Source organism: Notolepis coatsorum (genome assembly GCF_963971535.1).
Source record: "Notolepis coatsorum genome assembly, chromosome: 11".
Lineage (NCBI taxonomy): Eukaryota > Metazoa > Chordata > Actinopteri > Aulopiformes > Paralepididae > Notolepis > Notolepis coatsorum.
Window position 1 is genome coordinate 84,137,484 of NC_140175.1, and position 122,276 is coordinate 84,259,759.

The 122,276-nt window shown below is 42.9% G+C and overlaps 1 protein-coding gene across 1 annotated transcript; it reads right to left on the bottom strand.

Annotated features, from left to right (window-relative positions):
• Positions 1-882: 882 nt before the first annotated feature.
• LOC311236669 (dual specificity testis-specific protein kinase 2-like) lies at positions 883-118,340 on the bottom strand. The gene is made up of 11 exons (XM_084324381.1): positions 117,981-118,340; positions 117,034-117,139; positions 56,161-56,249; positions 55,184-55,288; positions 42,005-42,126; positions 32,414-32,462; positions 31,740-31,889; positions 10,535-10,711; positions 9,794-9,877; positions 6,980-7,066; positions 883-2,924 (listed from the first exon to the last, which is right to left on the bottom strand). Exons 2-11 carry the CDS (start codon positions 117,062-117,064, stop codon positions 2,823-2,825), a joined length of 996 nt encoding a protein of 331 aa, XP_084180507.1. The 5' UTR covers positions 117,065-117,139; positions 117,981-118,340; the 3' UTR covers positions 883-2,822.
• Between the last annotated feature and the right edge of the window lie 3,936 nt (positions 118,341-122,276).

The window sequence follows — 122,276 nt, forward strand, 5'->3', positions numbered from 1 at the left end:
GCCCGAGCGCCCCTAGTGGCGAGCCGCCACTGCTCCCACGCATTACTCCTCGCCACTGAGAGTTCGAGCTGCTGCGGTGAAAAGATGCGACAGGCTGCCTCCTCGTGTACCGGAGGGGACACGTGATGCAAGGCTTCTGTCCTCACTACAACCGACCAGTGGGAGGCATAGTCTAGCAACGTTCAAGACAGGGGAGGGAAGAATTGAAAATACGAAATTGGGATGGGAGAAAAATAGAAAATGAGGAGAAAAAGTGGATCGGAAAAAAATACATTTAAAATATCCTTTGCAATGCATGTAGTCATATCCCACCTCTTAATTAAATAACTGAGAGTGAATGTGCTATAATTTAAAGGTGCTATATGTAACATTTAAAAGAAATTATGATAATAATAATAATAATAATAATAATAATAATAATAATAATAATAATAATAATAATAATAATAATAATAATAATAATAATAATAATAATAATAATAATAATAATAATAATAATAATAATAATAATAATAATAATAATAATAATAATAATAATATACCCAGAGCTTTTAGAAAGGTGCAGAATAAAAGTACTGCTTTTCCCCCCAAAAAAGTATTGATTAATGAATTTATCATTTAAATAATGTTGGCGGTTACAAAATGAATGTATCCCCTCTCTACTTCCCATTTCCGTCATGTGGATAAATTGCACCTGCACTTGATTGGAATAACATGTTGGAGCTCATGTGCGACATCTAGTGCCTGAATGTTATCTATTGCACCTTTAATTCATGCATGGTGACCTGACCTCATCTCTGACTGTCTTACATGTTTCACTGAAGAAACAACAACAACAACAACAACAACAACAACAACAACAACAACAACGACAACAACAACCAGTTTTATCCTGTATATGCATTTTATTAAACACTGCTTTAAATCTTTCCATACAAATCTATAGAAATGTATTATCAAGTAAAGAAGAAGAAAAAATCTAGTTTACCAATAGCTCCCGATCCCCAATAGACTCACAAAAATAAACATATTTCCTGTATGGATCTGAGATGGTAAACAACAAGCATATCCTCGCTTTCAAAATACAGCGAGGGGAAAAAAACGGTTACTGTACACAAGCATGACAAGTCACGAAAACGATATAGTAAACCAACATACGTCTTTATGAGGTTAGCGTTCACCACAGAGTTAAGTATTATCATATATTTACATCCTGAGAGAGAAGGGAATAGACGAGAGAGAGAAAGAAGAGAGAGGGGGGAGAAAGATAATGCTGTGAAATCAGATATTTACAGTACACCCTGAGAGGGAAGAGAGAGCGAGAGAGAGAGAGAGAGAGAGAGAGAGAGAGAGAGAGAGAGAGAGAGAGAGAGAGAGAGGAGAGAGAGAGAGAGAGAGAGAGAGAGAGACATTGTGAAATCAGATATTTACAGTACACCCTGAAAGGGAAGGGAATAGAGGAGAGAGACTGTGAGATAAGATATTTCACATCCTAAGAGGGAGGGAGACAGACAAGGAGAGAGAAAAAAGAGGGATGATTTGTAAAGGATTTAGAGAGAGAGAGAGAGAGAGAGAGAGAGAGAGAGAGAGAGAGAGAGAGAGAGAGAGAGAGAGAGAGAGAGAGAGAGAGAGAGAGAGAGAGAGAGAGAGAGAGAGAGAGAGAGAAGGCCAGGGTGTTTATAGTGTTTAGTTTGGTCCTTACCCACAAAGTGGCCAACGTCCTCCATTAGATTTCAAAGGTATAATAGTCAGCCCTGTTGCAATGTACACATGGTAGTCTGCATTACCAGACACATGGTAAAAGGCCTCCACAATATTGTCCTAACTGACCATGATGAGGTGTTTTTGTCTTCTTTGTGTGATTATGAATCCTGATTTTAAACTGCTTGTTAGCATACGTATGTGTACTTTTTAGTATGTACTATTTAGGGGGTAGGGTGACTCATATGAGTGAATATGAGTTTGTGTGTGAATATGAGCTTTCAGACACATCAGTCCAGATTTTGGTCACCCTGATCTGATCAATGCTGCCTTGACTTAGAAACACAAAACATCACAACGTCAGATTCCATGTTTTGTTTCTGTTTTGACAGCGATGAAGAGATTACATCACTCTCAGTGTGACTGTGAAGGTCAAGAAGACTGACTGAGCAGTTCTGTCGCTTCTGAAGTGAGTAGAACTGGAGAAGTGGAGTACAGTGGGGTCGGATTGAGTCCAATTTCTCAGTTTTCTTCTTCTTTAAAAAATAAATTTAAACAGCTTTTGCTACAAAGCAGTTCTCATATCTAGTATATAAAGAATTTATTGTTGGAAAATAAATGATCTCTATCATAAGTAACTGAATTTACAGTTTCAATTCATATCTCGGAGTGAGTGAAGGTAAAAGAGAATTGACCTCAACCGTAGCGAAAAAACACCCGCAATGAAAATGTTAATGAACACACAAATGGAGGGAGCTTATAAAAAAGAAAAACAGGAAATCTATTCTTACAATTCTTATTCAGTATTTACAATTCTACACATCCCCTTTTCAGCATCAAGCGGAATCGAAAATCAGTCGTTGTTTGCTGATGCATTTCCCCAAAACACAAAAGGACACACAGTGGTTTAAGATCTCGCAGTGAGTCCCATTATATGATATTCCCTGATGAAGCGCAGGTGGAAACTGTAGAGGGTACCCCCCCCAAAAGAAAAGCTCGGCGGTGTGCGATGTCGTCTCCTGCTGCCTGCGTGTGAGAAGCGTTCCACATTGTTCCCCATGGTGAAGGAGACGAAGGTGAGGGCCGAAGGGTTAAGTAGGTAGAACCTACTCCCGCCCCCCTCACCCCGTGGTCAGGTCGCCATCGGGGGGGTCCAGAGTCTCAGCAATGTCCTCCAACTCATCCAGGAGTTCTGAGAACGAGGGTCTCCTGAATGCGTCCATCTGAAAAAACAAGATACGCGTTTAAAGCTGCCGACAAAACTACATCCGCAGACAAGATTGGGTAAAGCTGACGTCTTTTTGGGCGGGGGCCCCCTTTTTATGCTTTTTGGAGGGTTTTGGTGATCAAATATTGAACTATAATAATCAGTGCGGGAGCTCACTTATCCTTGAAAGACACTTTTATCACTGATTTAAAAGGTCCATACATCTGACCATTGCGCTTTGAAAAGGTCTCGAATGATGAATCTTCCTGAAATCAAATTTAATGGCAATCGGGCCACTAAAGTAGGTACTTGCAAAGATGTACCGTGAACACACACACACACACACACACACACACACACACACACACACACACACACACACACACACACACACACACACACACACACACACACACACACACACACACACACACACACACACACACACACACACACACACACACACACACACACACACACACACACACACACACACACACACACACACACACACACACACACACACACACACACACACACACACACACACACACACACACACACACACACACACACACACACACACACACACACACACACACACACACACACACACACACACACACACACACAGGTGGAAAAAGACTGCATATTACATTAAGGAGCATAACTGAGGGATGTTAACCCGCCCTTGAACCTCTCTCAGAACAAGGCTGTGTGTTCGTTCTCTGTTGCTTTCGCCACTGTTTTCTGCTGAGTAGAACAACGCATAATATTGAACTCTCCCTGAACTGCTTCAGAGCGCTGTGCCTTCGCTGGAGATTATATGTGCTGCGCTGCTGATGTTGGAACAGCTCCTGAATACTAAGTGTTCCACGTCCGCCGCTTTCTCTTCACATTACATGTAATAGGAACTCTGGTGGTTCATTTTTCACTCTAACTAGATGTCTGCTGGCATCTGCTCTCTCATAAATGCATAATGCAGCCTCTCTCTCTCTCTCCCCCCTCTCTCTCTCTCTCTCTCTCTCTCTCTCCCTCTCCCTCCCTCTCTCTCTCTCTCTCTCTCTCTCTCTCTCTCTCTCTATTTTCCTCTCTTTCCTTGTCCTCTCTCTCACTCCTGTCCTCATTTACTCTCTCTCTCCTGCGCCCTCCCTTCATCCCACACTCTCAAACCAGGACTTTGCCCAGATTGTTTTAGAACAAAGGTTTCTGAAATTATTTAGATCACGTGTCACAGGGGGACGGCCGGGTAGCGTATAGAGGTCTGAGCGTCTCCCAGGGAAACTCCTATCTGTCCGGTGAAAAGAAGCGGCTGGCGACTCCACATGTATTGGAGGAGGAATGTGGCTGTCATGTCCCTCCAGTCCTCCAGGCTTCCCACCCTCTAATACCCTTGGTTCTCCCACTCTATCCCGACCTAGCTACTCTCCCTCTCTTCCTCTCTCTCTCTCTGATTACAGGATGGGGTGCAGGTGTGTGTCAGCCGGAGGAGCAGCTGAGTGACATCTACCAGCTGATTACCAACCCTACTTAGACCTGGCCCAGATGTCATGAGGCTGCCAGATCATAGTTCCTTATTTCCATTCCTGCCTGGCTCCACTCCCTGTTCCCCATCTTGGATTCCCGTGAATGACCTCTGCCTGCCTGACCATTCTCTCCGTGAACATCCCTGGGCCCTCATTTATCAATAATGCGTAGAAAGTGTTCTATTTTCGTTCCTAAGCACGGAATTTAGAATGTCTCTATGCACAGAAAAATCTGGATTTATCAAACGTGCGTACACAGGTCCTACGCACACCTGCAAGTACTCCGTGTTGATAAATGCCACTTGTTCTACGCTCCGCGCTCATGCACAATTTTAAGTATTAGCATACAGAACCGCCCGTAATTAACCATATACGGTAATGAAACACCCCCATGATATGAAATGTGGAACAATTTACTAAGCAGAGCGAACGCGTGTTATGGGAGAAATACGCAACAGGCTGACAGACGTGTACACAGTGATGTCAGATATGATATCTATTAACTTCCTAAAGACCATTGCTGCCTAGCAGGGCAAAACACGAATAAAGACCGTTAACCACTGTTTGGCGTTGGTGCCATTAATAACCATGCTGGAATATGAATGCCTTTTTTCGTTTCGTTCTTTTAAAGTTCGATTAATACCCAGGGATTAAAGTTCTCGTCAATTGTATTCCAAATCGCGACGGATTTTCCGTCAATTTGCTACCTGCATGGTTTAATATGATTTGTAGAGGCATACAATCTATTTTGATGTTGGTATTAGGTAGCCTATTCCAAATGCTATTCATAGCGTTTGACAATAATTACACTAATATCGCTATTTTACAATTAACTATAATGAATTACGGGTCATACGGAACACGTCAGTGTTGAAACTAATGCATGAAAGTCCGTCTCATGGTGCGTGCAGTCTTCATATTCTACCGCTTGGTGACATTGTGACAACCCCATCCCTCTCCTACAGGTTGACTCAGGGATATGTAAGGGATAATGTATAGCTACGAGGTCAAAATAATTGACCGACACGGAGTTTAAAATACCGAGGCGCAGCGCCGAGGTGTTTTAAACGTCAGTGAAGGTCAATTATTTTGCGACAATGATCGAGTATAGCTATACATTATCCCGCTTATTACATGGCTAACTTACTAACAATATACCTAATTCATCGACAAGACTAGATCAAATGAAGACGCAGTTGTTCTGTGGCTCTGTCAGCCCAAATAAAGTGATTATTATTATCGGCAGCCGGCAGGTCTGTGGTCTCTGGTCTGATTGCATGACTGGGTGCAGCTGTGCATATGCTGAGCAGCACTGATACAGTGTTGTAGTGGGCTTGATTGCGAACAGCTGCGCACAGCGGTCATTATTGTCCCACAGCGGTCATTATTGTGTGATAACGGACCTCTGACGCGGGCTATTGACCAATCACAAGCAAGCATTTCGGCGAATGTGAAAACGCCATGTAATAAACCTGGATATCTCCATTAACCTGTCTGTCATCCACAGACTGGCAATCAGACGCACCTGTGCAGGTGTGTCAGGAGGAGGAGACACACCTGTGTAAAAGGCCTGACTTCTCCATTTGTCTGTCTGTCTCTCCTCCAAGCTGGTCCTGACATTTTGTTTGTTTGAATTTGGTTTGGTTGTTTCTCATATTATCATTTACACGCACCACACACTGACTCACTCATGCACCCACTACATTACTGATATTACTGATCCATTCATTCTTTAATTTCTTTTGTTTGTACATATTTAAATAGCATAATTAAATTACTTTTCTTTACAAACTTCAAGTACTTGTGTGGTCTCCCTTGTTTTGTCTGTAACTTGAGTTTGGTTCATGACAACATATACGCACGGTCTGAGCTGTGCGTAGATACACAATCTCAAGCACACGTCCATTTTGATAAGTCCTACACTTTGCTTAGAAATGATCGTATGCACGGTTTACGCACATATCTGTGGGTACGCACTATTGATAAATGAGGGCCCTGGACTGTATGAGGACCCTCTCCTGGCTACGACCCCTACACCCGTCTGACTACCCCGTATTGATCACTCCCCGGACAGTCTGAGTATCTGCTCCTGGCTACGACCTCCCCGCTCGTCGGAGTACCCTGTCCCCGCTCACTCCCTGGACTGTCTAGCGACTGGCTCCTGTTACTCTTCTTTTCTCATTAAATACACCCGACATGTGGGTTATACTCTGATTCCACATCGTCTCTGCTTGTTTGTGTCTGCACCTGTGTTCTGGCTTAGTGAAACCGTTACAGTGGCAGTCTACACCCTCCCCAAACTGACAGTAGGGTACTCTACACCCTCCCCAGACCGAGGGTGGGAGGATGGGAGAAAAAGGGTAGAGAGACAAAAGATGCAAATAAATAGATTAAAAAACAATTATAATAATAAAGATCATGTGTCACTAAAAACAATACTCTCCATTGAAACCAAACTAATACAATTCCTTCAAACGGGGTAATAGCTCTTTTGAGATCTGGCCATACACACACGCACACATGCACACACACACACCCTGCTTACCAGGCAGCACTTGGCGGTGAGTTCGATGATGCGTCGTGGACAACCCTGAACCATCTCACTGAAGGCCTCCACATCCAGACCATAGTCCTGTCAGACACACACACACACAGACTATTAGTCTAAAAAAAAGAGTCATTTCCTACACACGGGATCAGGCCTGCACTCAACGAATCCTACAACGACTACAGCTGACTAGAATCAGAGGAGGAGGACGGGTCACAGCCTGGCGGTCTCACCCTCAACCCCTCTGAGGGAGACAACACGGCTCTTCTCAAGGCGTTTCGTCTCCCCGGTAGTAACGGGGGAAACCATTGAATGTTTCTGTGAAACTCGATCAGTCGTGGTCCGTTCTAGAATGTCACAATGTTTTTAGTTGTCTATAAATCAAACGGTTGCAGTGTGTGAGAAGCTATCATAGTGTGTTAGTTAGAAGTTAGTACACAGTACATTTCGCAGAGTAAATTTTACTCAAACTGAGTACATTTTACTCAAACTGAGTACATTTTACTCAGACTGAGTTTGAGTAAAATGTACTCAGTTTGAGTAAAAATTTACTCAGTTTGAGTAAAATTTACTCTGCAAAATTTACTGTGTAGAAGTTAAAGTCTTCCTGAAGACACACTTGTTTTCAGAACAATCTTTCCATTGGGGCTGATTCAGCCTCCTGATTAATTTTTTTTATATAATTCTATGAACTCGGGGGAATCACTTCAGAATTGAATAAAATTCAGAGTTCAATTATGGAATTTGTAAAAGTGCAGGACTGTGTGATTCAGGGGGCTGGATCTCATGGCTGTTGTGTTGACTAAGCCTTATACAAAAATGGTCCACCTTTAGTGCACAAACCTACAGTATTTTACTACTGTACGCCTGCCTACATTGCCATAGCAACACGACACAGCAAGTAAGCATCATACTTAATGTGTAAATGTCAAGTTACTGTAGGCTCTAAAATCCTCCAGAACAATTTGGCGACCCGTTATAAAGTTCCCAGCTCAGTTTTGGGGTCATGACCTCCAGTAGTCTGTGTCTTTGTTCAGACAGTAAACTCTACTGTAGTTCACATGTTTTTTCACCATTACAATGACAATGTCAGAGATTAATCAAGTTCACAGCTTCAGTGAACAGCCAAAATTAAAGTTCTGCCAGGCTTCCATTGTCCCTGGTAATTGTCCCAATTACCTTGACAACCCTATAGCTGTGCGTGTGTGTGTGTGTGTGTGTGTGTGTGTGTGTGTGTGTGTGTGTGTGTGTGTGTGTGTGTGTGTGTGTGTGTGTGTGTGTGTGTGTGTGTGTGTGTGTGTGCGTGCGTGCGTGCGTGTATGTGTGGGTGCGTGCGTGTATGTGTGGGTTGAGTACATACTGTTATTTTAGAATGTGTATACATATTTTAGAATGTATATCTTTGGACTGTAATCTTATTCTTTATTTATTTTAGATTTTTGACTACCTGAATGTTCATTGTGAGTGATCTGTGGTGCTGAATTTCCCTCAGGATCAATAAAGTACTTCTATTCTATTCTATTCTATGTGGAATGTCTGAGCTAAAGTATTGGCAAAATTCTGCTCTATGTTTGTGATAATTGGCAGTCATCCACATTTGGAGGAGATGCTGCTTCCTGTGTTCATAGACTCAGACTAGATGCTGCTTCCTATATCCATAGATTCGGACTAGATACATGTGTTGATTTGAGATTCCAAAAGGTTTGTGCATCTATTATTGTTTGTGTGCAAGGATCTTTGTCTAAATATGAACACAAATAAAGATATTAAAATGTGTGTATTGAGATTCCAAAAGGTTTGTGCATCTATTATTGTTTGTGTGCCAGGATCTTTGTCTAAATGTGAACACAAATAAAGATATTAAAATGTGTGTTTTGAGAGCGTGTCTGTCTACGCATGCGGGAATGTCGAGAGGCTGGGGTAGAATGAACCATGTCATTCCCCGTGGTCTTCATAGGAATTACCCCTTACGGCCACCGTCCCATCCACTCAGCCTGCTAATCATCAAATTATGCATAATCACGTCAGGCCGTAAATGTCACCTGAAACCGAAGACCGAAAACGAGATGGCCTCTGACCTTCCAGGGCTGTTACATAATACTGTCATTTCCTCGTTCGCTCACCGTCTTTGAGCAGAGTGACATTTGGTAGCAGAGATGATTCACTGATTAAATCAATGTGTCTTTGGAAGAGTGTGCAGCCACAGATCTAATAAGACCCTTCTGTCTGACATTTGCTCAAATCGCTAGATTAGAATATTAATAGAACAGGAGCTAAGCTGTGGTTTAAAAAGGGCATTCCTTTGAAAATGGTGGTTGATTGATTGGCTGATTGATCTGGTTCTCATTCTGCAAGGATAACTAATTTCAGAGAATGTTGTTATTGTTGTTACTGGTAGTGGTGGTGGTGGTGGTGATGTTTTATGACTTTTAAAGGTTATAGATGTTATGCTATAGATGTTTGCAGGTCCAAACTGAATGTTGTTGTTTACATTTTGCGTGCATGTATCCCCTCCCTACTTCCCATTTCCCTATGTGGAATGCACCCAATTGGATAAACAATGTGATGGTGCTCTAGTACAACATCTAGTGGCTGGATTTAAGTTCAGAAAAGTCAAGGACTATGCAATCTTGTGATGTAATACAATTGCATTGGCTGAGGTGGTTGAAATAAAATACTACTGTTCTCATGTTGAATGTCTGCGGAGAAGTCCTTTCCTATCCATTCTTTCTCCATGTAAGCAGGTTTGAACTATTGCCTTGTGACAGATGTTTCTATATGACTGGAGAGATTAATGCGTGCTCCCCGTACCTTTGTTCTGGGTAGGATCTCGGGATCGGCTGGGATCCGGCCCAGAATCTCACACAGCATGATCCCAAAGGAGAACACGTCCACCTGTAGGAAGAGGACGTTCATATGAGCATAATAAGACCCTTTACTGAAATAGGAATACCCTCAAACTGTCATGTGTTTAAAGAAACAAACATTTGTATTTTGGAACTATTGAGTGACAGATTGTCATGTACCATTCATATTGAAAATGGAATACGTGTGTGTGTGTGTGTGTGTGTGTGTGTGTGTGTGTGTGTGTGTGTGTGTGTGTGTGTGTGTGTGTGTGTGTGTGTGTGTGTGTCTTTGAGTGCAAAAAACATTATTAAAACCATCCTAATAGTGTGCAATCCCTTTTGTACAACCCCTGCCTCAATGGTTTTAAGATCTTCCTTTAATACAGACCCTCATCTGCACATTTGTTTATACTGTTTAATCTTCTCATATTTTATATTCAGATTTAATTTTATTGCCTATATTTTTTTGTCTTCTATTACCCTGCCCATACCCCCCATGCTGGTATTACACCTGCATTTCCCCAAGGAGATGAATAAAGGAATGTCTTATCTTATCCTATCTTAATCTGTCTCATCTTCACCAAGGACACGTCTCCCTCTCGTGGGTCAAGTAGATTTAATCTCAACCAATAAGGGATAACAGCGTTTCCACCTGGATCCACCTGGTCAGAGCTCACATACTGAAGACATGCAGGCGTACGGTTACCTTGCGGTCGTAGGGCTCTCCCCGCAGCATCTCGGGGGCCATCCAGAAGGCCGAGCCCACCAGAGACATCTTCCTCTCCGGGTCGTTGGGGGGGAGCTCCACCATGACCTCCCTGGCCAGGCCGAAGTCTGTCACCACAGCCTCCCGGCCCCGAGACGTCACTCTGATCAGACAGTTCTGAACACAACAACAGATTGAATCATCTGTTATTCAACAATACAGAGTGAATCCCAACACCACCACCAACAACAACAACAACAACAACAACAACAACAACAACAACAACAACATACAGAGTAAATCACAACAACAGATATACAGAGTGAATCACACCACAATAGGATGCAGTGGGTGCTTGGCCACCACTCTTGGGACCATGTTGGAAACAAGTCGACAGACTTTCACATGTTATCCTTGTACCCCTTGTTTTTATACTTTTGTATAAATTGTATGTACTAAATAAAAATCAAATCAAATCACCAACAACAACAACAACAACAACAACATACAGAGTGAATCACACCACCAACAACAACAACAACAACAACACAAAGAGTGAATCCCACCACCAACAACAACAACAAAAACAACAACAACAGAGTAAATCACAACAACAACTGATATACAGCGTAAATCACACCACCACCACCAACAACAACACAGAGTAAATCACAACAACAACGGGTATACAGAGTAAATAACAACAACAACAACAACAACAACAACAACAACAACAACAACAACAACAACAACAACAACAACAACAACAACAACAACAACAACAACAACAACAACAACCGATATACAGAGTAAATCACTGCTGGAACGACAGCATTGGAGCTCGGATTTAGAAGATTCATATATTTTACTTGACCCAAACAACCACCTCTAGGCAAAGTGTGCCTCTTTGTTTACATTTTTTGTTATGATCTGATGTGTGGGTTGGAGTTGAGTTTGTGATAGGGGAGAGGAGTTGTTATTGCTGGCCACACCTCAGACTCTGCCAAGAGAGGTCTGTAGAAATTCACAGTATAATAAGTTACTATATAGCTATAATATAACGTTTATATGTATATATGTTGTCTGTTTGTAAGTGTATGTGTACATAAGTGTATGTATGTATGTATGTATGTATGTATGTATGTATGTATGTATGTATGTATGTATGTATGTATGTATGTATGTATGTATGTATGTATGTATGTATGTATGTATGTGTATGTGTGTCAATCAGTTGTTACAGTACTGATTCTGATTAGTGTTATCACATGTAATACAATGAAACCGCCACAAGAGGGCATTGTGACACTTTTTTCCTCCTCCACTAACCAGTGTACGGGAAGCAACACTGTTCTACACTTGTCTGAACACATTGCATTTTGACACAACATTAAACACGTTCACCTATTTAAGTGCTGCTAGGGGGAAACACAACACAGTTATTTATTGCACAGAAGACATAACCCATAAAAAATAGATAATTTAAAGCAGAACTAACATTTGATATGACCGTAAAACACATTTAAGATTGGTTTACTGTTTTTGTGCCAAAAGCAAATGTCCTAAGTATGTCAGGCTATTGTAATGTTGAATTGTATATTGTTGTACATTGATTAGATCCTTATTGATTTCAGAGTGTGTATTCAGAGGGAGGGTTGGAGGGTAGATGTGCGAAGGGTTACATTTCTTTATCTTGTTATTTTGATTCATATGCTCGTATTTGGAAAAATAAGCAAATAATAAAAACAGTTTTATTAATAAAAACGAATTTATAGAACTAATGACTGTTCCTATTCTATTTTCAATCTTTCAAACTGTTCTTATGTAGGCCTACCCCAGTTGCTATTGCATGTACATATTTGTGTTTTATTACACGTATATGTACATATTTACCAACTATTTCGCCTGTGTTATACCAACACTATACTATCACTGACATCTAAGAAGGGAGATCCCCCCTTGAACGGCCCTTCTAAGGTGTCTGCCCTCCACATTGCCTGTGGTTCCTATTGCTAAGTTTTAGTGAGTTTTTCCTTACCTTCGCGTGGGGTGTGTCTGGGAGTGTTGCATTTATTTATTTGGCATTTTATTTTGGATTTCATGTTGTTTTGTTCTTGATTTATTGTGATGTTTCTTCTTGTATTGTTTAAAGAAGACGTGTCCGGCCCATGGGGACATAACGTTTTCAATCAATCAATCAATCAAAACGATGCAAAATGTTGACACTTGCGTATAAAGGGGAGGGACGCACGCATGGAAAGGTTGTAATTCTATTGGTGAAATACGGGTTCACTTCCTGTTCTCCTGGCTTTTTATTGGTCCATTTACTGTCCGTCAAATGCACTACACTTACTTTGAAATCGTGTGTGATGTCAGCAGTTAAATTCATGGCGCTTCATTTCCATTAACGTGTGTTGTCGGGCCTTAACTTACAAATACATTTGATTTCATTTGATTTTGATCCTAGAGTTCAGACTGAATTAGGAAAGAAGGCCTTTATGTTTTCTGTACCATCTGCATGGAATAGTCTGTCAAATTAACTTAAACTCCAGGATCTAGTCACTCTTAATGAACTTAAACTCCAGGATCTAGTCACTCTTTTTTTCTTTTTTTTTTTATTGGTCTTTTTCCCCCTCCATTTTCCTCCGATTTTCTCCCATCCCAATGTTAGTCGTATGCCAATTCCCAGTCCCTTCCTGGTCGCTGCGCACTTACCCCCCACAGTCCAGCCAATCACCGCTTCTTTTCACCTGGCAGCGCGGATTCTCATCGAGAGGGCGTAGCGTGTGGGAGGACCACACTATCCCCCTCAAGTCCTATCCGCGCTTAGCAGGCGCCCCGACCAAACTGTAGGAGTCGCTGTTTACAACGACCCGGACCCACCCCGCCAGCTTCGGACCCACCCCGCCAGCTTCTCCCACCCTCTAATACAGCCAATTGTATTAGTGCAGACGGCCAGCCAAGCTGGTGACAACCCCGGAGCTGTGAGCTGGATCCAGCTCACAGCTCCGGGGTTGGTGACGAACGCAATCTCCGCTCGGCCACCTAACCGCCTAGGATCTAGTCACTCTTAATGAATTTAAACTTCAGGATCTAGTCACTCTTAATGAACTTAAACTCCAGGATCTAGTCACTCTTAATGAACTTAAACTCCAGGATCTAGTCACTCTTAATGAATTTAAACTCCAGGATCTAGTCACTCTTAATGAATTTAAACTTCAGGATCTAGTCACTCTTAATGAACTTAAACTCCAGGATCTAGTCACTCTTAATGAACTTAAACTCCAGGATCTAGTCACTCTTAATGAATTTAAACTCCAGGATCTAGTCACTCTTAATGAATTTAAACTCCAGGATCGAAACACTCTTAATGAATTTAAACTCCAGGATCTAGTCACTCTTAACAAATTTAAAGGCATGGTGAAAGCTATAGAAACAGACTCTATTGATGTTTGTAATTGTTTTAATAGAAATAGGATCACATGGCTTCCCTGCACTTTTACTGTAAAGAACCTTTGAGCTGATCTGTTTGTAATGTGTGTGTGTGTGTGTGTGTGTGTGTGTGTGTGTGTGTGTGTGTGTGTGTGTGTGTGTGTGTGTGTGTGTGTGTGTGTGTGTGTGTGTGTGTGCGTGCGTGCGTGCGTGCGTGCGTGCGTGCGTGCGTGCGTGCGTGCGTGCGTGCGTGCGTGCGTGCGTGCGTGCGTGCGTGTGTGTGCTGTGTGAACCTGCTGTGTGAACCTGCTGTACTGCCGACATTCTTGTCATTCTTGGAAAAGAGATTTTAATCTTAATGGGTTTAACGTGGTTAAATAAAGGTTAATGAAAATAAAAAAAATAAAAGAATGTTATTCAGTCACAAAATAACCGCAAGGTTCTACCATCTGCCTCCTGATGCACATAATCCACTGTGAGTCTTTCTCTCACCAAGTACTGTCCGCGGTCAGTAAATTATTGAGATGAGACTGTGGGCCGAGAGGGGGGTGTTTGGAGGCGGGACATTTTGTTTTGCCAGGTTTTAAATGTTGTTGACTGAATGTAACAGTAGATTTGGCCTGAGGTTACGAGCGGACATCTCGGGTCCTTAACCACGCTGTGGAGTACCCCCCCCCCCGCCCCACCGCCTGCCATCAGGAAGCTTCTCGTATGTTAGTTAGGCATGCACGGACACTGGATATAGATTGATTGATTGCCTAACCCTCATGGGTTTATAAGACAGCAAAATAACTGTTCCATTATTACGTTACGTATTACGTTATTTAATTTCATTACAGATTACATAAATACAGATTACAGCTCCATAAACAAGGTATTCCGCCTTTTCTCCCAAGCTTGGCAAATACAATCTGCTACAAAAAAAGTTCCCTTCTTGAAGCACAAGTCATGTTTTTCATATTTATCCTGCTCAAGAAAATCGACGTAAATGGAGGACGTTTTACTAATAAGTACTTCTCTCATAGACAGGACAGTAAAACTAAAAATTAACCTCATTCTCAATTTTACCTACAGTAGCTCACACACCAAACAAAGAATCTGTGCATATAGGGATATTCTTTTTTTATCCACTTTTTCTCCAAATTTTCTATTTTTCTCCCATCCCAATTTCGTATTTCCAATTCTTCCCTCCCCTGTCTTGAACGTTGCTAGACTATGCCTCCCACTGGTCGGCTGTAGTGAGGATAGACACGAGGAGGCAGCCTGTTGCATCTTTTCACCGCAGCAGCTCAAACTCTCAGTGGCGAGGAGTAACGCGTGGGAGGCTCACGCTGCCCCCGATACTTCCTGTTTCTGCCGCACCGGCGTCACCCAACTGACCTGTAGGAGTCGCTGTCCACAACGTCCAATCCCCACCCACCGGCTTTCCCACCCTCTAACACTGCCAATTGTGTTAGTATGACGGCCGGCCAAGCCGGTAGCAACGCCGAGAGCTGGGCTCGATACCAGCATCTCCTGCGTTAGTGGCGAGCGCCTTGCCCACTGTGCCACTCAGCCGCCCTGCATATAGGGATCTTTTTCTTTTGTTTAAATTATACTTCACATAAGGCACTGTAACTATTCCGTAAGTAGATACCAGATATATTGGGTCCATACCAGGCTACTGTATATCGGTATAAGAATCCAATACCAGGAGCCATGGTATAACATATCAGGAAATCAAAGGAAAGCCATTCGATTGTATTATTATTATAGATTTGATCACGTATAGAAAGAGTGTCGTATTTCTCTAATAGAGAAAGGTAGATTTATATTTCATCAGTCCTACGCCTGATGATGCCGTAGACTACAACCAATACAGTAGCATCGTCCAGTGTATTACGATCAGTACTGTAGGACAATACAATTTGTATTACGATCAGTACTGTAGGACAATACAATAATGTGTATTACGATCAGTACTGTAGGACAATACAATATGTGTATTACGATCAGTACTGTAGGACAATACAATATGTGTATTAATATCAGTACTGTAGGACAATACAATATCAAGTCAAGTCAAGAGTTTTATTTGTCACGGCATACAAGTATACAGTGAAATGCGGAGGGTCTTGCCCGCAACGATTGTGCATAATACAATAATAATAATATAATAAGAATCCAATAGAATGACATTGTGCAATAATACAAGTAATCAAAGTAGGGCATATCGGTATATGTACATGAGTTTTTACAGAGCATGGTAAGACATGCTAGGTCCTGTGATAGTGCAATACACTGTTAGCTACGGATGAGGCTCTGGGTTTTTATGTACACTGCTATACAATGCTATATTAAACAATCTCAAGTTATACTATACTATTTTTAAAGTGACCTTTCCTTTTGTAAAGTGTGAGCGTGTGCAGCATGAGTGTGTGTGTGTGCTCATGTTAAAGTGGCTGCTAGTGTGTGAGCGTGTACAGTGTGTGTGTTGTGTGTGTGCTCATGTGTGCTTGTGTGTGGAGAGTTCAGTGTTCAAGGCTCTGATGGCCTGGGGGAAAGAAGCTGAGCCGAAGTCTCTCTGTCCTAGTTGCTGGTGTTCGCAGGCGTTTGCCTGACCGCAGCAGCTTGAACAGGCTGTTGTTGGGTTGGTGAGGGTCTTTCATTATTCTGCAGGCTCTGGATTTGCACCTCTTGTTATATAGGACCTGCAGGGGTGGTAGTGCAATACCCGTGGTACGCTCGGCTGAGCGTACCACTCTCTGTAGGGCCTTCTTGTCCTGTGCCGTGCTGTTTCCATACCAGGCAGTGATGTTTCCAGTCAAGATGCTCTCTACAGCTCCGGAGTAGAAGGACTGGAGTATCTTCCCCGATACTCTGAACTTCCTTAACTGTCTCAGGTGGTAGAGGCGCTGCTTCGCCTTTTTTACGACTGAGTCTATGTGTGTTGTCCATGTCAGATCCTCTGAGATGTGGACCCCCAGGTACTTGAAGCTGCTCACCCTGTCCACGGTAGCCCCGTTTATCCTCAGTGGTGTGTGTATCCCCTGCTATTTTCTCCTAAAATCCATGATCAGCTCCTTGGTTTTACCAATGTTCAGGAGCAGGCTGTTGTCCTGGCACCAGCATTCCAGTACCTCAACCTCCTCCCGGTAGGCCTTTTCGTCGTTGTCCGAGATCAGCCCCACCACCACTGTGTCGTCCGCAAACTTCACTATGGAGTTGGAACTGAACTTGGCCACACAGTTATGTGTGTATAGTGAATACAGCAGGGGGCTCAGAATACAGCCCTGGGGGGACCCGATGCTCAGGGTGATGGTGTTGGAGGTCTGACCCCCCACCCTGACCGCCTGGGGCCTTTCACTCAGAAAGTCCAGTATCCAGGCGCTCAGAGCGGAGCTCAGACCCAGCTCGATCAGCTTGTCCACCAGTCTGGTGGGGACTATGGTGTTGAACGCTGAGCTGTAGTCAATGAACAACAGTCTCATATAGGCCCCCTTCTGGCGGTCTAGGTGAGAGAGGGTGCTGTGCGGTACTTGGGAGACTGCATCATCAGTGGACCTGTTTGGCCTGTATGCAAATTGCATAGGGTCCATATCACTGGGGAGGGAGGCACAAATGTGATCCTTAACCAGCCTCTCAAAACATTTCATGGCCACAGAGGTGAGTGCCACCGGTCTGTAGTCATTGAGACCTGTTGGGGAGGATTTCTTTGGTACCGGGATAATAGTAGACACCTTGAAGCAGGCAGGTACCACGGATTCCGCCAGGGATAGTGTATTAAGATCAATACTGTAGGTGGACAATACATGTGTATTAAGATCAGTACTGTAGGACAATACAATATGTGTATTACGATCAGTACTGTAGGACAATACAATATGTGTATTACGATCAGTACTGTAGGACAATACAATATGTGTATTAAGATCAATACTGTAGGTGGACAATACAATATGTGTATTAAGATCAATACTGTAGGTGGACAATACGTGTATTAAGAACAGTACTTAGACAATACAATATGTGTATTAAGATCAGTACTGTAGGACAATACAATATGTCTACTGCATAAAAGAAGGACACGGACAGAGAGTGCTAGCTGTTTGATCAGGACCAAGCTGCAGGGATGCCGTTGCTATGATACTAAAACCTCTGACCACTTCCTCTGTTTGTTAAGTCACTGAATCAAACTGCATTCTAGTAAGTGGTTCTCTGTGTATGACTGATAAGTGTAGTACCTTGTTTACGATCAGTGACGTGTCATCATAATGTCATAGCCTTATTATTGTAAAATATTCATATAGTATGAAGTGATTCAAATAGTTTATTATCATTGAAAGAAGTAGTTTATGTGCAACAGATTTACTGTTCTCATGTGTATCCCACCACCTAGTGGCAGTAATGTGTAAAGTTCAGTGCTCCAACCACCACTTAATCTCAAATTAGGGTGAAGCAGTGGGTAAAACAGGTGGAGTTCTCTGAATTTGGCTCTAATGGTGCAGTACATGTGAGAAAGTGTTGTTGGCTGTACTGCGTAAATGGTAAATGGACTGCATTCAGTTTTTATCCAAAGCACTTTATGCCTCACATTCACCCATTCCCTCACACATTCTCACACCGACAGCAGAGGCAACCATGTAACCATGTAACCACCTACTCTATCTCCCTCTCAGCCTTCCTACTCTCTCAATAAAGAACCTCCTCTCCTGTGTCTCCTCTACTCTATCTCCCTCTCAGCCTTCATACTGTCTCAATAAAGAACCTCCTCTCCTGTGTCTCCTCTACTCTAGCTCCCTCTCAGCCTTCATACTGTCTCAATAAAGAACCGTATTGCCTGTGTCTCCCCTACTCCGTCTCCCTCTCAGCCTTCCTACTGTCTCAATAAAGAACCTTCTCTCCTGTGTCTCCCCTATTCTGTCTCCCTCTCAGCCTTCCTACTGTCTCAATAAAGAACCTTCTCTCATGTGTCTCCCCTACTCTGGCTCTCTCAGCCTTCCTACCGTCTCAATAAAGAACCTTATTGCCTGTATCCCCTACTCTGTCTCCCAATCAGCCTTCATACTGTCTCAATAAAGAACCTTCTCTCCTGTGTCTCCTCTACTATGTCTCCCTCTCAGCCTTCATACTGTCTCAATAAAGAACCTTCTCTCCTGTGTCTCCTCTACTCCGTCTCCCTCTCAGCCTTCATACTGTCTCAATAAAGAACCTCCTCTCCTGTGTCTCCTCTACTCCGTCTCCCTCTCAGCCTTCATACTGTCTCAATAAAGAACCTTCTCTCCTGTGTCTCCCCTACTCTGTGTCTCTCAGCCTTCCTACTGTCTCAATAAAGAACCTTCTCTCCTGTGTCTCCTCTACTCTATCTCCCTCTCAGCCTTCATACTGTCTCAATAAAGAACCTTCTCTCCTGTGTCTCCTCTACTCTGTCTCCCTCTCAGCCTTCCTACTGTCTCAATAAAGAACCTTCTCTCCTGTGTCTCCTCTACTCTGTCTCCCTCTCAGCCTTCCTACTGTCTCAATAAAGAACCTTCTCTCCTGTGTCTCCCCTACTCTGTCTCCCTCTCAGCCTTCCTACTGTCTCAATAAAGAACCTTCTCTCCTGTGTCTCCCCTACTCCGTCTCCCTCTCAGCCTTCCTACTGTCTCAATAAAGAACCTTATTGCCTGTATCCCCTACTCTGTCTCCCTCTCAGCCTTCATACTGTCTCAATAAAGAACCTTCTCTCCTGTGTCTCCTCTACTCCGTCTCCCTCTCAGCCTTCCTACTGTCTCAATAAAGAACCTCCTCTCCTGTGTCTCCTCTACTCCGTCTCCCTCTCAGCCTTCATACTGTCTCAATAAAGAACCTTCTCTCCTGTGTCTCCTCTACTCTGTCTCCCTCTCAGCTGTCCTACTGTCTCAATAAAGAACCTCCTCTCCTGTGTCTCCTCTACTCTGTCTCTCTCTCAGCCTTACTACTGTCTCAATAAAGAACCTTCTCTCCTGTGTCTCCTCTACTCTGTCTATCTTTCAGCTGTCCTACTGTCTCAATAAAGAACCGTATTGCCTGTGTCTCCCCTACTCTGTCTCCCTCTCAGCCTTCCTACTGTCTCAATAAAGAACCTTCTCTCCTGTGTCTCCCCTACTCTGTCTCCCTCTCAGCCTTCCTACTGTCTCAATAAAGAACCTTCTCTCCTGTGTCTCCTCTACTCTGTCTCCCTCTCAGCCTTCCTACCGTCTCAATAAAGAACCTCCTCTCCTGTGTCTCCTCTACTCTGTCTCTCTCTCAGCCTTACTACTGTCTCAATAAAGAACCTTCTCTCCTGTGTCTCCTCTACTCTGTCTATCTTTCAGATGTCCTACTGTCTCAATAAAGAACCGTATTGCCTGTGTCTCCCCTACTCTGTCTCCCTCTCAGCCTTCCTACTGTCTCAATAAAGAACCTTCTCTCCTGTGTCTCCCCTACTCTGTCTCCCTCTCAGCCTTCCTACTGTCTCAATAAAGAACCTTCTCTCCTGTGTCTCCTCTACTCTGTCTCCCTCTCAGCCTTCCTACCGTCTCAATAAAGAACCTTCTCTCCTGTGTCTCCTCTACTCCGTCTCCCTCTCAGCCTTCATACTGTCTCAATAAAGAACCTTCTCTCCTGTGTCTCCCCTACTCTGTGTCTCTCAGCCTTCCTACTGTCTCAATAAAGAACCTTCTCTCCTGTGTCTCCTCTACTCTATCTCCCTCTCAGCCTTCATACTGTCTCAATAAAGAACCTTCTCTCCTGTGTCTCCTCTACTCTGTCTCCCTCTCAGCCTTCCTACTGTCTCAATAAAGAACCTTCTCTCCTGTGTCTCCTCTACTCTGTCTCCCTCTCAGCCTTCATACTGTCTCAATAAAGAACCTTCTCTCCTGTGTCTCCTCTACTCTGTCTCCCTCTCAGCCTTCCTACTGTCTCAATAAAGAACCTTCTCTCCTGTGTCTCCTCTACTCTGTCTCCCTCTCAGCTGTCCTACTGTCTCAATAAAGAACCGTATCTCCTGTGTCTCCCCTACTCTGTCTCTCTCAGCCTTCCTACTGTCTCAATAAAGAACCTTCTCTCCTGTGTCTCCTCTACTCTGTCTCCCTCTCAGCCTTCCTACTGTCTCAATAAAGAACCTTCTCTCCTGTGTCTCCTCTACTCTGTCTCCCTCTCAGCCTTCCTACTGTCTCAATACAGAACCTTCTCTCCTGTGTCTCCTCTACTCTGTCTCCCTCTCAGCCTTCCTACTGTCTCAATAAAGAACCTTCTCTCCTGTGTCTCCTCTACTCTGTCTCCCTCTCAGCCTTCCTACTGTCTCAATAAAGAACCTTCTCTCCTGTGTCTCCCCTACTCTGTCTCCCTCTCAGCCTTCCTACTGTCTCAATAAAGAACCTCCTCTCCTGTGTCTCCCCTACTCTCTCCCTCTCAGCCTTCCTACTGTCTCAATAAAGAACCTTCTCTCCTGTGTCTCACCTACTCTGTCTCCCTCTCAGCCTTCCTACTGTCTCAATAAAGAACCGTATCTCCTGTGTCTCCCCTACTCTGTCTCCCTCTCAGCCTTCCTACTGTCTCAATAAAGAACCTTATTGCCTGTCTCCCTCTCAGCCTTCATACTGTCTCAATAAAGAACCTTCTCTCCTGTGTCTCCTCTACTCTGTCTCCCTCTCAGCCTTCCTACTGTCTCAATAAAGAACCTCCTCTCCTGTGTCTCCTCTACTCTGTCTCCCTCTCAGCTGTCCTACTGTCTCAATAAAGAACCTCCTCTCCTGTGTCTCCTCTACTCTGTCTCTCTCTCAGCCTTACTACTGTCTCAATAAAGAACCTCCTCTCCTGTGTCTCCTCTACTCCGTCTCCCTCTCAGCCTTCATACTGGCTCAATAAAGAACCTTCTCTCCTGTGTCTCCTCTACTCTGTCTCCCTCTCAGCTGTCCTACTGTCTCAATAAAGAACCTCCTCTCCTGTGTCTCCTCTACTCTGTCTCTCTCTCAGCCTTACTACTGTCTCAATAAAGAACCTTCTCTCCTGTGTCTCCTCTACTCTGTCTCCCTCTCAGCCTTCCTACTGTCTCAATAAAGAACCTTCTCTCCTGTGTCTCCTCTACTCTGTCTCCCCAGCCTTCCTACTGTCTCAATAAAGAACCTTCTCTCCTGTGTCTCCTCTACTCCGTCTCCCTCTCAGCCTTCCTACTGTCTCAATAAAGAACCGTATCTCCTGTGTCTCCTCTAATCTGTCTCCCTCTCAGCCTTCCTACTGTCTCAATAAAGAACCTTCTCTCCTGTGTCTCCTCTACTCTGTCTCCCTCTCAGCCTTCCTACTGTCTCAATAAAGAACCTTCTCTCCTGTGTCTCCCCTACTCTGTCTGCCTCTCAGCCTTCCTACTGTCTCAATAAAGAACCTTCTCTCCTGTGTCTCCTCTACTCTGTCTCCCTCTCAGCCTTCCTACTGTCTCAATAAAGAACCTTCTCTCCTGTGTCTCCTCTACTCTGTCTCCCTCTCAGCCTTCCTACTGTCTCAATAAAGAACCTTCTCTCACGTGTCTCCTCTACTCTGTCTCCCTCTCAGCCTTCCTACTGTCTCAATAAAGAACCTTCTCTCCTGTGTCTCCTCTACTCTGTCTGCCTCTCAGCCTTACTACTGTCTCAATAAAGAACCTTCTCTCCTGTGTCTCCTCTACTCTGTCTCCCTCTCAGCCTTCCTACTGTCTCAATAAAGAACCTTCTCTCCTGTGTCTCCTCTACTCTGTCTCCCTCTCAGCCTTCCTACTGTCTCAATAAAGAACCTTCTCTCCTGTGTCTCCTCTACTCTGTCTCCCTCTCAGCCTTCCTACTGTCTCAATAAAGAACCTTCTCTCCTGTGTCTCCTCTACTCCGTCTCCCTCTCAGCCTTCCTACTGTCTCAATAAAGAACCTTCTCTCCTGTGTCTCCTCTACTCTGTCTCCCTCTCAGCCTTCCTACTGTCTCAATAAAGAACCTTCTCTCCTGTGTCTCCTCTACTCTGTCTCCCTCTCAGCCTTCCTACTGTCTCAATAAAGAACCTTCTCTCACGTGTCTCCTCTACTCTGTCTCCCTCTCAGCCTTCCTACTGTCTCAATAAAGAACCTTCTCTCCTGTGTCTCCTCTACTCTGTCTGCCTCTCAGCCTTACTACTGTCTCAATAAAGAACCTTCTCTCCTGTGTCTCCTCTACTCCGTCTCCCTCTCAGCCTTCCTACTGTCTCAATAAAGAACCTTCTCTCCTGTGTCTCCTCTACTCTGTCTGCCTCTCAGCCTTCCTACTGTCTCAATGAGAATAAGGAACATGAACACTAGGGGAGTGTTCTGTTCGGCCCACTCTCCTTGAAAAAGAAAAAAAAACAGCTGGTTGTAGTTCTTCTACACAAGTCTGTAATAACTGAGTGATGGGAGGATCTGAGGAACCATCACCACTGCTGTCCTCCACCCCACCCCCATGGCGCACACACACATGCACGCACCGCACACACACACACACACACACACACACACACACACACACACACACACACACACACACACACACACACACACACACACACACACACACACACACACACACACACACACACACACACACAGACACACAGACACACACACACACACACACACACACACACACACACACACACACACACACACACACACGAGCGGGTCTTGACCCTCAGATTGTTAGCACTATAATGATGGACCTGTAATGAAAGAGAGAGAAGGAAAGGGTGGGGGGATGAGAGAGGGTGGTGGTAGGGGGGGGGGGGGGGGGGGGTTATTGTATTACAGTCCCATACATATATTTATTTGTGGCTACCCACCATAATATTGGGAAGGCCCACCACAAACAGATGTCCAATACTGACATAATAACACATCAAGGACAACGTTCTCATTGAGCAAAGGCATACTAGTGAGTTTTTCCTTACCTTCGCGTGGGGTATGTCTGGGAGTGTTGCATGCATGCATGCATTTATTATTTATTTTGAGTTTATTATAATTTTTTGGACCTTATGGTATTCTTGTTTTTTCTTGACTTACTGCGGTTTTTCTTCTGCACTTTGAGTTGCACTCCGTGTATGAAAGGTGCTATATAAATGAAGATTATTATTATTATTATTACTACTGTGTTTTACCCCCCCCTCCACACACACACACACACACACACACACACACACACACAGTCAGTGTATGAGTATCAGTGTGTATAATTATCAGTGTGTATGAATACTGTATCAGTGTGTATGAGTATCAGTGTGTACTGTACTGTACAGTAGGTGTGAGGGTGTGTCTCGAGGAGGGGCCGCTGAGAGTGGCTGGGTGCGTGTTTGCATGCAGGTGCAGACCTCGACTTTGTCTAGTGGGTATTTATGTGTAAATAGCTATTTACTATAAATACGAGGCATGGGCCTGTCTGTCACTAAGGCACACGCCCTAAACCAGATTATTATGACAACACCTCACAAACACATGACCATCTCCATGTTGTTCACAGGTGGTGCAGTTACAGTAAATTACATGGGGCAAAGCTGTGGTGCGTGAGAAGCTATCTTTAAAGGGGTGTTCCAATAAAAATCAACACAAGTCTAAAGGTTCCACCTACATGATGCAGTCAGTGAGCTGTATCATATCCCAACAGTGACCCTGACTATCAGACTATCAGACTCTGATATACAAAGAGTGTAAAAACCCTACACATAACCCTGAATGTTGTAACGACTAACCAGCATAATCAATCAATAAATCAATCGAGTGCCTCAGACGAAGAACCATATGACTCCATTTGACGTTTTCAGACGAACAGTGTTTTCAATCTTTATTATCTAAAGATGGTAAGTTAGAGTGTAGTGTTCATTCATAGTTAAAGAAAGTAGAGGCTGAGTACTTTCAGTGGTGTGGTCTTTCAAAACCATGGAGTGACTGCATGCATTCACAAAGTAAGAAAACCATATGAATAACCATTATGACTCTTCAGAATGCTGCCATTGATGATGCTGCCATAGCAACCTTGTCAACGAGGCAGATGTGAACTAAGAGCTGCTACACTGATATGTGAATCTGTCGTCAAGGCTTAACGTTTACATCTTCACATTTCCTCAATGGCAGGGATGTGATTTCATAGCACAATTAAAGGTGCTATAAATAACGTTTTTATGTTGAGTAATCATTTAAAAGCTTAAGAGCTTTTAGAAAGGTGTAGAATAAAAGTATGGCTTTACCCCCCAAAAGATTATTGATTAATGAATTTATCATTTAAAAAAAATTGGTGGGTCCCAAATTAATGTTGCTGTTTACATTTGCATGTATCCCCTCCCTACTTCCCATTTCCCCACATGGAATGTACCTGATTGGATAAATGCCATGCTGGTGCTCTAGTATAACAATCAAATTGCATTGGCTGAGGTGGTTGAAATAAAAACGATGGGCCATTTCCTGGTGTCTCTATCAAACAGCCCCGGTGGGAAGCTGCTGTTCTCATGTGGAACGTCTGTTGAGTCAGACTTCCCAAAAACCTTCTACCTTTGCAGTTCTTTCTCTGCGTAAGCAGGTTTTAACCGTCGCCTGATTCATTCAGTCAGGGTGGCAAGTTTGGAATTGTTTTCAAGCAAGTAGCCTATGCGTGAGAGTACAGTATCATGTTTTCATTAGCTTGTTTTCAACACACCCGCAACTAAAACATCTCTTAAATCAGGTCTTAGGTGGTTAAAAGTACAAAAGAAACAAAAGATATGTTGCAACTTTGTCCTTTAACCAAGAGTATCATGTTTTCATTAGCTAAAAACACCCGCAACTAAAACATCTCCTAAATCAGGTCTTAGGTGGTTAAAAGTACAAGAGAAACAAAAGATATGTTGCAAGATTTGCAAGGGAGAAACATTTTTGCAACTCTTTGGAGGCCTTTTAAATTTTTTATTGGTATTGAGAGTATTACTCCTGGGGGGTGAGGGGGTGGTGTTAATGAGAGTATTACTCCTGGGGGGCGAGGGGGTGATGTTAATGAGAGTATTACTCCTGGGGGGCGAGGGGGTGATGTTAATGAGAGTATTACTCCTGGGGGGTGAGGGGGTGGTGTTAATGAGAGTATTACTCCTGGGGGGTGAGGGGGTGATGTTAATGAGAGTATTACTCCTGGGGGGCGAGGGGGTGATGTTAATGAGAGTATTACTCCTGGGGGGTGAGGGGGTGATGTTAATGAGAGTATTACTCCTGGGGGGTGAGGGGGTGATGTTAATGAGAGTATTACTCCTGGGGGGCGAGGGGGTGATGTTAATGAGAGTATTACTCCTGGGGGGTGAGGGGGTGATGTTAATGAGAGTATTACTCCTGGGGGGTGAGGGGGTGGTGTTAATGAGAGTATCCAAAGAGTTACATTTGTACCCCCTTGATAGGTGGTTAAAAGAGGTGCCACGAGGTGATATGGCAACTAGCCGGTTTCAAAGTGATTCTACAACATTTTAGAAGGACCCACGTTTATGTCCTGTTGCAATGTTTGCTAATGCAATAGTTGACAGGAAATACATTTTGGGTCCAAACTGTTCCCTTAGCAACAGAATTCCAGTGAAACCGTCTATAAAGTCAGATTAAATGTAGACCCCCCTTTTTTTTTTTATAATGCCACACCTTGCATTACCTTATAAAACAGTATAAAACAGCTTACTTACACACAGTAGGGTGTTTTCAACGTGTCTTGTGTTGTGTACTGGTACGGCCCAGTACGCTTTGTACCCAGTGTGAGGCCAAAGGCAATTTACACCTTGTGAGAAAAAGTTCTATTCTATTCTATTCTATAACTGTAGCCAATGTGTCAATACCTGAATTATTTGGCTAAGTCTACGTTGCTTGGCAACCCATCTGTACAGAGTGGCCCCCGCCAACACCCCCCCGGGGCGCTCCTTTCAGTAAACAGAAATCAACCACTATTTGATTCTCCTTATTCTTTTAGAAACAAGGTGAAGCAGCAAAGCAGCTTAGCTGAAACAAAGCCACGAACACAATGTCTCTCCTATATGGTGAAGCTGCAGCCAGTAGTCAGAGGCATCCGTGGTATGCTTCTCAGGAATCTGCCTTCCTTTGACAGGCTTTAGCCAAACCCAAAAGGAGTGGTGTAGGCTATAAAGAGGTCATTATGTTGGAAAGAGGGTTTATTCTTTAGTGGAGTTGTTTGACTGAAACAAAATGTGGGCTAATGAAAAATTGTAAACCCCTGCGGCTTAGAGATTGTGTGCCGTGAAAGGTTCAGTTGTGTGGGTGCATGCTTGGGTGCATGTCTACAGTATGTGTGTGTGTGCATGTGCGTGTGTGTGTGTGTGTATATGTCTACGCGCGTGTGTGTGCATATTTGTGTATGTGTGTGTGCATACGTGAGTGCATGTCTCTGTGTGTGTGTGTGTGTGCGTGCGTGCGTGCGGAGGTGTAGCTTTTTTGCTTCTTTCCCTGAGTCTTAAAGTCTGGCTAAAGCAATAATAAATATGTTTATATGAGTTTGTCACACCACAGAAAAATGTGTTATTAACCATCCAGACACATTTGAATGATTAAAAAACATTAATAAACCATTATAAAACCCAGCTGAAGAACAGCTTATCTGGCTGCTAGGACCATTTCTCAGGAGTGTGGGGGCGTGGTCAGATCACGCTTGATTGGCGGCTCCCTTTCAGCTCAAGTGCCATTTTATTTTTCCAATATTGACTAATTGACTAACTAACTAACCAAATATGGGCGCTAATTGTTTTAGCATTTTCCATTCACGTACATGAAATGGTTAACATTAGCTTTGCTATGCTACACATCTGAGCTACAATCAATTCTGGTAGAACCATGCTAATGCACTGTCGTTTTTATATAGTGTTAGGGGAGGGGTTATGCTAATACACTGTAGTTTTATATAGTGTTAGGGGAGAGGTTATGCTAATACACTGTAGTTTTATATAGTGTTAGGGGAGAGGTTATGCTAATACACTGTAGTTGTATATAGTGTTAGGGGAGAGGTTATGCTAATGCATGTAGTTTTACATTGTGTTAGGGGAGGGGTTATGTTAATGATTGTAGTTGTATATTGTGTTAGGGGAGGGGTTATGTGAATGCGCTGTAATTGTTATGTAGTGTTATGGGAGGGGTTATGTTAATGATCTGTAGTTATTCTATAGTGTAAGGGGAGGGGTTATGTTAATGTTCTATATTTTATATAGTGTTGGGGGAGGGGTTATGTTAATGTGCTATAATTGTATAGTGTTAGGGGAGGGGTTATGCTAATTCACTGTAGTTGTATATAATGTTAGGGGAGTGGTTATGCTAATGACTGTAGTTGTTATATAGTGTTAGGGGAGGGATTGTGCTAAGGCTCTGCTTACTGTTTTAGCATAATTGCTAGTGCTGGTATGATGCTGGTTTAGCTGGTGGACCAACATGGACCAGCAGCAAAACATAACATATGCTGGTCTCTGCTGGTATAACCAGTATGCATTATGCTGGTCTCTGCTGGTATAACCAGTATGCATTATGCTGGTCTCTGCTGGTATAACCAGTATGCAGTATGCTGGTATCTGCTGGTATAACCAATATACAGTATGCTGGTCTCTGCTGGTATAACCAGTATGCATTATGCTGGTCTCTGCTGGTATAACCAGTATGCATTATGCTGGACGCACCAAACCCTGGCAGCACATCACCCCCACCCTCATCCACCTACACTGGCTCCCCATCTCTCCACCCCTACACTCAGTCACGGTCCCTGCGATCCACAGACACTGGTCAGCTCTCCATTCCCCGAACCAGACTGCAGACCTTTGGGGACAGAGCTGTCAGTGTGGCAGCTCCCACCCTCTGGAACTCCCTCCCCGCAGAACTCCGCAACGCCCCAACTCTGGACTCATTCAAAAAACTCCTCAAAACCCACCTCTTCAACTTGGCCTTTAACCCCTAATTTCTCACTTTGTATGTTGTCCACTATGTGGACAACTATGCTGGCCATGTTGGTATAACCAGTTTGCACTATGCTGGCCATGTATGTATAACCAGTATGCATTATGCTGGCCATGTTGGTATAACCAGTATGCATTATGCTGGCCATGTTGGTATAACCAGTTTGCATTATGCTGGCCATGTTGGTATAACCAGTTTGCATTATGCTGGCCATGTTGGTATAACCAGTATGCATTATGCTGGCCATGTTGGTATAACCAGTTTGCATTATGCTGGCCATGTTGGTATAACCAGTTTGCATTATGCTGGCCATGTTGGTATAACCAGTTTGCATTATGCTGGCCATGTTGGTATAATCAGTTTGCATTATGCTGGCCATGTTGGTATAACCAGTTTGCATTATGCTGGCCATGTTGGTATAACCAGTTTGCATTATGCTGGCCATGTTGGTATAACCAGTTTGCATTATGCTGGCCATGTTGGTATAACCAGTTTGCATTATGCTGGCCATGTTGGTATAACCAGTATGCATTATGCTGGCCATGTTGGTATAACCAGTATGCATTATGCTGGCCATGTTGTATAACCAGTATGCATTATGCTGGCCATGTTGGTATAACCAGTATGCATTATGCTGGCCATGTTGGTATAACCAGTATGCATTATGCTGGCCATGTTGGTATAACCAGTTTGCATTATGCTGGCCATGTTGGTATAACCAGTTCGCATTATGCTGGCCATGTTGGTATAACCAGTATGCATTATGCTGGCCATGTTGGTATAACCAGTTTGCATTATGCTGGCCATGTTGGTATAACCAGTTTGCATTATGCTGGCCATGTTGGTATAACCAGTTTGCATTATGCTGGCCATGTTGGTATAACCAGTATGCATTATGCTGGCCATGTTGGTATAACCAGTATGCATTATGCTGGCCATGTTGTATAACCAGTATGCATTATGCTGGCCATGTTGGTATAACCAGTTTGCATTATGCTGGCCATGTTGGTATAACCAGTTTGCATTATGCTGGCCATGTTGGTATAACCAGTTTGCATTATGCTGGCCATGTTGGTATAACCAGTATGCATTATGCTGGCCATGTTGGTATAACCAGTATGCATTATGCTGGCCATGTTGTATAACCAGTATGCATTATGCTGGCCATGTTGGTATAACCAGTATGCATTATGCTGGCCATGTTGGTATAACCAGTATGCATTATGCTGGCCATGTTGGTATAACCAGTTTGCATTATGCTGGCCATGTTGGTATAACCAGTTTGCATTATGCTGGCCATGTTGGTATAACCCGTATGCATTATGCTGGCCATGTTGGTATAACCAGTTTGCATTATGCTGGCCATGTTGGTATAACCAGTATGCATTATGCTGGTCTCTGCTGGTATAACCAGTTTGCATTATGCTAGTCTCTGCTGGTATAACCAGTTGCATTATGCTGGCCATGTTGGTATAACCAGTTTGCATTATGCTGGCCATGTTGGTATAACCAGTTTGCATTATGCTAGTCTCTGCTGGTATAACCAGTTGCATTATGCTGGCCATGTTGGTATAACCAGTTTGCATTATGCTGGCCATGTATGTATAACCAGTATGCATTATGCTGGCCATGTTGGTATAACCAGTATGCATTATGCTGGCCATGTTGGTATAACCAGTTTGCATTATGCTGGCCATGTTGGTATAACCAGTTTGCATTATGCTGGCCATGTTGGTATAACCAGTTTGCATTATGCTGGCCATGTTGGTATAACCAGTATGCATTATGCTGGCCATGTTGGTATAACCAGTTTGCATTATGCTGGCCATGTTGGTATAACCAGTTTGCATTATGCTGGCCATGTTGGTATAACCAGTTTGCATTATGCTGGCCATGTTGGTATAACCAGTTTGCATTATGCTGGCCATGCTGGTGACCAGCTGGTGTTTCTAGCAGGGAAGGACGACACAGCCACATTATTCAACACCCAATGCAGATTAAACGCTGCATGCGTCAGAAAATAGGTCCGGTGACCTTAAGTATGAGCTCTAAACTTACTACAGAAGTAGTTCATGACTGCTGTACACAAACAAACAAGTACTCACATACTCTCTTGCTAAATCCTTGTCACAGTGTTAAGGCACGGTACAGTACTCAGTACTACTTAAGACCAGTTAGGTTGAATGTGGATCATGTGCTGTTCATGATAGAGTGCTTTGTCCATTGAGAAATTAATGTGATTAGTTAAGTGACTCTATTGCTCTGCTGGTGTACAGTATGAGTTACATACTGTATTCACCTTGTGATTTTAGGCAACAAGGACACTGCCAGTTTGCAGATTTGATCTTCTTCTTGAAATAGCTTTGCATAATTTGTATCTGTAGCCTACCTTATTTTAGTCATTTTCAACAAGTTAATATAAGTCATTGAAGTCCCCTAAACATGTCTTTAAAATGTTTTGCTGAAATAGTTTTTTTGCATTTTAGCAGCCTCTATACCTCTCTGTTTTAGTCCTGTTGTCAATTGTTTCTGTGCCGGTAACGAGCGAGCCACTCGTGCACCATCTAACTTTAGGTAGAAAAGACCAGTGGTTTATCATTTTATCAAGATATCTTCACACACATGTTATTAACTAGGCGATTGTGGCTGAAATTCTGAATAAGGGTCACAGCTGAACTGGAGAAAAGGCACAATGCACATATTCAACATTGTCTCAGTGTTGGGACAACGACCTAATTCTGTAAAAACAAAACACAGGAAAAGACCATTTTCACAATAGGTCCCCTTTAAGAGAAGACATAGATGGTAGATAAGATAGCAACAATATCATGTGGTTATAGTCAGCTAGTCAGTCAATCGTGTCTGCTATAGGCCTACTGTACCTTAGAGTTGAGATCTCTGTGGTAGATGTTCTTGTAGTGTAGGTAGGTCATGCCTCTGCTGATGTCACAGGCCAGTCCCACCTTCTCCCTCCAGCACAAAGACACTTCCTGTCTGGCCAACAGCTCCTCCAGACAGCCTCCATTCACATACTGAACGCACGCACGCACGCACACACACACACACACACACACACACACACACACACACACACACACACACACACACACACACACACACACACACACACACACACACACACACACACACACACACACACACACACACACACACACACACACACACACACACACACACACACACACACACACACACACACACACACACACACACACACACACACACGCACAGGGAGTGTTTTACATTGGTTCCTGAATCTCATGAACATGGGTGGGTACAGGAGGCTTTCACAAGTGAAATGTTAAATGACTTTCAACTGAGAGGGCTCAGTAACAGAAACCACATGCATTTGTACCATAATCCATTTTCTGTATCACAATAATTCAACTGTGGCTGAAAGTTGGTCTTTGGCCCCCACTTCACGGCACAGAGCCATGTGTATTATCACGGCCCTTTTGTAAGTCCTACTGTAGCTATAAGTAGAATTGCCAGAGGGAAACAGATGACATGATCGCAAACACAGTGAAAATCTCACCTCTAATATTGGATATAGCTTATTTTCTCTCACACAGATTCCAAGGTATCTGGAAGACAGAAGTAAATATACAATGTTACAATGTTTAATGTAAATTAAACATACAGGACAGTCAGTCTGATGTACTTGTGAGCAATACCGGTGGCCCCCAAGGAACTGTGCTGCAGTGGCGGCTGCTGACCAAATTTTTTGGTGAAGCACAAATTATTATATTATATTATATTTATAAAACATCCCCCAAGAAAGTATATCAAGACTCACTGTTAAAAGGGAGATTGCCCACTAGCTTGAGATCGGCCACTATTACGTTACTACAGAAAAAGGGCAAAGACCCTCAATACTGTGGGAACTATAGGCCTATATCCCTGAGCAATTTGGAAGAAAAAGTATTGGCAAAAATACTAGCGAATAGAATAGAAGATGTACTACCAAGTTTGGTACACTCAGACCAAGTGGGTTTTGTGAAGGGGAGAAACTCGTAGACTCCTACACATAATGTGGAAAGTTAGGAAGGATTTAGAACCTACAGTGGCCTTCTCATTGGACGCCGAAAAGGCCTTTGATAAGGTAGAATTTGCATTCTTATTTCACACGCTAGAGCGCTTCGGATTCGGACCATCGTTTACTGGATGGGTAAAGCTGTTGTACACAAATCCGATGGCCTCTGTCTTGACCAACGGGATCGTATCCTCGCCCTTTAATCTAGGACGGGGGACGAGGCAAGGTTCTCCGCTTTCTCCCCAAATGTTCGCGCTCTTCCTCGAAACACTTGCTATCGCACTAAGGACTAATCAAGACATCAAAGGGGTAATAGCGGGGCAGGTGGAACATAAACTATTTTTATATGCGGATGATATCTTATTGGTATCCAGCAATCCCCAAACAGCAGCTGGGGTCATTGGAACTGTTATCGAGTCCTTCTCCGAAATATCTGGATACACAATCAACTGGAGCAAGTCAGAAGCAATGCCTCTCTCTAAGTGCTGTCCCCCTGCTATTAGGAGGGGATGGCAGTACAGGTGGATGCCGTCAGGGTTGATATACCTAGGAATAAAGCTGATCCCAGGTCTGAAAGAGATAGTGCAAGCCAATATTGCCCCTATAATCGAACACGTTAGTGCTCTGACCCAGAATTGGGCCAAGATGAATATGTCCCTCCTTGGGAAGATAAACTTAGTAAAAATGATATTGGCTCCCAAATTAAATTATATCCTATATATGCTGCCGCTGACTCTCCCGACTCAGTTACTCAAACAGTATGACAAAGTCATTAATGTATATTTGTGGGGGGGCAAAAGGCCGCTATTTGGACGGGCCAAAATGTATTCAGCAAAGGAAAATGGCGGCTTATCCCTGCCTAAGCTAGACTGGTATCACTATGCGTTCTCACTCTCCCAGCTCTCCAAATTGAATCACTCGACTGGGGAGGCACCTGCTTGGGTCAAGATGGAGGAGGAAATGGTATATCCCTCATCTCTGGAATCCTTCCTGACACAATCAGACAGACCTATACCTTTTAAGAACCCTCTAATGGCGTTTGCCAGGGAAACTTGGAATCAGTCGCACAGGCTGACTGGTGATAGCCCATATCTAACTACAAGAGCCTCTATATGGTATAATAAAAAATTAAAGATTGGTAAGAAATCAGTCATATGGGATGACTGGATTAAAAGGGGGATACATGTACTAGGTGATATAGCCGGGGAAGATGGGGTATTACCTTTTGAGGATATTAGAGAGGACTTTGGTATAGATAATAAAAACGTCTATAAATTCCTACAGATTAGACATTGTATATCGTCATCAATGGGAGGGCCAAAATGTGGCCCGATTACTGCAATTCAAGAAATATTTTATAAAGGATGGCGTAGGAAAGGCGGTGCGTCAAGATTATATGATGTTATAAGAGAACACAATGCACCCAAGTTGGCGGGTCTGAGGTTGAGCTGGGAGAACGATGTACATGAGGATATTACTGAGGAAATATGGGAGAAGCTGGTGTCCAAATGGGGTAAATTCTCTAGGGAGGCACAATCACAACTTATCTTTTACAAAGTTTTAAACAGAAGCTATTGGACGCCTAGTAAACTGGCCAGACTAAAATTAAGGGACAGTGACATCTGCTGGAGATGTGAGAAGGAGACAGGCACTTTACTACATATGTTATACGAATGTGAGAAAGTCCGGAAAATGTGGAATCAAATTGTGATATTCCTAAGTAAAGTTCTGAATGTAAAGGTAAATAACTCCCCAATGGCATGTGTGTTGGGTATAGTACCGAAAGGGATTAAACTGCCTAAATACCGGGGAATGTGGTATAGAATGGCCATGATATCAGGATGTAGAATTGCATTACGACATTGGAAATCACCCATTGATATTACTTTTAAAGAATGGATGGAACTAATGTTCCGGACAGCATCATATGAAAGGGTGACATATCGAGTCGCAGGGAGAGAGGATATCTTTGCTGAGGTATGGGACAGTTTTCTACACCTGACTGAACGGTCTGGGGACGAATGATTAAGGTGGGGTTACAGTGTTATCAAGGATGAATGTGAAAAAGGGGATCTGACCTGATGGTACCTATACTTTATATTGTATTATGTATGTATATGCATAGATTGTATGTCCGGATGGTGTATCTATGGAATGGCCACTTTCTCTATCACACTCTCACATGCGCATATTTAGCCGCATACGCATGTCTAGGACACACATACTCGTATGTGTACATAACAGAATTACACACACTCATATGCACAAGGCTGAGATATACATGCCAGAGGCACACATACATGCACATATTCACTTGTAGGAAACAGGCATACACACACGTACTTATACACATAGTTGAAGCATAAGCTCTCACTTACACATATAGGGGATATACACATACATAGGGGACACACACATACATAGCTGAGACGCACATGCATATACATACCTGAGATACACACTCACACAGGGGGCAGAGACACACATGGATACGAGACACACACAAGAGGTAGGATTACAGTCACATACCTGAGAGATGCACACACACACACGTATGAGACATACACACATACTTACGTGATACACGTACCCACATACACATATCTGAGACACACATTCATACATGCTCTCACGCACACCTACATATATCTGAGCCGCATCCTCTCACGTGCAATATGGAGAAAGATGGCATCCCGATAGAAGATGCAGCACATACCTGCTTGCAGGTAGATCGGTCTACATATAACGTATGTGCATCAGGGATATATATGCACAATGTATAGTAATGTTTTTTTTTTGGTAAGTGCTTTTTTAATTTCCATGTCAGTTATTAATGTGTTTGTATGAGTCTCTTACATGTTTTTTTTTTTTTTTTTTTTATTATTTTTTAAACAAACACATAAACAAACATGACAACACACAATAGGATATACAAATACACATATGCTCCAGCTCGTACCCCCCTCTCCCGGACCCCCCATTGGATAATCCAACCATTATAATTTGTTCCTAACCAGACACTACCATTATATGCTGGCTTTTATTCTCTCCACCACTTCTAACCACATTGCCATTTTGGATTCATTGAGACCCAAAATTCTAGCTGTTGATATTTCTTGATAAATCACATCGAGATATGTAAGAATCCAGACCTTACGGCACATTTTTTCCGGTTGAAACCATCGTGATGCTATCAGCTTTTTAGCCACTGTGATACCGGATAAAACCAATCTCTTTAGCTGTGGAGGTACTGCATGCTCAAAGACATCATTCAGCAGTAATACAGAGGGGTGTACAGGTATATCCAGATTTAAGAGATTTGACAATTGCTGGGTCACTTCTTTCCAAAATATCTTAACTGGTGGGCAGTCCCAGTACATGTGCATAAATGTCCCTTCATCCCCATTTGTACATAAGGAGCATTTGGAGTCTTGTTTAAGACCCATTTTGTTCAGTCTTATAGGAGTTAAGTATGTCCTGTGAATATAGTTAAGATTGATTTGTTGATGGTCCGGGTTCCTTGATGCAAGGCGTACATTTGCCCAGGCTTCTTGCCAGTCAAAGTCTATCTCCAGGTCTGGTATATCCCTCCTCCAGACTGAGTCTAGATGTAGGGTTTCATACGAGGCCGTTAGTAATTGATGATAAAAATCTGAAACAAAACCTCTCGATGTCTCTCTTTCATAGAAGAATTTGTGGTATCTGTGGTGTACAATTGGTATCCTTAATGGAACACCGTGAGCCTTCAAACATGCCAATAACTGTGCGTAAAAATAATATGAGGACTTGGTGAGATTAAATTTTTTGCATATCTCATCAAAACTACAAAAACCCTGTTTGTTGAAAACGTCTCCTAATGTGTGTATGCCTTGCTTTTCCCATCTAGGGAATCTTATAGGTTGTTTTCCAATCAAGAGTGCATTGTTATTGAATAAGGGAGTATGATTATGCCATGTATGTGGGATAGAGTCTTTTTTTTGTGTTTCACGCCATATCCGGATTGCATGAGTGATTATGGGGCCAAATTTCCGTTCGCATTGCTTAATTGATAATTTGGTGTACACTATGTCCTTCAGCCTATGTGGAGCTACTATATTTTCTTCTAAATTTCTCCAGGATACTGATGCTTGGGGATCAAACCATGTTGTCAGTGGTCTTAAAGTGTATGCCTTAAAATAGTGGTGGAAATCTGGAAATGCCATACCACCGTCTGCTTTGTTTCTCTGTGCGGTGGATCTTTTTATACGTGGTGGTTTGTTATTCCAAATAAATTTGTATGTGGAGGAGTGTAATTCTTTCCAGTAACCCTTTGGAGGGGGTAACGGTAGCATTGAGCTGAAGAAGTTGATTCTAGGTAGGACGTCCATCTTAATTATTGATATTCGTGCTTGTACTGAGTTTTTAAGTTTTGACCACCTGACAAGGTCGTATTTGATTTTGTTTTGGATTTTTATGTAATTGTGCTTCACCGTTTGGCTTATGGTAGGGAATATTTCAACTCCCAAACATCTAAAGTGTTTTACCATCGGTATCTCTTCTGGGAGGGTTATATTTCTTTTTGCAGGGGCGTTAAGTGGGAGGAAGGCCGACTTCGGCCAATTTATCCTAAATCCCGATAAATCTCCAAAGTCCTCAATCAACTTGAGAATATGAGGCAATGCGGTGTTGGGGTTTTGCATGAACAGTATTACGTCGTCCGCATATAAACTAATTTTGTGTTGTGTGCCCTTGATTACGATTGGTTCTATGGATTGGGATTGTCTTATATATTGTGCTAAAGGCTCTAATGATAGATCGAATAGTCCGGGACTAAGGGGGCAACCCTGTCTGGAAGACCGTGATACTGGAAAGATTTCGGAGGTGATTGTACCTGTTGTAATCATGGCCGATGGGTCTTTGTATAATACTTTAATCATATCAATGAATCCTTTTCCTCTTTTCCTAACCCCATCCTTTCTAACACTGCCCATAGATACGACCATTCCAACCTGTCAAAAGCTTTCATTGCATCCAGGGACAGCATCGCCTTAGGTGTGTTGTCTTCCTTGTTAGCATCTAGTACGTGTAGTAATCGTCTTATGTTATCAGTGATCAGGCGGCCTCTTATGAAGCCTGTTTGGTCCGGATGAATTAAAAACGTCATATGCTTTTGTAGTCTGATGGCTAATACCTTAGAGTACAGTTTGATATCGGTTCCGAGGAGGCTTAAAGGTCTGTAACTACCGCACTCGGTGGGTCTCTTACATGTTTTGTATGTTGTTACAAAAAAGAAAAAGACGAATCTTGGATGTTGCATATTATGCTGTGGAAAGATGTATTTTGAATATTGGAAAGATTTGTGAAAAAATATCAATAAAAAAAATTAAAAATAAAACATCCCCCAATGTGTGTGTCAGTAGTGGCTGGTGAGTTAAAAAATTGGGGAGGACGGGAGATCATAAAGAAGTACAGACACAGTGTGGTTATGAAGACAGCAGACAGACACTACAGTTAAAGACAACAGGCACTAGTAATAAATACCTTGGAGTAGGGCTGACCCCTATTAATCGATTAGTCGACTAATCGGTCGAAAGGGGCCGTAGTCGACTGGCCAACCTCTTAGTCGAATATAATAAAAAAAATTAAAATAAAATTAATAAATATATTTTTTTTAATAATTTTTTCAAAAGAAAAGAGGCATACGGGCGGTTAGGTGGCCGAGCGGAGATTGCGTTCGTCACCAGCCCCGGAGCTGTGAGCTGGATTCGCCTGTTCGAATCCAGCTCACAGCTCCGGGGTTGTCACCAGCTTGGCTGGCCGTCTGCACTAATACAATTGGCTGTATTAGAGGGTGGGAGAAGCTGGCGGGGTGGGTCCGGGTCGTTGTAAACAGCGACTCCTACAGTTCGGTCGGGGCGCCTGCTAAGCGCGGATAGGACTTGAGGGGGATAGTGTGGTCCTCCCACACGCTACGCCCTCTCGATGAGAATCCGCGCTGCCAGGTGAAAAGAAGCGGTGATTGGCTGGACGTGTGTCGGAGGAAGCACGTGGTAGCCTCCACTCTCCCAGATGATCTGACTGTGGGGGGTAAGTGCGCAGCGACCAGGAAGGGACTGGGAATTGGCATACGACTAACATTGGGATGGGAGAAAATCGGAGGAAAATGGAGGGGGGAAAAAGATCAATAAAAAAAAAAAAAAAAAAAGAGGCATAGAAACGTGGCTAACGCTAATGACACGCATACCAGAGGCTAACTGCCTACGAAAACAGGCACAGAAAGAGGATTTCACCCATCTAATGAACACACTAGACAAATATCAAGATGTATCCATCAGTGGACCAATTGCATGCTTTTGCAGAGGACAAGAAGCCTTCAGTCGACTCCTTCAGACATTAAGCACCGCCCACAGCCCAAATGGATTGATAAAAAATTAAAAATATTATACTTTTTTTTTTTTTTTTTTTTTTTTAAGTCGACCAATAGTCGAATAACGGCAAATTTTGGCCAATCCTAGTCGACCATCCAAATCCTTAGTCGGGGACAGCCCTACCTTGGAGTAACTCTTGACACACACCTCACTTACACACATCACAACAATAGCTTAGTCAAGAAGGAAAATTTCATTTTCCATAGTTATATAGTAATGAGAGCACTAACTATAATCATAGTGAGATACTGGTGAGAGCACTAACTTACACACAGTTCTCATATCCCTCCTAGTGACACACAGTCCTCATATCCCTCCTAGTTACACAGTCCTCATATACTTCATAGACACAAAAATACGACACTGTGATTGTGGCGTGTGTGAGGAAGGGACAGGAGGGAGAGTACAGGGACCTGGTGGGAGCCTTCAGTGACTGGAGCCAACGGAACGGCCTTCTCCTGAACGCAACGAAAACCAAGGAGATGATACTGGACTTTCGCAGGTCGAAACCACCTCTGCAACCGGTCAGCATACGAGGAAACGACATAGCGACGGTGCAGACGTACAAATATTTAGGCGTGCACCTGGACGATAAGCTGGCCTGGGCTGCAAATGCGGAAGCGCTCTACAAGAAAGGACAGAGCCGGCTGTTCTTCCTTAGGAGGCTCAGGTCTTTTAATGTGTATGGGGAAATGTTGTTCATGTTCTAGCAGGCAGTGGTGGCAAGTGTGCTCCTCTATGCCGCTGTCTGCTGGGGTGGTAATACCACGGCCAGGGATGCCAGGCGGCTGGATAAGCTGGTGAAAAAGGCTGGCTCAGTGGTGGGGAGGAGACTGGACCCACTGGGGACCGTGGTGGAGAGCCGCATGCAGAACAAGCTGCTGGCCATTACGGACAATACCAACCACCCTCTCCACCACACCCTGGTGGGGCAGAGCAGCAGTCGCAGCGGACGGCTAATCTCCCTGCACTCACGGACTGAGCGGCACAGGAGGTCCTTTGTCCCCACTGCCATCAGACTGTACAACAGCGCAATATAGTGCGGGGGACCTTGACCTGTTCCCCATACACCTGTTTTTACACCTGTTTTTACACCTGTTTTTATAGACTGGTTTTTAGACACCTGTTTTTATACACCTGTTTTTACACACTTGTTTTTATACACCTGCTTTTATCTCACCACGCTCTTATTGATATTGATAGATGTGATTTAATTGGATTTTATCATGTGCTTATTTTTTTTATTCATGATGCAGACATAAGTGAAACTGAATGTGAACTGTCAACATCTGTATGCTGTGTGAGCTGTGAGATACCCTGAATTTCCCCAAGGGGATTAATCTACAACCACAGTCTGAGCCTGTTACCATGGGAACTGCCCAGTACAACCACAGTCTGAGCCTGTTACCATGGAAGCTGTCCAGTACAACCAGTCTGAGCCTGTTACCATGGAAGCTGTCCAGTACAACCACAGTCTGAGCCTGTTACCATGGAAGCTGTCCAGTACAACCACAGGCTGACACTGTTAACTGGGAGGTGTCCAGTACAACCACAGTCTCAGCCTGTTGGCCACTGAGCAGCTCCACAGGAACAGTTGGAGGTGAAATGATTTTTGATATTTTCCATTCTTGCCTTGATATGAGATCATGTATATCAGACCTTTGTCTGCCATCTCTTCCATAGGTTTCCAGTGTATCTGAAAATGGACCATAGACACTGTGCACATGCTCAACTCATGAATGAAGACATGCTCCCCCATGCGCGTCTATATTTTTCACAGCCGAAGAGTGCGTCGCGTTTCTCTGATTGGCCATGACGCCCATGTGACCGCGGCAGCGCGAGAGAGCGGCAGTGCGGAAATAGGCTGCATCCTCCACGTCAAGAAAGACAGACAGGCATTCTCTGTGACAAACCCTAACCTTAACCAACTCGGAAATAATGCCTAACCTTAACCCTCCCTAACCTTAACTTAACCCTAACCTTAACCAACTCCGAAATAATGCCTAACCTTAACTTAACCCTAACCTTAACCAACTCCGAAAGAATGCCTAACCTTAACCCTCCCTAACCTTAAATTAACCCTAACCTTAACCAACTCCGAAATAATGCCTAACCTTAACTTAACCCTAACCTTAACCAACTCCGAAAGAATGCCTAAACTTAACCAGCGGAAGAATGCACGTTTATAGCGACTCAGCGAGAGATGATAAACGTAAAAAAGAAAAAAAGAAAAAATTGAAGTGATTCGAACTTGTGACCAACCGCACCGCAGGCTCCACAGCACGGCGGCGTACCAGTTGAGCTAAGCGTCGATGGAAAAACATCAGGGATTACGGCTACATAATGCCGCAAGCTCTGCCGCTCCGCTCTGTGGCTGCCACGCTGCCGCGGGGCGTGTCGCAACCAATCAGGGAAAACGCGGAAGCACTCGGCAGCACTCTTCGGCTCCAATGAAAGAATAGGCCTCCCATGCCTCCACACTGTTGACCTTTAACCCGTGCCTCCACACTGTTGACCTTTAACCCGTGCCTCCACACCTTTAGAGTGGCTTTGTCGTGCCACGATCTTGCAACAAGAAGATGAGGACGGCTCTCTTTGAGAGAATGTTTTACGGCACAATGAAGGACAATTGAACAGCGGATCTGGCCATGGTGGCACTGATACGTGCTGATGAATGGAGGGGTACCTGACGACGTTGGGGTGTGAGAGCTTCTGCAGGAGGCTGATCTCTCGTACGATGCTGTCCTGGTCCACGTCGTTCTTGTATATCTTCACCACCGTCACTTTACGGGACGTGCTGTGCATCACCTGGACAACAAGGGGACGACAGGTCAACTCAGACTTCTATTATAATACTTTACACAGCAAGTCAACTTAGACTTCTATTATAATACTTTACACAGCAAGTCAACTTAGACTTCTATAATAATACTTTACACAGCAGGTCAACTTAGACTTCTATAATAATACTTTACACAGCAGGTCAACTCAGACTTCTATTATAATACTTTACACAGCAGGTCAACTCAGACTTCTATTATAATACTTTACACAACAGGTCAACTCAGCCTTCTATTATAATACTTTACACAGCAGGTCAACTCAGCCTTCTATTATAATACTTTACACAGCAGGTCAACTCAGACTTCTATTATAATACTTTACACAGCAGGTCAACTCAGACTTCTATTATAATACTTTACACAGCAGGTCAACTCAGACTTCTATTATAATACTTTACACAGCAGGTCAACTCAGACTTCTATTATAATACTTTACACAGCAGGTCAACTCAGACTTCTATTATAATACTTTACACAGCAGGTCAACTCAGACTTCTATATTAATACTTTACACAGCAGGTCAACTCAGCCTTCTATTATAATACTTTACACAGCAGGTCAACTCAGACTTCTATTATAATACTTTACACAGCAGGTCAACTCAGACTTCTATTATAATACTTTACACAGCAAGTCAACTCAGACTTCTATAATAATACTTTACACAGCAGGTCAACTCAGACTTCTATAATAATACTTTACACAGCAGGTCAACTCAGACTTCTATTATAATAAGGGATGATTGTCCCCTAGTGCCTAGTCTACACTACCAGCCTACAGTAGCTACATTGTGCTTACTACTGTAGTAGCTTGTAGCTGACATTGACTATAAAACAGAGTCTCTTGGCCAGTGGAGTACAGAACAGTAAAGTACAGAACAGTAAAGTACAGAACAGTAAAGTACAGAACAGTAGAGTACAGAACAGTAAAGTACAGAACAGTAGAGTACAGAACAGTAGAGTACAGAACAGTAAAGTACAGAACAGTAGAGTACAGAACAGTAGAGTACAGAACAGTAGAGTAGAGAACAGTAGAGTAGAGAACAGTAGAGTACAGAACAGTAGAGTACTGTCTATCTGTATGTCGTGACTCGTGTGTGTCATATATGTTATGATGAATTGAAAATGGGGGACCCTGATGTAAACAAGACGAAAGTCTTTCTCTGGTCTGCATCCCCTTAACAATTGTATGTATTGAGCTGTACTGTAGTGTACCCATTCTGCAATCTGTTAATAAAGTTTTCAATCAATTCAATCAATCAGAGTACAGCACAGTAGAGTACAGAACAGTGGAATACAGAACAGTGGAGTACAGAACAGTAGAGTACAGAACAGTAGAGTACAGAACAGTAGAGTACAGAACAGTGGAGTACAGAACAGTAGAGTAGAGAACAGTGGAGTACAGAACAGTAGAGTAGAGAACAGTAGAGTACAGAACAGTGGAGTACAGAACAGTAGAGTAGAGAACAGTGGAGTAGAGAACAGTAGAGTAGAGAACAGTGGAGTACAGAACAGTAGAGTAGAGAACAGTAGAGTACAGAACAGTGGAGTACAGAACAGTAGAGTAGAGAACAGTGGAGTACAGAACAGTAGAGTAGAGAACAGTGGAGTACAGAACAGTAGAGTAGAGAACAGTAGAGTACAGAACAGTGGAGTACAGAACAGTGGAGTAGAGAACAGTAGAGTACAGAACAGTAGAATACAGAACAGTGGAGTAGAGAACAGTAGAGTACAGAACAGTAGAATACAGAACAGCCCCACCTACCCAACCTCCTCCAATGTACAGTTTCTACGTCAAATGTATATACACTCTTTTTCTGGACACTTTTTGTATCACAAACAGTACTGTATTTGCAAATCTGGTATGTCATAAATGTATAGATGTAGCAGTACTGTCTATCTGTATGTCGTGACTCGTGTGTGTCATATATGTTATGATGAATTGAAAATGGGGGACCCTGATGTAAACAAGACGAAAGTCTTTCTCTGGTCTGCATCCCCTTAACAATTGTATGTATTGAGCTGTACTGTAGTGTACCCATTCTGCAATCTGTTAATAAAGTTTTCAATCAATTCAATCAATCAGAGTACAGCACAGTAGAGTACAGAACAGTGGAATACAGAACAGTGGAATACAGAACAGTAGACCACAGCACAGTAGAGTACAGCACATAAATACTGGACTTGCATGTATTTTACTCTACAAAGTCACACGAGCAAAAATATGTGTAAAATATTTTGTTAGAGCGCCCGACACCTAGTTACATATAAACACAGCAAGACACTTCCAGGCAAGACAGAAGCATGCTGAGATCCTGACCACAGAAAAGGGGGAGAGAGAGTAATAACTTCCTCAACTGGTTAGAGACTTTACTACATCCTTCGTCTCTCAGGAACTAACCATTATGGTCATTAAGCTGTGAAGAAATGCGTATAAGCTACCCATTATATCCAGCTAAATTACCCCATTGGCAGGCATTCAACCCAACCCACGCACACCAACCCAACCAGGAGCCACATGTAACAAGTCAGAGATCAAATCAAAGTGAGCTATAATCTTCTGCATATTTGGTGCATACCGTAATCCGTATGGTAGAAGCATGGTAGATCTTCCTAATGTAGATACATTGATTATATATCAATCTTTTTTGTTAAATGTCCTCCAAACTATTGCTCCAAGTCTATATTCTTCAGATCGATTTGGTCCATACTCTGTATCGACCGAAATTGAAAGTCAGAATTGGTCAGATGTCGAAATCAGTGGAAATCAAATCCACTCGGTTACATTGGTGACAGCGGTGGGATCTCACTGCTCTGTGAATCTGTATCCAGGTTCATGTAGCAATGGGGGTGGATCTCAGTGCCTTAACCCTGGGAAAGTGTGCGTGTGTGGATGAAAGAACGTGCATACATTCAGCTACATGTGAAAGAGTGCTGAGGTGAGATGTTTTTTCTGTGTGTGTGTGTGTGTGTGTGTGTGTGTGTGTGTGTGTGTGTGTGTGTGTGTGTGTGTGTGTGTGTGTGTGTGTGTGTGTGTGTGTGTGTGTGTGTGTGTGTGTGTGTGTGTGTGTGTGTGTGTTTGTTTGCGTGCATGTGTGTGTGTGCGTGCGTGCGTGTGTATTCCACTATGTCCACGACCAGTTTAACCTAGAATTGCTAATCTTACAAACTAGGGTGTGTGGGTGAATAACTAATTGAAACGTAATAGCTATTATTATAGCTATTAATAGCTATGCACCATTATTTTAATTAACTTCACATACCTAATCTATAATAGTACTATAATAAGTAATATAATAACTATAATAGTTTTGTGCAAGACCAGTGAAAGTGAGGTGTCGTTCTTCGTTCTCCAATAGTCCAGAACCAATTTAGCCTACAATTGCTAATCTTACAAACTCCTGTGGGTGAATAATTAATTAAATCCTAATATGTAATTTAAATCTATAATAAGCCAATTACCCATAAATGACGCCTCCCAACCCACCTTTTAAACAGCCCTCCTTGTATTCATTGAGGCACCAGAGAATGAACAGAAGTGCATTTACAACAACATATTGAGCTGTTATGCACAAATTGAATAGATAAACAAAATGACCAATTAAGCTTCCAAAAGTGCACACATATCTTTTGAGTTGAAATCACAGAGTTAACTCTCAAAACCTGAACTATAGACGAATGGTTTAGTGACGTCTCTGCAGCTCTCGTTCTCCGCCGCAGTGAGCCGGCTCGGGATCCTTGGTGTTTAATGGCCCTCCTCGCAGACGTGCTCGGACTATTATTAAACTCTGCCGTCTTTCCACAGGAAAAAGCTCCAGGGTCATTCTGGATGAAAGCACTTGACTATAGGTGAAGGTATCCGCACGGACGTTAGCTGGGAGTCGCGTGAGTTCATCCAGACTTGTCCCTGGAGACTTCCAGAGCCAAAACATCTTTGTTTACAATCAGCAAAGGGCTCTATAGAGTCTTAATAACTTCCTGAGGAGGTTCAACTTGGTCTTTCAGGATCAAACCAAGCTCAACAGAACAATTATGTCCTTCTGGTAAATAGCATGTGTTTGGCTCTGGTCCTCTGGAACTCTGGGAACTTTGTGACTCGTACCGTCGCGGCCCGCGGCACACGGCTAATCACTGCCTTTTCAGGACGTTTTATCCGCCTATCTTCTATCCGCCGCCATCTGTGATTCGTATCTGATCGCCTTGCGGTTCCAGCACTGTGCAAACATGCGGGACAATAGCAGGAAATAAACATATGATTTATTGGCCTCGATACAGTTACAGTGACATGACCCTATTTGGCCCCAAAGGGGAAATTACCAGAAAGGAACTAACGCAGGAGTCAGGAGCGAACATGTTCAAAACACTCTGCTGAAAAACAGTAATTGATGTTGGCAACTCTATAGCACAAATTATTTCACCTGGACAGATGAAAGGGTTCTCTCTCTCTCTACATCCCTCTCTTTATCATTCCCTCCCTTTATCTCCCTCCAGCTCTCCATCCGTCTCTCCAATTCTCTCTCTCACGCTGTGTGTGTGCGTGTGCGTGTGTGTGTGTGTGTGTTCTGAGCCCATGCCAGTCCAGACAAGGGTAATTATAGTGTTATTACCTGTGCATGTGTTGTCTGCTCTAGTAGCTGGTTTAAAAGATTAAGCAAAGGCGTCATATTTAGCTCCATGCATACAATGGGAGGTGCAGCCTTCTGGTGAAAGTTGTTATATTGTTTGCAATGATTTTTTATTTTTTTTATTACAGGTTGTTCATTTGTGCTTATGTAATGTCCGGTCTGGCTTGGGAACCTGGATTTGGAAATGTTCATTTGAAAGTGTAAACCTTTACAAATGACTGTTTACCTGATTATGATTGTTATGTGTATTGTAATCCACTAGATTGCCCAAACAACTCAGTACTTTACTTTCACTTACTTTGGACTATTTGGCCTGCAAAAACAATAAAGAAAAGTAAAACTGACTAACATTCACTAACTGAAATTTGAATAGCGTTACTATTAGGGCTGGGTTAAAAAAAATAATAATAATAAATAAATAATTTTATTAAAAAATATATATATATTAAAAAAAAAAAGCCAGTTTAGGGGGCCCCCTGGTGGCTTCGGGGGCCCTATGCAACCGCATAGTCCGCATATGGCAAGAAACGGCCCTGCTAGTGGCTCTGCATGGTGATTCCTGCGGATTTCTGGGTGGTTAATTGGCATGAGACACACAAGGCTTGTAATTATTCCTGGATGCTTTAGGAAAGTGAAGACAGGCACACACCCACACACTCACACACACCACACACACACACACACACACACACACACACACACACACACACACACACACACACACACACACACACACACACACACACACACACACACACACACACACACACACACACACACACACACACACACACACACACACACACACACACACACACACACACACACACACACACTGTACGCTCCACATCCAAGACTTTCATACTTCAGAAGTCACAACAAGTTGTCATACCTGTTGTGGGCAGTGTTCTATAAACATTGAGATTAAAGGTTCAATAAACTTGTCAATCAACAGAGGAAATGTGTTCTCATCACATCAGTGCTTTTCATACTGTACATTCCCAGCTCAACCAACCTAGTAGACATGCAGGCTAGGTTACATACTCCTGCCATTACCCTCCCTCCACCAAGGTACTGGCATTACAACTAGAGTTGGTACCTGGGCACTGCACTGTGTGGCTGCCCGCTGCTCCTAAGTGGTTAGGAGGGGTCAAATAGTAGTAATATTAGTAATAATAATAGTAGTAGTAGTAGTAGTAGTAGTAGTAGTAGTAGTAGTAGTAGTAGTAGTAGTAGTAGTAGTAGTAGTAGTAGTAGTAGTAGTAGTAGTAGTAATAGTAGTAACCGTAGTAATAGTACTAGTGGTAATAGTAGTAGTAATAGTAGAAGTAGTAGTAGTAGTAATTTACTTACAAATTTGTACTCACTGTACTTAGATTGTACTTAGGCTGTACTTTAGATTGTATATTGTATTGTATATTCCTCTTTTACTTACTTTTTTTTTTACTGTATGAAACACACTCTCATGGGCTCATACAGAACCAAGCATTTCACCGTGAAGTACATGTATTTTATTGTGACAACTAATAAACAAACTTGAAACTTGAAATGCAAAAGGACGAATTTCCCCACGGGGACAATAAAGCAGTAATTTGACTTAAGTAGAACTTCAGCAGCCTTATAGATAGAATATAATATAAATACTTTATTCATCCTGAGGGAAATTTCGTTCACAGTAAACAGTAAACATTTAGGTAGACAAAAACAAAAGTCACGAATAAGAATAAAAATAAGCCTAAGAATAAAATACGGTCCGGGATATACATTTCCTATGTTACATTCTAATATAAAATATACAGAAATATACAGTAAGTGTAAATTTGTACCATGTCGGTTTAAAAGTAAAAGTAAAAGTCCTAAGTGTTAAGTTATCTAAGTGTATCTACGAGTAAGCTAGCAACCACTGCTGTGCCCATTGTCACCACCTTTCCTATCAGGTGTCAGGCTCCTCATTCACTTCCGTTCATTTTAAGGACCAAGTCTAATATCATTCTTCTGAAGGATAACAAATTATACAGCAGTATTATTCTGTGAAATACAGTACATGTTCTGCATCAATGTATTTGGAGCTAATGTTTGCCTTTTTAAAATGATCAGTAAAGGGACTATTTCTCACTTGAGGTGTAGTTTGACCAACTATCAACTTCTCACAGAATGTTTATAATCTTTCTTCCAGCTAGGCAGCAGGTAACCATGGTAACCACTCCCCAACATTATACGTAAAGATACACAGCACACTGAATCCTACAACAAGTTGACTGGATCATCTTTTATTACAGTAAGATAGTAAAGTTGTAAAGACAGATCAAATGCCAAAAACAAATAGGGTATAGGTTCACTAAGCACAGATGTTCTTTTTAAGCAATGCCCTGCTTCACACTCACACAGTTCGACAAATGCAGACCTGGGAGCCGCCCAGTACAACCACAGTCTGATCCACAAGGTCTATAAGAATCGCAAAGTGTCTCTCATTGGACAAAGACAATCCAGACTTTAAAAAAAGAAATGGGAAGCAATCATTAATACGTGTTCCTGAACATCCGGTAATGGTGAACGAGGAGTAGACGTGTATCTCCCTCCCTCCCTCCCTCCCTCATGTTCTTAAAATTGTACTCTTTTGAGACTCCAAAACTATCTCAACTTTTTGTATATATGTAGCGATACAATTAATAACATACTTGGCTTCACCAAAATGTCATCCAGAAACGCAAAACCCAAGAAAGACAACATGCCAAAAGACGACACAGCCGATAGTGAGTTTAGCATGGCCGCATTAACCAACTTGGCCACAAGGAGGCTATCTCTTCCGAGATTAAGATGGCCATCGCTACCCTGGATTCTAAACTTGACCAGATGCAAGCGGCTGTGACCGACAACAGGCGGCGTATTATTTCCCTGGAGACAAATGCGGACTCTGTCAGTGACAGGCTGATAACTTTGGAAGGTACATGCACCGAGCTAACCGGTAGCCATGCTAAGCTAAAAGCTAAAGCTAGGGATGCTCGATATTGGCTTTTTTACCGATACCGATATTCCGATATTGTCCAACTCTTAATTTCCGATACCGATATCAACCGATATCAACCGATACCGATATATGCAGGGTTTCCCCGTCCAAAAAACGGAATAATTTCAGGTAACTAATAATTTCACTGGATATATATATAACAAATATTGTTATTGTTTTTTTATTTTTTTTAAACCGATACCGATATTTTACTGCCGATATCGGCCGATAATATCGGTCGGCCGATAATATCGGACATCCCTAGCTAAAGCTGAGGACCTTGAAGCCCAGAATCGACGCAACAACATCCGCATCATAGGACTTCCCAAGTCGATCGAGGGCCCGCAACCAACAACCTTCTTTGCCGCCGTACTACCCCAGCTTATGGGTGAAGAAACCCTGCCTACCCCACCAGAACTGGACCGCGCCCATAGATTGCTCACTGCAAAGCCAAAGCAAGGCGAAAAACCTAGGCCCGTCATCATTTACATTTAGTCATTTAGCTGACGCTTTTATCCAAAGCGACTTACAAGTTCTGTACGACAAGTCATCAGGAAGGGCACAACTCTATCAGCTGAGTAACAATGTTCATCAAAGTGTTGAGTGCTACAGTGTAGGTTAGTTTATTAGGACAAGTGCTACAAGTGTAAGGTTAGTTAGGGTTAGATTTGAATTATTATTATTATTATTTTTTTTAGATAATGGTTGAAGAAGTGCGTCTTTAGTCGACTGGGCAAGGACTGAGAATAGGCAACTTCTCTTTGATGACCCTCCCGGAGCTCGGAGAGAAGTAGGTCTGAGGCGGCCAGAAGATGCAGAGCGTAGGGGTCTTGAGGGTGTGTAGTTAGAGACCATTGACCAGGTAGGCAGGAGTGGTTCCCTTTGCTGCACGGTATGCCAGGTCGAGGGCCTTGAAGCGGATTCGTGCAGCAAGGTGATGGGACAACTTTACAAGCGCAAGCTCAGGCCTAGCCTCCGATACCTGGCCAGGCTGATGATTACGCCGGAGAACGGGGACAAAGTGCGGTTGTTGACTGTGGATGAAGCTAACAAGTACTTCAAGGCTAAGCTCACTTAGTACAGACTGCTAGCTAACAAGTACCTCGTGGCTAAGCACGCCTAGTACAGGCAGCTATGGACATGATTGTGACATACATGTTGTGCAGCTAAAACTATAGATAGATGGACAGATTAGATTAAATAGTTTAGATTAAATTGATTAGACATAATAGACTGGACATATATATTTGATAAGAAAATATTAGAAACACAGCGGTCAGGTAGCGTAGCGGAGATTGCGCTCGTCACCAATGCAAGAGACTGCGGTCTAGACTCCCCGAGTCAGCATTGCCTAGGCTTGGGCTGATCGGTATACTAACTCGTTTGGCTGGGTTAGGGGGAGGGAAGCCGTGGGTGGGAAACTGGCGTTGTGGACAGCGATGCCTACAGGTCAGGTCTGGGCGCTTGCTCAGCGGAGGCAGGACTTGATGAAGGCAGCGTGACCTCCCACGTGTTACACTTCACCAATGAGAGCCCTCACTGCCAGGAGAGCCACTGGCTGTTGCCGCACATGTCGGAGGAAGCGTGCGGATACTTCAGGGTTAGAACATGCGCACAACAACTAGGTAGGGGAGGGGGGGGAATTGGCACAACGACTAAATTGGGACGGGGAGAAAACAGAGAAAAATCGGAGAAAGAGAGATAAAGAAAATAAATAAATAAATTTAATATTAGAAACATTGAGTAGATAGATTTTGATAGATTAGATAGATAATCCTATACCACCCAAATTGCCAAGTCTAATTTTGTTTCTACACATATTTTTGTTACACGTTGCTCTCTTTGCATTGTGAAACCTATGCTATTTGCACAGATTCTTTTTACTGTTTGAAGGTTTCACAATGTTATGCCCCCTGGCTACAATGGTTGATCTTTTTATATATTGCAGAGTGAATTGCGCAACCTTTTCTTTTTTTACTTTGTGAAGGTTTCACAATTTGTATATCCCCTGGCTACACTGGGTGATTTTTATACTGTAGAGTCAGGACCTTTTCGGGCAGAGCCCAAACTACTGCTGGACTTAACATGCCTTTTATGATAGGTGTTAAAAGCATGTCTCTTTATGCCATGACTGATTGAATGCTAAATTTAGCTTGTCTTCATTTACTGATCATTTAATTATTGTTCGCTGAGTGCACTTAAGTTTGCATTACACACTCTTTATATGGATCGCACCTCTGAGTGAAAGCCACTAGAAGCACTTTTACTTTTCTGTTCTATCGATGTGCCCTGATTTGATTTTTTTTCATACAGTTTAAGCTAGTATTGTAATTATATTGGAGACTGTTTTTTTTACCGGGAGTAGGGCAGGATTTCCCATTGGAAGGACTGTATCCAGAGAGATACGCAGGTTGTTGCTGTTCCCTTAGGGACCAGGTAGGGCTGGGCGATATGGCCTAAAAACAAAATCTCAGATTTTTTTTTATCCGATTTTAATCGATTTATTTCTCTAGAAACGCATAGGAAATCATTCAAATAACCTTTGTTTTTATTTGACAAAAAAAATTATCAAACCAAGATTAATTTCCCTATTGGGATTGAAGTGCAAACCTACCTTTCACCAATCTTCACTTAAAAAAATATATATAATAATATATATAATAATATATATATATATATATATATAAAAGGTTACTCTTGATCAAACAAAGATGAATGTCCCTATTGGGATTAATAGTGCAATAATTGATTTTTCACCAAACTTCACTTAAAACAAATAAAACGTGCCTCTTGATCATCAAACAAGAATGAATTGCCCTATTGGGATTAATAAAGTGCAAATCTAACTTTCACTTTCAATCGGTTTTAATTTTTCAAAATCGTCCGACCTAGATCATTCATTCGAGTTAATGGAAAAATCTATTAATCGCCCAGCCCTAGGACCAGGGTCTTGTTCCCGGGTGAGTATGTGTGTATGTGGGTGTGTGTGTTCGTGTGTGTATTTCTTTTTTTCTCTCTCCCTCTCTCTTTTTCCTTTCTCCCACTATCCCTTCTTTTCAGCTCAGGTACTGATCCAATTAGTGGATCATGTCAGTGAATGGTAGAAACATCCGTTTCGTCTCATGGAATGTTAAAGGTATGAACAGTCCCATCAAAGCCAACAAGGTAATTAAGCACCTACAGCAACTCAGGGGGGACCTTTGCTTTTTACAAGAGACACACCTCCGCACTTCAGATATTTCATCAAAAGGTCATGGATGGGGCACATTTTTCATTCCAGATTCTTTGCAAAGGCTAGGGGAGCTGCAATTGTTATACATAGGGATGTTCCCTTTGAACCATACACTATTTTAACCAGGCATGCAGTCGTGCACAAACGCGGTTAAACGCCGTTTAGGTATAGGTCACTGAGGCAGAAGTGCGCGCGGATGTGCACGCGCACACACAAAAATGCGTTCACAATTGTCACTGGACTCGTCGCGCCGGCCGGCACTTATCACCTAGACTTTGCATAATAATAGGATACCGATAGCATAACAACGGACTCCTCTCCTCCACTACCGCCTCTCCACCAGCGTCAATGAGTCCTCGGAGCAGCCGCCCAGCTCCGGCGGGGAGTCGCTGAAGGAAACTGTCCTTCTGTAAACTAACTCTAAGTTACATTGTTAATTTAGTTTGTATTTACTTTTCTAGTTTAAGTTAATTCAATTAAAGAAATTGTAACTACAATTACATTTAAAACATTTATGCATAATAATCATCTGTTCTGTGCGCAACCGAGGTAACATGTATGCGCGGAATTTCCCATATTACGACTGCACCACTGATTTTAACTGACCATAATGGCCGGTACGTTATAGTGTCGGGCAAACTACAGAATACTCCCGTGGTCCTGGCCTCAATATATGCACCAAACTGGGATGATACATTTGTATCCAATTTATTTTCCTCCATACCTAACCTCAACGATCACCACATAATTATCGGAGGCCAGGTCCAAAACGTAGAACTTGATAGACCGTCTAATAAACGTACTACCCACCACACATGTCCACCACACATACTCAAGGATAGATTTATTTTTACTTGATAAAAAACTATTACACAATAATCTCTTGTGACTATCATAGCATAGTCATTTCTGATCATGCCCCTACATCCGTGGAAATACATTTTTTCCCCCTTGTTATCTGAACCTGAATTTAAGGACTTTCTTACTACACAAATACAAAAATTCTTAATTAATAAATTAATAAAAAAGATAAACGACACACCTGGAATTAATAGTGATACACTCTGGGAGGCCTTAAAAGCGTATCTCCGTGGACAGATCATCTCATTTATCTCCCATTTTAGGAAATTGGAACAATCCAAATTAACAGGAATATCAGATGAGATCAAACAACTAGACAGTCAATACTCGTCTAAACCCACTCCTGCTCTATATAAAAAGTGTCTCCAGCTTCAATCCCAATATGATTTGCTGTCAACTATATGATTTGCTGTCTTCGTATATACTGCCAAGGGACTCTCGCCGGACCCAAACCAGGAGATGTGATCAATATTTCAGGCACGCCCCTCTCTTTACGTATTATCCAAGGGTCTTTCCTATGACCCTACCCACAGTACGAACATCTTTTAGACATCTGTAACAGGTTTTTTCTATCAATAATATAAATATTTGCGTGTCTGTATGTACAGCCCACCCTGGTATAGATATACAGACGTAACACTATCCTAAATCTACCCTGGTATTAACATTTATACATACTATATCTGCCCTGGCATAATATACAGAATATAACTCTGTCCTCAGTCTACAAATATAACTCTATCCTGGGTCTATCCTGGTATAAATAAACAGAACACATCTATCTCAGCCTATAAGGCTCGTCTATCCATAAATGTAGACTAAACAAAAATCCAGAATCTAGAAATATGCAAATATATTTTAATCTCATATATTACTCCCATATTACTCATTGTATTATACTCCCTGGTGAAGACTCTCTGGAGTCAAAAAGTGTTGAATATCCATGTTTGAATAAAGTATTTTTAATGTACACTCAGAGTGCCTTGAATTCCTTTCAGACTGCCAACCATTGCTATGGACTTCCATTAAGCCAAGTAAGCTGGACAGCCTCTGTATTTAATCGTATAGTGAATATTCTTTACATCAACAATACTATCATTATATTTGTATGATAACATAATATAACACTCCCTATTTATTCTTCACAGTCCGACACTGTTGGAGAGAGCAGCTCCACTGGATAATGTTAAGTGCCTTGCTCAGGGGCACTTCAGCAGTGGGTACTGAGGGAGACTGTTATTCATCCATTCACCACCACCACCACCATCACTATCTAGTAAGTATATTCTCACGAGTACCTTGTAAACCTTGGAGAAGAAGCCACTTCCAATCAGCTCAGCACTGAAGTCCTCCCAGAACTCCAGCTTCCGGACGGCCGTACGCAGCCTCTGCCAGCGTTCCTCCTGCGGGTCAGAACACATGGGATCCATTACAGCCTGCCGGTTCCCTGAGGAATCCATGCTCCAGCAACACTTAAAGGGGAATGCCACCCATTTTAAGAATTCACATGTGTTCTTGCAGTGCCCCAGGATGGTTCAGTCAGTATTTGTGAACACACACAACTCTCTCCTGAAGATAGAAATCAGAGACAGGAAATTATACTCTATTAAGAGTATATACTAATATACTAATATGGGTGGCATTCTCCTTTAAATGTAGTAGTACATCAGGAAGGCACAGCACTTGCATGAAAAATATGCCGTTTCGGACTTGCTGACCCTCTCCAGAAAGATGAATGAATCCGATGAAGGTCAGCCAGACTGAAATGTCATATGTTGTTTTTATTATAGAGTTTATTTTTAGAGTGTTGTGCCTCCCTCCCTCCTGATCTGCTGCAAATTGTAATCTGTTACCAGGGCAGGAAACGCATGTCTTTATCCACCAGACATTTTCTTCAGTCTAGCAGCCCAATTGAATTATCATTGTTTACCTACCAAACTGTCTTAATAGCACAGACAAACCCACCAGCCACCGTCTGAGCGTTTAGAAAAGTGCAGAATAAAAGTATTGCTTTTCTGAGTACAAACCTGTTTCCCCCCAAAAGTATCTTCCGCTGATTAGAGGAACAGTTTTCTTTAACAGTTTTCTCACAAATTGTTACAGATTACAGTTATCAATTTTGGTTATGAGTGACACTGTTCCATCTAGTCAAGGTTCAAGTCAGGTCAAGTGTATACAACCCAGCAAAAACTACCACTAAATCTTAACAGGACAAACCAAAGCCAACAGCAGGACACTTTAGAGAGAGATGAACCTTAACCTGGTATTGGGTTACCTGGCAGTAGGTGTCTGAAGCCTCCTCCCCCAGGGTGGGACTGCTGGGCTCAGGACTCACATCCTCCTCACACATCTTGGATAGGTCGTCTGGAGAGAGAGAGAGAGAGAGAGAGAGAGAGAGAGAGAGAGAGAGAGAGAGAGAGAGAGAGAGAGAGAGAGAGAGAGAGAGAGAGAGAGAGAGAGAGAGAGAGAGAGAGAGAGGCAGAGAGAGAGAGATACAGAGAGAGAAAGAGATACAGAGAGAGAAAGAGATACAGAGAGATAGAGAGAGATAGAGAGAGAGAGAGAGAGAGAGAGAGAGAGAGAGAGAGAGAGAGAGAGAGAGAGAGAGAGAGAGAGAGAGAGAGAGAGAGAGAGAGAGAGAGAGAGAGAGGGGGAGTCACACAAGGTTAGGGCTGAGTTTTACACTTGACCGTCAAGTCATTCAGAATGACAGTGTCTCTACTCAGCTGTTCATACCAGTTTCCTTTATGAGGGTATCTGTGCAATCTGGGAAATCAGGCGCTCGCAAGTGGGTGTCGTTCAGGAATAGAATTGTGTCATAAAGTGTTGATAGCAGTAGATCAGTGCAGACAGACACATGTCATGTGATTCAATAGAGAAAAGCAGTAGAGAAAAGAATAGGGGTAATGCTGAGATACACATGTAGAAAACAATAGAGATACTGTAGGAAGGTGGTCTTTGGTAGTGGGGTTATTATCAGTAGAATCCCCAAAACAAGAGTTTAGTTTAGTTTAGTTTAGTTTAGTTTAGTTTAGATATACAAAAAACAAAAACTAAAATGTTAAGAGATCAGTGCCAAAAGCAGAGGCAAGATACCCAAACAGGCCTATGCGAGGCCTCCACTTGCTTCAGAAAATACATTAAACAAAAACATTAGCTTAGCTTTCTATTAGCTCATATTGAAGACAATGAAAAAACAGTCTTAAACATCACAGAAAGAAATACTGACAAAAAAAATGTATTGCATTATTTTGATAGTCATTCCAATGAATTACACCTTTGTATTTGAAAGAGAATTTGCCATAGAAGGTGTGGTAAAATGGAGGGTGGAGATGGGATGACTGCCGTGTGTTCTGGCTGTGAACCTGTGAATTTATCTGGAAATAATTTAAGAGAGGACCAAGGCACTCTTCCATTTAGATTAATAATGCCTTTATTGATTTGGCATGAACTCATTGATACTCATAATCCGTCCCTGATGAAGGCACATGGCTGAAACGCATCAGTTATTTTTTCTAGGCTCAAGGGAACCCTGCCAGATTAATTCTGGATGGGGAAGGATCTCTCACACCTTCACTGTATTTATCTCTAAAATATAAAGTGTTGGAGGTTAACTAACACTTCAGGAGAGACGCTTCAGCAGAGATGCTTCAGCAGAGACGCTTCAGCAGAGCAGAGATGCTTCAGCAGAGACACTTCAGCAGAGACGCTTCAGCAGAGATGCTTCAGCAGAGACACTTCAGCAGAGATGCTTCAGCAGAGATGCTTCAGCATAGACGCTTCAGCAGAGATGCTTCAGCAGAGACGCTTCAGCAGAGACGCTTCAGCAGAGATGCTTCAGCAGAGACACTTCAGCAGAGATGCTTCAGCAGAGACACTTCAGCAGAGATGCTTCAGCAGAGACACTTCAGCAGAGACACTTCAGCAGAGATGCTTCAGCAGAGACACTTCAGCAGAGATGCTTCAGCAGAGATGCTTCAGCAGAGACACTTCAGCAGAGACACTTCAGCAGAGATGCTTCAGCAGAGACACTTCAGCAGAGATGCTTCAGCAGAGACACTTCCACAGAGATGGAAAACATTTTGAGATGAAAAGCCAGTGGATTTCTATCTAATGACGAGATGTCGTCTGCATTTGGAATCCTTCAAAGAAATTTACCCTTTTTTGATTTCACAGGCTTTCATGTCAGGTAACATTGATATATATCTGCATGTCTAATTTGTCTACATTGCAGGTGGAAGAGTAGAAACTTGTCAATAACAAAGTGGAAAATAAAGAGACAACGTGATATCTGAATTTCAGCGAAGCACCTTTCACATCCCCCGCTTCATCTCTCCTCCTCTCTCCTCCTCTCCTCCCCCCCTTCCTCTCTCCTCCTCTCCTCCTCTCCTCCCCCCTTCCTCTCTCCTCCTCAAGGGGATTACTAAAAGAACACTTGGCTTGACTTGACTTGACTTGTATTCTCATGATGAGCTCACTGGCCATGGTTGTCATTTAATGATAATCACCTGTTGTTTGCAGACCAAGATGTCTCCAATTAAATACTATGAGTATTAAATACACAGTTCTAGGTATTTGAGCTCTGATCATGGTATGAGACCTACAGTAAACATGCAAGCTCGTACAAGCCTGTACTTTATACTGTACAGAACAAGCTCACACTTTATATTGTACAGAACAAGCTCATACGTTATACTGTACACAGAATAAGCTCATACTTTATACTGTACAGAACAAGCTCACACTTAATACTGTACAGAACAAGCTCATACTTTATACTGTACAGAACAAGCACAAATTTGCTAACACAAATGTGTATTAACACCACAATTCTTTTTAATGTATAACACTCATGGACATCTGTTGTTGCCTATTGGGATTTGCCATGTTGTGATTTTTTTTAAACATATTTATTTTATGCTAAATGCAGTACCTTTGTTTTTCTGGACATTGTTTGTAATTTTGGTTATTTATTTTATATAATAAACATACATTTGTATAAAGCAAACATATCTGTCCACTCCCATGTTGATAAGAGTATTAAAACACTTGAGAAATAACCCTCTAAGGTACATTTTGAACAGATAATACATTTTGTGACAGCCCTCAAGTAGATGTGACATCACACAGTACTTTGCTCTGGAAAAAACAAATACCGTCAAATATCCTTATAACAGTCCCAAAATAAAAATGTAAAATAGTGATATCATATTTCGACCACATGGCCCAGCCCCAGTAGTCCATTCAGTAGAAAGCTACATACTGTACCACTTTCCAGTAACAACCTAGAGACCCATCCCCTCAACTACCACCACATAGCTGACTCAATGACTGACTGACCACCTCACACCATAAAGCACCACATCCACAACAGCCCTCCAAACAGATCACCCAGGCTGCCAGATTCATGAAGACATTCTTTGTGCAGACAAACAACACAAAACATTCTCACGTCTAAACAGCTCTCCCACCCCTTTGACGTCATGCGCTAACAGGAGAACATTTGCCAAGCGCCAAGCCAGAATTTCACGGTGGAGTGAGAAGGTAGAATCATAAGATGGATATCTTCACGGGAAGGTGTTATGACAAATCTACAGCATGGCGGGCTGAGGCAGGGAGCCAACAGAGAGGACAGAGAGAGAGAGAGGGGGGGGGGGGTGTTTGTATGGATGTGTGTGCGTAGTGGGTACGTACATCCATCCGTGTGTGTGTGTGTGTGTGTGTGCGTGTGTGTGTGAGTGAGAGAAAGAGGGACAGAGGCAGATAAACAGTGAGAGAGAGAATGTTTGTGTGGATCTGTGTGCGTGCGTAGTGCATACATACATCCATCCATGTGTTTTGTATACGTGCATGTATGCGTGTGTGTTTATGTGCGTGTGCGTGTGTGTGTGTGTGTGTGTGTGTGCGTGAACATCTGATGGTCAACTGAACAGCAGGTAAACACAGGCCTCTGTATCACATGCTAGCTATAGTCAACCTGACCCTGGACTAGACCTCACACAAACACATTCTCTATCACTGGGGGCCCCTACTGACAACACTGAAGTATTGTGCTGTATGCACGTGTGATGTGGTGTATATACCGCACGTGTGATGTGGTGTATATACTATGTGGTGTATATACCGCACATGTCATGTAGTGTATATACCGCACGTGTGATGTGGTGTATATACCGCACGTGTCATGTAGTGTATATACCGCACGTGTCATGTAGTGTATATACTGCACGTGTCATGTGGTGTATATACTGCACACATGTGATGTGGTGTATATACTGCACGTGTCATGTGGTGTATATACTGCACGTGTCATGTGGTGTATATACTGCACACGTGTGATGTGGTGTATATACTGCACGTGTCATGTGGTGTATATACTGTACACGTGTGATGTGGTGTATATACTATGTGGTGTATATACTGCACGTGTGATGTGGTGTATATACCGCACGTGTCATGTGGTGTATATACCGCATGTGTGATGTGGTGTATATACCGCACGTGTGATGTGGTGTATATACTATGTGGTGTATATACTGCACGTGTGATGTGGTGTATATACCGCACGTGTCATGTGGTGTATATACCGCATGTGTGATGTGGTGTATATACTGCACGTGTGATGTGGTGTATATACTATGTGGTGTATATACTGCACGTGTGATGTGGTGTATATACCGCACGTGTCATGTGGTGTATATACCGCATGTGTGATGTGGTGTATATACCGCACGTGTGATGTGGTGTATATACTATGTGGTGTATATACTGCACGTGTGATGTGGTGTATATACCGCACGTGTCATGTGGTGTATATACCGCATGTGTGATGTGGTGTATATACCGCACGTGTCATGTGGTGTATATACTGCACGTGTCATGTGGTGTATATACTGCACACGTGTGATGTGGTGTATATACTGCACGTGTCATGTGGTGTATATACTGTACACGTGTGATGTGGTGTATATACTATGTGGTGTATATACTGCACGTGTGATGTGGTGTATATACCGCACGTGTCATGTGGTGTATATACCGCACGTGTCATGTGGTGTATATACCGCATGTGTGATGTGGTGTATATACCGCACGTGTGATGTGGTGTATATACTATGTGGTGTATATACTGCACGTGTGATGTGGTGTATATACCGCACGTGTCATGTGGTGTATATACCGCATGTGTGATGTGGTGTATATACCGCACGTGTGATGTGGTGTATATACTATGTGGTGTATATACTGCACGTGTGATGTGGTGTATATACTGCACGTGTCATGTGGTGTATATACCGCATGTGTGATGTGGTGTATATACCGCACGTGTGATGTGGTGTATATACTATGTGGTGTATATACTGCACGTGTGATGTGGTGTATATACTGCACGTGTCATGTGGTGTATATACTGCACGTGTGATGTGGTGTATATACTATGTGGTGTATATACTGCACGTGTGATGTGGTGTATATACTATGTGGTGTATATACTGCACGTGTGATGTGGTGTATATACTATGTGGTGTATATACCGCACATGTGATGTGGTGTATATACTGCACGTGTCATGTGGTGTACTGTATATACTAGGGATGCACCGAATGGGAAATTCTTGGCCGAAACCGATACCGAAAATAGGAAACAGTTGGCCGAAAACCGAATGCCGAAAGGCCGAAAATGATTAATATAAATATATATATGTTTTTTTTTTTAAGCTACCTGATTATGGCAAAAGACATGATTATGGCTAAACTTAACTTAAATAATATTAATAATCACTATTATGGGCCCATAAAACATTTATTCAGCACTTTTGAATGCATACATTAATTCCAGACTGTTAAGACTAAAAGACTACAACGATTGATGACGACTTCCTGTCCTTGCATTTCCATTTCCGGTTTAACGATACATTTTCAACAACAGATTGCTGCTAATTAAACACTTCATTTAAACTGAGTAACGTTAACGTTATGTCGAGTTCATACGTGTAGTGTAGTATGAACTCGTCATAACGTTAACATTACTCAGTGTCCACTGTTGCTGCCACCGTTGCGTCGCAGATGGATGGTACACTGTTAGCTCCGTAGCTAATCCGCTCCTAGACTACTGATAGCAGTACCGTTAACGTCGGAGCTGATCAATACTCAGTTTTTTTCTAATTTAGTTTAGAACCGGGTTTCGGGGGGCATCCCTACTCCCAAGAGGAGTTAGTTATCACAGGCTGTAGAATGCAGGAAGAGCTGCCAAGCTGCTCACGTTACATGTTGCGCATGCTACCGGTATGTCTGTAGTCGTGTTTTGATGACGTCATCACAACAACACGTTATTTGACTTTCGGTCATATATTTTCGGTGCTAAAACCCTTTCGGCCAAAAGCCGAAAGAGCCGTTTTAACATCCCTAGTATATACCGCATGTGTCATGTGGTGTATATACTGCACACGTGTCATGTGGTGTATATACCGCACACGTGTGATGTGGTGTATGTACTGCACACGTGTAATGTGGTGTATATACCACACGTGTAATGTGGTGTATATACCACACGTGTAATGTGGTGTATATACCACACGTGTAATGTGGTGTATATACTGCACACGTGTAATGTGGTGTATATACCACACGTGTAATGTGGTGTATATACCACGCGTGTAATGTGGTGTATATACTGCACATGTGTAATGTGGTGTATATACCACACGTGTAATGTGGTGTATATACCACACGTGTAATGTGGTGTATATACTGCACACGTGTAATGTGGTGTATATACTGCACACGTGTAATGTGGTGTATATACCACTCGTGTAATGTGGTGTATATACTGCACACGTGTAATGTGGTGTATATACCACGCGTGTAATGTGGTGTATATACCACGTGTGTAATGTGGTGTATATACCACGTGTGATGTGGTGTATATACCACGCGTGTAATGTGGTGTAGTGGGTTACGTGGTGTGTATACTGTCATCATACCACCATACAGGTTCATAGTATTAAGGCTGATACTCCTAATGCTTAGAAAAGTATTATATTGGGGCGGCTGGGTGGCGCAGCGGACATTGCGCTCGTCACCAATGCAAGAGACACCGGGTTCAAATCCGGCTGTCGGCGTTGCCTCCGGCTTGGGCCGGCCGTCATACTGGCTCAATTGGCAGAGTTAGGGGGTGGAAGTCGATGGGTGGTAATCTGGACGTTGTGGACAGCGACTCCTACAGGTTGGTTGCGGACGCCTGCACAGCAGAGACAGGAAATAGCGGGGGTAGTGTGAGCCTCCCACACGTTACACCTCGCCAATGAGAGTCCGCGCTGGCAGGTGAAAAGATGTGACAGGCTGCCTCCTCGTGTACCGGAGGGGCCACGTGATGCAAGGCTTCTATCCTCCCTACGACCGACCTGTGGGGGGCATATGCGAGCAACATTCAAGACAGGGGAGGGGAGAATTGAAAACAGCTAAATTGGGATGGGAGAAAAATACAAAATAAGGAGAAAAAGCTCCGGAGCCTCCCCCTCCGCTGGTCATCGACGACCACCCGGCCTACATCGTCCGGCTTCCAATACCTGGTTGACTGGGAGGGCTACGGCCCAGAGGAGCGCAGCTGTGTCTCCCGCGGGATGATCCTGGATCATGACCTCATCCGGGATTTCCATCAGGCCAACCCTGGCAAGCCTGGAGGGTCGCCAGGGGGCGCCCGTAGAGGCGGGGGGGGTTCTGTTGTAATCACAGCAAGAGCCTTCCTCACTCCTCCTCATCCTCCCTCCACATTCTCCACACACCTTATTCACTCATCCTCATCCTCTACCACACTCTCGCACGCTGCCAGCTCTCCACTCAACACAGCTGTCACTCATCCCCTCACCAACACAGCTGTCACTCATCCCCTCATCAGCCAGAAGATACTTCAGCTGGCGGATCCTGTTCCCTCTTCGTGGGAGTGTTAAACTACCTTCCAAGTAAGAAGACTGAACCTAAGCCTTGCTACCTGTACTCATTGATATTCCCTGACCTAACCTTTGTTCTCCGTATGCCCAGGACCTCCGCTCCAGTGTCCCTCCTACCCGGACATCCCATGCTGATTCTGCACAAGGAGTGCTCCTGCTCTCACCCCCGACACAGCCCTGTGTCTACATTCTCCCGTACTGCACAAGGAGTGCACCTGTCCTAACCCCAAGAACATTCTCCCGTACTGCACAAGGAGTGCACCTGTACTAACCCCCAAGAACATTTCTATACCTCTCTGTCGCACATTCCATCAGTCAAACTGTCTGCTTGGGGAAAACTACATTAAAATACCCTAAAACGCTCCATTCTCTCTCCTCCTGTGTTTGCTATTGGGCTCCGCCAAATCCCCTTCTCACAAGATCCCTCCCACAACCGAATTACTTTTTTTTCTGTCTGAATCAATCCGCCATACAGTAGATAGAAAAATGGAAGTATGAATAGCTTTTGAACTAATCCTCCAAAAAAGATAGTCAACTGGAATATGTTAGTTCATTACATACACATGGATTATGTAATTAATTTGTCATGACCCATTGTGAAACAAAAGAAAAATCATGGACAATACATTTTATTTTTTTTAATCGTCGATTTTTTTTGATTGATTGATTGATTGATTGATTGATTGGTTGATTGATTGATTGAGGCGGGGTGGGGTGGGGTAACTGTATTGGATTATCGACGAAACCTTACTTGGTCCCAAGAAAGGGGTCTCGCGTATTATTGGGTTAGGACATTTACTATACATTGGAGGGGGTTGGGTTAGGACATTTACAGGGGCCAGTTTCAAATTGCAGTCTCCCGTAGGTGCTCTCTTTTGGTTTTGAAAGTGGGTAGTGATTCACATTCCTTTACAGCTGTGGGTAGGGCGTTTAGTCAGGGCTCTACGCTAACCTTTTTCACTAGGGGCACAGGTGCTCCTAAATGAAAAAAGTTAGGAGCACACAAAGAAATTTAGGAGCACCCAAAAATATTTAGGAGCACAGTGAAAATATTTCAAGTAAAAGAGTTTTTTTTTTTCAAAAATATATGTATATTTGTACTGTGCGTGCATGTGTGTAAATTAGCTCTTGCTACAACCCTGCATGTTTACATTTTGTATTTTGTACTTGATGTTCATTAACATGTGCTGTCCCTATCAAATAAACTATCAAATCAAACTACTGCTACAAAAGTAACAGTCACTTAACTTTAGCTTTTGCCCCTTTTATGCATACAATGCCTATGTTTTGGCTGTGTTGCTCTTCTAGAGAAATAATCCTTTCAGGGTTGCCTATTGAAATACTGTACACCTCCAGTACAGAAACATTGTTTATGAGCGTGTCAGGTAGACCATTGATTGACAGTCGAGTCTGCCAATTACGTCACACCGCTTGCACTCCGGCCGCCCGGCGCTGCAGCTGGACCCTATTGCCCACCTCTGCTGTTCATAACACTAGCCAAGTTAGCTGTACACACAGATACACAGTGGGCCAGTGACTTTGGTGTAGTGGTGTAACAATGCATCGATCCTAAGGGGGAAATTCAACTGCATCGATTTGAAAATGTTAGAATCGATTATCGCAATTTGAATGTGTACACAGTGTTATGTTGTTATCATGTCCGTTACAGTCAACACAACGGCATACGCTACTGCATCAACGTTATGATTAACAAAGCAAGGCATTCGTTTTGTTGCATTAACGTTATATTACTATTGTTATCGCTAAATCTAGGTGTTCTAAAATATATTGCTATTGGTAAGACTAGAAGTTACATGTCTCGGGAAACTCTTGCATATCGCAATGGTGGCGTTTCAGGAAGTAAACAAGCCAAATAAGAGCTTCCGATTGGTCATTTGCTTTCTTTCTCTTGAAACCAGTCACGTCACTCTACTGTGATTGGACCGTTGGCTTGAGTGCAATGTGGGACTTGTAGTTTTTTAACGTTTCTCGCGGCGGAGAAAAAAAATACGAGAGGCTGTAATCTGTACTCGCACACCGTGCGCGTAATTGAGTTTTACGGTTCGCACACACATATTTTTAGGGGCATATGCGAGCAATTTGGTCGCACTGTAGAGCCCTGCGTTTAGTCCCTTGTTTGAGCCGAATCTGGGCTTAACATGGTTTGTGGAGCTCCCTCTGGTGTCTACTAGTGGATCTACTATTGGATCTACTTTCTCTGTGGATGGTTTTGTGAATAAATCTCCATTATGCTTCAATTACTGTGTTTATTGTATAGCAATAAGGTTGGGTGAATTCGGTCATTGTATAAACGCATTACATCACTTGAAGTCGTGTGTTATACAAATTAGATCATGCCTATGGGGGTCTAACGACCCTCGGCTGCGCCTCGGGCCTAAGAACCACCCATAGGCGTGATCTAATTTGTATAAAACACTCCGTCGCGTGATGTAATGCTTAATTATATTATATTATATTAGATAATAGATATGATTGTAACATTAGATAGTTGATATGTAAATATGAATTCCCTGGGTGCACTGTGATGCAATGTAAATTGTACTACTAATAAGATAAATTATGATGAATTTCTTTTATAACAATCTAATAAAAAATCTCTCTTAACATGCAACACATGTGGGCCCTTTTTAGGATGATTTGCGCACAGGCACTTTGGCGACCACTACTGGCTCGGGTGTGCATATTTTGTAATACAATATATATATTAGGGCTGGGCGATATGGAAAAAAATCATATCGCGATAACGATATGATAATGTTATCATATTTCTCGATATCGATAATTATCGAAATTGTTATAAGTATAAATAAATTAAAAAAAATATATAAACAACAGATGTATGTTTATTTTGCAGCAATTCTTTGTCATTGCCGCCATCTTTAGTGTTACATCCTCTCACACTCCAGTTCTCAGGCTGCAGCTGGTTTAAAAGCTAAAGTAAACCGGCTTCTCTGCTGGCTGTGGCTCCAGGGGAGTTGAACAGTTCTCGCTCTGCTAGTTTATTTTCGATCTTTTGGCGCTTTTTTTGGTGGACAAACCACCGCACATGTGCACCGTGACTCGTGACTGGAGTCTAGTTCTGCTAGCACACATAGCCTACTGTGTACAGACGGTTTCAAACTGTATTTTAAATTAGAAAGCAAACAAAATAAATGGACAAGAGAAAAATAAATCTCAATTTGGTCAGTATTGTCATTTGGACAAGCAAAGCCATTACTTTAAGTTGCAGGCAAGAAAGACAAGTCTGTCCACTGTCTCTGCAGGTCACAAAAAAAATATATCGCCCAGCCCTAATATATATATCGAATTGAAGCCCCATTTGTTGCCTGTCGATAGCCCTTTCAGGTGACAAAATCCGTTCAGCGGTTCTCAATATTTGCGGCTTGTGCAAAGTACACGGTATTGCGCAAAATACCACTCCCGACTCTTGGGGCTCTAGTTCCGTCAATCATTTGGCGATCTCGAAAATGATTGTGGAGGGTTGTAGCCAATGAGTGTGGCTTTCCAATGATACCCAGGGACGCGGGAAGTCCGCGGGAAGTGGGGGTGCTGAGATATCGATCGTTTTTGATTAATCTTTTTTTTTATATAATTTTTTATTTATTTTTTATAAAATATATATATTATATAATTATACTTGTAGTTGTATTGTCTGCGAGACATCGCCACCACGCAACACGTCAAAATGCTCGCTATCTGCAAACAGCTCCACTGTCTGTCACGTCATAACCAACACTCTCGTTCACTAGAGGATACTATGATGAATTGAAAATGGGGGACCCTGATGTAAACAAGACGAAAGTCTTTCTCTGGTCTGCATCCCCTTAACAGTTGTATGTACTGTATTGAGCTGTACTGTACTGTACCCATTCTGCAATCTGTTAATAAACTTTTCAATCAAACTTTTCAATCAAAACCGCTGCCCAACTCCGCGCTCTGAGCGTGCGAGACAAACAATGTAACCGTTCTGATCACAGCCCAGCTTACCCCACCTGGCTGTTGCGCCCTCCCTCTGCAATTCGTTCCCCGCATACATGATCGCCGACATGCAAAAGGTCTTCGACCAGACGACCACCCTCCCGGGGGCTCGGATAGTTCTGCTGGCTTGTTCATATATTCCTTTACTGCGAATTCAGCGTCCCAAACCTATCCCAGGCAGGGCGCAGCCGTTGTGTCTATTTTTTTACCAACGGATTTCCAGTTCCGCGTTGACGCTTCCAGGCCGCGTCTATTCGAATCCCAACCGGTTCATGCGTCGGCTACACGCTGTTAATAACACTGCATTATTGAGACAGCGCCCCTATGACGATCTGAATGAATTCCAAGAGTAGGGTAAATCTGCAGTGCCGCTTCGCTCTGTGACATGAGTAGCCTCGGTTACAAATTTGGAATAAAATCCAAAACAACCTTGCAGTTGCAGTTACACTCCCATCCAGCAGGGGGTGCTGCAGCCCCTGCCGCACCCCCCCCCCTTCCAGCGTCCTTGATGATACCCCAACTGAGGATGTACGAATCAGGGATCTAGGTGAAAAATTAACAAGCGAAAACAGTAAGAGAAAAAACACTGAATAAATTGAAGTCTATGAGAAAACTGAGCTTTTCTTTTGTACACAGTTTACCAAAATCACTCCTAATCACTCATTTCTGAACAGATCTTTATGAAATGTGGACATGTACTACATAAGGCTTCAGGCTATGGATCTCGGGAGCCATACAAATTTCTGGGGAAATACTACTTCTGGAATACTAACTACTACAGAAGAACTTGAATAACAAGTTTTTCTACAACTCAAGTTCAGAACTATGTTACTCTATTTCATTAGCACTAAAAGTGATCTTTCTTTATTGTATCATAAACTTCAGAATGTTATCTTTCAAAAGAGACCAGGCTCATGCATGTGCTATAAGTATAAAGTATAGTGTGTGTGTGTGTGTGTGTGTGTGTGTGTGTGTGTGTGTGTGTGTGTGTGTGTGTGTGTGTGTGTGTGTGTGTGTGTGTGTGTGTGTGTGTGTGTGTGTGTGTGTGTGTGTGTGTGTGTGTGTGTGTGCTCATGTGTACTTGTGAGTGGAGAGTTCAGTGTTCAGTGTTCTGATGGCCTGGGGGAAGAAGCTGAGCCGGAGTCTCTCTGTTCTCACAGCGTGTGTACGTAGGCGCTTGCCTGACCGCAGCAACTTGAACAGGCTGTTGTTGGGGTGGTGGGGGTCTTTCATTATTCTGCAGGCTCTGGATTTGCACCTCCTGTTATATAAGTCCTGCAGGGGTGGTAGTGCAATACCCGTAGTACGCTCTGCTGAGCGCACCACTGTCTGGAGTGCCTTCCTGTCCTGTGCCGTGCTGTTTCCAAACCAGGCAGTGATGTTTCCAGTCAGAATGTTCTCTACAGCCCCGGAATAGAAGGAGTGGAGTATCTTCCCCGATACTCTGAACTTCCTTAGCTGTCTCAGGTGATAGAGGCACTGTGTCGTCCGCAAACTTCACTATGGAGTTGGAGCTGAACCTGGCCACACAGTCATGTGTGTACAGTGAATACAGCAGGGGGCTCAGAACGCAGCCCTGGGGTGACCCGATACTCAGGGTGATTTTGCTGGAGGTATGACCCCCCACCCTGACCGCCTGGGGCCTGTCACTTAGAAAGTCGGCCCTCATTTATCAACGTTGCGTACGCACAGATATGTGCGTAACCCGTGCGTACGATAATTTCTAAGCAAAGTGTGTGACTTATCAATTTGAACGTGAACTTGACTTTGTGCGTATATTTACGCTCAGCTCAGGGCATGCGTACCTGGCGCCCGGCGGTAGAATATGGATACTGCATACGGACGGCATAATGCTCTCATCAGTTTCATGCATTAGTTTCAACGCAGAAATAAGCTTTCGTTCATTAGTTTGACTGACGTGTTCTGTATGACCCCCGTAATTCATTATAGTTAATTGTAAAATAGCAACAGTAGTGTAATTATGGTCAAAACCCTATAAATAGCATTTTGAATAATAGGTCTTTCCTTCTGAATGAATGCAGCATGGTTTATATATAGCGTTATCAGAATATACGGGGTGTACTGACTGCGCTCCGCGTAACTCAACTCGTTATTATTTTGCGCATAGATTGCAGAAATACGGGAACGTTTTGATAAATATTTAAAAGGCTTTGCCATTGTTAAACGAAACAAGTGGAATTTCGAAGCTGTAAGCAGAATACAAGTCATATGAACACCCACAATATAGTGGTCTTCCCCCTTCCTACTGTATAAGAAATAATTAAAAACGCATTGCAACGAGAACAGAGGTTATTTGTTGAGGTTATGTGTATACAAAACCCTTGCAATAAATGTGTCTTAAATGAATGAAAAGCATACATGCTCTGGATACAGGTAGCATATATCGTGTGGGTGATATGACTTGTATTCTGCTTGCAGCTTCAAAATTCCACTTATTTCGTTTTGTGTCAAAGCCTTTTAAATATAAATCAAAACATTCCCGTATTTCTGCAATCTATGCGCAAAATAATAACGAGTTGAGTTCTAACAAAGAACGTATTACATGCTGGGTAGGCTGATAGAGTAAACTGTAAATGAAATAGCTTATAACATTATAAAGGATAGGGTCTTCCCAACCTTTATTCCCCAGAGCCCCACGATTCCTGGGAGACATATAGGAATATGATATGATATATTATATATGCGCAAGTTACTGTTGCATAATGTAGGCTATGGCTGCTATTATATGTAATTCATATAGGCTACCTAATACCGACAACAAAATAGATTGTATGCCTCTACAAATCATATTATACCCAATTGTAGCCAATCGAACAAAACTAATAAAGGCATTCATATTCCAGCATGGTTATAATGACACACCAACGCCAAACAGTGGTTAACGAACAGTCTTTATTAGTATTTTGAGCTGTCCAGGCAGAATTGCAGCAATGGTCTTAGGGAGTCATTGATATCTGACATCACCGTATACAAGTCCGCCAGCCTTTTATTTATCCCATAACACGGGTTGTGTCTTCTTGGTTCCGTGAACAATCTCCCTCGTGGAGTTTCTCATAGTTTGCTTGGGTCAGTCCATTATTTCACATCCCATGGGGGGTGTTTCATTACCATATATGGATAATCATGCACGAGCATTGACGGTAAGAACAAATGGTATTTATCAACACGGAGGAGCGTATGACCCGTGTATGCACGGTTGATATATCCTGATATTTCTGTGCGTACACACATTCAAAATTATGTGCTTAAGTATGAAAATAGAACACTTTCTAAGAATTGTTGATAAATGAGGGCCCGCTCATGGCAGAGCTCAGACCCAGATCTATCAGCTTGTCAACCAGTCTGGTGGGGACTATGGTGTTGAAAGCTGAACTATAGTCAATGAACAGCAATCTCACATTGAAGAGACACACACAGAGAGCTTTTAGCATGAAGAGACACACACAGAGAGTTTGAAGAGACACAAGCAGAGAGCTTTTAGCTTGAAGAGACACACACAGCTTTTAGCTTGAAGAGACACACACAGAGAGTTTGAAGAGACACAAGCAGAGAGCTTTTAGCTTGAAGAGACACACACAGCTTTTAGCTTGAAGAGACACATGCAAAGAGCTTTTAGCTTGAAGAGACACATGCAAAGAGCTTTTAGCTTGAAGAGACACATGCAAAGAGCTTTTAGCTTGAAGAGACACACACAGAGAGCTTTTAGCTTAAAGAGACATACAGAGAGTTATGTCACTTTAAATAATGGAAGTCACTTTAAAGGAAGGAGGTATTGTATAGTATAGTTTAGATACATTAAGTAAATATTTAATAAAAAAAAATGTATTGTATAGTAGTGTACATAGGAACCAGTTTCTCAGGAACGTATCATGTATTTTTTTAATCATGCATATCTTGTGTCTTACCTATTTTTCTATGCCTATTTTTATTATTGTATTTTGCACAATCGATGCAGGCATGACCACCCGCATTTCACTGTATGCCCTGGTATGTATGTGACAAATAAACCTCTTGATTCTTGATTCAAGCTAAACGCTCTCTGTGTGTGTCTCTTCAAGCTAAACGCTCTCTGTGTGTGTCTCTTCAAGCTAAACGCTCTCTGTGTGTGTCTCTTCAAGCTAAACGCTCTCTGTGTGTCTCTTCAAGCTAAACGCTCTCTGTGTGTCTCTTCAAGCTAAACGCTCTCTGTGTGTCTCTTCAAGCTAAACGCTCTGTGTGTGTCTCTTCAAGCTAAACGCTCTGTGTGTGTCTCTTCAAGCTAAACGCTCTGTGTGTCTCTTCAAGCTAAAATCTCTCTGTGTGTCTCTTCAAGCTAAAATCTCTCTGTGTGTGTCTCTTCAAGCTAAACGCTCTCTGTGTGTCTCTTCAAGCTAAACGCTCTCTGTGTGTGTCTCTTCGCGCTAAAAGCTCTCTGTGTGTCTCTTCAAGCTAAAAGCTCTCTGTGTGTCTCTTCAAGCTAAACGCTCTGTGTGTGTCTCTTCAAGCTAAACGATCTGTGTGTGTCTCTTCAAGCTAAACGCTCTCTGTGTGTCTCTTCAAGCTAAACGCTCTCTGTGTGTCTCTTCAAGCTAAACGCTCTCTGTGTGTCTCTTCAAGCTAAAAGCTCTCTGTGTGTCTCTTCAAGCTAAACGCTCTCTGTGTGTCTCTTCAAGCTAAAAGCTCTCTGTGTGTCTCTTCAAGCTAAACGCTCTCTGTGTGTCTCTTCAAGCTAAAAGCTCTCTGTGTGTCTCTTCAAGCTAAAAGCTCTCTGTGTGTCTCTTCAAGCTAAAAGCTCTCTGTGTGTCTCTTCAAGCTAAACGCTCTGTGTGTCTCTTCAAGCTAAACGCTCTGTGTGTGTCTCTTCAAGCTAAACGCTCTGTGTGTGTCTCTTCAAGCTAAAATCTCTCTGTGTGTCTCTTCAAGCTAAAAGCTCTCTGCGTGTCTCTTCAAGCTAAAAGCTCTCTGCGTGTCTCAAGCTAAACGCTCTGTGTGTGTCTCTTCAAGCTAAACGCTCTGTGTGTGTCTCTTCAAGCTAAAATCTCTCTGTGTGTCTCTTCAAGCTAAAAGCTCTCTGCGTGTCTCTTCAAGCTAAAAGCTCTCTGCGTGTCTCTTCAAGCTAAAAGCTCTCTGCGTGTCTCTTCAAGCTAAAAGCTCTCTGCGTGCGCCTCTTCGAGCTAAAAGCTCTTAATGTGGCAAACTGTTCCTCTCTTGCTCTCCGGAGGACTGCACCTGCATGAAGGCGGGGGTGAGGCAGCAAACACATGGTAGCAGTGCTGAGCCAGTTCTATTTGGGTCGTTGGTTGGATGGTTTACACTGGCGTGCAACACCTTGTTTATAGCCTCCATACAGTTTGACACAAAGACACAGACCATAGTGAGATCATAGGGGAGATCATCGCCTTGCTCCCGGCCTGTGTGAACTCACTGTATGCACGTGCATGTGCATCTGTGTTTACTGAATGTGTGTATGTGTGCATGTGTGTGTATACTGTATCTGTGTGGAATGCATGTATGCAAGTGTGTGTGTGTGTGTGTGTGTGTGTGTGTGTGTGTGTGTGTGTGTGTGTGTGTGTGTGTGTGTGTGTGTGTGTGTGTGTGTGTGTGTGTGTGTGTGTGTGTGTGTGTGATTGTGTTTCCTCCTTTGTAAAGCCCTTCAAAGTACATGGTTCATCTAACAGATGATAGACATGCTGCTTTGTCTGTGTGGAAATGAACATGCTAGGGCACACTAGAGGCTGTGTGTGTGTGTGTGTGTGTGTGTGTGTGTGTGTGTGTGTGTGTGTGTGTGTGTGTGTGTGTGTGTGTGTGTGTGTGTGTGTGTGTGTGTGTGTGTGTGTGTGTGTGTGTGTGTGTGTGTGTGTGTGTGTGTGCGTGTGTGTGTGTGTCTCTTTGCATGTGTGTGCGTGTGTGTGTGCGTGTGTGTGTGTCTCTTTGCGTTTGTATGTGTGTGTGTCTGTCTGTGTCTGTGTCTGTGTGTGCGTGCGTGCGTGCGTGCGTGCGTGCGTGTGTGTGTGTGTGTGTGTGTCCAATTGTCAGCTGACCACATCCTGGTCTCTGAATATCTCATTGCATTTACATTGTTTATGTTCCTTGTCTGTGGCCATAAATACATTCTTCTGTATGTCTGTGAAAGTGTTTACTGTATAATGTATCCGGACTGGAATTCATGCTATGCGCTTGAGAAAGTGGGTGTGTATGTGTGCGTGTGCATGTGAGTCTGTGTGTGAGTGTGTGTGTGTGTGAGTGTGTGTGAGTGTGCGTGAGCACCATGATGATATGTATTATGTTGTTAATAACATAATATCTTTCATCAAGTACAGGTTAACATACTTGTGTCACATAATGGAGTATATTACATCACAGTGACATGAAATTATCTCTCCCACTGTCTGTCTTTCTCTCTCTGTCCCATTCTGTCTGTCTTTCTCTGTCTTCCACTCTCTGTCTGTCTGTCTTTCTCTCTCTTCCACTGTCTGTCTGTCTTTCTCTCTCTTCCACTGTCTGTCTGTCTTTCTCTCTCTTCCACTGTCTGTCTGTCTTTCTCTCTCTTCCACTGTCTGTCTGTCTTTCTCTCTCTTCCACTGTCTGTCTGTCTCTCTCTCTTCCACCCGCTTTGGTTGTTATTTCTCTCACACTCTTATCATTGCAGTATAGCACAGTGATCAACATGGATCTAATGGTGTACATTGCAGTGTAGCACTTTCAGAACAAGAATCTTCATTTCCGCACGAAGATCTCCGTTTATCAAGCCATCTGCATCACTACCCTGCTCTACAATTGTGAATCCTGGGTAACTTACAGCCGCCACATCAGGGCCCTAGAGCAGTTCAACATATGCTGCCTTCAGCGCATCCTGGGAACTACCTGGCATGATCGTGTGCCTCATACTGAAGTACTCTCAAAGACCAACTGTAGGAGTATTGAGGCAACCATCACCCAGCACCAGCTACGATGGCTGGGCCATGTAGTAAGGATGCCCTCAAACCAGCTGCCTCGCAGAGTGCTATATGGCCATTGGCCAACTACATCATGGTCGACGATCTGCTGGAGGGCAGAAGAAGCGCTATAAAGACCAACTGAAGACCACGTTAAGGAAGTGCAGAATCAGACCTGAGGCCCTGGAGGATGCTGCTGCTGACCATCGGCAATGCCTGGATGGGACCCGTATGATGGAGAAGGAAATGACAGCCAGGAGACAGGAGAGGAGAGTCAGGAGGAATACACCTGCAGCTCCTGTTACCACTACCACAACATTTACATGTCCTACCTGCAATAGGACTTGTAGATCCAGGATAGGACTATACAGCCATCAAAGGACTCATCGTTAGAAGTGGACGTCATCATTATTGTGGGGATTGAGAGGTGGGAGGGGGGGGGGGGGCGTTTGATGTTTCATGTTGATGTCCCAGTGCTAATTAACATTAACACAAAACAATTACCACCAACCATAGTTGTGTGGCATTAAAGTATCCTGTATCTTGTATCATCGGACTTCGATGGACAACCATAAGCAGCAAGCAAGTAGCACAGTGAGCAGCCTGGATCTAATGATGTCATGTTGTTATCATTGCAGTGTAGCACAGTGAGCAGCATGGATCTAATGATGTCATGTTGTTATCATTGCAGTGTAGCACAGTGAGCAACATGGATCTAATGATGTCATTGTGAGGATTCGCCTGTTCCCTGAACTTTTCCCTGTCTACTCTCCCTCACCAGCCCCCACCCTTGCGTAGGGCTGGGCGATATGGCCTAAATATGATATCACGATATTTTCTGACCTTTCGGCGATACACGATACGCATCACGATGTTTTTCTTTTTTTCCCCAAACAATTCATTATGAGGCTTACCAAGACAGTACATTAAAGACAAAATAAAATACCCATGCATTTAGCATTTTTATATTATATATTAGATTTAGATTATTGGATTATTAGATTATATATTGCATATATTTAGCAATGAGATATTATATGACTTAGATATGAAATATGATGAATTGAAAATGGGGGACCCTGATGTAAACAAGACGAAAGTCTTTCTCTGGTCTGCATCCTCCAGTCCACTGTTGACTGTTGTTGTATTGAGCTGTACTGTATTGTACCCATGCTGCAATCTGTTAATAACGTTTTCATTCATTCAGTCGGCAAACGGAATCATTTTGATTGACAGTCGCGTCTGCCAATTACGTCACATCGCTTGCACCCGCCCTGCTGTTCTTAGCACCAATCGGCAAGCGTGTATTCATTTTTTACTTCCGCCATTGGAGAGCTCAATGACAACAACAATGGCAGCGGTAGCTCGCCGCGGCCGACGTTTAGCTTTTAGCTCCGCAGAATGACTAAACGACTGGAGGCATAATGATTTTACTGCAACGGATGTTATAATAAAAGCCTTTCCATACATCTGTCTGATTGAAAACGTTATTAACAGACCGCAGAATGGGCACAACTGAGTCAGCACGGGCTGAGATATGAACGACTAATGCTTGCTATATCTAGGTCGACCTCGTCGTTGCTATGTAAATACACTGATGTTATTGAAAGTGTAACTATATAACGTTAATGCCACAAAACGAATGCCTTTGTTATCATAAGTAGTAACTTTTGATGCAGTAGTGTGTGTGTGGGGCGGCGCTGTTCAAAAGTGTCAACGTGTGGACCAGATTGACGCGACACAAGCCTCTTGGGCAAAACATCACGATATCCACGATACGTTTAAAAAGTGTATCGTTAATGAACTGTACCCGATATTTATATAATATCGTCATATCGCCCAGCCCTACCCTTGCGATGATTTACTCTCCTCTACTCTTCACTAGCCCCCACCCTTGGACTACCTTCACGCAGCTGTCATAGTTTATGATTAGTGCCCCAGAAGGCTTTATATACCTGGACCTCCCTTCCAGTCCTGGTCGGGTCGTTCTGTATCTGTGTTCACTCTGTGTTCATGGAGTTCTGTACGTTACCATCCTGTACGTTACCATCACCTGCCGCGTCTCCGGCGTGAGACGACGTGCCAGCCATCACCACCTGTCGCCGTTTGCCTGGAGTGGGACACCGTCTTCGCTCTCTAATTCTCTACGGGAGGTTTTCCAGTGTTCCCACTCCAGACGTCAAGCCGGCGCGTCATCGCTCCCTATTTTCCACGGGAGGATGGCATCTCTTCGCCCCGGTCCCCTGGGACCCCTTTGTTCTGCGTTGCCCGGCCCCCCCGAGGAGGAGGAAGAGGATCTCCGTGCCTGGAGTGGGACACCGCCTTCGCTCTCTAATTCTCTACGGGAGGTTGCCAGTGTTCCCACTCCAGACGTCAAGCCGGCGCGTCATCGCTCCCTATTTCCACGGGAGGATGGCGCCTCTTCCCCCCGGCCTCCGCTGTCGGGCCCCTGTCTCCGTTCCAGGCCTCCGCCGTCGGGCCCCTGTCTCCGTGCCCGGCCCCCGCTGTCGGGCCCCTGTCTCCGTACCAGGCCTCCGCCGTCGGGCCCCTGTCCCCGTGACAGGCCTCCGCCGTCGGGCCCCTGCCTCCATGCCCGGCCTCCGCTGTCGGGCCCCTGTCTCCGTGCCCGGCCCCCGCCGTCGGGCCCCTGTCCCCTTGCCAGGCCTCCGCCGTCGGAACCCTGTCCTCATCCCTGTAAGCAGCCCTGGCCCGTAGCCCTGGCCCTTAGCCCCTGACACTTAGCCCTGTCCCTTAGCCTGTTCGCCTCTTAAAGGCACAGTGCCGCATTTTCCAGTTTTCCTTGACTCTAGTGTTTTGTGTTCTCCCCTGTTCCCCTCTCCAGTGCCCCTGGTCCTGGTCCTTGACATTTAGCCCTGGCCCTGTCCCTTAGCCCTAGTCCCTTAGCCTGTTCGCCTCTTAAAGGCACAGTGCCGCATTTTCCAGTTTTCCTTGACTCTAGTGTTTTTTGTGTTCTCCCATAAAGGGACTGTTCCGCCTTTTGTTCTATAATAAAGATTTGCCCTGTTTTGGCTTACTCTCATACCTGTCTTGTGTTGTGCAATTTGGGTCGGTTACAAACCATAACAGTCATGTTGTTATCGTTGCAGTATAGCACAGTGAGCAGCATGGATCTAATGATGTCATGTTGTTATCATTGCAGTGTAGCGCAGTCAGTGAGCAGCATGGATCTAATGATGTCATGTTGTTATCATTGCAGTGTAGCGCAGTCAGTGAGCAGCATGGATCTAATGATGTCATTTAATTATCATTGCAGTGTAGCACAGTGAGCAGCATGGATCTAATGATGTCATGTTGTTATCGTTGCAGTATAGCACAGTGAGCAGCATGGATCTAATGATGTCATGTTGTTATCGTTGCAGTATAGCACAGTGACCACATGGATCTAATGATGTCATGTTATTGCTCAGTATATTTTTACTGTATTTATTTCTGTATATTTTATTTCATTTCATTTTATTCTATTTACTCTACTCGTATCCTAGGCAACTTGATTTGATGTGTGTTATTATTCTAATTTGTGACCTGTCCTGTCTAAATGTTTAAATGTTGAGCGATTTGCAGTGTCAAATTTCCCACGGGATAATAAAAGTATTTCTATTCTATTCTATTCTATTCTATTGTATAGAACAGTGATCAACATGGATCTCAATGTAGAGCCACATGGGACTTCACCGATCTCTGCACACTTTGCATTTAAGCTAAACAAACACAATCAAATTGTTCATCAACAATCAGTTGTGAGACAATAATCAACATTTAATGATCGCGGCGACCTGAGACCTCCTGGCGGAGCCCCCGATCTCACTCTTATCAGTCAGACGTCAGTCATCAATCAGGCATAAGTACATTGCACCGATTGAATTGGATTGCAGCCTTTTGAATCAATGTCTCCTTATCCATCACACTACAACAGACCGATATCACCACTAAGCAACTGTGCCCGGTCGCTTTCCATACCAGACCAAAGATACAACTAGGCCTTGTTGATTACCATTAAAAACTGGAGCAATTGAGCTGTAAAAAAATAATAAAAAAGGAATTAGTAGGCTAATGGACCAAACTGGCCTGCTGAAGAAAACACATGAACCTGCACAATGTGTTTTGTTGTTAAATACCCTCATGGTACTATGCCATACAGACGTTTTGACCTCAGTGGATGTTTCTTGTGAGCATTTGTTTCACAGGTACTGTACACGGTCTCTGGTTTCCGTCTTTGAACGGAAGCTGTCGAGCACCTGACAAGTATTGTTGGATGTGTAATCTGTTTTATGGATTGTTTGACAAACTGCAGAGTGAGTCAAACGGCCCTATTGCGAGGGTGTATTGTTGTTATATTGTTTCAAAACAACAGAGTCATACTGGTCTTTCTCAACCTCCTCCTAAACACACAGAACCTACATCAGTCAGTCAGGCAGGACCTTCAGAGACTTATACAGTAACACACACACACGCACACAAACACACACACACAAATACACACACACACACGAACGCTCACAAATACACACACACACACAAACACACGCACACACACAAACAAACACACACACCCTTTAGTGCTGAAATGGTTTGTTTCCTATTCATCAGAATGAGGTCAATTCAAGGTAATCTATCCAAGGAACAGCTGGTGACATGTGGAGTCCCACAGGGGAGTGTCTTGGGTCCTCTACTGTTCTTAACCTATATAAACTACATGAAGTCAGCTTGTACACAAAATCGGTTCTTATATGCTAATGATTCAGCTATTTTAGCTTCTCATAAGGATGATAACCTATTGCTGGTCAAGTGAAGAATTGAACAAGATCAGGGAATGGCTAATAATCCAGTTGTTTCTTCATACGGCCAAAACGTATAATATAAATCAAATGTATAATGTTTGGATCACAACCTAGGTTACAAAGGTTGAAGTCAACTGACATTGACCTTGGTGGTTAGAATTTCTCTGCCAAGCTCTTGGCCAGCTACCTAGCATGCTCATTGGATAGAAGCCTGGGAGGAAATAGTATGGCATTAAAGATCATGGGCAAGGTAAATGGTAGATCTAGATTCCTATAGCTAGAAAAGCTACACGATGCAGCAAGCCTGAGATTGCTAGCAAACTCTCTAGTTTCCTGTTGTCTTCATTATGCAAAGTGTTCATGGTATGGAGGCTTGACTCAAGTACTAAAAGACAAGTTGCAGGTTTCCCAGAATAAATTAGTTAGACTAGTGCTAGGTCTGTCCTCCAGGGATCTGCCCACCAACATGGTCACCACACTAGAGCTAGCATTGTGACCTGCCCTGGTTAACACCAACATGGTCACCACACTAGAGCTAGCATTGTGACCTGCCCTGGTGTAACACCAACATGGTCACCACACACTAGAGCTAGCATTGTGACCTGCCCTGGTTAACACCAACATGGTCACCACACTAGAGCTAGCATTGTGACCTGCCCTGGTTAACACCAACATGGTCACCACACACTAGAGCTAGCATTGTGACAAAGATGGAAAGAGATGAGAGAGAGGGGAGAGAGAGAGAGAGAGACAGAGAGACAGAAAGAGACAGAGAAAGAGAGAAAAACAATTTGCTCACACAATTCAATACCAATTCCCCCCAGCACGCACGCACGCACACACACACACACACACACACACACACACACACACACACACACACACACACACACACACACACACACACACACACACACACACACACACACACACACACACACACACACACACACACACACACACACACACACACACACACACACACACACACACACACACACACACACACACACACACACACACACACACACACACACACACACACACACACACACACACACACACACACACACACACACACACACACACACACACACACACACACACACACACACACACACACACACACACACACACACACACACAGGCTGGTGGCACAAAAGACATTACACAGACACCCATGAGCTCGGGACGAGTGACAATGTTATTACAAGCCAACAAAATGGGAGGCTGAAACTAAGGTTGAGGCTGAGGGAGGAGTTAGGTAAATTGCTAAGGATTAGGGTTAGCAGTCTGACATTAAATGGACATATGTGAAATGATCTCCCACGTCCGTTAATTATTATATTGTATAGTGCGTGTGTGTGTGCGTGTGCGTGTGTGTGTGTCTGTCTGTCTGTCTGTGTGTGTGTGTGTGTTTTGGTTTAAAGGATTTACAGAGAGCGAGAGAGAGAAAGAGAAACAGATTAAATCTTAAATCCTACTCTACCCACGTCGTCAAAAGCTATGTTTCTCATAAGTGATGTCTGACCATGGTGGCTTACAGTAAGTGTGGTTTACCATGGTGTGAGCGCAGTGGATGTTGTGCTTTTTTCCTACTACATACTTGCTGCACCACACTGCCGCACTATTGGACCGATTGCAACCGACTGATTACAGCAAAGCATAGCCACCGAGACGACGAGTCTAGGAGACCATAAGACAATGCAATTCCCAGCTGCTTCAGGGAGTGTTTAAATAATGATAACCAGGGCTGCTGACACCGAATGCTTCCAGGTTTCGAAGCTTAAATCGCTGCAGATGTCAAAATCACTATTCTATTTATTTTTTACTCCTGTGCCTCCATCAGCATAAGAAACGGCATAATAGAAAATATTATCCAACTTTAATTTTGAGAATCAGAATCTTCTCAGACATCGACACCATACAAACTTTCAGAAAACATGTCCCCATGGGTGCGGCTGGGTAGCACAGCTGGGTAGCACAGTGGACTCGCCTATCACCGCAGAGACTCTGGGATTGAATACAGCTGTCAGCGGTACCTTCGGCTTGGTCAGTCATCCCTACTAACATAATTGGCAGTGTTAGTGGGTGGGAAGCCGGTGGGGTATGTGTCCTGGTCGTTGTAAACTGCGACTCATTCCTGCGATCCAGGGAGGGGATCTGGGGAAAATAGCATGAGCCTCCCACACATTACGTTCCCCCAGTGAAACTCCTCGCTGTCAGGTGAAAAGAAGCGGCTGGCGACTCCACATGTATCGGAGGAGGCATGTGATAATCTACACCCTCCCCAGAGCGACAGTGGGGCAATGCGTGCAACGACCAGGAAGGGAATTGGCATCTTGTTCGAGAAGAACAAAGTTTCTATTATTCAATAAATATGACTATTGAACCTTCGAAACCCAAGAAAATGGTAATCATAAGGATAACGGTTATTGATATTAATATACTATTAACTGTACTGTACGGTAAGAAAAGTCTCTATCTAAGGCGTCTAACTAGATCCAGAACCACTCAGCAATAACCCAGGGCTTGAAATAAATTATGTCCCAGGGATGATAAAATAGTTTGGGACAGTTTAGGATGGTTCCTATTCAGTTTGGGGACGAATATAGGCTAACTGTAATTTGGGACGTTTCCGTGATTGCGGTAGATTGTGTCATAAAATATTGTATTTCTGGAGTGTGGGGCAATGTAGGATCCGTTTCCACCAGGCTACTGCTGTCTATGACACATTAGGGACAGTCTGGTCTCTCAAGCAGCCCATCTCCTCCACAGACTGTAGAGTCTGTCATTCAGCCTGTTAAGATTTAATAAGCTGTCGTCTTCCACTGGGAGAACTCTTCAGACCAGCAGGTATTCGACCAATCATGACACACGGAATGAGTTCTGCAGTTTTCACTTCAAATGTCCATTTCTGCTCAGCAGCTAGCTAGCTAGGCTTCGACCAATTTGTTTTTCAGTAGGAGTTAGGTCTTTTATTTATTTAATTTTGAATTTTTTTCAGGGGAACCTACCCTTTATTTCTGGTGCAGTGTAAAGTCACCATCATACATTACCTTTGTGTGAGCATACAATAAAAAAGCAAAAACAACCTTGTGTTTTGTTGAATAACTCCACAGTTTACTGGAAAATTATAGTTTTTTTTTCAACATGGAAAGTTCTACTTAGGTGTTTTGAAATTTGGTGCAAATACACTTTTCCTCTGTGAGTAATTTGGATATTGTAATGGCGTTTTAGCAGACAATGTGAAAATACATAAATTTTGGTTTTGCCTGCATTTCCCTCCTCCATCCCTCCTCCACTCTCTCTCTCTGCATCTTATCCAAATAGCATAGTTACACAAATGAATCATCAACAAGTGATTTTCTGCACAATAAATTATATAGTTGTCACTGTCAGACCACTTAGTTCAAACCATAGCTTCAAACGCATCAAATCCTTCACTATGATTGTCATCATCACTGCCGCAGCATTCTGGCTCAGAGTCCTTTTCATTTATATTATCTGGATCATCCTCAACATCCACAACAAGTTCCAATGCTTGTTGAACATTATACCTCTTTGTCTTTTTACCATTTTAATTTGATTATAAAACCAGGGGAAAGGGCCTCTCTCTATCCTCCGTTACGCACAACCAGCGATAGGAACGTTCCATTCGTCCTCCCAGCCCACATGACCATTTCTAGCATTTCCATTGGATATGGGCTAAACGTTGAGTGAAAGATTGATATCTACAGCAGATTGACTAGTCTTCGTTTGGAAAAGAGGAAAAGACCAATCTAGATATTTCAATATTCTAGGCCGTACTTCCGCAGGTCTTTATCACAAACGGTTCCTAAGATATTTAATGTTTTGCAAAACATGTCTAGTGTCGTGTGGGCACGACACTCGGCTTTAGAGGGTAATCGACTGCACAGCTGATATGGAAGTGTGTAAATGTCCAGATATCCGCCTTATTTACTAACTCACTTTCAGAGCTGCTGAGTTACAGACAGGTAGGCGGAGCCAACGCGTCAGTCTTGAGAGACTGGGCAGTCTGTCAACTATTCTGTGTGACGCACAAGACACGTCGCCTCTGTAAGGGCTCAGACTTAGCTTGAGGGATGACGATGAGGTCTTTGTAGTCAACACACACACACAGAGATACACACTCACTCATGATACACACAAAGACACATGCAATGACACATAACCACAAAGATGCACACCAACGTGCACGCACGCACACACACATATGTGTATACTGTTCACACAGAGACACAAATACAGCTTAGTTTAAAAGAAAATGCAGTAATAACTTTGAATTGCATGGATACAGTTATGAGGTGATGTAGTTATCAGAAAAGTAAACAGACTATCTTTTCTGCATAAACATTTGAAATGACCTTTTCAACTAATTTCCGGTTCTGATTTCTAAAGTCGAAGATAGGGGGGGGGGGACAATTAATAGAATATGATTTATTCAATATATTAAAGGAAAACAATTAGTAATAATTACAATGTATGCAAGTGCCACCTCTTTGGGCAGAGATGTTTGACAGTGGAACACACTCATGTCGTAGGAGTGTGATACAGCTCACATATACACAGACACACACACACACACACACACACACACACACACACACACACACACACACACACACACACACACACACACACACACACACACACACACACACACACACACACACACACACACACACACACACACACACACACACACACACACACACACACACACACACACACACACACACACACACACACACACACACACACACACACACACACACACACACACACACACACACACACACACACATTTAAAGTAATAAAACCTGGTCTGGTCACCAACAGCGGCTTCTCTGTTAACTGTGTAACTATAGTAACAGTAGTAACTGTGTTTGTTTCCTTACTGAATGTGGTTTATTGTGTTTGGTGACTGTGTGGTTGCATACCGTCTGGTCTCGCACCAGGAGGTTCTGAGACAATAGCAGAGTTCTGGCAGCATTGTGGCTTTCTCCTCACATTCTCACCCACTGAGCCTCTCCAGGCATGTAGCAGAGTGGGAAGAGAGGCCAGCCTTACATCATTACACAACCATGAGGGGTGTGTGTGTGTGTGTGTGTGTGTGTGTGTGTGTGTGTGTGTGTGTGTGTGTGTGTGTGTGTGTGTGTGTGCGCGTGCGCGTGTGTGTGTGTGTGTGTGTACATGAGGGTGTGAGGCCCTCAATGGCGTACATTGCATATTGAGCTGCTGAACTGAATTTCTCAGGTGGAAGCAACGTCCTCAGGCAGGTACAGCACTCCTTCCCATGACTACACAGACCACTGGAAAGACTCTGAGAGAGATGCATATGTGTACTCCTGTCCCCCACCCCAATATTGTTTTCAATGGACATTGGTGGAAAATAAAATACTTGTCATTGACCGATTGAAAAGATATTCTAGGTCGGTTGCTGTCAGCCGATGTGCAATGTTACATCCAAATTAGATCAAACACTGTAGGAGTTCTGGCAAGGACAGACACAGTGACAGGAGCGATCGTAATACCCCTTCCTCCTACGCTCTGCGATAGGAGCACAGGAGAAGAGAGAGAGACAGAGAGAGAGAGAGACAGAGACAGAGACAGAGACAGAGACAGAGAGAACGAGAGAGAGAGAGAGGACAATGGAAGACATAGACAGACAAGAGAGTGGTTATGAGTAAAGAGGGAGAAAAGAGATGGATAGATAGACATGCAAACAGATGTATGGAGAGAGAAGAGAAAGAGAGGAGTGGGTGTTGATGGAAAGAAGGAGGGAGGGATGGAGGCAGGGATGGGGGGGTTGTGCTGTGTTCTCTTTGTACGTTTTGTAGGTCGGCCTGGGGAACTATAGCAGGACACAAACAAACAAATAAATTAATAAAGAAGCAAACAAACATGAGATGATTTCATAACATTGGCTCATCCTCTGAGAGGGAGGGTTAGACAAAGAGAGTGGGTATGAGATAGACGGACGGGTGGATAGATAGATAGATAGATAGATAGATAGATAGATAGATAGATAGATAGATAGATAGATAGATAGATAGATAGATAGATAGATAGATAGATAGATAGATAGATAGATAGATAGATAGATAGATAGATAGATAGATAGATAGATAGATAGATAGATAGATAGATAGATAGATAGATAGATAGATAGATAGATTGATTTAGCATTAAACGACTATTGAATGCATACCCAAAGTAAATTGAAAGCTATTCTTACATGCATAAGTCTGGTCTCTTTTGAAAGACTTTTTTTTTAAACTGACGATCGTTCGAGATTGTACGTAATGGGTCAAGTAGGGTGCCAATCAAGGCGGCCATTTTAGCTTTCAAACGATGTGCTGCTTCAGATAGACTAAAACAATGGTATGCCGACAGATGACGGTAAATGTACTGTGATGTATACCGTCGGAGCGTTAACAGGTTAAAAACCTTTATCCCGGCAAATCTCTTAGTTACATGATTATTGTGCTGTCAGAACTGTCTCATATGTGTAGGTTAACTCTCATGTTGTTATCTGCCAGGAACTGCTTAGTTGTAACATTTATCAATCTAGTGTGATATATGCATGAACATTACATTATAGATTTTTTCAGCGGATCTTAGTTAGAACAAGATTGTATTTATAAGTTAAGCAGTGTTGTTGTGTTTATGTGAACTATTTTAGCGAACAAGTTCAGCAAAGCAAAGTATACAGTAATGTCATCATCTGTGAGTGTCAGACATAATGCTGTGATGCCGTGTTCCAGAGAATCGCAGCACTGATATGATAGCCACAGCACGTTCAGAAATAGGTCTCCAAAGGCATAGTACACAATGAAAAATATTTACATCAATTTGACATGCATAACTTATGATGATGAAGTTAAGACAAGCTTTCTCTAGGCTTTTGAAAATGTAGGGGAGACCTTGCCTTGTAACGGAGCAGCAAAGATAAATCACTAGTCGAAGCACAACTTTCCAAAAATGATTACTAATATTTCCCAAACCAAGACACAAGATCATCATTTACCGTTTCTGCGCCAAAAACGAGTTAACTCGTTATAGCCCTCCAATGGCCGATGTTGCACTTACTTTCTGGAGGAAGCTTGACTCTGTGCCTCAGTGAATGTCTTCCGGGCGGAGTTATCTTGTAACGTGGATCAAGATACACACTCGATTGCATTGAATCGCCTTCGGGACGCCGAATCATTATGCTTTTGGAGGTTATGGCGTCGACCAAATGGACATACGATCTAGCAGATGGCAATCAAATAATTGGAATATTCTTTTTGCAGTGTCATCGGCCAGAGGTAAGAGCAATCTAACGTTAATTTTAGCTTGATTTTCCATTGCCATCATTGCCATCGCTCTGATCAACATATGCTGTTGTACTAACGAATGCCGTTATTGACAATCAATTAATCATAAATGACGATTCATAACTATTTAGTCATAGGGACATAAATAGTTAATGCCATTGAATAAGAACATAAATAGTTAATGCTATTATGTAAGAACATAAGTAGTTAATATTATTGGGGCATATATGTATATTCGTATGAGATTAGCAACTTTGGCCAAATCCTTTGAATTGCTGCACTGCCCTTTAAATTACTTCATGACGTAGATGGATGTCACGACAGCCACGACTTGCTTTACGGCAGGTGAGTCTTGCACTACGCCAGATGAGATTCCAGATTGACGGAGATAGCCGCAGCTAAATGTTGCTGGATACCGAGATGAAATACCACCACAAAAACAGTTGTCAAACCGTTATAAAAGATTCCCCCAGTTACAAAACCAAAGAAGCGTTGCAGTTAAAGTAGCCTGCGGTTTTGGTGAGTTTCATCAATATTGTGCTGTCCATTTGTCGAATGTACAAAATCGTTAGCTCAATGCTATAAGCTAATAATGTAGCTTCATCCTGAGTCATGCTAGCGAAGCTTCAAGCTCAATTTGGTTAAATGAAAACTAGAAAGAAACCATTTCAGAAGTACTTATAATTGTATTGATATGCTGTACGATAAGAACATGGTCTATATACATTTTGACTGTTTTTGAGAGTTTAATATGGAACGTGAAGAATGTCCCATATGCTAGCGCACTTTAGCCTAACTTAGCATGGGACAGACGGACATTCCCACGTGCTGTGATAAGGTAGCCTACTTTAGCTAAAAGTAGCCTGATTGATTATTCATTCTGAAAGCAATGAAAAGATGATGAAGCGATAAAAGATGGTAAATAGCTTTTATTTTCTGAATGCCTGCTTGACGCAGGCCAGGTTTTTCTAGCACCCCGTTCCACCCTGGGAGCAGTTCCAGGAGTCCCGGCCGACCACCATTCACCACGTGTGCCCACGCAAGATGAGGCAGTGTGTCCGATACAAGATGGCGAGCCAACCCACTGAACCTTTGATATAGATCAAGGCTAATGCCGGCCTGATTCGAATACCCCTGTTGCTCAACCCCTGTTGCCCCAACAGTCCGATAGGATTGAACTGATTGAACTTGAGTCATAAGAACTTCCAAGGACCATATCCTTTTCTATGACACGAAATGATTGAACGAGAATACAAGGACTTCCAAGGGCTTCGACCCCGTTCACCTTTTGTTATTTTGATATTGTATTTTGTATTTGATTTGATTTGATATATGGGTACTGATATTTCTCCTATAAGAAGGGAGAATTAAAGGGTAAATACACCCAGTAAGATACTTGAACCACTGATAATTCTCCATTAAGAAAGGAGAATTAAAGGGTAAATACGCCCAGTAAGATACCTGAACTACTGATGTTCTCCATTATAGAGGATGAGTTAAAGGGTCTATAAGTAAGATACTTGAATCTCATTGATGACATATTGATTATAGTTGAATCACTGATGGTTCTCCTGTAAAGAAAGATGGTTTAAAGGGTAAATTCACCTAATAAGGTATTTGCATTCCTATAACCTGGAATATTTATATTGGTACTTAACTCTTTCAGTGCCACTCACGAGATTTCTCGTGTTTTTTTATAGGTGGTTGCTAGCCACTCACGAGATTTCTCGGATTTTTTTTTTTTTTTTTGTGATCTGAAAAATTATTGCATCACCCGAGCCTACCCGAGTATAGCCGAGGGGCGCCGACGATCACTGTGGAAAAAAGCGCCCCCTGTCGTCTCCCAGATGACATAAGTGATTTTGGAATGGACTCAATGAAAATGAATGGGGAAAAAAATCCGGTACTCCACATTTTCCAGTTCACTGATCCAGCCGGGGTTACCACAGTTCATTCTGGAGCCTCAGATCCCCGCGGATCATAGAGATCTACTGTGTCGCGTTGGATCCATACACTTATCGATTTTTTCGAATGGTGATCAGGAATTGGAATATACCAGTTGGATACCATCTGATGTCAGGTAAGGACTCTGTGTTATCAGTGGTAGGATAATCGGAGTAAGTTTGATGAAGTTATACGCTGTTTTGTGAAATGTCTTCTTTCGGTTTCATTGTAAAAGTCCGAGAGGAAATCAACGGGGCGATTATCAGTGCGCGGCCGTAATGTGCGTGCGTGCACGTATAATATTGATCATCTAGCGTTTATTTGAAAACGATTCATAAAAAGGCAGACGAATATCAACGTTGTGGAATATTCCACTAAAAGACGATTTTCATAGAATGCTCCAGAATGAGCTGTTTTTTATATCAAAACGGGGGCTTTTCTCTGCTCTGAAACGGAAACGACGCGATAAAAAAATAATCTGCCTTCACAGCACTGACTGGAAAATAGTATTTGATAATGCGATGGGCAGATTAGACACATAGCCATAATTTAAAACATAGATTAGGCGATATTAACGTTAACATTGGCGCGGATGGTGGCATTCAAGCGGTAAAACGGAAAACCAGGCATGGCATTGAAAGAGTTAAGAGTTTAAAGGGGCATTTCACCTAATAAGGTACTTGCATTCCCTGCACATTTAAAGGTTTAAATTAATATGTTTAAACACTTACCTATTGAAATGATAAACTGATATAGAGTTTACTGATCTGCAATTGCAGAAGAAAAGATAACGAGTTACGCATGATAAAGGGATACATCCAATATCCAACCTTGAACCTAGCTTTAGCTAGAGATAACCTCAGAGACATCTGAACCAACCTTAATGTGTTGATCCAATCAACCTAGGACTTGATATCGAACTAACCCTCCTGAAAGAAGGAGTGGTTAATGAAAGAACCTAAAAGGGATACTTCACACTACTACTGTTTACTTCACGTCTGTATGTCTGTATGTCTAGCTAGCGCGCTTAGAAATAAAACACCGGTCATTGTTATAACTCTGTCTCTGGTCTACTATTCCTTTAATTGTGTATATTACTCCTCTCCTCATTCGAATCTAGAACTGTGCCCGTGGCGAACAGCTGTTACTGTTAGTGACACAAGTGCTACATATGGATGGAAAAAATATAACTTTTCCATATCTTGAACGATAGATACCCGATGTCAAATAGGCCATAGTATTGCATATATAGCTATAATATTTAAATAGTTATAGCCCTGCAAACAAGGTGAGCGACTCCCACCGTTTACAGTGATGGCGTCAGCTGCTAAGGATATGTGTGTATATTGCGTGGCAGTTATTGTGTTAAATATAATTTCACAAACCCAACATCTTCTTGACCAAAATGTTTTATTTATCCCTAAGTAGATGATGCATTATAGTAGTTATTAGTATTATTATTATTAGTATTATTATTATTATTATTATTATTATTATTATTATTATTATTATTATTATTATTATTATTATTATTATTATTATTATTATTAGTATTATTATATGAGTGGGGGGAGATATAAAGAGAGACAGACTAGATAGATACATGAAAGAGCAGTTTCACTGTGTTGAGAGGCAGCTAATGCTAGTTGATCATTAACATTAACTTTAAGGGCGTTTTCACACCTGTAGTTCGTTTGCTTTGTTCCGATTCAGAGGGACACAGGGACTATAATGATACAATGTTGCACTTGTCCCTTAGTTCGTTTGTGTTCACACGGCTGTGTTAACAGCGGACCAAAACAAACGCACGCGCGAGCAAACTGTCACTCATTGGTCAGATTTTGGGGTGTGCCCCACCCCCTAACCCTGAATCTCTGCGTTACATTGAAATCGGGGAGGAGAGAGCGGGGGAGCAAATGAATGAATGTGGATGAGAGCCGTGATGTAAATCGGACGATTTAGTTCTGATCGATTCGGAATGGGTCGCCGTGTTCAGGAGACTCAGGCGCATAAAAGTCTATTGCATCATGTCTCCAGCACCCCCACAGCCGTAGCTGCAACCACTTACATCACGGCTCTCATCCACATTCATTCATATGCTCCCCCCGCTCTCTCCTCCCCAATTTCAATGTAACGCGGAAGTGCAGTGGTCTATAGCTAACTTTACCGATCTAGCTGCCTAAAGACTACAAACTGATCCCGCCCACAATTCAATGTGAAAGCGTCATCATGCAACGCGTATACAGTACGGCAAGTGAGTTGTGTTGGTTTGTTAAGTCGATTGCATTCTCACAGCGTACGAGTCGCTTCGGGTTCGGTTGGAAGTGCGCCGAGACCACCCTCTCTAGGCGGTCTCGGCTCGCTTGTTTTGTTCCGCAACAGAATGCGATTGCTGTGTTCACATATGCCCAAATGAACCGAAATAGGGGGTAAACGCTCCAGGTTCCGGAACAACGGCTCCAAACGAGTCTTACAAACAACCAGGGCTTGACATTAACTTTTTGGCTCACCAGCCACTGTGGCTAGTGGTTTTAAAAGTCACTAGCCACTCAGCATTTTCACCAGCCAAAAATCTGCCACATTGTAGCTAACTGTCTTGCTAGCTAATGTTAGCTAGTTAACGTTAGCAGCGTTTGTTCAGCTTTCACACACCGAGGCAACACGCGAGAGGGCAAAGTGGATGGGCCAATGGAATGAGCACACTGTGCGCACCCAGTGCTCATGGGATTTTACGTAATTATTTCAGATGCCTTTAGTAAACAGATTTTTCATAGAAAATTCTACCAAAAGGTCACCCGCCAAAGTGTCTGGTAAGAGTGCCGGAGTTACATGCCACTGCCGAATTCTACCCACATTTGGCGGGTGGCGGGTGTTAATGTCAAGCCCTGCAAACAACACACGCAAACGTGTATTTATAAGCTAGTATAACAAAGGCCTTAACACAATGGCGCCCGACCACGGAGATCTCCGTGTTTCGATTCCACCCGTTGTGGACAGAAGCACGGATATATCCGTGGCAAGTTGTTTTAGCTTTTATTTCATTTTAATAACCTATTCAAGGTCGCCGAGATGCACTGCAGATGTACCCTACTCTTTCAATTCGAGAAAGTGCAATACCGGCCAGATCCTCTTAGGGGCGCTATCGCGATAATGCAGTGTGCCCTGTGGCTGAACGGAGCAGTCTTTTTTTTTTTTACTTTCAATGGAGTTTTCAATTAGCAGGATTCTGGATGTGCAGCATGTAGCTTGGATTACGTTTTGGAATGCGGATTTCACTATGCAATAAGGGGATTTATCATCAGCCAATGGACATATCGATCTACCAGATGGCGATCGATAACGGGGAAATGCTCGGGGGGATCCCACCGGCCCACGGTAAGATCTTTTTCACGTAAAGTACATCCCGATCGGGCCTTGTTTTGATAGACATCCATCCGATCAATGAATGAGGCTAATGAGGCTAACGCGGTTGTTGGTAATCAATAATCAGAAACGACGTCCCCCGCCCCCCCCCTTCATGCATACATGCTTGAGGATCGTGCCGATCATATGCAGTTTGAGTTATTTCTGTAGCATATGTATAACGGAAATGCCATTGGATATAACGGTAGTAGCTATTAGCCCTCTATCTCGCCTTCCAGGAAATATACTAGACCAAATCCCGTATAACGCTTATATTCACGGCGCTATAAAATGAGAACGTATTGATGAAAAAATCATTTCTTTACGCCATTTTGAAGGGACGGTTTATGGTCTCAATTGACAATGAGAATGGACAGATAGCAATACTATAAAGTATAGATTTAGCTCTACAAACAGCCCCACGTCTGTTTACATTTCCTGGTCCTCTTGAGATTTATTAGACTCATCCCAGTGGCCGCGATTGTGTTAAGCTACTGCATCGTGTGATACGTCGATTACATTTATTAAATAATAAATACACAAAGCATGCATGTTAACAGGAAATAAACTTGCTCTACAGTTGAATAAACATGAGTAGATTCTCACCTTAATCACTCGCACACACAAATCAAAAATGAAAAGTTGAGGAGGGTTAATTGCCCCTGCTGAGCTGAGCTGAACTGTATGTCACTGCTCGGAAGCTGCCTCGAGCAATGTGTGAATCCATGAACATCCTGATATTCGCACCAGAGTGCTTTTTAGCAGCTGGGGGCGGCTTGTGTTGTTAATATCCTGCAATTGGAAGTGGAATAATGTTGATAATGTTGTTAGAGGTGATGGACAGACGCAGAGAAAGGCCTTCCTAGAACTGCCTACTAGCACTGTCACTTTTGCCACAAATAAAGTTAGAACAAATTCAAAGTGATATGGAATTTGTTTGAATTATGTGAAACTTTTATGTAATCAGGATCTTCTATTTCTGTTATCTGCTCCAATTTTGAATTAGATAACATCATTACAGTTCAAACCTTTGTTCAAGTGAAGTGACAGCGGTAGTGCCTACATGATCTGCACAGGAATTCTACTAACACCCTCACTGTGAGATTATAACCTCACAGAATGTCCCCTCACAGAACGTTCCCCCACAGAACGTTCCACCACAGAACGTACCCCCCACAGAATGTCCCCCCACAGAACGTCCCTCACAGAACGTGAGTGAGTGACCAATTTGCCATGCATGGCCCACAGCTGCAGTCCTGTGTGCTGTCTGTGGGGAAAAGGTGCTAAACTTGAAGTTGTCATTCTTTCAGTCCAATACATCCAAATCCATTGTTGCCACTTAACCCCAGATTAGCACATATCCCTCCCTATCACTCCAAGGAGTCTAAAGTCCCCAAGCAACTAACAAAGAGAGAGAGAGAGAGAGAGAGAGAGAGAGAGAGAGAGAGAGAGAGAGAGAGAGAGAGAGAGAGAGGAGAGAGAGAGAGAGAGAGAGAGAGAGACGGAGGGAGGGAGGGAGGGAGGGAGGGAGGGAGGGAGGGAGGGAGGGAGGGAGGAAGTGGGCCACACACGTTGGTGTCATGACTCACTAATGCTCCCCGTAACATGAGGGTGTGAGTCTGTCTGTCTGTCTGTGTATGTGTGTGTGTGTGTGTGTGTGTGTGTGTGTGTGTGCGTGCGTGCGTGCGTGCGTGCGTGCGTGCGTGCGTGCGTGCAGTACTTAGGTACGAGAGAGAGAAATGATACAGATGCAAAGTGATTTGAAGTGGTCATGAAATATAATTAGCAAAGGGAAAGGAAAACTATTGACAGAACGAGAGAGAGAGAGAGAAAGTAGAAGATTTTTAAGAGATTTAAGTTAAAGGTGCTATGTGGAATGATCAGAAAGTCAAGTTTCAAGTTTCTTTATTAGTTGTCATACAGAATACTTTTATACAAAATGCTTATTTCTATTACGCTCCAGAGACTGTGCTAGACAAAAATAGATAAGTATAAAATAAGCAAGTAAAAATAGAAGTCACGTACGTGGACACAAGTGTTCAGTATGTACATATGTACAATGTTCAATGCAGAGTAGAAGTAACTGAGTTACCATACAATATACTAATATACAATATACTATATAGTGCAAAGCAGAAATGGGATGAGGTACAATTTACAGTAAGGTGTAATGAGGTATGGGTTGTAGTGCAAATTCTTTACCAATAAATATAAAGTGTGTTTAGGTGTTCTAAAGTGTGTAAAGTGGGTGCTGCAGTGAGTTGTTTGTTTAAAGTGAGTGTGTGCGTGTGGATGTGTGTGCTGTGAGTGCATTTGATGGTTGTTACATAGTGTTATTGTTCGTTGAGCATCCTGATGGCCTGGGGATAGAAGCTTCTTCTGAGTCTTTCTGTGCTTGCCATGAGACTCCTCCACATAAATGTAAAGTGGTTGTAAATCTCCTCCAGGATCTTGTGTTCATGTATCTCAGGCTGGGAACAGCGCTGGGACACACAGGCTGGCTTGAAGATGGTGGCCGATACCGTATTGTTCATGGACGGACACATGGCCACCCACTGACCTTTATAGGCACCGGGGGGAAAGAAGGCATTTCCCGGCATGCCATTTTTATTTAAAAAAAAATTCTGTATTTTTCACCCATCCCAATTTAGTCGTTATGCCAATTCCCTTCCTGGTCGTTGCATGCATTGACCCACTGTCGGCCTGGGGAGGGTGTAGAACTACCACATGCCTCCTCCGATACATGTGGAGTCGCCAGCCGCTTCTTTTCACCTGACAGCGAGAAGTTTCACTGGGGGAATGTAATGCATGCGGAGGTTCATGCTATTTCCCCCAGCCGCTCTCCGGCATGCCATTTTGATTATGACATCCCCACCGCGTCTGCCGTCAAAGGTTACCAATAGGGAAGCTGTGTTTTCCTGTTAGGAGCCCTGGAAATATTTGAATACAACTTTTGGAGAGGTATGTGTCTAGAGAAAAGGGAGAAAGAAAAACGCCCCATTCTGTGATATCTCCGTGACACCTGCGAGTTGACAAACTAGACTTGGTTCTCCATAACTGGACGGGTCTCCCCTCCATGTTGACACCGGGTCTCCCCTCCATGTTGACACCGGGTCTCCCCTCCATGTTGACACCAACAACACGGACCCCGTGCCACGGAGAAAACTAAAACTACAAGTTTCTCCACACTACAAGTAAACGTCACATCCTTTGGATGCCCTGAATCAAATGACAGTGTGTGCTTTACATTGGTTACTTAATTATTTATAGTGGAACTCTTGAGAGCACCGCCCCCCACCCCCCATGTGTGTGTGTGTGTGTGTGTGTGTGTGTGTGTGTGTGTGTGTGTGTGTGTGTGTGTGTGTTGTGTATGTTGTGTGGCCCCTGTCTGACTCACCTCTGATCAGGTTACTTCCTGTTACATTAGCCAACTCACCAATCCAGGCCTTGACCCGTTGCTTCCGTGTGTGTGTGTGTGTGTGTGTGTGTGTGTGTGTGTGTGTGTGTGTGTGTGTGTGTGTGTGTGTGTGTGTGTGTGTGTGTGTGTGTGTGTGTGTGTGCGTGCGTGCGTGCGTGCGTGCGTGCGTGTGTTCTAAGTTCTGGTGCTGAGTGATTATATGTTAGACAGAAATAGAGGCAGAGGAAGGAACCTATGATGATTCTTGCCTCTCCGTTTTCTGGACCTGGTGACCTGTCAGCTTACAACAAACAAGATCCACAGATCGGCTCAAGGAAAGATTTGATTGCAGGGAAAGCTTGAGTGGCAAGTCTGAGAGTTCCTAGAGAATAAACAGATTGGGCCAACGGAAACCCCTGACTCAAAGGTTGAGGAGCAGGCTACATTTATAGTTTACATTTCAGGCATTCAGCAAACGCTGTCGTCACCGAACCAGCAGCTCAGGTTCTAGTGTCCCCAGGATAGCAGGGAGCCGAGACAGCAGCACTGAGAGCAAGTAAACAGTAGCCGAGACAGTAAACAGCAGCTGAGAAAGTAAACAGCAGCTGAGAAAGTAAACAGCAGCCGAGAAAGTAAACAGTAGCCGAGACAGTAAACAGCAGCCGAGAAAGTAAACAGTAGCCGAGACAGTAAACAGCAGCCGAGAAAGTAAACAGGCCCGAGACAGTAAACAGCAGCCGATAAAGTAAACAGCAGCCGAGAAAGTAAACAGTAGCCGAGACAGCAGCACTGAGAGAAAGTAAACAGTAGCTGAGACAGCAGCACTGAGAGAAAGTAAACAGTAACTGAGACAGCAGCACTGAGAGAAAGTAAACAGTGTCCAGTCAATTGCCTGAGAATACAAATTAAACCACTTGAGAACTATTACAAATGTCTGACTAACCACTAAGTGTGTCTGACTCTTAGCCACTAAACCTGCACAGACTATAACATATATTATGACCGATAGGGTATACAGACCCTCATCTGCACCTTGTGTAGGCTATACTGGTTACTTTTATTTATATTTTATATACAAATTTCATTTTATTGCCTATATAAATGTCTTTCATACCCTTCCTGTACCTGTACCTCCCCTCCCCCATGCTGCTATGACGTCTTAAATTCCCCAAGGGGATCAATAAAGGAATATCTTATTTTATCTTATGTGATGTAGTCTACGATGAATAAGTTCAAGGACATTTTTCTTTTCAAAATGTAATCAGTTACAGACTACTGTACATAAAGTTGAAGTTAGTAATGTAGCCCACATTGGATTACTCGGATCCAGTCAAAGTAATCTGGTTACATTTACATTAGGACAAGTGCATGACAGTAAGGTTAGTTAGGGTTAGAGTTATATATATATATATTTTTTAAATTTATATATTTTTTCATTTCATAATGATTGAAGAAGTGCGTCTTTAGTCGACGGCGAAAGATTGGACGGGTTTCGGAAGTTCGTTCCACCATTGTGGGGCAAGGACTGAGAATAGGCGACTTCTCTTTGATGACCCTCCCGGAGCTCGGATAGGAGTAGGTCTGAGGCGGCCAGAAGATGCAGAGTGTAGGGGTCTTGAGGGTGTGTAGTTAGAGACCATTGACCGGAGGTAAGCGGGAGCCCTTCGCTGCACGATATGCCAGGTCGATATGCCAGGCCTTGAAGTGGGGTGACATGGGCTGACTTCGGTAGGTTTGAGATCAGGCGGGCCGCTGCGTTCTGAATGAGTTGAAGAGGCTTGGTGGCAGTGGTCGGAAGGCCAGCAAGCAGTGCGTTGCAGTAGTCGAGGCGGGAGATGACTGTTGATTGGACAAGGAGTTGGGTGGCTTCTTTTATCAGGAAGGAGCGGATCCTTCTGACATTGCTCAGGAGGAATCTGCAGGTTCTGGTTGTCGCTGCAATGTGAGCGGAGAAGTTCAACTGGTCGTCAAGGACAACACCAAGGTTCTTGGCGGTCGGGGACGCGGTCACAGTTGAATTCTCGACTGATGGTTACACTGTTACTTTTTGATTACACTGATCCAGTAATGTAACCTGGATAGCCTAAGTTGCTTGTTGATTACTGTGTGTGCTACCAGTGTAAACTCCTGTCTGTACAAGCTGACTGAAGTCACAAGTGAAATCTACTTGTGTGCACCGTGAAGTAGATTTCCATTGTCTTCAGTCAGCTTGTACAGACAGGAGCTTTACCCACATTGGCTTTCAATTGGGGTCCTACTAATCAGCACAAAGTACCAGAAAATACCCCAAAGTACCCCAAAATACCCCAAAGTACCACAAAATACCCCAAAGTATACCCCAAAGTATACCCCAAAATACCCCAAAGTACCCCAAAATACCCTGAAGTACCCCAAAATACCCCAAGGTACCCTAAAATACCCCCAAAATACCCCAAAGTACCCGAAAGTACCCAAAAGTACACCAAAATACCCCAAAGTACCACAAAATACCCCAATGTATACCCCAAAATACCCCAAATTACCCCAAAATACCCCAAAGTACCCCAAAATACCCCAAAGTATACCCCAAAGTACCCTAAAATACCCCAAAGTACCCCTAAATACCCCAAAGTACCTCAAAGTATACCCTAAAATACCAGAAAGTATCACGAAATACCCCAAAGAACCTCAAAGTTCCCCAATACCTCAATGTACCACAAAATACTGGCTCAGAGGTAGAGCAGGTCAACTAATGATCATATGGTCAATGGTTTGGTCAGTGGTTTGAATCCCAGCTCCTTCTGTTCACATGCCGAAGTGTCCTTGGGCAAGACACTGAACCCCAAATTGCTACCAATGAGCAGGCTAGCACCTTGCATGGCATCTGGCTGCCATTGCTCTGTGAGTGTATGTGTGAATTCGTGAAGGACAAGCGATTATAAAGCTCTTTGTGCAGGTAGGAAAGTGCTATATATGTGCAGCTATTTCCCATTCCCAAATGTAATGTCCATGGTTCACAGAGTTTACTTTATGTTCATAATGTTCAGTGAGCTTAGTAATGTTTAGTTCTGACCCATAGAGGGCGCTCTAGGTTTTACTCCTCAAGAGCAAGACACTCGGGTGATCTTGTCATTGCGATACAGAGAAGCAGCGGGAGTGTTGGCATTGTGCTAGTTCTAGCCATAGCAGCAGGGATGTGTCTGTAAACTTGGAAACGTTCAGTAAAGAGTCAAACTGGAATCAATGTGTCGGAGCCTTCATTCTAAAACTTTACACTGGCGACGAGGAGTAAAAGTTATACTTTTGTATAACCATGGCTGCTGCATTACCATCGTTCCCTACTTTTGATACAAGTGACGACCACAGCTCATCTATCCGGTGGAAAAAGTGGATACAGCGTTTTGAAAACTTCATTGTTGCTTTGGATGTCAAGGATGAAACAAGACGACGTGCAATGCTTCTACATTATGCAGGGGAAAGTGTACAGGATATTTTTGATACACTGTCAGACACGGGTGACGCAAAAGACTATAAAAAAGCTAAAGATAAACTGAGTGAGTATTTTTCCCCTAAACTCAACGTCACATACGAGACTTACAAATTCAGACAAGCTATACAATTAGCTGGAGAAAGTCTAGACTCGTATCACACCAGGCTGCGACAGCTGATTGATTGATTGATTGAAAAGTTTATTAACAGATTGCAGAATGGGTACAGTACAGTACAGCTCAATACATACAATTGTTAAGAGGATGCAGACCTGAGAAAGACTTTCGTCTTGTTTCCAACAGGGTCCCCCATTTTCAATTCATCATATGACACACATGACATACAGATAGACAGTACTGCTACATCTATACATTTATGACATACCAGATTTTCAAATACAGTACTGTTTGTGATACTAAAAAAATCCAGAAGAAGAGTATATACATTTGACATAGAAACTGTGCATTGGGGGAGGTTGGGTAGGTGGGGTGGGGCTGTACATTGGAGGTGGGGGGGGGGGGGGGGGGGGGGTTGGGTAGGGGGGGGGGACACTGTACATTGGAATACTGACATACATTTGACATGGAAACTGTACATTGGAGGAGGTTGGGTAGGTGGGGTGGGGTTGGGTGGGGCTGTACATTGGAATAGCCATGCTTGGTCTTTATTGTACAACTGGGTTAGGACATTTGTAGGGGCCAGTTTTGAATTGCAGTCTCCCGTAGGTGTTCTTTGAGAGTGTTTTTGAAGGTGGGTAGTGATTTACATTCCTTTACAGCTTTGGGTAGGGCGTTCCACATTGTTGTGGCATAATTGCGAAACGTGTTTAGTCCCTTGTTTGAGCCGAATCTGGGTTTTACATGATTTGTGGAGCTCCCTCTGGTGTTGTGATCGTGGTATTCACTGACCTTTGGGAAGTATTTTGACATGTACATGGGTACCTTGGTCGTGTAGTGTATCTTGTAGACCAGGCCCATTGCAAGTTGCTGTACTCTGTCGTCTACTCTAAGCCATCCTAGGTTGGCAAAGTGTGCAGGGGTGAGGTGGGTTCTAGGAGTCAGGTCAAGCAGTAGTCTGACTAGTTTGTTTTGAGATGTTTGTAATTTGGTTTTTAGTGCCTTTGAGGTGCTTTGGTACCATGAGGTGCAAGCATAGTCGTAGTACCCTTGAATGAGTGCTCCTGCCAGAGTCTTCAGGGTATTCTTGTTTACCAGGGAGGAGATCCGGTACAAGAATCGAGTTCGTTGATTGACTTTTTTTATTACATTGGATGCCATTTTGTCACAGGAAAGATTAGCCTCTAGGATGGAACCCAGGTAGGTAATTTCATCTTTCCTTGTGACAATATTGTCACCCACTGTAACTGAGAAGCAGTCTGTTTTGCTGAGTTTGTTATTTGAACCGAAGAGAATGGACTCTGTTTTGCCCATGTGTAATGATAGTTTGTTGTCGGCGAGCCATATGCAGATTTTGCCTAGTTCCGAGCTGAGGGTTTTTTCAACCTGTAACTTGTTCTTGTCAGAGACCAGCAGGGCTGAGTCGTCCGCAAACAGGAACAAGTTGCAGTCACAAGCTGACGACATGTCATTTGCATAAATTAGGAACAGTAGTGGTCCTAGTATGCTTCCTTGTGGAACACCACAGTTCACTGTGAGGGGGGGGGATAGGGTACCGTTTACCTCCACCATCTGTTCTCTCCCCTCCAGGTAGGATTGTATCCAGCTCACTGATAAACTATCAAAACCAATTGCTTGCAGCAACCTGTGAGTTTTCTGATATTGGAAGAGAGATCAAGACGATGATTATCCAGACGTGCACATGTAATAAGCTGCGACGTCAAGCACTACAGAAACCGGAGATGACGCTGACTGAGCTCCTATCACTAGGTAGAACTATGGCACTTGCCGAGACTCAAGCATCAGGAATGGAGCAAACACGACACAGTTCAGCAGCTCAAGGAAACATGAGGGAAGATGTTTTGGCTATGAATATGGGGAGTGGAGCTCTGGCACTTTTCCCCATCGTGAGGAAACGCCGTGCCCAGCGAGGGGGAGAACGTGCAACACCTGCGGCAAACAAGGACATTTCTCAAAATGTTGTCATTCCAAACGACCACAAGGGGGCACCAGAAACCGACATGAAGTGCATTATATGCACACCAGTGACAGGGAAATCACACCGAACTCAACAAGTAAGCCGCCGCCTAATGCAGACAGAGAATCTTCTGAGGAGTATCTGTACACACTTTCTCAAACAAAATCAAACCTCCCACATGCAAACATAAAGGTTGGTGACTGCAAAATAAATGTGATGCTGGATACAGGGGCAACTGTAAATATCATTGATGAGGCAACTTACCAAAGACTGACATATAAGCCCCCACTCACAAAATGCACTGTTCCCATATTTCCCTATGGCTCTCGTAAGCCACTATCTGCCCTGGGAAAATTCACCTCGCTGGTGGAGTCCAAATCACAGTTCACAACTACAACATTCCATGTGTTACAAGGAAATAATGGCAGTTTACTCGGATATGACACTGCCAGTCAACTTGGGCTAATCAAGATTGCTAATGCCCTTCATACATCCCCACAGCAGCAGGAACAGCTCACATCTCCACGACAACTGGTCGACATACAGCCCACATCAGCTTGCAAACAGACAGAAGCAAATACAGTGGATGATATCCTCACTGAGTACGATGGTCTATTCCATGGTATGGGCAAGTTGAATGGGGTCCAAGTCAAGTTGCACATAAAGAAAGATGTTTCTACTGTCACACAACCTCATAGAAGAGTGCCGTTTCATGTGAGGAAGCGGATTGAAGCTGAACTACAACGCCTGGAGGATCTCGATCTGATTGAAAAGGTTGATGGCCCCACTCCATGGGTTTCTCCGAAAAGCCAAAAGACCCGGAAGCTGTGCGTATATGTGTGGACATGAGGGTACCGAATTGTGCCATCAAAAGAGAAAGGCATCTCACACCCACAGTAGATGACGTGATACAGGCACTCAATGGAGCCAAGTTCTTCTCAAAGCTGGATTTAAACAGTGGATATCATCAGCTAGAACTGGATCCATCCTCACGATACATCACAACATTCTCCACTCATGTAGGGCTACGACGTTACAAGAGACTGAGCTTTGGGGTCTCGTCGGCTGCAGAGGTGTTCCAAAATGCCATTCAACAGGCCCTGGATGGCATTCCAGGAGTCATCAACCTCAGTGAGTTTTTGGGGAAACCAGGGCTGCCCATGATCAAGCTCTCAGGGCAACCTTTCAGCGACTGAAAGAAAAAAACCTGACTCTCAACAAGGCCAAGTGCTCATACGCACAAACCACTCTTGACTTCTTCGGATATACGTTCTCAGATGGAGGTTTCTCTCCAGATCCCAAGAAGGTTCAGGCGATTCATGATGCTGCTGCCCCGACCAATGCAAGTGAGATACGCAGTCTCCTTGGCATGGCAAACTACAGCGCCCGATTCATAAAGGATTTTGCCACCATAACTCAACCCTTGCGAGACCTGACAAGGAAATCTGCTCATTGGACGTGGACTGAAGAACACCAGAGGTCTCTTAATGAGATGAAACGCAGCATTACTAGTGATGCTGTGATGACCTACTTTGACCCACACAAACTAACTGAACTGGTTGTTGATGCAAGCCCAGTAGGTCTTGGGGCTGTATTGGCACAAAGGAACAGTCAAAATGAGCCGGCCAGAGTGATAAGCTATGCAAGTAGAGCACTGTCCCCCATTGAACAAAAGTATTCACAGACGGAACGTGAGGCCCTTGCTATTGTCTGGGGCTGTGAACATTTTCACATATACCTCTATGGTGCAGCCTTCACACTTGTCAGTGATCACAAACCATTGGAATCAGGGATGTCCGATATTATAGAGGGCGCTCTAGGTTTTACTCCTCAAGAGCAAGACACTCGGGTGATCTTGTCATTGCGATACAGAGAAGCAGCGGGATTGTTGGCTTTGTGGTAGTTCTAGCCATAGATATATATAGAACACTAGATAGCTTGCCCGCGCTGCCGGCCAATGGAGAGCGACGTCACTGAACCGCCGCCATCTTGCGCAGGTCAGCCTTGAGTGAGAGTGAGTGAGCTGCACAGACAAAAATACTCATAACTCGCTGAAATATTGACGGATTTACAAACGGTTTGGTTTATTACAAGCATTATTAACGTGGCTATGATTCAAGTGGTTTGTAAAAAAAATAAGTATGCAGTATCATTACTACATATTTGATGTTTATAGCAAACCAACCCGTTTGTAAATCCGTCAATATTTCAGCGAGTTATGAGTATTTTTGTCTGTGCAGCTCACTCACTCTCACTCAAGGCTGACCTGCGCAAGATGGCGGCGGTTCAGTGACGCTGGTGACTCCGCCTTAAGCTATCTAGTGTTCTATAGATATCTATGGTTCTAGCCATAGCAGCAGGGATGTGTCTGTAAACTTGGAAACGTTCAGTAAAGAGTCAAACTGGAATCAATGTGTCGGAGCCTTCATTCTAAAACTTTACACCAAAGTACCACATATTTTCAAAACAAATGTTTATTTTAATGTATTATAATCTCCAAATGTAATAACATCTGTATTGAACACTGAACAAACAGTATAAACATTTTGTTTTATCAAATCTTTTAAATTTTTTATTTTCAACAATAATTTCTGTTTGGAAGCCTGGGAAAGTCTTCAGAGAATAGTGAATCATAGTTGTTGTCATCATCTTGTCTGAAATTGTTTAAGTTAACCATGTTGTCTTGGAGGTCAGGGTCACACTTCCTTTTGTCATTGGGTCTCATTCCCGAAAATGTTTCAAAGATATATTCTGGAAGACTTATCTTGGAACCACTGAGACATAATCTATGACAAGTACACTCTGAGTCCTGAACGTGCTGGAGATATGTCTTAAGTGGCTGAAACGGTCGCAGAAATTATATGATCTGATATCTGCTTGGAGAATGGCATTATGTCGTAAACTCCAAAGCGCGTTCCCGTTCAGCTCATTTGCATACAAACCACGCCCCCGACAGTCCTTATAAAGCAACTGTTGACGCAGCTGTGTGAAATGGAATGGCGGAAGTGCTTTGAGAGCCGCGTGATTACGAAACCTAGCGTCAGTCAGTGCCAATCAGAGAGCGTCTCCGAGAAATGCGGCTAGGTTTCATAATCACGCTTGCGCCCATCAAAACTAGATTAGATTAATGTATTGGCATCATATACAGCTCGCGGTACACACCTGCCGCAGCGCGCGCACACACACACGCGCGCGCAGTACTGTATATGAATTAATGAATGACATATAGCCTACGGGCCGGCGGGCGTAATGAATGAAGCAGTATGGCTTATTATTCCATAAGCCTATAGGCTACTGTTCATTCGTAGGCGCACACAAGACTTGTTATGGAATATTAATGCAGTCTATTTCCACCGATTAGCTTTAGTTCTTATTTATTTATCCACTGTCATTTCAGTGTTGGTGTATAGGCTATATAGTGTATTTCAATATACGTTTAATTGATATATTCGAAGGAATGCAGGTTTATAGCTATATCAACCCCCTCCAATGTACAGTAAATGACCAAGTATGGTTTTGTCAATATTCCAATGTACAGTTTTGCTTGTACAGTGTAAGTCTACCACCCCTCCAACCTCCTCCAACAGTTTCTACGTCAAATGTACTCTCTTTTCTGGACTCTTTTTGTATCACAAACAGTACTGTATTTGCAAATCTGGTATGTCATAAATGTATAGATGTAGCAGTACTGTCTATCTGTGTCGGGTGTGTCATATATGTTATGATGAATTGAAAATGGGGGACCCTGATGTAAACAAGACGAAATTCTTTCTCTGGTCTGCATCCCCTTATGTAATTGAGCTGTACTGTACTGTACCCATTCTGCAATCTGTTAATAAAGTTTTCAATCAATACCAATCAATGGGATACATTGCATGTTGACCTGCATTCTTTCAAATGTATATAATTAATCATTAAAACAGATGTGTAACAAATAAGAAATGCAAATTCCACAGAAGGCATTCAATTATTATTATTTTCAATCATTTCACAATAATTGCATAATTGTGTTTGAATATCTGAGTAATTAAAGTAATTATACATTTGTCCAAAATAGCTGGTTCAGATATGGTTAATCCAGCTGCCCTGTGATCAGATGAATCCATATTATTTATTTTTCCGACATCAAATGCGTAATTTCTTATCTACAAATATTGTCATATTTATTTTAATTATGATCAAGTAATTAATTCCAAGGAGGCCTGTAGCGTTAACATGAAGGAATCACTATGAGAACACAGTCTGTCAAGTTGTAATAAAGTTTTAAATTAGTCAATCAATCATGAGATTTGATCGTGGGCTGAGAGCATATTTAAGAGTGCTCCTCAGCACTCTTGGATCTGCTCTCAAATAAGATCTCAGGAAAATTTGAGGACTCCCACTCCCAACCATAATATGTCTTAAATAGGCCGAAATCTGGCTAAGACGAAATATTTTGTCGTAACTACGTTCGAGAATGAGACCCATTGACTTTAATTGTTGTCTTAGTTGTGTCATGGTTGTCTTCAGTGTTTGCACGTTTTCTGGTTGGAAGCCTTGGAAAGTCTTCTTCACTGAATAGTGAAGGTATGTTCATGCATGCTCAAAAGAGATTTGATTTCGTTTTTTCATATTTTTTTTTATATATATGTTTAAATTTTTTTAAGATGACACAGAATGTAATGTAATGACACAGTTAGAATGTCCTGTTATGTTGTCATGTACTGTTGTCTATTTTCTTCCGTCATTACTGGAATTTGTTAAAATTTTTTATACTGTTCTGTTATTATTGTTGTTGATGTTGTGTTGTTATTGTTGAAAATAAAAAAGATTTGATCAACATTTCTTTTATACTGTTTGTTCAGTGTTCAATACAGATGTTATTACATTTGGAGATTATAATATTTTTTAATAAACATTTGTTTTATTATTTTGAAAATATGTGGTACTTTGGGAATGGGAAATGGACTGCACATATATAGCACTTTCCTACCTGCACAAAGAGCTTTATAATTGCCTCTCCTTCACCAATTCACACATACACTCACAGAGCAATGGCAGCCAGACTCATTGGGAGCAATTTGGGGTTCAGTGTCTTGCCCAAGGACACTTCGGCATGTGAACAGAAGGAGCTGGGATTCAAACCAATGACCAAACCATTGACCATATCATTAGTTGACCTGCTCTACCTCTGAGCTAGTATTTTGTGGTACATTGAGGTATACTTTGGGGAACCTTGAGGTTCTTTGGGGTATTTTGTGATACTTTTGGTATTTTAGGAATTTAGGGTATACTTTGGGGTACTTTGGGGTCTTTTGGGGGTCTTTTGGGGTACTTTGGGGTATTTTGGGGTATACGTTGGGGTATTTTGGGGTATTTTGGGGTATACTTTGGGGTATTTTGGGGTACTTTGGGGTATTTTGGGGTATTTTCTGGTACTTTGTGGTGATTAGTAGGACCCTTGAAGGGTAATAGGGCTAGGGTTAGACAAATCGGAACTATCCCTTTAATGGCTAGGAATGTGATCGGTGGTCTGTAACGGATTAGATTTGGGAACTATATACAGCACCTGGGTCGTGTGAATGGCTCCATCCAACCGTGCAAGGCTGCTAAGAATGGAAGTCACGTGCGCACTCCCCACATTATGCCTCATTATTATCTGCCTTCACGTGCACACTCCCACATTATGTGTCTATCAGACCTTTAACAGCTCTCCATGTGGGAAACTCAACCGGTCACGTTTCCTGTGTGACCGACTGACCGGATCCCATCGTATTATTTTTGTTGTATGTCACACCCAAGATCGTTAGGGGGGAAAACGTTTGATGATGTAGGGTTGTCCTCCACTATGTAGGGTTGTCCTCCACTATGTAGGGTTGTCCTCCACTATGTAGGGTTGTCCTCCACTATGTTGTCCTCCACTATGTAGGGTTGTCCTCCACTATGTTGTCCTCCACTATGTAGGGTTGTCCTCCACTATGTAGGGTTGTCCTCCACTATGTTGTCCTCCACTATGTAGGGTTGTCCTCCACTATGTAGGGTTGTCCTCCACTCTGTAGGGTTGTCCTCCACTATGTAGGGTAGTCCTCCACTCTGTAGGGTTGTCCTCCACTATGTAGGGTTGTCCTCCACTATGTAGGGTTGTCCTCCACTATGTAGGGTTGTCCTCCACTCTGTAGGGTTGTCCTCCACTATGTAGGGTAGTCCTCCACTATGTAGGGTAGTCCTCCACTATGTAGGGTTGTCCTCCACTATGTAGGGTTGTCCTCCACTATGTATGGTTGTCCTCCACTATGCATGGTTGTACTCCACTATGTAGGGTTGTCCTCCACTATGTAGGGTTGTCCTCCACTATGTAGGGTTGTCCTCCACTATGCATGGTTGTCCTCCACTATGTAGGGTTGTCCTCCACTCTGTATGGTTATCCTACATAGTCGAGGACAACCATACATAGTCAAGGCCAACCCTACAGTACATACTGTATTACATGTGGCTCTTTTAGTGTTGGGGAACATTTCTGATACATAGGTATAAAAATAGGGTGGCATGGTGGTTATTTTCATGTTCTCCCCAGGCTCGAGTGGGTTTTCTCTGCATACTCTGGTTTCCTCCAAAACCAAAAGACGTGCATGCTAGGTTTCCTGCCATTCCTGCCCTTGACCAAGGTACTGGCGTTACAACTGGAGTTGGTCTCCGGGTACCGCACTACAGTATGTGTGGCTGGCTGCCCACTGCTCCTAAATAGCACAAGTACAGTACAATGAAAATAAGTTTGACATCCAACCAGAGTGCAAATGTAACAGTAAAGTGTATTAATAATATGCACAGGTGATTAAACTGGGTATAGAATATATGAATTAGTACTACTGAGTAATAGTGCTAATCAGATGTATGTACAGAGTTGTAGTATATTAATGTACAGTGATACAGGCATAAAGACACAATGGTAGTAAGTCATACTGGCCACCAGCGTAACTAGTAATAGTAGGTAAGGGATATGTGTACAGATATAGCCTCTACAGATATGTAAAAAGGATTGTATGCAGGTATGTACAGACAAAGACAGATGTGTATATAATATATATATATATATATATCTATATATATATATATATATATATATATACTGTAAAATATATATATCAATATATATAGATGGTATATACAGATGGTATATACAGGTATATACAGGTATGGTATGGGGAGGGCTGTCATCATGGTAAAGAGTTTATGGAGATGACAGCTGAGGGGGAAAAAAGCTGTTCCTGAGTCTGCTTGACTTGGAGCGGAGGTTCCTGTAGCGCCTCCCGGAGGGGAAGAGAGCAAACAGTCCATGATTGGGATGAGAGGTGTCCTTGACAATGCTGTGTGCCTTCCTTTTGTGATGAACAGACTCAATTGCAGGAAGAAGAGACACTGGTGAGCAGTAATGCCAGTAACTAGTTACTAAGTAACTAGTTACTCTAATCTGATAACTTTTTTCAGTAAATAGTCATCTAACTTGTTACTTTTTACAAGCCAGTAATCTGATTACAGTTACTTTTCCAAGTGGCTGTGCGTTACTATTTAGTTACTATCTCATAATGCTGATAAGAGAGCCAGGGGTACAGTCAGCTAGACCGGAGATGGGACGTGCGCTCGCGCACGCACGCACACAGCCACACACACATGAGAATAACAAACTATAATACCATGTTTTATATTACACAACGGTTTTACAATTGTATTTTTAATTAAAATGATATTATATACATTTTCTATTTTATTTTCGTTTGGGAACCACTGTCCTAGAGTGCCTGAGCAGAGGACAGCTGTGACCTTATATGGCCTGATGGCTGATGACGTCTCATGATGACCTGTCTGAGCAGCCAATCATGATTTATGACATTATGCACTTTCAATAAAGAATTATTTTAAAAATAAATAAAAATGTTGTCATTCGACGACGACGACAACTTCGTAACCTAGTTAGTTACTTTGATAATCAAGTAATCAGTAAAGTAACTAGATTACTTTTTAAAGGAGTAATCAGTAATCAGATTATTTTTACAAGTAATCTGTGGCATCACTGCTGGTGAGCCTTCTTGACCAGTGACGAGGTGTTGAGGGTACAAGAGAGGTGTGGACTCCCAGGAATTTGGAGGAGATATAGGATCCTCCATGCTCCTGTTCTCACAGTAGGCAAATCGGTGTATCTCCAGTGAGGGTGAAAAGCCAGATTTGAGGTGAGCCAGCCTCTTGAAGCACATCATGATAATGGGGGTGGGTGCAACAGGGCAGAAGTCATTGAGGCTTGTGGCAGAGGACCGTTTCGGCACTGGCACGATGGAGGTGTTTTTAAACCACGCTGGGACCACCTGCCTGGGCTAGTGACAGGTTGAAGATGTCAGTTAAGACCTCGGCCAGCTGCTCAGCACAGTTCCTGAGCATGAAACGCAATAAGCACGTCTCCGGTATACTCTAGATTTCAAGAGCTCCTTCTATATGACTGCATGTGGGAAATTTGACATATTTGTTGATTAAATCAACTAATTGATTAGTCGACAAACTCCTACAACTAATAATGTCTTCAGTCATGGTGGACAGCTCTAGTTGGGACCTGGTGTGATTGTCTTGAGGAGGCGTCGACTGTCAACCAGACATGACAGAAGGGTAGTAAGCACCACTCAAGCCATGCCCTGTTTTTCAGTCTATTCTATGCAATACCACTACCTTTACTGAACAATATTGCTTTGGCTCATTGCACAACATTGAGATGCAGGCTAATTCCATTACAAGAGTCAGAATCAGAAAGGTCTTTATTGCCAAGTAGTTTTCGGTGCGACATTAGCGAACAGACATTAACAGACAGATAATAGAATAGAGAGGTGGGAGTAAAATAAAGATATATCATTCTGTATTCTAAAAAGTATAGAAACTCAAGTGACCTTTCTTTTATTTGTTAACATGTTACACGTGCTCTCTTTCAGTATGGAAAGACTAGACTTTGTCAAAGAAGATGTTTCTCAGCATCAACTATATTATGCAACCGTTGAAGCCGTTTCAGTTCAGTTGTGTAGGCAGTGCACTGGGCAGGAAGCCTTTCGTTGTGGGCAGACGTGTGTGTGTGTGTGTGTGTGTGTGTGTGTGTGTGTGTGTGTGTGTGTGTGTGTGTGTGTGTGTGTGTGTGTGTGTGTGTGTGTGTGTGTGTGTGTGTGTGTGTGTGTGTGTGTGCAATCACAGAGAAATGGCAAAGTAATTTTTTTTCTATAGATAGATAGATAGATAGATAGATAGATAGATAGATAGATAGATAGATAGATAGATAGATAGATAGATAGATAGATAGATAGATAGATAGATAGATAGATAGATAGATAGATAGATAGATAGATAGATAGATAGATAGATAGATAGATAGATAGACTATATATTTGTTTTGTATATACACTCTTCATACTTGTTCATACTTCACTGTTCATTCTTTTTGCACATTACCCTTTTTATTCTAATTAGTGTATATACCCGACCACATCATGCACAATTGTACAGCCCTGGCCTATTTTTTTATCCACTTTTTCTCCTTATTTTCTATTTTTCTCCCATCCCAATTTCGCTGTTTCCAATTCTCCCCTCCCCTGTCTTTTTTTTTATCCACTTTTTCTCCCCATTTTCTATTTTTCTCCCATCCCAATTTCGTATTATCCAATTCTTCCCTCCCCTGTCTTGAATGTTGCTAGACTATGCCTCCCACTGGTCGGTTGTAGTGAGGACAGAAGCCTTGCTGTGATGGTTTGCCTGTCCCTGGGACCTTCTCCTCTCCTCAACAGCCCCCACCCTTGCATAGACTTTCCTCTCCTCCTCACCAGCCCCCACCCTTGCATAGACTTTCCTCTCCTCCTCACCAGCCCCCACCTTTGGACATACTTTTATTCCTGGCCTTTCTGTTGTCTCCCATGTGTTTTAACCTTGTGATATCTTTAGTCTTGTTCCCTTGTTAATTGTTTTATTTGTCCCTTGTATGGTGGTTGTTTACTCTGTCTTGTTCAGTCTTTTCTCGTGTGGTTAGTTTTGTTTGTTTCCCTGTTTAGTTCCCCAGAGTGTTTGGTCTTGTGTTTCTCCCCATGTGTGCCTCGTTGGTAATTAGCCCTCCTGTGTCCCATGTCTTAATTAGTCTGTCTATATATGCTGTGTGTTTCCTGTCCTCCATTGTCGGTTCATTATTGGAGTTCACTGTTTTGAGATCCCTGTCTTGATGTTTCCTGAGTATCCTGTCCTTGCTGTTACCCTCGTCATTCGTTCCTTGTCTCCCTATTTTCAGTAAGTCTAGTTTTTCAGTTTGTATTGTCATCTTTGTTTTCGTTTTTACAGTCTCGTTTTATTAGTGTTTATTTTGTAGATTAGTTGTGCCTTCCCCTACCAGCTCTGCTGTGGTTCCTCTGTTGTTTTTGTACCTGCTCTCATTTATGAGATTCCTTGTTTTGGTTGCTACCCTTTTTGAAGTAAAGAACATTTTTACACTTCACCCCTGGCTCCACGTCTCATTCCACTCGTCTGCCTGTTCTCTCCTCGTTCTGTTCCGCGATTGGGTCCTCAGACAACACTATCCATAACACTTGCATCACGTGTCCCCTCCGGTACACGAGGAGGCAGCCTGTCGCATCTTTTCACCGCAGCAGCTCGAACTCTCAGTGGCGAGGAGTAACGCGTGGGAGGCTCATGCTGCCCCCGCTACTTCCTGCTTCCGTCGCACCGGCGTCACCAAACCGACCTGTAGAAGTCGCTGTCCACAACGTCAAATCCCCACCCACTGCTTTCCCACCCCTAACACTGCCAATGTGTGTTAGTATGAATGACCGGCCAGCCGGTAGCAACGCAGAGAGCTGGGCTCGAACCCAGCGTCTCCTGCGTTAGTGGCGAGCACCTTGCCCACTGCGCCAATCAGCCGCCGTCCCCCTGTCTTGAACATTGCTCGCATATGCCCCCCACAGGTCGATCGTAGGGAGGATAGAAGCCTTGCATCACGTGTCCCCTCCGGTACACGAGGAGGCAGCCTGTCACATCTTTTCACCTGCCAGCGCGGACTCTCATTGGCGAGGAGTAACGTGTGGGAGGCTCACACTACCCCCGCTATTTCCTGTCTCTGCTGTGCAGGCGTCCCCCAACCGACCTGTAGGAGTCGCTGTCCACAATGTCCAGATTAACACCCATTGACTTCCACCCGCTGACTCTGCCAATTGAGCCAGTATGACGGCCGGCCCAAGCCGGAGGCAACGCCGACAGCCGGATTTGAACCCGGTGTCTCTTGCGTTGGTGACGAGCGCAGTGTTCGCTGCGCCACCCAGCCGCCCGGCCTATTTTATTTTATAATTCTATTCTATTCTATAGTACTTCTATTTTTATTTAGTTTATATTCCATTTGATCTTATTCTACCTTTTATTTTATTCTACCGTAGTTGTCTATCCGTTAATGTTGCACCAAATGACCAAATCAAATTCCTTGTATGTGTAAACTACAATAAAAAAACTGATTCTGATTCTGATTATTGGAGAGACGTAGTGAGTTGATGTGTGGTGTGTCACCTTCCAGTAACCCTGCTTGTTGTCATGCCAAACCTGGGTTCACACGAGGCCTGCACTGCGTGCCAATACCCCTGGGAATGAGCGGCGGGGCTCTAAGCGCCCGCATGAATCAGGGCCCTTGTTCCTCCATTGTTTTGGTCAGAGACTGACCCGCACAGATGACCTACACACATTTATTCAGCTACTTTGGCTCCATGTGCTGCAGTCACACAGGCTGTACCACAAACAACAACTCCCAGCTGGGAATTACATCCCTTTATAGCGATATATATAAAATTGGATCCGAGTACAGTACAGTAAATCAAAAATGTTACGTGTATTCAAAGTGATTCCCATGCATGTATTTGCGTTGGTCCGTCCACCGCAATATTAGACGGGCAAATATTTGTTCCAGCCTGACAGAAAAACAATTACAGTGCTTGTTGTTGTGTACACGGTTTGTTTTCCCACTGTTGTTGATTGTGTATCCCAACACAGCACCACACCACCAGCACCACAAATATCCTAAGAATCTGTGGGACACACTGGGCAGGGAAGGTTACTTTCAAACTGGGATACAAATTACAGATTACTACTGGTAAGTACACGCTTATCAATAATCAGTCATCAGTCACGTATTTGTGGGCGTCAGTGAAGCACAAACACCTTCATTTACTGCTGGTTCTCAGAGTAGGCGATGCACGTTTAACCCCCACCTCCTGAACTGAACCGTTGATGATAATCTCAATTGGAAAAAACACATTGATCATGTTTGTAAAAAAGCAATGAAGTCAATAGGTATAATTAGGAAGGTGTGTTCATTGATAAATAGAAGTTGTTTTTTAATTCTGTATTATAGTCTTATCTTTCCTTACATATCTTATTGAAACATAATATGGGCTAGCACTCATTCATCTCATCTTCAAAAGATTATTTTACTTCAAAAAAGATTTGTTAGACTGGCAACCCTCTCAGATCGATTTGAACCATCTGCTCCTCTTTTCAAGAAACTAAACATTCTGACTGTGTCTGAGGTTAATTATTTACAAATATGTATATTTGTGTACAAATGCATTCATGATCACAATCTACCAAATGGTTTTAATCGTTTTTTTTCTTTTAATTCAGATGTTCATTCATATGTGACACACGTCAGTCCAGGGACCTGCATATACCTTATTGTGGTACTTCACTTAGGCAGTTCTCAGTGAGGTATAGTGGGTCCAATCTTTGGAATGCAGCTGATCCTATGCTGAGGAAAACTCCATCTCTGCTTATTTTTAAAGCAAACTACAAAAAAATTCTCATATCCAAAAGTAGTAGATAGATAAATAGGTCATACATGTAGGTATGCATTTGGTTATGTGGGTGGGTAGGTTTGTAGGCAGGTGGGTGGGTTGTTATACATTATTATGTACGCAGTATACAGTATATGCATGTATGTACTGTGTGTATGTATGTTTGTATTAACACGTATCTTTTGAATGTATTCTGGTATTTTATAATATGTATATTTTTGTATGTTTGATTTTATAAAACAGGGGAAGTTCTCGATAAGCCTCTATGCTTCTAACTTCTCCTTCACAATGGTTATATAACTTATTATGTATTGTTTTTACTTTTGTTTAACTGTGTTAATAAATAAATACAAATACAACTGAACCTCCTGAACTGAACTGAACTGAACCTACTGAACTGAACCTCCTGAACTGAACTGAACCTACTGAACTGAACTGAACTGAACCTACTGAACTGAACCTACTGAACTGAACTGAACTGAACCTACTGAACTGAACTGAACTGAACCTACTGAACTGAACCTCCTGAACTGAACCTACTGAACTGAACTGAACCTACTGAACTGAACTGAACCTACTGAACTGAACCTACTGAACTGAACCTACTGAACTGAACCTACTGAACTGAACCTACTGAACTGAACTGAACTGAACCTACTGAACTGAACCTACTGAACTGAACCTACTGAACTGAACTGAACTGAACTGAACCTACTGAACTGAACCTACTGAACTGAACTGAACCTACTGAACTGAACTGAACCTACTGAACTGAACCTACTGAACTGAACTGTACCTACTGAACTGAACCTACTGAACCTACTGAACTGAACTAAACTGACCCTCCTGAACTGAACCTACTGAACTGAACTGAACTGAACCTGCTGAACTGTAGGTCACCACCTACTGAACTATATGCTGAACTGTAGGTTACCACCTGCTGAACTGTAGGTCACCACCTGCTGAACTGTAGGTCACCACCTGCTGAACTGTAGGTCACCACCTGCTGAACTGTAGGTCACCACCTGCTGAACTGTAGGTCACCACCTGCTGAACTGTAGGTCACCACCTGCTGAACTGTAGGTCACCACCTGCTGAACTGTAGGTTACCACCTGCTGAACTGTAGGTCACCAGCTACTGAACTGTAGGTCACCACCTGCTGAACTATATGCTGAACTGTAGGTCACCACCTACTGAACTGTAGGTCACCACCTGCTGAACTGTAGGTCACCACCTACTGAACTGTAGGTCACCACCTGCTGAACTGTAGGTCACCACCTGCTGAACTGTAGGTCACCACCTACTGAACTGTAGGTCACCACCTGCTGAACTGTAGGTCACCACCTGCTGAACTGTAGGTCACCACCTACTGAACTGTAGGCCCCCAGCTACTGAACTGTAGGCCCCCAGCTACTGAACTGTAGGTCACCACCTGCTGAACTGTAGGCCCCCAGCTACTGAACTGTAGGTCACCACCTGCTGGACTTTATACTGAACTGTAGGTCACCACCTGCTGAACTGTAGGTCACCACCTGCTGGACTATATACTGAACTGTAGGCCCCCAGCTACTGAACTGTACTGAGGCCAGTGACAGACTGTGACCTCTAAGGGTCCCTTGTGCAACAATAAGAGTTTCCCAGATATAGATTTATTTGTGGCGGCCCACAACGATATAGGACCCACCGCAAAATGGTTTCCCCAAACTGATGCAATAACACATTAACAATGACTCTTGTCTTGCATCGCATAGACAATCTGATCCACTGTTCAACCAACTTTGCCCCAGCCTGCCAAATAATACAGACAACACTGAGAACCATTTCAACAGATGATATCAAATTGCAAAAATGCAGATTGATGAAACATATCAGCCTCAACTCACATGACACAAACGTATGAGGCGAAACCAAACAAAACAGCCAGTCAAGAAAATAATTGCGTTACATCTGTCTCCCTTTGCCCTGTTATGAGGGAATGACCTGCCCGCGACTTCAGAATACCACAAACCTAGTAGCCTGTGCGTTTCAGCAGAGCGTGGCACTCTAAGTATAGCCTGTGTCATCCGACAACCCATACTTCAGTAGGGGGATAAAAACCTCCGTCCTCTGAATGTGAAGCATCTGCAGAGACGGGTTGTATTATATAACCTGCTGTAAGAGAGAGAGAGAGAGCAGAAGAGCAGCCGTCACTTCGGACTCAGCAGAGGTTTCCTCGCACGGCGTCAAAGGAAGAGGCGGGAGAGGACAGTGTTCAACTACAGCCTCGCACTGCTGGAAAACTCACTTTTAATATCAAAAGGGGTTCCTTCCGTTCCCATCATACTACAACTCGCAACTATGTAACTTGTAATACTCAAGACAAAAGCTTGAAAGATTGAATTAAGACGTAATGTGAATGTAAAGTAAATTCTACTTTTGAGTGTGAAAAGAGAAAACAGTGTATAAGACTGCACATGGAAATAGAATAAAGACCGTATTTGTCCAGTACATTATGATATATCCAAGTAACACACACTTTTAAATCGCAACAAGTACTGGGGGTTATATTTGGATTGAAGCCGAGAGCAAACTGGTTTGCATGGACCAACATTAGGTCTACATCTATTAGGCTACACAAAACACAAAAAAACAACACATATATATCGTGGTGAAACACTGAGTAATTGTTAGGAGAGGAGTGGGAGACAGAGAGAGTGAGTGAGAGAGAAAGAGAGAGACAGAGAATAGAGAGAGAAAGAGAAAGAAAGGGGCAAAAAGAGTGAGACAATTAAAGAGATAAACAGAGAAGAGAGACAGAGAGAAAGAGAGAGAAAGAGAACGAAAGAAAGAAAAAAGTTATGAGAGAGAGCAAGAGCGAGAGAGAAAGAGAGAGAGATAATGGAGAAAGGGAACGAGAAAGAGAGGGGGTAAAGGTAGGGAGAAAATGGAGAGACCAAAGAGACAGGATTGGAAAGGTTAATAAAATGGCGTGTGTATGTGTGCGTGTGCATGTTACTTACTCCATCGGTTCAGTAAACTATTCATATGCATCTTGTAGGCAGGGGATGCGTGTGTTGTGTTGTATCACACCAAGCAAGGCCAGCAGAGGAGAGTTAGTGTCCACAGCTACAGTAAGAGAGACAAACACAATGAACACGAAGCTCACACTGCAAACACTACTGAGACTAGACTAAACAAGCAGTAGGCAACACAACACACATTACATACAGTACAACACAGCGTTAAAATAGACAACACAGACATACATAAACATGCTTTAAAGTGCTACCCCACACTTACAAGTCTGCCACTTGAAATGTAAATGCTACAATGGTTTTGGTTTATAGCTAGGCTACTCACTCACTGACTGTAATTCTCAGAAAATGAAAAGAAAGAAAGAAAAAATTAATATATATATAATAATAATATTAATAAAACTACTCTCACGTTTGTGACAGACAGTAGCACACTTTCACACGTTGTACTATTTGTAGCAAAAATTGCATTGCATTTGGGACAAGATGCATTGACACCTGCAATAATTAAGTGGCAACGCGGCCACCTGTTGCATAAAGCCAAGGCTAAAACGTTAACAGACATTAGGCTATTATTGCTGAGCTGCTGCTCAGACTGTAGTCATGTTGCACTTTATCATATGATTCATCGGTCATCTAAAATTAGCTTGATCTCCTTCTAGTAAACTAAATGTCACTCGTTCTGAACTCAGTTGAAAACTCATTCACTTGGAAGCAAAATAATTAGACCATTTCATTACCGCCAACTGCTATAATTCAACTGCATATATCGGCCTACTCACCGTCTGCGTTTAGATTGGTAGTTACAGACAGTACAGCTCTAAACCTTAATATTATTGCATGCCTCCGCGGTCTTTACCGTATTCTATACAGTAAACATGACTCTGGAAAACATGTATCTGGAGAGAAGAAAATTAGTAAACATCACTTACTCAAACTGATTCTCCGGCTGCAGTTTTGAAGAGAGTATTAGATCCCATTGAAAAGACGCGCAAGAAGGTGAGTGTCGGGAGCGCTCTATATTATAACATCCCTATAATAATATCCTATATAAATAGCAGCAGCCTGTAGACTCTGAGCTCTTTAATAATTAATATCCTACATTAGCAGCAGCCTGTAGACTCTGAGCTATAACATCCCTAATGGACTCTAAGCGTTGCTGACAGGTTGATGCCTCGTTCGTGTAAATCAGCCTCTTTTCACTCGTGTCGGTTTGCTGTTGCCTTGGGAACTTCCCGCTGCGCTCCGTTCTGAAGCAACTCGTGGAAAAGAGAAACTATAGTCGGTCTGTTGCCCCCTGAACTTGCAGGACCTGTGTGGGCTTGAATGGGATGTTTGTCGGTTTAGCCGATACTCTTTCTAAATGCTTTGGCTGAATATGAATTGAAAATGGGGGACCCTGATGGAAACAAGACAAACGTCTTTCTCAGGTCTGCATCCCCTTAACAATTGTATGTATTGAGCCGTACTGTATTGTACCCATTCTGCAATCTGTTAAATAAAGTTTTCATTCATTCATTCAGACTGGGAGTAACATTTTACAACATTACACACGACGTGTTGGGGGTAATCCAAATGCTATATTATTAATAATCACGAATGCGTTGGCAAATTATTATTGTATTAGGCTATTTGTTGGAACACTGACACGTTTGAAGGGGAAAGGAGCCATTTAAAGACTTTGAGATTAACACTTCAATTAAATGTACACTATTTTTGAAATACCGTCGTAATGATTGATCGTGGCTGCGGATGATGATGATGACGATGATGATAGACTAAGCACATTAATGAACCTGAATACATTTTGGAAAATACACTTTCCATTTAATCTGAGGAAACTAGGAGTTATCCGATTCCTACGTATTACTGAGTGATTGCAGTGTTCGTGCGTATGTGTGCGTGTGTAATAATCACAGTATTGAATACACAAATGCATGTAAATTTGTTTAATGTATGTTTGTTCTGTAATGACACTTTATGAAACAGATGCATAGAATAGCAGCAATACGCTCTAGTGCTGCACTATACATGAAATCGATGCAATCCATGCCTAGATCTAGCAGAGAGGAATAAATACACTCACCAAGACAGTGTACAGGCTATGGACTCAGCGACAATATGGGTTAGGCCTACACTGTCATCTGGTGGACAATTACTGTAACTGCAAAATTACACTGCTTGTAGTCTGCTCTAGTGTAAATTACACTGCTTGTAGTCTGTGCTCTATAGTGTAAATTACACTGCTTGTTTATTGTTTATTGTTTAAAAGGATCCCCATTAGCTGTCACCTAAGTGGCGAGCTAGTCTTCCTGGGGTCCACACAGAAAGACAACAGAAAACACAAAACATAACAACATGAGATACATATGACAATCACAATTAACAATGATAATCTAAAAATAGTAAAACATTGTAGACATCATTATCAACATCAGAATATTTTTCTCACATATTTAAGTAGTGGATTCTCAGGTGGTATTTGAAAGACACTTTACTATTCAATTTACTTATGTTCAGTGGGCAGTTATTCCAATGATTGAGGGCACGATAAACAACAGTCCTCTTTAAAGCATTTTATTTTGGACGTGGTAACATAATCTGTCCATCATCAGCTGACCTAGTAAAATAAGATAATAAAATAATAGTCTGTGCTCTAGTGTAAATTACACTGCTTGTTGTAGTCTGTGCTCTAGTGTAAATTACACTGCTTGTTGTAGTCTGTGCTCTAGTGTAAATTACACTGCTTGTTGTAGTCTGTGCTCTAGTGTAAATTACACTGCTTGTAGTCTGGGCTCTAGTGTAAATTACACTGCTTGTTGTAGTCTGTGCTCTAGTGTAAATTACACTGCTTGTAGTTTGGGCTCTAGTCTAGTGTAAATTACACTGTTAGTAGTCTATCTTTGGCGTCTGATCACTTACATTTATGATGTGGATTCTCTTGAGTCTAAACCTTTAGCTTGAAAAGGTTCAAGATTCAAGAGGTTTATTTGTCACATACATACCAGGGCATACAGTGAAATGCGGGTGGCCATGCCCGCATTCATTGTGCAATAATACTAAATAATAAAATAGACATAATAAACAGGTAATAAAAAATACATAAAATAGGCATGATAAAATAGACTAAAGTCCTGAGATAGTGCAATACAATGTTAGCTACGGATTTAAGGCACTGGGTCCTATGTACACTACTATACAATATACCGTTTTTACTCTATATCCTTATGCTATACTTGCGATATCTAAACTATACTATACAAGAACCGCATCAGTTCTTTCCTTAAAGTGACCTTTATTTTCCTCGTTCCTCTTAGCATGCAACGTCCCACATATGGGACGTTTTTCGGACTTTTTGCAACCAGCACTTTGGCGACCCCTAGTGGCTCGGGTGTGCATATTTTGTAATAAAATATATATCGAATTGAAGTCTTATTTGTTGCCTGTCGATAACGACAAAATCCGTTCAGCGGTTCTCGAGTTACATGCCTGTATTTGAGGCAAAGTACACTGTATTGCGCAAAATACCATTCCCGACTTTTGCCGCAGTAGTTCCGTCAATCTAGATCCGATCTCGAAAATGATTGTGGATCGTTGTAGCCAATGAGTGTGGCTTACCAATGAAACATCACGTGGGGATGTATGAATCAGGGATCTAGGTGACAAACTAAATTCTTTAACAGGAAGAGAAAAACAGCCAAATGAATTGAAGTCTATGAGAAAACTGAGTTTTTCTTTGTACACAGTTTACCAAAATCACTCCTAATCACTCATTTCTGAATGGATCTTTATGAAATTGGGATATGTACTACATAAGGCTTCAGGCTATGGCTCCGTCTGGATTTGTAAGCCATACCACCTTCCTGGGAAATACTACCTCTGGACTACTAACTACTACAGGAAAACTTGAGTAACAAGTTTTTCTACAACTCAAGTTCAGACCTATGTTACTCTATTACGTTAGCACTAAAAGTCTAAAAATTATTCTGGAATCGGAAACTTCAGAATGTCATCTTTCAAAAGAGACCAGGCTCATGCATGTGCTATAAGTATATAAAGTATGTTGTGACCGCAGCAGCTTGAACAGGCTGTTGTTGGGTTGTCATCAGGTTGTCATCAAACATATTATGTTGATGATGAATGCTCTTTCATTACCAAGTGAATTGCAGTTTCTATTTACATTTCAATTCAAAATTAATTTGATGCAAATTTACCCTAATTTCTTTCAGTCATGGGTTCCAACGTGTTCAATAGGTGACCCCATATCGAAGTGACCCCTGACATTTAAAGGCCCAATCCGTGATCCAAATGTAAACAAATGGCTAGCCCCCACCACCAAAACATAGGAATGGAGACATGTTTTCCTTAGATGATTGACTGTTGACAGTTTCTTCCCCAAGGCCATACAATTACTTAACTCCAACTCCTCCTAATTTCACCCCCTGCTGTTATGTTATGTATGTTATGTTATGTTATGTTCCATGTGTCTTCTTATGTCTTTGTGGACTGTGGTGTATTGTCGCAGCTACCACCTGCACCGTGCCTGGCCGTGTGGCAATAAAAGGAACTTGAACTTGACTTGACTGAGATCTTGATACAAGGATTAGCACTAGGCAACAGGTAAATATGATATTTTCTATGTGGCTGAGAACAATTTATTTACATTGGTAAGGTTTGTAAACATTGGAGTAAGATTGACTCATATTCTGCTTCATGATGATTAAGATTAAGAAAGTTCCAGAAATCTGAATTTTCTATCTGCTTTTTTTTTTTTTTTTATCCACTTTTTCTCCCATTTTCTATATTTTCTCCCATCCCAATTTCGTATCATCCAATTCAACCCTCCCCTGTCACGAACGCTGTTTCTTGCCTCCCACAAGCCGGCTGCAATGTGGACTAAGTCATACATAGCACAAGTCCCCTCCGGTACTTGAGGTAACAGCAGTCGCATCTTTTCACCTGCGCAGCTCGATCTCTCAGTGGCGAGGAGTAACGCGTGGGAGGCTCACGCTGCCCCCGACACTTCCTGATTCTACTGCACAGGCGCACCAACCGACCTGTAGGAGTTGCTGTCCACAACACCCGATCCCCACCCTTCAGTTTCCCTCCCCGTAATACGGCCAATGTGTATTACTGCGGACGACCAGCTAAACTGAAAACAATGTGGAGAGCTGGATTCGAACACGCGAACCCAGCGTCTCCACATTGGTGGCGAGTGCCTTGCCCAC

What these genes read in the sequence shown, in the direction of transcription:
- LOC311236669 (XM_084324381.1), bottom strand. Translation starts at nt 117,064, where the DNA reads ATGCATATGAATAGTTTACTGAACCGATGGA. An exon ending in ACAGAGATCTCAACTCTAAG is followed by an intron (nt 10,712 to 31,739) that starts GTACAGTAGGCC and finishes TGTTGTGTTCAG; the next exon opens with AACTGTCTGATCAGAGTGAC. An exon ending in TCACCGCCAAGTGCTGCCTG is followed by an intron (nt 2,925 to 6,979) that starts GTAAGCAGGGTG and finishes TTGTTTTTTCAG; the next exon opens with ATGGACGCATTCAGGAGACC.